Genomic DNA, 144179 nt, shown 5'->3' with positions numbered 1-144179 from the left:
GAAAGAGAAAGAAAGAGAAAGAGAAAGAGAAAGAGAGGAAAGAGAAAGAGAAAGAGAAAGAGAAAGAGAAAGAGAAAGAGAAAGAGAAAGAGAAAGAGAAAGAGAAAGAGGGGGGAAGAGGGGTAAAAATAGAAAGAAGGAAGGGTAAACTCTCTTCTGGTTTTGATTTACAAGTTCTAAGGCTCCTAAAGCATCTGGGTTTAAAAAATCACACATTTGAAGTAGGGTTGTTTTCCTATGTATAATGAAAATCATAAGGGAATAATATGACTAACAAATTGCAGTCAGGTAGTTAATTCTCAGCTCCTGTTAGCTGGCATTGATGCTTCAATTTTCCAGACTAGCTTGAATTACTTAATTTCCTAGCTTTCGCTGTTGTAAGTGATATTTCTTATAATGTTAATGCAGGAGCAGTTGGGTATTTTTTTTTCCCTTTCATATATTTTATGTATGTAAAATTTTTAATTAATGTTTATTTAGGGATAAAAAGAAGAGGGTTTGCATCATGGGAATGGCTAAATTTATCACACATGCTAATCTACTAGTGTCAGCAAAGTTACCCTGGGGATAAGTTTGGCTCTATCTCTCACACTATCATATATAATTCCAATAACGGGCATCTCCTGGGGAATAAAAGATAGCAACCAGAAAGAGATCTGGGAAGTTCAGGGTGGGATGCTGAAAGGTGCTTTGACAGCACCTGGTGCTGGACAGCTTCTCCCTGTGCTGCTGTGGAAGGGGCAGTAACCCTGGTGCACCTATAGCACCGTCCTGACCAAGACCCCCAGCTAGACCCCAAGGCTGCAGCACTGCTCACAGCCCAGGGCTCTGCATACAGTGCTGTAAAACTGGATTTTTGCTTTTTTTCAGGAGGCCATCCATGAAGATTCCCACCATGATTACCACACACCCAGAATGGATTCTGCAAAGCAGGTTCAGAACCACAGGAAATTTCGCTAAGTAGGACTGGGAAGGTCAGATAGAAAGGCCCCTTGCTAGGCACCGAGAGGATAGACCAGATCCACAGTTAGGACTCTACTAATTATTTTGAAAGGATGGATATGCTTAACAAGAAACATCTACTGAGTGTCCTTGTACTCTCCATATTTCCTGCTCCATCAGTGTTTTTCCACCCAGACTTAGAGGCTAAGAACAGAGAGATTTGGCTGGAACTCAGGAAAAAAACAGGAGACTTTATGACCTTTTGAAGAAGGAGCAGGCAACTCAGGAGGACTACAAGGGAGTCCTGAGGTTATGAAGGAAGAAAATTAGAATGGACAAAGCCCAACTGGAATTTGATTTCGTTACAGCCATAAAAGACAGTAAAAAAAATTTCTGTAAATACATTAGCAACAAAAGGAGGGCTAAGAAGAATCTCCATCCTTTATTGATTGTGGGACAAAATATAGTGAGAAAGGATGAAGAAAAAGCTGAGGAACTTAATACCTTCTCTGCCTCTAGTTTTTAACAGTAAGACCAGTTGTTCTCCAGGTGCCCAGCCCCCTGAGCTGGAATACAGGGATGGGGAGCAGAATTAAGCACCCACAACCCAAGGGGAAATGACCAAGGACCTGCTACACCACTTAGACACACACCCAGGGGTACAGAGGGAGCTGGTGGAAGTGCTCACCAAGCCACTTCACATCACTTATCAGCAGCCCTGGCTACCCAGGACAGTCCCAGCTGACTGAAAGTTAGCAAACGTGATGCCCATTTACAAGAAGAGCCAGAGGGGAGATCTGGGGAACTACAGGCCTCTCGGTTTGACCTCAGTGCTGGGGAAGGTTACAGAGCAGATCATCTCAAGTGCTGTCGCACAGCACATAAAGGAGAACCAGGTGATCAGGCCCAGCCAGCACGGCTTCGTGAAAGGCAGGTCCTGCTTGACTAACCTGATATCCTTTTATGACAAGGTGATCCACCTAGTGGATGAGGAAAAGGCTGTGGATGTCATCTACCTAGAACTCAGCAAAGCCTTTGACAGCATTTCCCATAGCATTCTCCTGGAGAAACTGGCTGCTCATGGCCTGGATGAGTGTACCCTTCACTGGGGAAAAACTGACTGGATGGCCAGGCATAAGAGTGGTGGTGCATGGAGTTACATCCAGTTGGCAGCCAGTCACAAGTGGTGTTCCCCTGGACTCAGTACCAGGGCCATTTCTGTTTATTATCTTTATCAATGATCTGGATAAGGGGACTGAGTGCACCCTCAGTAAGTTTGGAGATGACATGAAGATGGGGGGAGAATGTTGATCTGCTGGAGGGCTAGCAGGCTCTGCAGAGGGATCTGGACAGGCTGGACCCATGGGCTGAAGCCAGTTGTATGAGGTTCCACAAGGCTCTGTGATGGGTCCTGAACATGGGTCACAACAACCCCACCCAGCGCTGCAGGCTGGGGCAGAGCAGCTGGAGAGCTGCCTGGCAGAAAAGGGCTGGGGGTTCTGGTTGATGGACGGCTGGACATGAGCCAGCAGTGTGCCCAGGTGGCCAGGAAGGCCAACAGCATCCTGGCTTCTATCAGGAACAATGTGGCCAGCAGGACCAGGGAGTGATCATCCCCCTGTTCTCAGCACTGGTGAGGCCACACCTCGAGTCCTGTTGAGTTTTGGAGCCCTCACTACAAGAGGGACGTAGAGGTGCTGGAGCATGTCCAAGGAAGGGCAACGAAGCCGGTGAAGGGTCTGGAGCGCAGGTCTTATGAGGAGCAGCTGAGGGAACTGGGGTAGTTTAGCCTGGAGAGGAGGCTCAGGCGGGACCTTATCGCTCTCTACAACTGCCCAAAAGAAGCTTGTAGCGAGGTGGGGGTCAGTCTCTTCTCCCCAGTAACAAGTGGTAGGACAAGAGGAAATGGCCTCAAGCTGTGCCAGGGGAGCTTTAGATCGGCTATTAGGGAAAATTTCTTCACCAAAAAGGCTATCAAGCACTGGAACAGGCTGCCCCAAGAAGTGGTTTAGTCACCATCCCTGGAGGTATTCAAAAGACATGTAGATCTGGCACTTAGGGACAGGGTTTAGTGGTGGACTGGGCAGTACTAGGTTAACGGTTGGACTCAATGATCTTAAGGGTCTTTTCCAACTTAAATGATTCTATGATTTTCAAGGAAGACAGAATAGATTCATTTTACTGGAAGCTGCTGAATAACTCCACAATTTTGCTTTGAAAATTTCCACAACAGTGTCAAGGAACCCACCTAGCCAGTCTGCACACTCCCAAGAGAAAGGATTATAGCTTTACTTCTATTTTGGACAACCCAAGCAACTCTTAATACTTAGCAAATACAAACACATTCAAATAGGATTGACTGGTCTCGCATTCTCAAATGTGCATATGCACACAACAGGCAGACAGTTCTGCTCAGGAACAGAACTGAAATTATTATAACCAACTCACCACTTGATTTTTTTCAAGCCTTTTTCTGTGCCAGTTACACCTTTTCACCGAGTAGATTTACTTTGGTCTTTAAATTGTATTTTCCTCATTGAATTTCCTTGTTGCATGCTCCTTTGCATGTTTCATTGCTCAGCATTATCATTCATTAATGTTTCAGTTGCTTTCTTTTGTCTGCTGCCTTTCTCCTGCTAACATCAAGTTTCTTTGCTAGTCAAATAAGTTATCCCACTCTTTTTATAATGCTTTGGTTTCAACTTTAAAAAAAATAAAAGCAGGAGGATACAAAATCTTCAAATGCCTTATTAGAATTCAGTATGACTGGCAAGTGTCATTTAAAAAAGACATACTGCACCTTTAATAAATTTAATCCACGTCTGATTACTGAGGAAGAAAGCTCTTTTTTAATCTTACAGGGCTGGAATATTGCAATAACTGTTCCATCTGATTTTAAAAATAAGATTTGCTAAAGGTCAACGTATCTCCTGGCCACATATGCAGCAACATTGAAATTTCCTTGGCCAGGGAATAAAAAGATTCTATCATTAAAAATAAAAGCGCAAGGACATCTTGCAAGCCCATAGGGTTTTTAGAAAGAGAAGGAGACATTTCGTTATCAACTAGCAATCATAAGATTTTTAAGCAATATCTCTAATCTGCTTCTCTTCACCCCACCCCCGCTCCCCACAACCCCCCTTTCCTTTTCACATCAAGGTCTTTTTATCTTCCAATTTTGCATCTAAAGATGAGGTGAATGCCATTAGCTCAATTCAACCTCAAGTGTAGTCAGATGTGCCTGTGATTTCTGAAAAGCACTGTCTAAGGTCACATTAAAATGTATAAGAGCTTTTCTATTCCTGAGAAGGGGGCTTATTATCCATCCATGGTGTAAGGGAGTAATGTCAGTGGCCACAGACTAGGGTGAAAACAAAAGATACCAGGGTTTCAGGCTTTTGTCAGGGAACCTCTCTGCCTCCCTTTTATTGCTGTCTGAAGCCCTACAGATAGCGCCACAGACTGTAAACTTGGGCAGCTCTGAGAGAGAGAAAAACAAGTTCAACAGGCTCAGACTCTCCTTCCCTGAACCCTCATATTTAAATGCTTAACTCTTTCCACAAAACCCAAACCGGAGAGCACCACTCCACACCCACCAAGGGGTTTTGCTCCAGCTGGGAACGCCACGGTGGCAGTGGCTGCTGGAGCCCCAAGTCTGATGGAGAGAGTGGCACACACTTTGCTTTGAGCACACCAGTGTCCTCGGAAACAAAACCTGGTAAATGCTTCTTAGGCTTATAGTCAGGACAAGATCAGAGCTGCCAAATTTGGCAGCAGCTTGGAATGCCTTTTTTTTTTTTCCTTTAATTTAAAAAGGGCTGTCAAGAAAAGTTAATGAGTGTTTACCTGGGCACGATGTCCATATTTTCCTGCAATTGAATTAAGGAGCTGTCACTCAGGGATAATGCGAGTCATCAGTGAAAAATATTACAGTATCAACAGTTTCTGTTTTCCTTTTTTTAAAAAAATATAGCAGTCAAAAGGAAAATTCAGTCACAGGGGCTTTTCAAAACCAGATGTACATGGCCTCTTTTAAAACAAGCTTCAAATGCAATTGTATATTTTAGACTCGATTCCGGTCTCAGACCTTTGTGTGTGATGTTATAGCTTTAAGTACCTTGTAGATATCCCTTCAGGCCCATGTGCATGGCTGACTTACAGCAGTCTGATGTCTTTAAGAGACTGCAGGCATGCTCTTTCTACAGTACAGCTCTGCACTGAACTCCCATGACCTGGTACAGAAGATACACTCTCTTGGTGATCTACTGCTGAAGCTGCAGGTAGGCCTTTTCTGGAAAAACAAGGGATTATTTCCACAACTTCAACAGCCATTTGCCCTAAGGAACGGGCAAACTAAAAGCATGAAACAGGGCTTTTTCTTCTTCTTCTTTTTTTTTTTTTTTTTTTTTTTTTTTTTTTCCAAACAGCAGGTCTGATTCATCTCCTCGCCGAAGCACATTAAACACAATCTAATTTATAAAGGATGGGCCAAATGTATTCAGGGCATAATACTTCTGAATGTTACACTAGGAGTTAATCTGACCCATAATTTTCCAGCTTGGTAAATTTTCCCATCTTGCAACAGTAATGCCAGTTAAGTGACTCACTGAGATGAGATAATGTAGTGACTTAATTACCATTGTGAACAATGAAGTTACCATGCCATTTGTGTACCTTAAAATGGCACACAAGCCAGTAAAGGTAATTCCTGGCTTTAGTGTGTACCAATGAGCTTATTAGAAGGAATAATAGATTGCTATTTCTCTTTCTTCATAAGTAGCATTGATAGCCTCTGCAACATTCTTTCATGGTACTATATATTTTCAGACCTTGCCTCTGAACTCATTAGCTTTTTCCCATGCAAGCAACTGCCTGTGAAAAGGGAGCTAAGGCATGTTTGCAAACTCCAGGCAGCAACACAGATCTGTAATGCAGTCTGCACCATCATTGTGGCATGCAAAGACAATTGCTCATGCAAAGGAAGCTTTGACGTCTCCGAGATGTTTTTTGCCTGGTAGATAATGTGAGCTTGAGTAGAAATCATTCTGTTTCTATGTGCTGACAGTGCAGCTGACGTACAGGTGATCCTAGTATGGGTTTTACCTATCTATTCCAAGTACAAATAGCTATGAATATTCAGCACCACAGTCTTCCAGCCCAGGCAAGGCAAAAACCCTCCTCAAGTTGCCCTGCTCAAGATGAGCTCCAAAGGCAGGCCAGCTCTAAGCACAGCAGAGACAAAGCAAGCTCTTCTAATCCTAGTGCAAAGATAACAACGTCTCGCCTTTGTCCCTTCTTGAGAAAAAATCGCCATCAGTTGGACAACACCTGTTCCAGGCCTCATGCGGCAACAGATACAAAAAAACAAAGTTCTTGGTTACATCACTGTATTCACTCTATTTGTCATTTGGTTATGTCGGTGTTGTCGCATTCCATCAACCCCGTGGAGCACGGGCAGCAGATGGCCCAGTTCTTCAGCCTTTAACCTGGCCTCACTATGTCTAGAGTCCCTCACCTGAGCTCAGTACACCTGGTGCCTCTCACAGGGCTGAAAACACTTCCCCTGCAGACTCCAGCCAGCCTGGGATCAGAAGGATGAGTTAAATACATAACTTCAAATATAGTCAAAGTTGCAGTAGGCTACTTGGTTGGTTTCCACACCCCACATGCCAAATACATCCTCTAAATTACTTCCTTATTTGTCATTTATGTACTTTTGAATTTTAATGAATAGTTCTCTCGTTCTTTGCCAAACTCCTATATTCATAGAAAGCTGGCATTTCACAAATATCAAAGAGTGCTGCTAAGTGAACCAACCTCAGAGAAACTCAGGAATCATCATTCAAATTCCCTGTTAAAACAGAAAAACAGCTAACTGACATTTATCTGTTAAAATACAAAAAATATTTCTGCTTATCCTTTCAGTGATCCTGCACAATCCAGGAACATCTCCTGGAGTGCTGGGACTGCAATTTTGTTATGATGCCTTGAGCTCAGCCTTCAAATCTGCAGCAATATGAATCAGATTGGACTTTCAGTTTTCTGCTGTTCTTTTTAATAGGAAGGCTCATAAAGAAATTGACCCCTCTTTTTTTGGCAGCCATTTGACAGTAGATCATCTTTCTTTTAGTAACCCACATCACTGTTTCCACAGTAATACCGCAGTATTTCCACAGTAATACTGCAGAGCACGGACATTAGCATACTGATAACTGCAGCAATGTGAAACATTTGTTTCATATTCATCTAGTTTTGTTCTATTTATTTATTTCTTTAGAAGGAAGGGTTTTTTTCTGATAAGCAATCTCTGACTTAAGGAACAGCTATAATTTTGTTTAGGGAAGATGAAAGACCTCCTCAGAGATCAAGGAAAAGAAACAGGGAGAGAAACGAAGCTGAAATCAACCCAGGTGATTTTTTTCACAGAGCCTTCCAATACAATGCATTGGCGAAGAAAAGCAAAGACAGATATGAGACATCTATCACTATATTCTCCCACAGCACAGAGAAAAAGATTTTAGAATCAAAGAGCATTTGGCTATCTTCTGTGACGAGAGATGGCTGCTTTGCTTACATGGTCTGCACTAAAGCAAAGAGTGACAACTTCTCAGGTACAAAATCGGCTTGTTATGTGGGCTTTAAAATCAGCTGAAAGGAGAAGCTTTTACTTAATCCAAAGAATCAAGAGCGTGCTTTTAACACACAAAATGAGACAGAAGTTGAGGCTCTAAAACAGAAGATGAATAAGAAAAGTACTAAAGTCATAAAGTGGCTTTATGTGAATGGAAATTCTGTATGGGAAACAAGCAAGAAGAACTAGAAGTATCACTAAATAATAAAAAGTATGAGTGCAAGTGAAACCCTGTAAAATGATTCTCATAACCAGAATATCTGTACGGACAGGTTCAATTTATATAGAAGAGATACAACGGGAAGAGACAGAGGAGGAACGGTTTTCTATGTGAAAAACATCTCCAATGCCAGCAGACGACAATATGAAAATGGAGAATAGGGTAGTGAAATTCTTGGATAAAGACAAAAGGAATGAAATCAAAGGGAAATCTACAGGAGGTAAATGCTATAGATCACCAAGACTGGAGGAAAGCAAGAATAATAATTCTTGGACCGACTCTCAAGATACTTGTAACCACAGGATACCCTCCCCATTGGAGAGTTTAATTTCCCAGATATTTACTGTGCAGCTAGAGCAAGATACAGGCTACATCAAAGAGATTTTTAAATTGTGTGGGAGACAGCTTCATAATCCTGACAGGAGAGATTCCAACTGGTGGAAAAGTCAACCTGGAAGTAATTCTTCCTCAGAGGCTTGAATTAATCATGTAGAAGCCACCAGTAAAGAAACTTAGAATGAGTTAACTACCATCTTCTTGCCCTGAGAGGAAGGGATTCACGGCAAAGTATACATTTTAAGAAGCCATGTTCTGGATAGGAATGTTAATTTAAACCCAGTCCTTTTGCCTTCAAATCAGTGACAAAGCAACCATTGATTTTGTTCTTTGATGTTGGCTTTATCTTCATCTTGAAGTCAATTCACATTGAGGTGAGAATTTGCAGCACACCAGCAATTCTGCTTGAAGGGGAGGGATTCACCTATGAGATGCTACAGGGACACTGAGACACCAAACTTGAGTGCCAAATCACACTGCCTAGTCAGGAGGGAGACATCTCCCCAGGGTGCTGCAACCCACCAAAGATCTGATTGCCCTCTGGATATGACTAGGCTTCTGTGTGAAGCACCTTAGGCACCTCCAGTTAGAGAGAATGAATCCCCTGTTAGATCCTTACGCAGATGCTGTTATGCTCCCACTAAGAATATCTTTACGTGAAGCAGCTTACTCTGACGGTATCCATATGGAGAGCGGATAGGAAATAGTTTCAGTGTTGCATACTGTATGCTAGTTTTCCTACCTAAAGAAGACTGACGGGTATATTAAAATCCATCTGTGAGAAAGCAAGCTGTGAAAACTTAAAGGACATAAGAAGAGATTGTTTTTAGGGTCTACATGTAGCTCTCTCAAACATGCCTTTGTCTGACCACAGAATGGTGGTCTGGGTGCTTTTTATACTGTTCTTGCTTGTGAAGCTAGAAATAATGCTCAGGCAGGAGGGCTGAGGCAGGACACTAGCTTCTCATGTTCAGCTCTTTCTGTCTCTTTTCCTGAGACAGGTTGCTTCCATGTCTTCTTCCAAGTAGATTCATGCATACATTTTCCCCCCATTTGAATTAATCTTTACTCAATAAGAGTGAACAGAATTGCTTTGTACACCCTGCTCCAGAGGAGAGCCTTCTCATGCCATATGTAGTATTGTTAATATTTTGCTGTTTCTACTAGGTATGTCTTACGTAGGATTTCATTTGCCTTTTTCACAGCCACACCATTGCCAATGGCTTAGGCACATCTCTGTGTGTGCCTGCAATGTTTGAGATGCAGACATTTGTCTTCTGTCTAAGTGAGTCTCCTTTTTCTAGCAGAAATTCTTGTTATTGTTTCCTAAGTGAAGTACTTCGCACTTTGTACTACTAAATTTAAACCAATTTCTAGTTCTAATATTCTCCAGACCATTTGTATTTCTCCTCATAGCTTTTGGAAGCATAGAGCCAGTTATACAGTGATGATGGAAACTCTCATGGTTTCTTGTAGCATGAAATCTGGGGCTAGCAGCAAAGCCCAGAACACAGAGAAAAATCTTCAGACTGTGTAAATCAACAAAGCTCCTTTGATTCAGTTTTCACAAGGATGTGGCTCCTAATCTCTAGCATGTGTTCAAAAAATGTAGTCCAGTTAATGTGGAAGAAAATCCAAGTGCTATTGTTATTCTCAAGATTTAAGATTATTATTCATGAAATGCACTGGGACAAGAGAAATCTCATACAGAAAAAGCAAACCAAGTAAAAAAACCAAATATGTAGCATTTAAAATTAACTTGAAGATTTTTATCTTAATATGGAAAATCATTTTTCTACCATAGATTTGAGATGTTAATAAGGTTCCCCTTATGTAGACTAACTTGAAAAGAATACAAATGCCATAATCTGGATTAAAATCATTCCTACTCTATTTGAGATATACATCTCGTAATCAAGAACATCCAGGTCCCCCTTTCACAGGCACTGCTATTCCCTAGGGGTTTTCCATCCTGAAGTTAACTTATGCAGGTAGAAAATTCAGACAGAGTAAGACACGGAGCACCAACATGCAGGGCAGGAATTTATATATCTGAAAAAATGGATGAACTCATTTTAAAACTGATTTTGCCTGATGCACGCTGCCTCTTAAGAGCTGTCTGTTGCCCCTCCTGGGTTCTCAGAGCTCTCTGAGTTCAGAGTTGCATCTCCTTACTGGATAATCACCAAGGCAGCTTGTGATAAGTATCACGCACAGTGATGGAAGCAGTTCAGAGTTTCTGAAGGTAGGGTAAATAGGCTTCCATTAATTGGAAAGAGCACTCTTTAATTACTTTTCTAGCCTGGACTAGCCTATTCTAATATATATCATAATTGAGACTACAGTATACTAACTAACGTCTACAGAATTTTCATTACAAAGGGTGAAGAGCTAACTCTTTTGGAGCCAAAGGTAGTTATGCCATTGATTTTAACAAGGTCAAGAATTCACCACAAATAGATAGTTATTCCTGACTAGCACTCAGTGCTTGTGTAAGCAAAAGCAAGTCACTTCTCCAGGCTCCTGTGGTGTCTTGTTTTTACACACAAGTCCATTAGCACAGAGACTGTCTCCCAGATTTGTTTGACTGGACCTAAGAGGGTGGGAAGAGCAGCACGCAAAAGGTCTAAAGGTGGTAAAAATAAAAAGCTAATAAAAATAACAACATAAATCTAAGATTTCTAAGCACCAGGCACATAAGTACATAAAACTCATCCTGGATCAGACAGCTATCTGCCCAGCCTGTGCCCAGTGATGGATGCCCGGGGAAGAAGCAGAGATGGAGCTCCAGTGTGGGCCTCGTCTCCAGTTTACCTGCCGAGCTTCCCTCAATCAGTTTTAAAGACCCTGTGAAGCAGAGTTTACTTCTGAAACAACAAACACTGGACTTCAATGAATAAGTCTATTTTTTTTAATTCATTTTTACTTTGCATTTCCACTACATCCTATTCTTCATTTTGATCAAGCACTGCACAAGAAAGGAAGGTTTTGTTTGTTTTAAACCTAATAATTTCACTGGATTGTGAAAAACAGAACCTAATCCTTCCCTAGTCACTTTCTCTGCAATATTAGTGCTATTATAGACTTCTCTTATATCCCCTCAGAAGTTCTTTTCCAACCTAGAAAGATCAAACTCTTTCCAGTCCACACTATGGAAAGCACTCCTGCATCTGGGAAAACACATCACATTTCTCTGTATCGTTTTCAGGTTAGATTTATCTCTTTTGAGATAGGATAACCATAACTGCATTCAGTGTTTAAGATACAGATACGTCATGAACATACATAACCATAGAACCATAGAATAGTTTGTGTTGAAAGGGACCTTAAAGATCATCTAGTTCCAACCCCTCTGCCATGGACAAGGACACCAATAATAGCGTAATGATGTTTTCAATTTTTCCCTCTATTCTTTAACTAATCATTCCTAATGTTCCCTTTGCATTTTTTGACCTGATCCTTTTGAACAGCTCACCAAAATTATTTCAGCGTCTCTGGGTACCTATACCATGCTGTTCATAGACGTATAGAACATGAACACACAATGTTTTTAGGGAGGATTCCTCCCTCTATGTAACTATTTTGCAGTTACCACCATTGAATTTTGTTTGCCATCTTAAAACACAGTCTATCTGGATTATGGGATACTTCAATCAAAGCTACTAACTGAATGCTAGTCAAAAGTTAATTTTTGCAGATGAAACTTTTAATAATTTTCCTTCATAATAATTGATCTTATTATAACAAACTCAACTCCAACTTATTCAAGAGTCTGACAAGCTTGCAGAGTCCCACTGAGGTTCCCATTGAAAATAAGAAGTAATATTGATGGCACAATAAATCATACTGATGCAATCTTATAGGAGCAGACAGCATACAAGAAGACACAGTTGATGCTCCATGTGGCAATTACAGAATTTAGCTGTAGCACTTCAGTGGAATACTTGTACCATCTCCTAATTGAATGATTCCACTTCACAGGACAGCCATATAGTCCTCTGATTGAGTAAATAAAGGACTGTACAAACTTCCATGATCTTAGCAAAGTTGTTTTTTTTCCTTTTCTTCTTTTCCTTTTAGTCTTATATGATGCCTCTGCTTCCACAACTATCATAGGGCAAGAAATATAAGAATGGAAAACAATTCTGAAGAGTAGGTAACATAAGATGTTATGGAACAAAGCATCCCTGTGGCATGTATATTTTCAAAATAACACCCCAAGATGTCCTTACCTAATTATATGCTAAATTTCTCCTGCTTCTCATTAAAGAAAGATTCCATTCTTTTGAAAAGATTAAGAGATTTTTAGATTTTATATCTATATATCTAGATATAGATATAGATATAAAATATCTAGGATAACTGAAGGAGAATATTCTCCCAGCACTGAGCCAAGAAGGGAATCATTTGGTAAGTAATGGCAGGAGCCTCATGCCATCCCTCCACTGCACAGGCTGTGAGCCAAAGAGCACCACACAGCTGCAGTTTTCCAGAATTTTTTTGAATTCTGTGACAATACAAAAAAACCCCTTGTTTTCCACTTGTACTCTAAAGAAGCAAAAGCTTTTCTGACATCTGACATTTTATTAAATTTATAAAAAAACATTCTAAACTCACATATAAACACATTATTTTTTACAAATACAAGCATAATATACACATAAAATATATAGATATACTCTTATAGATAAGAATAAGTATAAGGCCTTATATATATATATATAATTTATATAAGGCCTATATAAAAACATAGGGAAATTATCTACTGTAATGTCAGGGACTAAAGGAGTTATGCCCATGATGTCCTGTTATTGAATAATTTTATACGGAACACATCAGGTATTCAGCTAGTAGAAAATCATGAAGACATCATAGTTCTTAACTTACTTGGAAACTATCAACGTATATGACATCCTGACATTCTTAGGCTGTTACTTTAGCATGAAAAAAGAGTAAGCAAAATCCACCTTTTCTGGAACACCACTGAATATGATGGTGGGTGAACTGCCATAGCTTTTCCTTTTCCTACACACCACACAGGGTTCATAGCTTACTGGTAATTTTATTTTAAAACAAGCCTCGTGTTCCATTTGGGATGCATCAGTAATTGCAACTTCTAGTGCGTAGCCTGGGACTGGCTTTGGAAAATTTACCTTGTAAAACTGGAGAACCCCAAAATTAGGTTCTCCTCCTCTGTTTACAAGAGAGAAATTACACATGTGGTTTACAAAATGTTTCCCCAGGAGAGCGCTAAACATCTGAGTAATACATGAGATTTACAAACTAAAGCCTAGGAAAGCGGGTTTCCAAGAGTAGCAATGATTAACACAACCTGTCAGAGCTTTATTTATTAGTTGGGATCTCTGTGCCAACTCCAACCACAGAGTTGGAGGGATGAGCATGCGTGCACTCATGCACACGCGTGCCCATGCACACAGAACACACTTGTTGTTGCAACATGCTATTAAGTTATTTCCTTCCTTTCGTGTAAAAAGCATTACAGAAGATTAACCAGCTCTCCCTTTTCTTCCCAGCACACTGTGATTCTCTAAACTCAGAATTAGTGTAATTCTGAAATTCAAACTGGAGGAGGTTTTCCTCATTCTGTGCAGATCAAAGGCAAAGAGGGAAAAAAACCAAAATTATGCCTCATATACAATGCAAGGGCCTCTTCATTTCTAAGTTATGCAGATGACCCCTCCGCAAAAAATAACAATCTCTAGGAACTTGGAAGAAGAAACTGTAGTCCCAGTTGCTTTGACCTAAATAAAGTGTCTGTGTAATTATCTTCAACAGGGCTTGCCAAAACATCATTTTATACTGTTCAAATGCATATTCTAAGAGGGGATGGAAATTTGAGGGACAGGATGGCAAGCAAAGTACATTTTATTTCTCTGAACAATTAGAAAGATTATAATAATACAGCAAATACTGTGCATCCTGCCACTATGTGCCATCTTCCATCCCAAAGGATCTCAAAGGGACTTGTCACTAATTCCATTTTTCTCGTTCCAAAAATAACATGTCAACCTTTAACTATTTTGTTCCATACAGTACAATACATACTTAAATTTCCTACTTCCCTTTTCATTCTAGTGAAATTTCCAATGTGTATTTGTTTGGGGGTTTTTCCCAGTGGCTTGAGATTCCGTGCAGTCTTGATAAACAAGCATCTTTGCTCAAATACAAGCCAAATTTTGCTCATAAATCATACCTTCCTTCCTCATTGCAGACATTTTGCAAATGTTTTACTGAAATATTGGAGATGATTGGGCAATTTTAGTTATGCAATAAGAAAACAGATGAAATCTTATTTTGAAAGGATTTACATGGAAACAAAATCTCAGTTCAGTTGGGGAAAACTGAGGAAATGAGCTGAGAATTCTCTTTTTTTGATGAATTTTTTTTTAAAAATTAACTTTTGATCAAAATGTCTATTAAACAAATCTTTTTTTTAAATGATAATTCATTACACTGGAAAACATGATTTACAGGGTGATATAAGAGTCCAATATCGTAACATCTTTTTTCATGATACAAGTACAGATTCATTTGTGAGATACACACCCCAACAGCTGCCTGAAACAGAAGACATGTAGAAAAACAGGAGAAATATATTCAACATTCCAAAACATTTGCAGATTTTTAATAAAAACTAAAGTTCTGTTTCCTCAAAATTTAGACAAATAGAAAAAAAGGAATAAACATCACGAGCTTTCTCCTCATTACATTAAGCTGACATTTCCTCAACCTGACATCTTAAATTCAAGAGTCTTTAGGACTTGACTGTTTGTAACTTCGAGTGGGATTTTTATAGACAGAAAATTATTCCCTGACTTGGAGTCTGGCCAGGGCACTGCAGAGAGCAGCATCTTGAGAAAAAGCGATCTGGTCAAAACAAGGGATACGCTCATGTTAAACTGTTTAATATAAAACCCTCCTCCTGGAAATGAGACAAACTGTCAGACACTACCACAGTGACCATCCCAAACAAAGCAGTAAAGCATTTCATCACGAATGTTAGCCCACACTGTGTAATTCCAGACAATAGACACTATTTTGCTAGCAATGAGTTTGAGCAATTTACCAGGAAATGTGAAAGCTGGTCAAGTAGAGAAAGGAAAAAATTTCCAGCCTATTACAGAAAACCTCAATGAGAAAAAAAGCAGAGGGAGAGGATCCCACACAAGACCTTACTAGGCTGATATCTAGATGTATGCCAATAGTCCCTGTGTTGTTCGAACTTCATTAAAGTCAACAACAAAAGGATAACTGAGACAAAAATTGGGGGTTCCAAAGCATAGAATAAGTGATGAACTAACAACATCTCAAAACTACCATCAGGAGACCCTGTTAGGATCAAATGTAATCTCAGGAGAAATAATATATTTTTGAGGAAGATACACGTCTTGATCAGATAAAGCTTCAATCATGTAACACAGCAGCGGCTGGGCATATTATTCACAAATATCACACACTTGTTACAAACTCAGAACGTTAACGATGGTGGCACTGAGACTCAGTCAGCAGGATGTGGAAAGGAACAGAGCAGACAGACAACCAGTAAATATCAGAACAGACTTTCAAAACACCCTGCTAACAGAAGAATCAAGTACAAGCCAGCCTCTTATCATCACAAGAATAAATTGCATTGGCACCAACATCAAGACGCCTGCAAGGTAAACACAAGACTTTGTACAATACTGGCATGAAAAAAGTAACTCTCTTAAACCCAGAAGATAACACCTTAATTCTCCAAGCAGGTTGGAAGCTCACAAAAACTATAAAGGAAAGAACTTGGTGTGAAATAGTGTTAAGTTATATAATTGATAAGAATTTTAAGTGTATAAGAAAGTTCTGCTAACCACATTTAATGTTGCTATTTTAAGCACAGTAAAAAGCCCATTAGGAAAGGTGGCTTCCCCAGGAAGGATATTCTGTTTTGATAGGCTGCTTATGTGATACATTTATGTCTGATATCTTCAAGAACTCTGCTTTCAAGAAGTGCCTCATGACAGAGGACACTATACGCGTGGGAAGGACTAAAACCTGAACTATGCACCACTTTGGCTCTCTCTCTTTTTTGTGCCTGAACATCAAACACCAAGGACATCACTTTTAGTTCACCTTTGCAGCCTACCCAATAACCCTAAACACTTCCCTTCAGGGAAGTATAACTTCTAGGTGCTGCCTCCACTCCTTTCTTCCCATGAGTGCAGTAAAGAAGCTACTAATGTCCTTCAAACGAAACGACAACAGCTGTAAAAGAGAAGGCATTGTCTGGGGTTCTGAAGAGACATGTTACTTGTCACCTTCTGCATTACCTGTTAGTGCTGTGCTGACTTCCTGCTTTTTTTCTTTTTAAAGTGGATTTCACATTTTATTCTAGCAGTTCCTTTGGTTTCTGCGGGCCTTTGTTTTGTTGTTTATTTTGTCTTTATCTGCAGGAACAATGCATGCTGGTTTCCCCATAGTGTTTTTGTGCACTGTGACCCCAAAATCTAACACTTCCATGTCTTACTATCTACACCAGAAAACTGCAATATTTTGAATTAACTTTTCTGTTGAGACCAACCTTTGCCCAGCATAGGAACAATCACATAGCATGTCTATATGCTGTATTGTGGGTAGACACGAACACTCTGCCAGTGTGTTAAGCCAACCACACTCCACTCAACCACAGCTAGCAAAGCATTAAACTTGACATAATAAGCCCAGCTGACAATGAATCCAAATATACTGACTGCAAGAAGGCAGACGACTATCCTACTGCTTACGATGTCCCACTTTTTGCAGCTCAGCAGGGTTACGTCCTCCTACATGTCAAATGAGTGTGCAGCTCACACACCATATCAAGGTACCCACCTCCGAGAGGAAGCCAAGCCAATGGATTCATTTCATGTATCTACAGCCACTAAGTATTTGCAGGGAGCTAAAACACACATTCATATTACAGCTTCCCCCTCCTAAGACTCATGTTTAAATAATTTTCTACTTCCTTTTTAATTATATGCCTTAGAGCCCACTTTACAGATTGAATCTTTATGCTAGGCAGACAGGATCTGTGCTAGAACAGCACATCTCATTTCAGCAGGTATCTGGTTGGAGATGTCACCAAGAAAGCTAACTGCAGGGGAGGGTGAAACACAAGAGAACAAAACTGAGGATCTGAGAACCCCAGTACAAGCAAACTGGGTGAGCAGATGTGGGTATGCAGGGCATGCCTACCCAGCAGTGCATCGCCATGGGTGAGCAGAGCCTCTGGTTCCCAGCCCCAGGCAGCAAGGAGAGCTTGCAACAGGAGGGCAACTAGAGCCTGGGTCAGCTTTCTGAAGCCAGAGTTTTCCCTGTGTCAACTTGAATTCAGAGAGAGAAGCAAGGAAGCTGCTGCAAATGTCCTAAATTGTTGGCCTGTCCTTTTAGAACAATGTAAATCGTGTGAGAGGGGTCAGCTGAAGAAGCGAAGGAGACAGGCAGCTCCTGTGCTTACCAATAACCCTGTTCAGGCCTTCCCACTACATATCTCCCCAAGCCCCACCAACTAAGGCAACACCCAGAGGGACAAAGAAAACCATTAATTGTTTTCCCCTGAATATGTCACAAACATCTCTTGCCCAGTGAGCCACTCTGTCCTGTACACCCTGAAAAATTACAAAGCCAGACTATCAGAACTTGTAAAAAGCATTATATTCAACAATCTCTCCAACACTACAATGGCTGAAGATTGGATCTGAGATGTCTGGTGGTTATGGGCAGCAAATTCCAAAAACCCTTTATCATTTCAGTACTCCCTCTGTTATTTACGTGAGACTGTATTAAATGGTGACTGCTGGTTGCCCAAAGTTTAATTTCCAGAAGGATTCTCTTCAAAGCTCTACTTCCAAAAAGCAACTAAAAAATTTGGTTTCCCCACTGAAAACAGCTCCTGATTTTGGGACGTGTTTGCATTGGTTATTATTAATTCTTCTGTGTGAATATTATCTCCCACAGGCAAGTAGTCACAGTAGGTACCAACAATACGCACCTACAGGCTTCCAATCACTCAATGAGGGAGCAGAACTGAAGAATTTCTTCCTTCGGTCACAATTATTTTTTTCTCTCTGCCTAACTATAGCTTTGTCTGTAAGGAAAGTGGTATTTGCTGTCACAGCTTCAGCCTCACTATGTAAGTTAGAAACATGCCCTGTCTCCATTACATGATTACAGGCAGACTTTCAACTCTGATAGTCTATGAGCTAAAGTCAAGGAACGTGCGCCAGCTGTTACAAAACAGTTTTCCTGGAAAATAGCCACTGGACCAGCAGTCAAACTAGGACATTCTACATACAAGGAAGAATAAAATAATAATAATAAAAAAAGCACAGCAGTACAACACATGATTTTAATAAAGTCAGGAATGCCATGAAATGTCCAGAAGAAAACATGTCTATACTAACCACTAAATTTGATGATCCATGAACATTCACTGCAAGAAGAGTACTGTACACTGAAAGACTCACCCCAGCATCTTCACTTTCCAGTGAAATCTGTTGCAGAGGTTCAGGTGCCTTTCTGTCCTGTCAAAACTTGGATACTTGCTCATCTGAGTATCTGAGGACATCACATTATGTGATGTGTCTCACATCCATCACATGTTCTTTGTTCTCTCATCATCTCCCCATGGAGGAGTATGTGGCGCCAGGCCTCTTGTTTTCCTAGGGTGTTTTTTTTTTCTTCTGGTTTTGTCTGCACATGTTGCTGCATACTGGATAAATCAAGGTCACAAAGCATGTCTCACACTTGGAGTGGAAGACTATGAGGCTTGTGATAGTCCTTAGCTTTTTAGGCTTTTGTTTTAATTGACGGAGAGCTTTCATAAAGCTGTGTTTCCTTCACAGACAAGATTTACCCAAATGGAAGGGTGCTCTCTTGAACTGGAGAAGTAAAACTATTAGTGTGCATCACCAGAATGCCACTTATATAGCTTTCTACAAACTGCAGTGGATAAATCCCAGGTGTCCCCTAGAGAATTCAAGTGAGAAGTTGTGGTTTGGGCCCTTTTCTGACCAGAAATGACTAAGCTTAATGATCCCTATACTATGAACCATGATAACAAGAGAAAATTTAGGCACTGTAGCTTTAACACCCAAACAACCTCTGCAACAAATGTTCACAACATTTAACTTCAGGAGAGAGCTTCGGTGACTAAGACCGAACTCCCATGTGTTCAGAGGCTGGAGGTTCAGAGGTAGGTGCCTGGGCTCTTGTGCCAGTTTCCTTGTGCCTGCATGAACACAGATCACACCAACGCTAACCACAGACCTACTCACAAATAAGAATGAACTTATGGGCTTAGGTCCCTCCAGACCACAACCTTATGTAAAACCCAGGAGGAGCAGTTGCAAGATGTGACAATACCGCGTGGGCATGATTGCTGGCATGCATCATGAGAGGAAGGAGGATGTTTAGTCAGCTTGTCCAGGATGTATTGAGAGCTGTTGGCAGCCAGGAAGGACAGTTTTGGGCAGTCATCAGGGAAATTGCAGGCAGATTAAAAATTTTGCAGGGTCTGGGTATCTCAGTTGCAGGAGGCTGAACAGCTGGGAGGAGAAGGGGACTGTGAGCACTCTCATGGTGGCTGTGAGGTGCTTCTCTGGGACTGTCTCCAGTTGAACCTGTGCATTTTGATGGCAAAGCAAAGCCATCCCACCATGCAGAACTGATGGTGCAGAAGCCAAGGCGCACAGGAGGGCATTGCTACTTGTTTGGGTTTAGCAATTTAGTTATTTTGCTGCAAATTACCTGAAGTTCACAGCGTGGGATTGAAAACCTAAGTCAAGGGGACAAGGGAGAATGTGTGTGTGTATGAATACATGTATTATCTATCCTGAAGATTCAGAACAGGATTAATTGTTCTAGAAGCAAGAAAGATTACATTTAAGACAATTAATAGAATGTCAGGCCACAAGAAAAAACAGAGAATCACATGTTTAGCTTATGCATATCAAGGTTTTTAATGTTATCAGAAGGGAAGTTCTTTCAAGAAATGCAAAGTATCCTGATTTGGCTTGAACACAAGTATTCCCTTAGAAATGCTAATCAGTTAGCTAAAAATCTACAGAAGAATATTTTGTACAGATCTTTTGTCCTAGATATGGGTGAAACAAGAATAATTTAATGATGAGATATCTACTGGGTTCCCCAAACAGGGCATCATTTCTAGCTCTGTCTTCATCCACGAAAGCACCCCTCTCATATTTCTTTTCATTAGTACAGGCATGAACATTTTACTATACATTGCAAGCATTGTTTCAAGGCATCATATCCATGTTGTGCTTCTAAACATGCACAGATGTGTTTGGACAGGGCAATACGGGTTAATTGTAACTTTACCAGTTATATATTGCAAACAAAACACTGACAATAAAACAAGAGACAGAAAATCAATATGGTGTCAGACAAATTAATTATCAATGGTATATGGAGTTAAAAATAATGGAATGAGATCATCCACTTAGTTATCTTCAATGGTCTGCCTCTCTGCAATCCTCTTTTGAGTTTAGAAAATTCTCCATAGGTCTGCAAAAGCAGAATAATCACCTGTTCAATCAAGCTCCTTTCTTCACCTGCTTCTGCAATGAAAACTCAGACACACTTCAGCAGCCCAGCTGATAGCCCTTTGCCTCAGATCATACCACCTCCTGCCTTGCTGGGACCTCTCGGTGCTCTTATGCCTTGTTATCCCAACTGGGAAACTAGTACTTCCGATTTCCAGATCTTTCCCCCTTCTCCCACTCCCCACTCAGGTGCCCAGCACTGAAACCCACCTAATGGCCCCACCTCCCACACCACCCTGCTCCTTCTCACTGCCTTCCCCATCTCCCTGGTCTGGATTCCCTTCCCATGCATTCCTCGTTCTCTCCTTCCTTCTTTCGGTGTACCCCCTATTTTACATCTTCCACATCACTCAGGCCTTCTGAACATTTTCTTCAAAGCTGTTTGAAGGGCTTCCATAGCTCCATCCCACCTGCAGCTCCTATACACTCCTGTGCTTCATACCTTTAGGCCAGGTTTCCAGCTAGAATGATACAGGCTATCCCTTGCCCAAGACAAAAGCAGATGTCTTGGGGCCAAATCCTGGAGCTGATCCTGATTTCAAGGGAAGGGAGCAGGCTCCGAGCAGCTGAGCAGTTCATATGCAGCTTCGCCCTTGGGGACGTCTGCAGCACATCACACTGAGAACAGAGAAGTTCTCAGTACCTCAACAATGGCTACAGCTAGTCCTGCCTAAAAGCCAAAGACAGGAGCTGGTATATTGTGTTTTTATAGTTGTGGATCATTCACAGTTCTGTCAGATACATAATAAACACAACAGACTTTGTTTGGCTGTTCTCAAAAAGTTGGAATTGCTTGGGGGGAAAGGGGTGAAAAGCAACAAAAGGACTTAATTAAAGCGTATTCACTGAGGTCACCAAGTTATGACACATACATTTGATTAAAAAATTACATTTTTGTTCATTGTCACAAAAACTGGCAGTTCAGATTTACAAGGCCGGTTTCTGTCTGCTGACTCCGCTGGCCTGTCTGGAGTCTCCCCTAGTGCCAGCATCTGAAAGCAGCAGCCTCCCGTAACCAGCGTTCACATTGGATAAGACGTGACTTTTTTGGGTCCTCCTCCCCGCTGGATTACCAACCTTTAATTACAACAGCACTCAGAGGTCAGTAACTCAGACTCTCTGCATTACGAGATCCTTTCATCAACAAATGATGGCTCAGATCATGCCTCCAGGTGCAACCCTGGGACAACAGTAGGTGATGAAGGCAGGTCAGCCCAAGGAGCAGCCCTGGGAAGCCAAGCAGCTCAGAGGCAGCCCCGGTGGCACACAGTCCCCCTCCTGCCCCTTCCTGGGGGCAGAAAGCGCTATCTACCACCAGCCTCGCCTCCCTCCCGGCAGCAGCTCAGCCGTCCCTCCGAGCCACTGCCCACGCACCTGCCCGCGGGAGAGGGAAGCGGCTGAGGATCAACACCCACAGCACCGCACACCTGGGCACAGGCGGGCTCACGATACCCTCACTCCTCTGCACGGACACATAAATCTGCCCCAACAGGTTTCTCTCCCCAGCTGCAAAATGACTGAAATATTCTGCAGATGATAGGTCTCTGCGCAAGAAAAATGAATTAACAGCCAGGGCCAAACCCTCAGCTGGGGAGGTTTAATGCTGCACTGATTTGATGCAATATGAAGATCTGTGCTTTTTTTTTTTTTTTTTGCTGTTTGTTTTCTCCCCCTATATTTCCCTGCAAACCAAAGCTGTTGTCCAGCAGAATCTTCCTGCAGTTAACTTGGACTAAAGGTTTTTTTATTGCTTTGACCATCCTTCTTTTTCACCCCCTTCTTTTTTTCTTTACACGTTTTAACCTGATAGCTTTTAAATAAAAAATGTCGGTGCTTACATAACTTCCAGTGTGCCACCCTGACTGATGAAAGCCAGCGAGTCTCAGAGTAAAACCTGCCTGAATAATGGTGCTACAAATGAAGAAACAGAAGACACTTAGCAGAAAGTTGCCAAGAGAGGCTGTGAGATGCCAGATAAAAGCCAGGGATGTATCTGAGGAAACAAGGCAACTGCAAGAGATAAGAAGGCAGATATACAGATTTAAGCTTAAGAAATAAAGCAGATTTTTGTAAATCAGGACAATGATATAAAGACAAAGATGAGAGAGGAAACCAGGAAGAACAATATTGAATTTATCAAGATAACACTGAACAAACAAAACAAAACTTGAAAGTACAGTGGTAGGAAGAAAACACCAGAGAGGGAAAATAGCATTTTATTGCAGTGCTGGGGAAAAGACAGAACTCTATAAGTGACAGGGCACAAATCATTAAAAGGACTGGAGTATTCTACAGAGACTTAGAGTCCTGCATTTAGAGCAACTAGCCGAGAAAAGAGGTTTTGCCTTCAAAAAGCACCTCTGAAATCACAAATGAATGAAATGCGTGGCCTGACCAAAGCATACAGTAGGTCAAGGCACTGGCAGGCAGTTGCCTTTGAGGATCCATGGAACAGCCTGTCAGACAGCAGTGTGCCCTTTCTGATGTCTGTTTGGTGTCCTGTATAAAAAGAGCTGTTGGTTCCCCTCTCAGGAGATGTTTGTCTTTCTCACAAAAAAACACCAGGGCAGTTGACACAACCGATTGTCTGAGCAGAGATGCTGAGAGCTGACTGGACATAGAGGAATATTATGTTTTTTATAACATGGGCCACAGAAGCTGAGATATTCTGAACAAACTAAAACAGCATCACAGCTGCAAACATACAACATGGCCCCAACTAGGAGGGCCTTTGAAAATAATTTCATAAAATTTTAGAAAAGTGCCATGAAGCGCACACACCAGCCTGTAACATCAGCCATACAGATCTGTCAGCCCCCGAGTATGACCATAGCAGCAATGCGTGGGACCAGAACAAAGATCTGCGTCTTTCTTCAATGGTGCCCAAATACAGGTGCAAATACAACATTTCTCTAAATAGTCTTCCAGTCTCCAGCCCTTTGTGGCTCAGCAACTTTCTAGGCCAGAGTTGGTTCTGTATACTCAAGAATCAATAGAAGGTTTCTCTTCTGCAAACTTGCAAAGCCTCCCCTTTAAGACATGTAAACCCTTAAAAACATACAGCAAGGAGATCATCAGATTACCTGTACACACAGTGAAAAACCACTCCTGACCTTCCCAAGCCAGCATTACTTCAGCCATCCTTATCCACCCAAATGATTTTACAGACCTCAGGTATCTCTTTCACAGTCTGAAGAGACCTTTTCTTAATTGTTCTCTTTCCCGATCTTGGATCTTTCTTGTGGACCTTCTCCAAATAAGAACCATGCTGAACCATTTGAGAAAGTAAACACCACCACCGATGGTGTTTGTGGCTGATCTGTAGACCAACATAAGGCAGGTTTTTATCAGGGTTAATGGGTGTGGGTGGGTGGGGGTATGTGTCACAACACATGTGTAGATATGCAATGCAGGTGTAACATAACATTTCTGTAATAGAAATGACCTGTACAACCAGAAAGTCATAAGAGCCCTCCCTGACCTTTTTGAAGCCACATGGCTCTGAAGCAGTGCAGCAGAACAGGCAGAAGGTGCCAGGTCTCAGACCAGCCCTTCCTCCCTGCTGTCTTACCACGCTGGTCCAGGTTGCCACTGCAGCAAAAGCCGAAGCCCCTTAAGGATGGCAGCAAAATATGCCTTCCTCCTAACGAGCAGGAGGGCATTTCTGAGCTACCTGGGTAGCTTCATCCCACCCCTTACTCTAACCCTAAATTATTCTCAGAGGAGGTGATTTTGCACTGCCATTATCTTAACCTCCATTAAACCATCCTTAACCTTACAGTGCCCCTTAATTTCAGTGAGATCAATCACAGATTAAAACACTATTCAGTGCAGGAGTGACCCTACCCTCCAGTTTTCCCTCTAAGAATCAAAGCCTGGGAAACTGTTTCACAGCTGATACCTGTTACCTCCCCTAGCAGATATTTATGAGGCCAGTCTATTTGTTTGCAGTATTCATTTGTCCTAGCCTAAGCAATCAAGTGCTATCCTGTCTGGGGAGCACAGCAACACTGGCAGACCACTAATGGACAAACACTTACTGAGAAAAACAAGAGAAAACAAAGGCAAAATGCTTGTAAATCCTTAAATCCTAAACATCACCTGCAGCCCCCTCCCACAAACACCACTGTAATTGCTGACACTGTGGGGATGGGCTCCAGTTAGGCAATCTGCAGAGAGCAAAACACTTGGGCCAGGTCTTGGAGCTTCTGCTGATTTTTAGCAGCTACAGATCTGGCCTGGGATCTGCTGTTTACCCGTGACAAAGGCGAGAAAGAGTATGTTTTATACGTACTGTTAGCATTCGAGCAAACATTGTGTTTAATATTAGAAGCCGGTATGCATGTGGTTGCTTAGGAATGAGAAACATCCCTTCAATATGCCCTCCGATACGCACTGGGTTGCTGTGGGATGTTTTTGTGCATTCTACTTGAGCAGTTACCAGGGTCTGGAGTCCACAGGAACATGACATTGTAATCTTGGTCATGTTTTATTTATGGGGAGTAGTGCAGCAGATAGGGTGTGTTAACAAACAAAGATGATTGCTTCAGGGGCACTCTCTCGTCCTGAGGTAATTAAGACAAAGTAGTTTCACTGGTTGGGGGATTCATACTGCAGACAACCTTTCCCTTGCTAAAATGATCTGCAGCAACCGGGCCAAAAAGGCTAAATCAGAAGCAACATAGGTAGTGTTTTATCTTTGGTTAAAGGTGCATCATTAAATGGCACTGGCATAAATTATACTTCTTAAAAATCCATGTAACATTAAAAACCACTGAGAAGAAAATGTCAGGCTCAGAGATGTGCAGATTTTCAGCTGGAGAAATATCCGAAGAATTGCTGCTGCGGCCCAGCATCTCTTTCACAGCCTGAACTGAAAACAGTGACTGTCACCAAGGCCACCCTAACCACAAACCCTGAGAGATGCTGGCCTGACAAAACATGTAAACTTGGAGTCAGGCTCAGCTGTCAGAGAATCTCAGCATCACGAGGGAAATCTATTCCACCATCAAAGGTCACAACTCAGAGACTTATGGCTGCTCACATTTGTTGGTTATTTGCAAACTGTACGGCTGTGATCACAGCCCGGCAGTACTCGCTCCAGAGGAACTCACAGCAATACACACAAGGCACAGCACAGGTTTCGCCAGGAAATATACTAAGACACTCTTCCTTGCCCACCGCCTCTTCTCCCTCCTTTTGTCTCTAGCCCCACCCTTTCCATTGCAGCAAATCCAGTAGGAAAATTACCCCCATCTCCTTCTCCCTCTCTGTGGCAGGTCAGGCTCTCCCAGTGATGGGCAGGTGTCCATCCTGAAAGTGGAGGATGGCCTTGCCCCTTGCAGTTTTTAGCTGACCCACTGAAGACAATGGGAGATTTTTCACTGACTTGGACAAGCTCTGGGTGAAGTTTGCATGGAAAAACATTTTTTCTTACACCTTCAGATGTTGTTTGCCATAACAACACATCTACCAAAGGATGGATGGTCCTCTGTGACTGAGGAACAAGATCAAAACCCACCAGAGCTGGACTCAGACCTGCACAAAACTTCTTGTTAATTCACAGAGGTTTTTTGTATGATCTTGAACAAATTACTTAACTTTTCTGTGCTTAACATCCCCATCCATAAAGCTACTATAATAACAATTTTTTGTCTTATTGTTTATATGTGCTGCCCAAAGATAATAAATTTCTCACAAAGCCAGAAGTACCAAGCTCCAGTGTTGCTTTTCTGAGACAGTTATAAGCATATGGGGTATTTCAGAGGTATTTAATTTTCAGGATTCCCCATCTTTCACTAGTAGGCTACATTTGCTGTGTAGGATGCTTACAGCAGTGCTGCTGTCTTCTGTCACCATTAGCCCAGAAGAGTGGTCTGCTCAAATGAGAGACAATTTGAAAGGAAAGAATAAATACACTTAATGAAACCTGACAGGTACCTTTCACACCTTTCCAGGGAAAGACATTAATTGCCCCTTTTGCTTTTAACTGTCCTACGTTGATATTTTAAAATAGATCAATATAGTATAAAACCAGTATCTTGATTGCTTGAACTGTATGTTTAATTAGGCTAATTTACATTTTTCTCTGAGTTAAATTAAGGGCTAAATTCAGGTCTGGTGGAAGATGGAGGAGCTCTTTCAATGGTTATGTTGCACTAGTTTACACCAGGTCTGAATCTGGTCTACAGGTCTCTCCTTATGTTTGATAAATCCTGGGTGAAGGCAAACATTGCCACTAAACTCCCTTGTTTAGTAAAGATTTTTTTAAATCTTTGCTCTTTTAAAATGCCATTCAAGGGAGCCATGGCCACTGATTTGTGAGGAAAAGGAAGGTTTGCCAAGGAAAGGATTTGAGAGCCGCGTAAGCTGAAATTCCTAGTGAAGGTGCAGTGGATATGTTTCTTCTTCCAGGTACCATGGAAGGGTATGAAACCATGAAGGGGGAGAACATCTTTAGAACATGTTTTTCCTTACTTGAGAAGAATTATCTCTCTCCTTCACTTTGGCTACTTCTGCTCTATTTTGGAAAAACAATTCAAATTGTTTCAATATTTCCTCATCAAACATACACTCTAGACTTCTGAACACTTCCTTTTCTCCCTTCAGGACAACACCCCAGCTGGCCTACATTTTTCTTGAATTGTAAGAACTGAACCCACAAATAGATGTCCAAAGTCCTCACCAATGCTGGTGAGAGTGAACAGGGAACATCATGTCATTTGCAGACTACTCTCTTGTTGATACATCCCGTGTTGGTACCTGCCACTTTTTTGCAACAGCATATTGTTGCCCCCTGTCACTTGTGATCCTTCATACCTTTTTTTTCTGACCAACGGCTGTTTAGTGAACTTAGTGAGATATTAGAATCTCTTTGAACACCACCACCAGCCTTCAACACACTTCTGATCTCTCTGAACTTGGTTTGGTGTGCTTCTCCAGCCTAGCATCTAAGGTTTTAATGAAACACTGCCAGAACTGCTCCCAGTACTGACCCCTCAAAACCTGTTCCATTTTCAGAGCAGCTCTTCCAAGATGGATTTGTTCCCCTCAGGCTGTATGTCTCTTTCTCTCCCTGAACAGAAAAGGTACCCTGAAGAGAAAATTAGGAGAATGTGGGAATTCAAGCAAAATGAAATACGATGTGAGGCTGGCAGACAGAGAGGCAAGCCAAACAGCACTTTACTTGTAGGTATGCAGGTTGTTCTAGCGTCCTCTGTGCTCACTGGATCTGAATTCATCTTTGCTTAAGATCCTATTTTGCTTAAGCAGCTATCATGTACTGCAGAAGCAGATCACCAGTTCTCTGGGCCAGGAGTGTTTCACAAGAACCAAGAAACTTCCCTTGAGGCACAATTACCTGTACACATTAGTTCACAGTTTAGGGAGAAGCCAATGTCCAGTTTTGCCTGGCCAGAGGAAGAATGACCGAAACCTCATCAGTGGGAAAACAGCATGGTGAAGAGAAACATACTTCTTTTACATTGAGGAATCACTCATCACCAGGGTTAAAGTGGTAACATGAAATCATGTCTGAGTAACAGCTAAAAAAGAAACAGTGTCTGAGTATGGAAAATCATGTGAATTCTGTGGCCAGACTTTCTGCATATCAAGACAAGTACATACTTCTGGGAAAAATTTCTTGAGAGATTACATCACACTAAAGTGAAAAAAAGCTACTTAATTCTTCTGGCTGATCATTCACATACATCACAGAAGTTCCTCCTGACATGCACCATCTACTTAATTTACCAAGAGCTACTGCTTCCTAATACTCTTTTTGAGGATTGCCTTACTGGGGAATCCACACTCACTGTCACAAAGCAATCAAAGTAACATGGTTTAAAACACTTCTTGCTTTAAAAAATCTGAAGAACATCTTATTCTTTTTGAAAAATATATAAGATATTAAAACCATTTACCAAGCTGAGGTGGATAGCACAAATTTGAAAATAACTCTCAGGTGATAAGTAAGCCTAGGTGCCTTGGCACAACAGAGGAACGCTGATTTACACCAAGCAATGTCCCATTTTGGTTTGCCCCTTCCAAAGTAGAATTAGCAAATGCATTTCCCTAACTGGCTACTAAAGAAAAAAAAATCTGCTTTCAGATCCATATCTGAGAAGAGAATCCACCTTCACAGACATATCCCCATCTCCATATCCTTCTTCTGCATAGATCTGCTGTGGAGTATCGTAGCATCATGGGTGGACAAGACATTCTACAGCCATGGTCAAACATCCACTGCAGAACAAGATGGCCCAATTGAAATTGTCCTGCTGAGGTCCTCTCCTCTTCTCAGACTAGCCTGATCTGTCAGTGCAGAGCTGATTAATCTGCCTGACTTTGCAGTAGAGTGAGTGAGGAGTACCCATGTAAGCTATCCTGCAACTCTTTTATGGAAAAGATAAACTATGGCAGAGGAGTAAACAGTAAAGACTTCACATCTCAAACTTCAAAATTAGCACATACATAGAAGCATTTTCATCAGTAAACATTTTTCATACATAGACATGACTTTTGACTCAAGATGTGTTTTCCTCAACAAGAAAGTTCATGTTGTTAGTCGCTGGGAGTTTGAACAGTTTAAATAGTCACCATTTCATACTATTACTTCAATTACTTCGATCACTACTTTGCAATAAGCCAAATTATGGATCTAAATTTGAACCTTGTTCAGGTAGAGAGGTTTCCATCAGGGTGTCATTCCGAGGGTTTCTCCATAAGACAACTACAACACTTCTGAGCCATATTGAACTGGAAATGGCTCTGCAGTGTTTCTTAACTAGTGAAATGGTTAGACCACTCACTTGGCCAGGTGCTATTTACCCTGAATTTGTGCTACCTGTTGGGCACCTGAAATGTGGGCAGTTAGGAGTTATGTCTCTCTTTAGTCAAGATGAGGCTAAGCCACAAACTGAGACAGGATGAGGCTGTCATTCCAATTTCTTTTTGTTGAAAAATATTCAGACATTAAAAGTAATAATGTAAGCCATTGGAAGATGAGCAGAATAATACCTGTGACAGGAGAATTTTTTTCTAAGGTAACTTTGGACTACTGCCTTATTTTGAAAAGTCATTTGGAAATACAAGGCTTGTTAAAAATCAGTGGGTCTTAGAAATCAAGTTACCTCTAAAATGGGACTTAAACTCCCATTTCACTTAAGTATTTCAAAATGTCTAACAGGATTGATTCATCAATGATCCTCCAACACACTCCTTTCATCTGAACATTATTACAATGTGGAACATGATTTTCTCCCTTGTTTATATCTCTTAGCATCTCCTTCCCTCTCCTCTTCTAATTCTGTAATTGTATCATTTTGTTCTGTCAGTCATTTGGGGGCATTTTGCAAGAACGGTGCTTTCTCAGTAAAGCTGCATTACGCTACATCATTACTAAGAATTCAAAGTATTCTGTGCTAAGTGCCTGGTTTCTGATTGCTGCAGCCACATCCTGAATGATACTACTATTGCTATCAATATAAATTTTCCCTGGCTTTGCTGAGGGTTCACATTGGGCATATATCATATGAAGACTTTATGCCTTTGGCCTCCTTCAACCTCCTACTTGACTCCAAAAATCTTCTCACCGTCACATCACAGAGAGTTAAATTGTGAGAGCTTCTTCTGGAGCGTTTCTATGTCTGCTTGGCTTTTGTAATTTATCTTAGTTTTGCCCACCTCTCCACTTCTGACAGCAGCTGGACGACCCGTGCACCATGGCAAGTGAAACCTCACATCCCCCAGACACACAGGTAGTTATATCCATCTTTTCATATAAATTAATAAATACGGTGAGGGAAAAAAAAAAATAATTACAAACATACTTCCTAGTGGTACTTTGGTACTGTGAAAACTTCTCATGCCCTATATTAGTCTGGTTAGTCACTGAACTTTGCTTTGTGATCCATCAGTTTCTAGTAAAAATCAGCATCTTAGGGGTTTTAATAGTGTCTACCAGAATGTTATATGGACATTGACCACATGCAATGGCTACTCCAGTCGTGATTTCTAGAGGGGAAGCAATGGGTCTTCATCTATCACTGTAATATCCATTTTAAATCAGATTTGCTGAAGTAACTGGCAATCTTAAAGATATAGTAGTGTGGACTAAAACAAGCTTGGTTACACTTGCCTGTTAATTAGGAGAAATTCAAATGCAATCAATATTATACTCTAGCTTTCTACAAGTACACTTGAAATTTGAATCTAAGTTATGTACATGGAGATGTATACATAGTTTTTGCACACTCACACACATATAACTTGTTAGTCATCAGACATCCATTCTTTATGCTTATATAATTTTTGAAGAGCCATGTGTATTTCCTGCATTATTGTAATTCCTAGCCAGTTTATAGGAATCATTAAAACATGACTGTTTTCCTTCACACTTTTCTTAGCTTTGATGTTCTCTGGTACCTATGACTTCTACCCTAATCAGCACCGGTACTTGCCAACTCTACATGAAAATATGTAAATGGTCTTCTCTTGGACAGGAGATACGTCACAGGTATCCTGACAGGATAAGAAGTAAATTAAAAGATACACATAAAAGGAAACCCATGTCTAACTTCTGTGCGGAAAAAGTAATCTGTAAATCAGTACATTGTTTGTATAATGCAGAGTAGTACAGGAAATAGAATTAGAACAACTTTTGGAACTAGCCTTACCCTCAAGCCATAGTCCAACCAAGCCCTGAAGGATGTGTCTGCTCTCAGTTAATGTATTACCATACTGTTATATCCTGTAATTCAACCCATGGGGAAGTGGACAGTGACAAAACTGGATGAAGAATCTTTTTCTTACCAGCCAAACTTTTTTTCAATAAGTAGGTATAAAATTATATTTGATTCTGTTCTGCATGATGTCCTGTTTAGGAAATGTACTAAAAGAAATAATCTTGCATTGGTAATGGACAGGCAAAAGGAATGAATAGGTCTTTTCCATCTCTAACGTATGTGACCCCAGAGAATAGTCTATCATCTGTCAGACAGTGAAATGCATGTTATTGCTGAGTAGCTAAAGGTAAGTGTTTAGCTGAGCTAGGAGAAAAATTCTGAGAAAATCAACTATTAGGCAAATGTTGCCTCTTTTTTGCTTATAAGTTGTCTGCAAATGGATCACAATTTTCTCAAATACATTCATTATTCAGAATTACTTCCCAAATTATTTTGGTGTATAATTATCGGTCTGTTCAAAAGCCTTTCATTCTGAGTGTTGTTTTCATGTTGCTTTAATCGGACCTGCAGATCACATGGTACCTTTCTGTCCTTTGATAGGATAAATATAACTCTTCGACTCCACTTGCTGGTGGAAAGGTCTCAGTTATGGAGTTCAGGTTCAATGGCCACTGCTATTCTGCTGTATGTTCTTATGATTTATGTAAATTTTTTGTATGTAAAACCCACTAAGCCAGATTCAACCCCATGAAATACTTCCGTAAATCAGGATTAAACCTATTGAATCCAAAGAGGCTATATAATGTGGAATCAGTGTGAGGAATAAAGCCCATGAGAAATTAAATCACCTTTATAATATGTTTCTTCATTATAATAGTTACAATGCTGACGTTACCTCACTTTTCATACCAAAGTTTGAACTTCATCAGTTTCTTTTGGATTTCACAAAGATTTTTCTAAATCTTTTTTCTCTACTGATTATATTAGAGTTCTTGGGTTACACAAGCATGTGTGAAACCGGAGTATCCAACCCAAGGATGCTACAAAGACACTCATTTGGATTTAGTTGTTTGCAGCCTTGTTTGTGTGATTTCTCCTAATCCTGCTTTTTCCCTCATGCCAATGTGTGTGAGTAATCACAGCTCCGACAGACAAGCTCTAGCAGATCCAGTAGTGATGAGTTAAGGCATTACTACTTCCAGGAGGTCCATGCTTCTCCTTGCCGGCAGATACCACCTCCCCTAGCAGATGCAGTGGACAGAAAGTGCCCTCAAGCAACCAAACCCTCCGGCCCCAGGCAAGGAGGCACAGCAGCCAGCTGCTGCTGCTAAATCTTCAAACACCACATCAACATCTGCAAGGCCTGCAATGACTTTAAAGCTGACAAAATGACACAGCGGTGTAAAGCTCCACTAGAGTGAAGTCATGTTTATGGGGTGTTAAAAACACCCCATTCAAATGCAAACTGTACAAAATTTAGAAGTAAAATGTAACAGCCTTTACGGCTCACTGCAGAAGGCATTCAAAATGAACGTGGCATTTGGGGAATTACAGCGTGAACTATTGCCCAATATAATTGTCAGCATTGGGTTCTGATTTCATTTTCACTGGTTTTTCATGAGTGCAACTTTTCAAAGCCTGTAACTTTTATATCGCTCTGAAGCCTTGATCCAGCAAAGCACTTACACACATACCTAAATTTAGATTGTAGAGTCAGGGAGCCTGAGATCAGGAAGGGACCATCTGTAGGAGCTCTTCTGTAGCACAAACCACTTAGCTTCCCCTCCCGACTTCTGAGTTGAGCCAAATACTTTAAAGTCCAGAAGCAGTTCCTTTGAAATGAATTTCAATTACCCACCTGCTTTGAATCACAAGCCTGTTACATGGTTTGTTGGACCAGGGCCTCCAGGAAATCAGAATCTGGTCTCTGACACTCCAAATCTTTCCTGAGCTTTCCAATAATGGTTTGAATAACAATTCTCTCATTTAAGATTTGCATGCGTTTGCTAACAGGTTGGCTTGATAAAGAGTATCAGGACAGTGAACTGCCTGTATCTGTCAGCTCTTATCCTTAGACTGCAAATTGTGCAAAATTCTACCTTTAACTGTGTATGACTTTGTCTCTAGCCAAGAAGGAGGAGCAGATGTTTAGGTGCAGTTACATTTTGGTGCTTCTCACAGAATAATACACAGTCTGTGGCCTAAATTCAGCTCCTGGTTAAATCAGTGTTCTCCCTGTTTGCATTGGCATCCAAGAAGCAAAGCACATCTTAGGTGTATACAGCACCCAGTGAAGTTCATGGGGATGGAAGGAAACACAAGAAGAGCAAAGCCTTCTCACCCTCTGCAGAAAACTATGCTAATTACCCCAAACATAACATAATTTCATATCAGAAATATGACTCTATGCAGCATTATTCTACCATTTTCTCTCAAGAGCCCTACTCATAAAATACTTTAAATTATATTTAAGTCCAAGGGATGTAAGCAGGGCTTGAGCATCTGCTTAGCATCGCGCAGGTGCTCACATGGCATCCACAAACAAGAATTCTCTCCTGATTGACCCCCATGAGAACAAACAGAAAATACGGCACAAACTCTATCATCTGCACTGAAGCTTCAACTCCTCACTCTTCTTTTTTCCCCTTCCCACCCCTCAATTTCAAAAAACCAGGAAAGACAAGATTTGGAGATCAAGTCAAATGTCCAATTTATTTTTATAACTTGAAACTGGAACAAACGTTGTTTTGAACGAGCGTACAAATGAAATGGTAGACACATGCTGAACTCAACATTGTGACAATAAGGGAAAAAAAAGAGGCCAAAAATCTTGTACAGAGAATAAAAGGAACAATAAATATTTCACTAAGCCATATTGAAATGACCTCCAGCCATCTCAACATTTTATCCATAATAAAAAAAAAAGTGCTCTCGTTTCTTAAACAGAGCACAAATACCAAGCAATAATAAATAGTTCCAAACTTGTAGTAAAAGACAAAACCTCCAAGTAAACAACAAAAGCTCATACAATAAGTAATAGAAAAAGGTAATAAAAATATTTTGCCTTGCCGGTACAAATGCAAACAACTTAAATCAACGTTACTTTGCTTTGCAGTTCTAAAATACAAAGAGCACCATAAAAATGAGTTTGCCTGTGATAAATAAAACCTTGGACTGTCTTTTACATAGGACTGGGATGAAATGCTGATTTTTTGACCCTTTCCTTAAAAATTGATACTTTTCTTTCTAAAACCAGGTTCTCAGACCTGTCCTGTTGCCAAAGGAGTTGACTGGAGTTTTGCTCTGGACTTCAAAGGCAGCAGGACTAGGCACAATGAAAGTAATAAATTCAACCTTAAAATAATAAGAAACTATCTAAATTGTGAAAAAGAACTATGGCAGCATTCTAGCTATTTTATGTCTATGTTATATTGTGCTTATGGCCTAGTAAACTACAGTTCTTCTAAGCAAGAAGGAGGGCCATTTCATAATCACTACAGTCTGCAGAAACACAACCCTTGTGCTTTTGGGTGACTTATTATTAGTTTCAGTGATTTAAGTCACAAAATGAGACAACTGCTGGTGTTAGCTATCCTGGATAATTAAAAACAACAGAGAGACTGGAGCTCCTAAGCAACTTACACTAAAATGAAAAGGGAAATTCTTTCTTAAATCAGCAAATTGTGGACTGAAAATACATGGTTAACTTCCGATCTTCGTTACACTGATACATGTCCAAGGGATTCTGCTGAGTTTTGTGACGTGACTCTGGATTTACACAACTGTCAGAGATCTGAATTTTCACCAAAAAGTGAGAATGTTCCTTTAAGGGACCACATTCCAGCCTCAGCAATGCTGGAGTAACCCAGGACTGAGAGTGATGAATAATTCCTGATTTTTATCAGTTTAATTGAGATCCAGAATTTGTCCAGAAGTCTTAAGGGTATGTTGTTCAAGCCAGGAAGACATATAACTATCTGTTAGATAGCTGGACCGAATTCCCCCTGCTGTCACACCCATGCCTCTCCAATCGCTCCAGCAGTTCTGCACCGACGAAAGCAGCAGCAGGAATTTGACATGGCGATATTTTTTGTTGTTGTTTTTGTTTTAAGTTTTACCGTCATTTCCTGCAAGAGCAGTGAGCATTTTCTCCTCGTCCCCTTCACTAGAGCATCAGTGCCTCTTCTGCCACCTGCCTTCCCCTCGACCCCAAAGGGAGAGAGAGCATGAGAGAGAGAGAGAAAGGACAGCAAAGAAGAGAGATATCGAAAGGCACAGGATTTCATCCCAGTCCCTCAAACATTCAGAAATTTATGGAATGTACAATTAGGAGCGAACAGCAGCAAAGCAGCTAATAACATGGACTGGCAAGACCTGTACACGGAGTAGGTCCTGTTCTGACAGGGAAGAGGAGGGCTGTGCCTGGACCAATTTTACTTTAACCTGGTTACAGCTGTACCAACAGCAGACCATTTTACCGGTTTGTGTCAACATGGATGCAACAGCTCTCACATTTTGCTGTAAAACGACTTTCTTCCAGAGGGCAGTGGCAGGGTGTGGGGAGCAGTGAGTCGGGGGTGGCCAGGAGAGAGAAGATGCGTTGGACATCTTCTTGTTTGGAAGGGGGGGGAAAAAAAATCTCCTCTCTCTCTCTCAAATCTGTGGGGAAGCTGTGGGATGTCACCCCAGATACCTTTAAGGGAACGGAATTTCATTTCACAGGAATAAGCAATAACCATCCAGCCTGGTTCAACCATACCTGGTAAAACCTTGATGCAAGGGGTCCAGGCAGCTTTGAAGTTATTTAGAGCCCTGTGGGAACAGCACTTTTTTGTAGGCCATTTCTGACAAAAAAAAAATATATATACAACTAAAATTATTTGTGAACAACAACAACAAAAAAAATTAAAAATAAAAAAGCACTTAATTATTTTGTTTTGTTTCTTTTACTCAAAGGTCGTCTAACAACCCCCTTTTTTTCCTGTACAATAAGGACTTCACATACAAATTTTTTTTTTATTATTTTTGCAATATTTTATCCTGCCAAATTAAAAAAATATATTATGGCAGCCTGTTTGTTTGTTTTTATTTTTATTTCCAAATTCACTAACAAAAAGGTACATTAAATCCCTTTAAAAGGACAAGCGTACAGTTAAAAAATTACAAGCTTCAGTAAAAATACAGCAAGTGCCTACATCATATGAATCAACCAATATCAATATCCATTCCAGACGGGGAAGGGAAGGGAGGAAGCGGAGAAAAAAAAGAGAAAAATAGGTACAGGTCAGAAACGTGATTTTTTTTCTGCAAAGCAATAACAATATTAAGCACTTTTTTCTACATACTTTTTCTACATGGTGTAGCAATCACCTTTTAATCCCCAAATACGAGATTCTATACATTTTTTGAAATAAAAATTCAACACCCAAGGCAGAAAAAAATTTACTAAAACTCAAGACTTTACAGTTACAGTGACAAGAACAAATTTATAGACCCACCATTTAAATTTTACTGCAACATTTTCAAGGAAAAAAGAAAATTTTTTTTTTCTTTCTGGTTTTGTAAAATGCCCAGGCATTCTCCATTATTACAAATACTGGTCCACTTTTACAGTAATCAAGAAATTTTAATATATATAATATATACTAAAACCCCGTCACCAAAAGAAAACAATATACACATGGCCATTATGGCATTTTTTTTAATAACCTATTAAGCAAACTTTGAAAAAAAAAAGATTGCTCAAACACACATACACACAATTTCTTTTTTACCCTTGTATGTATTCAATACTGTAAACGTATTTTAAGACAGAGTGCACTAAATTTAACTTTTAAAAAAAATTAGCCATTGTTCCTGAATTGTTTTTTCTCATTCAATGATAACAACTTGTAATTTGTGTCATTTGAGTTTTAATTCAGCAGTAAATCATTTCCATTCCATTTCCTAAGCAGCGTTGTCCTGAAAAAAAAAAAAAGGCTGAGAATAATTCAGCTAATGGATGTCCGAAGTTGTGCTGGGTATACATCTTCATTTGATTGGGTCTTATGGCATTTTCATGTCCACTATCTTCAACCAGTAATTTTTTTTAAGTAAATGTGGCTCTTTTTTTCTAAAGAATGTACTTTTCTTGTTTTACCTTTTTTTTTTTTAAAAGTCTTTCCATTTCACAAAAACATTTTGCATTTGTCTCAAGAGACTCAAATAGGAAGATCAGTTTTCAAGGCACTCACGTCAAATTGAATGGCAGTAGAAAAACTGTCCAATAAATTATTTTTATTTATTTTTCTTTATAGTGCCAGTATTGTGAATGCCATGCTTAGCAACACTGACACTTAATCTCAGCTGTTCCCTTACAGTTTAACCCACCTTTGGGCCAAGTAGAAGAATATGATGTAATTTCTTGTTGAGAAGCCATTTTTCTCTTAACCACAAACAAAAGCTTTAAAGTGCGGGTCAACATAATTAAAATCTCTAACCATAATTTTCCACTGTTTGCTAATATTAGTCATAACAGGCTCTATAAAATTTGGAATTTGAAAGTCAAGCAGGTGCATTTTTCTTCTCTTCACTTTTTTCTGTCATAATGCTTTTGTCTGAATTCAGTTCCATTCTGTTCCTAATTAAGTCAAGGGGAAAACTCTTACTGACTTCAGTAGGAGTGGAATCTTGCCAAGACAGGTAAATCAACTAGAATTTATTTTTCCCTTCCTTATAACAACATCATATAAGATATTTCTAATATTTCTGTCCATAAACCATATGCTTATAAGCTGAGGCTTTTCATTGAGAAATTCACACTTTCCCAACCCCACGTCATTATTTTAACTGCAGCAAATCTCGACTAAAGTAGATGTCCTGAAGCCAAATTTATGATTTTGCTGTTTAAAAAGAAAAAAGATGGCATTTGGCTCCTCCAAGGTTTGAAAATAATATTGCAATACTCAAGATGGTACTTTTTCTGTTTCTGGGAAAAGTCATGGGAGGGGAAGAGGGAGGGAAGGACACCCCAGAAAAATGACGAAGTGGCACCATTATGTTGGCAGAGTTCTTAACAACAAGAAGAAAGTATCCGATAGTAATGCACAATTAAGAATGTTTCTGTTTTTTGAATGTAGCTGCCTTCTGCACCTATGACATTTCGTTGCCCTAACTTTAGTGATGAAATTCATCCAGAAAAGGCCTCTCTATCATCAGCCACATTGTCAGTGCTCCATATTCGATCCAATTCCAAAACAAAGTGCTAATTTTAAAGATTGTTATCCGCTGTACAATTTTGTTTTCCCTAATATTCAAGGTTATTTAAGAAGAGGAAAGGGAAAAAAGAAAGGAAAGAAAAAAGAAATATTTCTGTTCAAATGCTGGCTTCTTCACAAGAAATTACACATGCTTAGCTTAAATTTCAACAAAGCAGCGGCCCAAAAATTATAATTTTAAAAGATATGTTTCTCCCCTACAATGCAAGTAATCTCAGGCTACGACTGGGTAAAATTAAAAAGGGATACCCAACAAAATTTTAAAAGAAATTTAAAGAGAAAGAATAAAAAAAAGTACCTGCACATGCCAAAAAATTACAAAAACCCAATAAATACAGAAATTATTGCACAGTTAAAAGGCTCCACAATTTTTACTGCCTTAATCAACCCTCAGGTTTAATAGAACTTTGTAGACACAGGTTACATTTAAGTGCCAAAGTCTGGCACCTACCATAGTTATGCTAAGTTATGTTTACGGAGGCAAGTTAGGTCATCTTTTCTCAGTTGGCAATAGTTAAACTGTACAAATAAAATGGTACCTAGACCCCTGAAATTTAACCTAGCGGGGGTGGGGAGGGGGTGGGGGGGTGGGGGGGCGGGGGGTGGGGGGCCTTAGCTTCTTTCTGCCTGCTCAATTTTGACGTCATTTGTCAGCAAATGTTCTCCATGCCACTTTTTCATGTGTTTCTCCAGGGTGCTGTAAACACTGAAGGGCATCTGGCAAATGTCGCAGCGGTAGACCTCCTTCCCTATCTGGCCATGCGTTTTCATATGGCGCGTCAGCTTACTGCTCTGGGCACATGCATAGTTGCAGAGCTCGCATTTGTAAGGCCGCTCTCCAGTGTGGCTCCGACGGTGCACCGTCAAATTGCTGCAGTTCTTAAAGACCTTGCCACAGTACTCACATGTATCGCTCCTGCGCCCTTCCTTCGAACTGGGTCGCCCGGGGCCGGGGCCGCTGATGTGGGGGGTGCTGCCTCCACTCGCTGTGCCGCTGCGCCCTGAGAGCCCCCCGTCCAGCATGTCCCCCGGCGGGGTGGAGAAACGCAGGCTCCCATTCTCCGACGAGTGCTCGGAAGAGGTCGCAAAGGGGGATTGTCGGGAGTCTGTGAATCCGAGGAACGGATCCTTCATGAAGTGCCGCGATGCTGCGTACCCTACCAGCCACTGGGAGTAAACGTTTTCGGAAGGTATTATTGTTGCTGGTGGCAAGTCCAAATCTTTCTCTACCTTTATTCGTTTAGAGGAATTGTTTAAACTGGGGCTCGTGATAGGCGTCGGCTTGCGGGGGAACAAGTTTGGGAAGGGTTCACCCGGGCCAAAGTTTCTTCCGTTGACTGTCCCTTCTTCAGTGCGGTCTAGCTCTCCTACCACTGAGTCTTCATCACCTGGATCTCTCTGGCAGAGATCTCGAGGACACAAGTCTCGCTGGTCAGAAGACCTTTTCATGAAGCTACTCCTCTTCTGTTTTTCAGCTAGCATGTCGTTGTATTGCTGGATGGCACCTAGACTTACATTCTCAATGACTTTTCCCAAGACAAGGGATTTCTCGTCCGGCAGCGACTTGGAGCCATTTTCTCGGTTACGACTCAGCTCCGAGTCCATACTGAAGCTCGACTCTGGCCGGCTCTCGTTTTCGAGCTCCTCTTCCTCCTCCTCCTCCTCTTCCTCTTCTTCATTGTCATGGCCCAGGGAAGGATCGCTCTCATTCCTGAAATCTGCCTCACTGGATTTCAGTCCCTCTCCAGTAAGCTCACTTGTGCCCGGCTCGGGGGAACTAGTGGTGGACAGTCCATCATCTGACCTGCCCGTCATGGAGCCAGCTTTATGCATATGCGTTTTCATGTGGCGTTTTAGTTTGCTGGCCTGGGAGCAAGCGTGGTCACAGAGCTGACACTTGTAGGGCTTTTCTCCTGTGTGACTGCGCCGGTGCACAATAAGGTTACTCTGGAACTTGAATGTTTTCCCACAAAATTCACAGGACTTGCTCTTGGCCTGAGGCTGGGGAGGCGTAGTGCTGCTGGGGGGCATGGGAGGCAGTGGTGGGGTGCTCAAAAAAGGTGATTTAGGACTCGGCTGGAAAGGATTCAATAGACGATGCATAGGGTTGGTGCGACTGGGTGAGACTGGCGGAGGGGTGGAACTGTTTCCTGCCAGCTCTCGAAGCCTTCTGGAGAAATCCATCGCTGGGGACTCAATTGCCATGGGGTTTAAACGCATAACTCTGTCAAAGGCACTGGGATGCTGGGCAACTAACCCCATTTCTTCGGCACTAAGGCGATGTGGATCCAGATGATGACGAGGTGGTGGGCTGAACAGCGGAGGCGTGTTTGGGAGCCGACCCTCACCAAAGCCAGGGTGTTCGCGCAAGATGGGTCCTGTCATCCGCAAAAGATTGAAAGGGTTGTTGTCACCAAGGAAATTCATCAGCGGGGACTGTGCAACAGTCTCCGGTCCCAGAGGAGGAGGGATGGTGATGCGTGGAGTAAGGGAACTGTTTGAAGGGCTTGTTTCCAGGTAGATGCGGAATCCATGTGTGTTCTGGGCATGCTGAAGCAAGAACCAAGCGCTATTAAAAGGCTGCTTGCATGTTGTGCAAATATAGCTTGAAGGCTCATCTTTACCTATAAAAGAAAAACAGAAAGAACACTCAAAAAATAATACACGGAGAACATTTAAATACAGTTGGCATGAGCTTTATTTTGCTAACACATTTCCTCCTTGGCATTTCTGAAAGAAGGACTTAATTGCAATGTATTGACTGATATAAATTGTTGAACAGCACATTTACTCACCACATTTATTCACTTAACATGTATGACAAATATCACACATACGCATCAGTGCTATATACGTTTATATCCTCTAACTCGCAAATAAAACCTTCCTTTATGATGCATAAGGATCCAAATCCTTTCACGTGTTTATTCCACAAAAAGGAATTTGTTTCAAAAGATTTATGACTACAGACAAAAACCAAGGAAAATGCAGTGTGGTAGGTTTTACAAGGCACCTGCAAGGAGCTTCAGAGTCATTTTCTCTCTTTCATTTTATATTTTTATATACTTCATGCAGCAGTCCCCGGAGATCTTGCTGAATTTAATTTATACATGCTTCAGTCATGCCAGCCCTTCCATTTTTAAAATATTATGTAGGTATTTAGCTGCACAAGTCCTATTCAAGTCAACAAGAGCTTGGAAAACATACCCTTGCATAAACCACTTTGACATTCCTTTTGCCAAAACACCAAGAAGCCACTCAAATGAAACATCCGGTAATCAAAGCCGACAGCACAGTTGCAATTAACAGTAACAAATGTCGGGCCATGCTTGAACTGGGTCCCAAGAATTTCTGAGCCTGAGCCTGCCCTCCAATGCAGAAACACTCACCAGAGCCAAAAACATTGTTCTGTTTGCCTTTCTAGCCTCTTTGAACAACTGCATAAAGGTGGAAAGCATTCCTTTAACCTTGATTCAGCTTTACATAAAGAGCAGGTGTGGACAAGTCTGCACTACAGTCATAATTTGCTAACTAGAAAATTCCAGTCCTGGGCACAATATAAACTATGTGCTATCTTCAAAAAGCACTCCCCCCCCTCCCGCCACCTCCTTTTTTCAATGCCTCTGCAAGACTCTGATAAATTCATAAATATGTGTCAACCTGAAAATCGTGATCCAGGATTTTTGTTGTTGTTGTTGTCGTTGTTTTGTTAGGATTTTTTTTTTTTTAATGAGGAGGAGGTTTCCTGAAATAACAACTACCTATTTTGGAAAATCTAAAATTAATTTCTTGTTTGTTTGTTTGTTTGTTTTATGAAAGCACGTTTTTTGGCTAGTGATGGCTCCACTACACCTAAAGGCACTAAACTTCCTGAAAGTTCAAAGCCTGAACCAAGCTTCCCGCCTGACCCATACCTGCATAATGACCTGAATGAAGCCTGATCCCAGCCCCTCCGCAGGAGCCGAGACCCGAAGCTGAACTACAGAGCCCTTTACCATACGGAGGGATTGCAATTCACGAAAGCCTCGTGTTTGAGCATGAAAATGAAAGAGTTTATATGGTGAACAGAACCATATTATCGAAACTACCTTTGTAAAGAGGAATGACTCACAGCAGTCAAAAAAAAAAACCAAAAAACCTAAACTCGGGCACACCAGGCGAAGCAGGATTGCTGCTGACTGAATTCCCCTCTTCTGGCTGTTGCACAAACGGCTGCTGCTAACAAAACCTACAAAACCTTAGACAAGGAGGCTAGAAGATTATCAGCCTACCTATCAGCCTGTCAGTCTATCTAATCTTATCACACAATGAACATCCACAAAAGCGTAAAGGAAAAAGCATCTATCAGATTGAGACTTATTTACAAAAGTAGGTGATAAATGTGGTGCAGCTCCTCATGCTTCTATTGATTTAATAGGGCTATTGCTGTGGATAGCAGCTTCAGACCCTGATTTTGGAGAAGCCAGCTCTCCACAGCCAAGAAAAAACGCACACAGCACATCAGGCATCTCCGCCTGGCTGACACGGCCCCTGTGCCCCAGCCCTGCATGCTGCGTCGTACAGGACAGACCCAGCTGCTTTGATTAATCTCTAACAACCGCCATTGGAAAAAAAGCAAGTTTGGGAGCTGTATTCAGCTTGGAAAAAGTGCCCGTAACTGCTATTGACATTAATGAAAGCCACATACAAACACGGAAAGGAACTTATACATTACCTCTTAAAAATCTACTCAGCACTGAGGCAGTTAGGGAATTTTATGTCAGCTCTGCAGCCAAAGCAACAGTAAATGTTCCCATTATTACTTCAAATATTTAAATTTCTGTTTCTTACAGAAATATGATGAAAATGTCTAGACCTTTAACTTTTCTTGCACTGCAACATGTGTAGTATAAAAAGTGACAGAAATCACTGAAGCAGACTAAAGTATATAACATACTCTGTCAAAAGCTTTTTTTAACAATATGTTTTACCTCAGCTCACCCTAGAATAGATTTTAATAAAGCCCCTTCTGAAGTGTGATCTAATAGCAAATGAAGTGCAGTATCTTACAAGGTCATATATCTTCAAATTAAAGAGTGCTCTGCACCCTTCACCTTCATTTTATCCACTCTAATTAATCGATTTATTACCCACAGCTGTTCGATTCCTTTCATTTTTAAAGTCACAGCATGCATTCTTTTCTGTTGTGGGTTTTTTTTCTTTAAAAAAATAAAGTGTGTGAGCATGTGTGTGTGTGCATGCATTCTCCTTGCTTAGCTCAAGAGCTGACAGGAGGAAGAAAGCAGCTGTGTATTAGACGATGACGATGACAACAGCAACACGCTTACTTCAGCAAAGGCATATACGTAAGGAGAAAAATTCCTGAGTAGGCTGAGGATCAAGGCCAATCTAAAACTGAAATGGCTGATTAAAAAAATTACCCTCAAAATGGCAGCTGGCTGGATGCTTGCTACGACATGTTACATGGAACTGAGATGTTTTGTTTTGTTCTCCAAAACTTCACCTCCATGAAATTCAAGTGAGAAAAGCAAGTCTCCTTCCTTTTTCGTTTTCTCTCAAATGGAGCAAATTAGTGCTATTAGTGATCTAAGATTTACAAGCTAGTAGTCATAAAACAGTCTTCTTTTTTGTTTTGTTTAGCTTTTATGCTCCTTAACACTCCTTTTCAGGAGAACCCAACACGACAGCAAAATTGACTGCAGGCTACCTGGCTACCAATCTCTGCCTGCTTCACCAGTGTTCGTGTGTGCATGCCCATGCACATAGATATATATATTTTAACTTTCACAACCCTCAAAGACTCTCCCCAGACTCCCTGTTTTAAAAAAAAAAAAAAAAAAAAAAAAAATGTTCATTTCCATATTATCACTTCATGGTTATCTTGCCTAGAAGTTGCCCTGAGCACTGTAGATGCTCACTTTTAAGAACAGAACAATGTCAAAAAGTCTTTGAAGATCCACTCCGAACATTTTTATATTCAAAAACTTGCTAAATATTTTAAACATGCCCAGAAACAGCCACATATCGCTCAAGAATGATCCTTATATTTAATAATGCAGTGCACCTACACTATAAAACTCTTTGTTATAAGGCTACTTTTGATATATGGCTATCTTAATCCCTTGCCACCTGCACTGAAGTCTGCCTAAATACCCACTTTATGACAACTAGCTATATAGGCTTTGCCATATGCAGTCTTTATCACTTTAGCATGTGCTTGACTTTGAGCATGTGAGTAATCAACATCAGTGAAACTTAAGCATAGGCTTAAGTGCTCTGTTGGATAGTGATGAAATTATTCATGTGCTTAGAGTTAAGCACAAGCCAAGACTTCATTAATACCGTTCAATGAATTGCACATGGATCCAACCTTACAGTCTGTAACTAGACATGATCTGGGGGGGCTGATGGCTCAAGTGTAATTTTTATCTGTACATTAGCTGGTAGATGTGGTGTAAGTACTGAGATGAGACACCCATGCCACAAGCCCTGAGCAGTCAATAGTAGCTTCAAGGTTGCTCTAAAGCCAAACAAACACTGCCACTAGCCTTCAGACACGAGCCAGGTTTGTAGGGCTGGATGCTACAGAGACACAGGTGTACGGGTTCAGAAATACTGATTTGAAGGCTAGGAAGGACCATGAAATTAAGAATGAGAGGACTTGGATAAACCTTAAGGGTTGTCCTTGTCCTATTGCTGACCCAAGGGATGTCCATATCTATGTATCTATTCATATCTATCACAGATGCTCTATTACACTGCTTCAAATTCCACTTGGATAGTCTACTTCATTCCTTTTCTCATTTACTATCATGAAGGTTCGCCAAATGCGTAATCTAAATCTTTCTTCCTGCAATTGAAGATCATAATATTTTGTCCTACCTATATGTACTTGAAAAATATAGGAAAAAACTTAGTCTGCACCTCACATGCAGATGTCTTTCAGCCCAGTGATTTGCAGTTGAACCACTTCATGCCTTTCAGCACCCCATTCTCCCAACTTGATTTAGAAATGTCAAGTGAGAGAGAATTCACTATGTATTGGAGTAGTCCGTGGCAATGGACTGTTTTCAGTATTTTAACAAAAATGTTTTTTTCTTTCCTATTCAAATTATTGAGTTCCACTGCTGACTATTAGATCTTGTTATGTTTTTATCTGGTAGAGTAAAAATCTCTCTAGTATCTTCTCCCTAAGCAGGTAATTATAAACTATGAACTTATTGAACACTCTTGCCTTTTCTGCATATTCAGACAAAAGATGGTCTTTTCCAGAAATATTAAAATGTGTTCCCTCCATTACTGCATGACAGATTATGTTCCGTTCAAAATGTCAAAGCAATAATGAGCTTTCTCCTCTTTCATGAGCAGCAAAAAACAAAGCTAAATTTAGTTCCTGCCTCTCAAATTCTACCTTTACAGGGGGCAGTGAGAAGACAGGTCATTTTGCCCAGCCCAGCACAAAAGTAGCCTGGGTCTGTGGCCATTCATCCCACTGCACCAGGCAGCCTGAATCCCCTGACTTATCTGTCTTCTGCAGTCTGAGTTGCATCATTTAGTGATACGCAGATCTTCCTTGCCTAGCTGGTACATGACTTTCTATATACTCTGAATGCTGAGCGCCTTTGCCCTGGAGATAAAATTCGCTTAAAATATACTCAGTTATTCTGGATACCATCAAACAATAATCAGTGTGAGATAAGAACTGTTGAGAATTCATTATTTTCTGCTGGACTACAGTGACATCCAGTGCCTTATGAATCCTTCCCTCAGCATGCCTGAATAATTCCATTAACTGTAACAGAGAACAAACTCCCCCCTGCCCCTTTTTAATCACCCACCCATAACCCCTGCCAAGACTGTGGTGAGGAGCTGCAGTCGGGTCCACATAACCACTGCCATTCTTTACCTCTAGCAATGCTTTCCAGATAAATTTTCTGGTTCCCTTTACAAAGTTACAACAGCGGCAATAAAAATGTTAAGGAATTTTGATGCTGCTTTACTGCACCATTAGAAGTTCAGGAAAAGTAGAAACTTGCAAGCTTTAAAGAAAGGACACCTTTTAATGTAGCACTCAGGAACAGACATGCATCGGGTTCCTACAGTCTTTCCACCAATGTTACTTTCTTCTCCACCACTCAGTTTTTAATGAACATTTTAAAAAATTACTCCTTGTTATTACGATGGTTACTCTAATAATGCCAATAAAGGTAGCGTGGATGCTCCATAAAAAACACACCTTTAATTGAATTATTATTAAATTAAAATGCCATAATTGAGAACACTAGTTTAACAAGTCTCCTTATAAGACCAGCTGACATTAAAGAGAAGGGCATTAAATACTGGAAAGATTTAGTGTTTCATAGTGAAGAAAATATATGGTTATATGTGGTTTGACAGGTCACCTAAACAAGGGCCAAATACTTTCCAGGTGCCTGCAGTGTGGATCTGCAGTACGAACTATATCGGTTCATACCCAATGCTTGACTGGGTATGCAAAATTATCTCTAATATAGGTATTTCTGCTGAAGAGGTTTTATAAGCCACATAACCACTTTAAATTATCCAGGTTAGCAAGAACATTTACCTACATACATTTCTGATTGAATAAACATCCGTTGAGCACACACCCAGTATCATGAGTTTTACCCTCCCTGCACTCCCTGGGCTGTTTGGAAGTACTGCTACCTCCATTTCAGAGGGACTGGCAGCCTCAATAAAATGACAGAAGCGTGAAGCAGGATCCAAGCCTGGGTGAGGATCAGAACTGCCAGTTCAATGCGAGTCACTAGTTTCAAACACCAAACGCAAAGGAACCATTTCTCTTTATACCTCTCTTCATTTTCATTTTGGTTTGATGGCAACATGAGTTGAAGATGTAAAACAAGTGCAACTCCTCTATCTCCAGAGCTAACAAACTGCATCCATCCCCACACTGCCTTGTCTAAAGAAAGGGCTCAAGAGAGTCTTGCAGCACATCTTGGTGAGGGTGATGGGGGCTACCACCAACGGTTTGTAAAATGAGCATCAACTGGCAACTAAAATTGGTGGTTTATGACTCAGCAAGACGCCTGCAGTCTCACAACCTAAGCGTCTTCCACTCAGACTGTTCTCGTAAAGCTCAGCTGACAAGTGCATCTCAGTCAAGAAGAAGAGATAAAGGTTTAGGTATAAGAGCACAAGCATGAGGAGCCAAAGAGCCTGCCATCATCTGGAAATGGGGAATCTCAGGATGAGGTTGGTGAAAGGAAAGCACGTGACAGGAAAACAAAAATGAAATGTTTTTAAGAGGTGGATGGAAAAATAAGGGTGTCTGAAGAAAGGAAGGGAAGTAACTGAGAAGTGCAATGTGAATATTCCCGAGAGCATCTCCTACCTGTTGAAAGATCTACAGTAGCACTGGTTGACACCAGTATTAAAATATATCAATATTATACTACTATTAGTAATGCACTACTAATTCTTTCTACGCTAAACTGCCAAACTGTCTTTCATGGATTAAACACTGCACCGCTTTTGGGAGCCTAATTTATTTTCTGAAGCCATTTGTGCCTTTTAGCAGTGTTCCTTTTCTATTAGGCAGGACTGCAAATTGTCCACTTATGATTCTTCTAATAATAAATGTATTTTTTGCCAAATGAACTATTTTATCATATGAGTGGAAAACCAAACAGATTAATTACCAATCACTTCGTTGAGAAGTCAAACTGCCATGCTACAGCCAATCCTTTTGTAATCCCAAGAACAAAGAGCATGGATCCTTGAAAGACTTAGAGATATCAGCCTGATACCTCTAAAATCATACTCTTAGCTAAACTCTGATTTGAATTACCCTGCTATGAATTCAAAGTGGCTCCAATAACTATCACTGCAGTCTTTGAATTTTTCCAGATAAGCTATGCCAGGTTATCACAAACAAGGATCTTAACTAGGCTTATATGAATATTCCAAGTTGTGATATTTTTTTTTCATTAAACTTTCCCCAGAAGCATTTTATATGTCCTCTCTGGCATTTATACTTAACAAAAAAGGAGACCGCAGGCAGACTACAGCCATGCATAACACAAACAGATGCTTCCTTCTTCTTAATGGACACAGGCAACCTTTGGCTGAAGATGCAGCTTGTGTTCAATAGTCCCATTTTCTGTAAGACTTAATCATACCTCAGATCTGTACTGCCAGATTCAGATAAATGAGCCAAAAGCACAGCTCAGTTTAATTTCTAGTGCATTACAAAATGGCAATATTATATTTTTAGGTATAAAATGTCAATAGTCATTTTGGGCGACTTCCTCCTGGATGTCCAGTTTCTCATTCCTTAAAAGAGCTTGTGGCTTACTGCAAGTTAATGTTCAGCCTACAGAAGTATAAGAAGTGCTTTTACTTAGCGCAGAAAAAGAAAGAAAAATATATAGCAAAAGCTGGAACTCATGACACAGGGATTTTGACCCAGAAGTCCTATTAAAATGGAAGATAAAAAACGTGTTTGTCATCTCTGAACACCTTCTTCTAATTGGTGTTAAATTCTAAAATACAAAGGCAATTTATAAAACAGAGAAAGAGAGAAGTGTGAAAAGTAAGGGCCCAACAGGAAAATCAATATTAAAAGATCAATAGTGAATGAGTTAACTTTTAAATTAGCCCTTTGTGATATAACAGTTCCAATTGACTCCACCTTTAGCATCTAAACAGCTTTCTGTCTTTTAGTTAGTTTCTCTGAACACAAGACATCAGCTAGCAGATGGACAGGTTGCTTTACAAACCTCCTGTATAAAATAACAAAAACTATCAGTGAAAATGGGGAATGTAGTACTTGGGGGGGGAGTGGGGGGTGGAGTGGAGTAGGGATCAGGGGGAATGTACCCGCTCCTAAGATGAAAAGACCTTTGGACTACCCATGGCTGGTGTTTTAATATATAGGATCCCATTTACAGCATTCATTAAAAACCCTTGTACTGCTCAAGGACACTTTTAGGCCTTTTCTTTGCATAAGGTATTCAAATGCATTTGAAATAATGTCAGTCTCTTCTACAACATATGAGATATGCCAGCAGCTTCCCTTTAAATCGGTTTCCTGTAAGTAGTTTTGTTTGAAAACTGGCAAGTGCTAGGATTTTTTTTTTTCCCACAGACTTTTCTAAGGTGCCATTTTCTCATCTTACAAGCAAGAATTCTCAGTAATCTGAATAGGAACTTAAAGGAGGATACATAAAGGAAATTGTCCATGTCATATAATGGAAAAATAAAGAGTAAATTAGGAAACAATAAAAAAACCCAAAGGTTGAAAACAAATTTTCCTGTTTTTTTCCTCCGGAGTACTTCAGTCTGTTTTACTACAATTATTTCTTAAGGGTATTAGGTGTCTATTCATAGATAGTAAATGAAATAGCATTTTTGTTTTAATTCATTGTTTCTTTAACAAATGCTAACTCCCATCTCTGCTTCTTTAAATCCACAAAATCTCCACATTCAATCCTAAGAACTATTATAAAGGCTGTAAATCTTGTTTTAATGGAATGTACATTTAGCTATGAGGAGATAATTGACGTTATGGAGGGCCTAGATGCTGAATTATATAGGTTATCTAATACAAAGGGGACTCATTACTGAAGCACTACAAACAAGTAGTAATATATGTATATTGTTCTGAGTGGCGTTATAGCAAAAGTGTTCGGGTCTGCAGGGATTTATAAAACACAAGAAAACAGCAGACATGCACTTGTAAATTTGTCTCATTTGTCTCTGAAGTTAAAGGTTATTCCCTTGATCTGAATTTGTAATAAAAACATGCTAGACTAAGGTTTGTAGGGAATGTTTGAATATGTAAATTGTGTATAATGATAGGCAATTATAGGGTAAAAACTGGACCTTATGAATGTTACAGAATTGCATGGAGCATCAAAGTATTTTCCTTCAGATGAAATATTTATCTTTTATGCATGTTATAAGCACTTTTTCAAAGGTATTCAGCAACCTATTTGAGTGGAGAGTTGACAAAAATCAAACCATTACAACCGACTAAGACTGTGGGCTTATGCACAGGAGAAGCCACAGCTTTTTACAGAATATACATAATAAATCTCTTGAACTAATGGTTCCGGAGATGGATCCTCAAGGACAAGTTCCACTGATTTTCACTCCCTTAGATGAAAGCTGGTCAGATGTTTCTGGATTTTTTTTTTTAAGAAGATGTGGGGATGGAAGTGTGGGGAGGGAGACTGGGGAGAATAACTAGGTAAGAATGTGAATTTTCTTGGACTGATTCAATGAAGCCCCATTTCCCCCTTCAGTTCGTTGGCTGCTGTTTCCAGGGAATAATATTTAAAAAAAAAAAAAAAAAAAGAAAGAAAGAAAGAAAGGATGCTGCATCGAGATAGAAAGGAGTAAAGCTGAGAGATGATACTGTAGTTTATGCTACTGAAGATAAGGTTTTCTCCTTCTCTGAGCACGACAGTCTGTTCAGGTTAACCAACTGCAGTGTTAGAATAACTCCAGCCGACTTGTCACAGAGTACAAAAGTCATCAGCAACTGAATGTTCTTTTCTGCACCGCAATTAAGACGAATCAATACGACGTGCCACAAATGGTATTTTACTCTCAATAAGAACTCGGGCTGAGTTTATTCAGAATATTTTAGCGCTTCCCCAGGGGATTTTGGTCCGACGCAGATGGCAAATAAAGTACTCAGCCTAGGGCTAGAGCACATTATGCTAATTCTAATGTCAGATGTACTTTAATATACAGCTCTATTTAATCACCCCATTATTTCACATTTCCATATGAAAAACCTGCGGCACTTCTGCAGAGCTTTCACTCTGCGACAATGCCAGCTTCCTTCAACTAGCTCACTGCGAAAGAGAAAAGAAGACTGGTCATTCTCGCCAGTCAAAATGTTACAGTTTCAAAGTTTCAGTATTCCTGAATTTAAAGTGGGTCTTCCAGTGCAATTAGCAAATCGCTCAGCTAGAATGCTGATATGTACAAAATGTTAAGGAGGTGTGACTGAAAAAAAATAAAAATAATAGCCCTCCCTCTCCACTTCATCCGCTCGCACACACAGGCATAGGCAGGCACGTATCCCAAATCTGCTTGCAGAACAGTAATAATAAAAATAATGAAAATATTTTCACAGTGCAAGTCAACCAATATTCTCAACACTTGTCACCAAAACACTGCTATTCCCGGCTGCACGGCTTCCGTTACTTAGAAGAACAGACATGGCTGGCACAGCTGCCAACCTACAGATGTCTCCAAATAAAACCTTCCTTGTGTATCAATAATTTTTGCCTGCAACAAACAACACCTCTAATTAGGTTTAGGAGCCACACACCTTCAGCATGGGCCACTATCCAAATTATCTCCAAATTTACCTTGATGCCTCATCTCTGGCGACCACAGAATTTGAACCTATGGACTTGAAGGTAAAATGATTCAAAACTGGATTTACATTGAAAGGAACGAAGGAAAAACTTTGCTGTGGAGCTGTTTTTCAAGCCGTGCAGGCTCTTGACATGCAGACAGGGAAAGCAGCAGCAATCCTCAGAGCACCTCTTCAGCATCCAAGCTTTGCCATCAGAGTAATTCTGTGACGGACCCTTAATTCAGCAGTCATGTACAGTCACTAGTGAAATGAGTTTCACAGTCTCGACAAAATCTTTCTTCAGTTTGGCATAATGGGGGGGTCTGTGCCAACAAGTACTGCACATCAGGGGGAGCCACGTCAGGATTGAATGATACTGAGCTGCTATTAGAGGAACGTACAAAGCTTAAGTCGACGAATTTTTTAATCATTGCAGTAAACCTACAATATGAAATATTCACAAAAACAAAAGATCTCTTTAGAAAAAGACCTACTTTTTACTCATCCAATCACCCAATCTGCATCCTTTATAAATTGTTCAGCAATGCGTGCAGCAGCCAGCACCTGGGGCCAGATCTCACCTGGTTTCACTGCTACACATCAACATTTAAAGATACAGAACTGCACTGCTGTGCCTTGACATAGCATATGCCACAACTTCCATGTCCTAATTTGAACACAGCAGATGATATCACTCACATTCAAGGCAGAAATGCTTACATTTTAAGCTTCCTTTTATTTTTATATATATACATATGTGTGTGTATATATATGTGTGTGTGTGTGTGTGTGTGTGTGTATACATATATGATTTGCTCCCTGTAAGACTGGCTATGAATACAGCACTATGCACAAAGGAGAAGGGGGGCTGAGTACACGTCAGAGATCCGTCCTTCCCCAGCTATTCCAACTAGACCTTCAAAAACACAATTCTGTCTTCAGAGAAGAGTATACAACAGTTTCACCCTGCTGGAAGTTTTGCCTGAATGGTAGATACAGCACAAATTAATTTAGTAAATTAGAGCAACTTTAAGATTTGTTTAAAGCAGGGAGTATCTCACTCTGAAAATGAGCAGTTATATTCAAAAAAAGAAGAGGAAATGAATGTTTAATATCCCAATACAAATGTCACTTAAGTCAACAGAAATCTTTCCACTAGCTTCAATGGGCTCTGGGTGAGGGTCTTCTTCCACATTGGGATTTGTTAGTCTCAAGACACTGTCTTCAAGGTAGGGATAAATCTGGTTTGTGGTGGTGTAGTTAAAAGAGAGCTGAGTTCACAACAGCTATAAGCCTAAAGAACTGAGCTGTAAATATTTAAAAGAAATAAATAGAGACATATCTGGTAAAGTATCTTTTGTACATTTAGTTAAAACAGTTAAAATTTGAGAAATACATAAACTGAAATTAATCCTTGGCAATTCTGTTGCTTTTTCTTAAGCTGATATTATGTTGATGTGGGGAAGTAAAAAAGGATAATAATATTCTCCATAGATCTATCCTACTTCTTTAGCTCACTTTAGATAAACCAACTGCATTCTTAAACTCCGTTATTAAGAATTCTTTGAAAAAAAATTGTAGCTGAGACTAGCAAAACATTTTTTTTAAAAAAATCATATTTATTCTTGGCAATAAACAAATTTGTGGAATCCCATTCAACTTCCATCATTCAAATTTTTTTTGAATGCCAGTATGTCTGCAGAAACATCTTACACTAAAGGGTTCCTACAGGACTCAAAAGTCCTGTAAAGGAAAATCCCAGACTGGGTGAACAAAGAAGCAAAACAAACACAAGCTTTAAAAGCCTAAATATTGGGGGGTGGGGTGGGGTGGGGTGGGGTGGGGTGGGGTGGGGGGTGTGTGCACACACAAGGGAAGGAGAAATGTATAAGATACTTTAGATGAAAAATAAAAACCATCAATTACAGAAACAGGGATCTTGGGGGTTGCTTTAGATTAAGCAGTTAAATTGCAATCTATGACTATGAAGTTGCAAAAGATGAATCTCCAATCATACTTCCTGAAGTGCAAAGATAAAAATACAATTTTTGCTCCTTAAATAGGTGGTCTTTTATGCCACTGTAATACTGCAGAAAATAATGCCAGTGTTGGCTTAAAAGAAGATCCTAAAAACTTCCTATTTTATTTCTATACAATCCAGACTGATCACCTAATAGAACCATAATTAAACAATGCTAAGCATCCGAACCCCTTTGAGAATGTGCTGCTGAAATATATTTTTAGAACAATCACTGTAGTAATTCTTCTTAGTTGTAGAAACACTCCAAATCAGAAAGTCAATTTTTCCTCTATTTGCAGAAGTGTGCTGGTTTTCACTGGAAAGGCGCCTGTGTTTTGTTTGGCTGCTGTTCATATACTGCCTTGGCAGGATTTCCTTGGATTGCTTACAGTGAATATTGCTCTTGCATACAGTAGCACTCCCATTTTAACCGTCCCAGCCACACGTTTTCTAATAACACACGAAGAGCTGCAAAATCCCTATAAGCACAGCTCTTTAAAGCAGCAACAGAAGGGGGTGGGGGTGGAGGACCAGAGTGAGGGGAGGCTCTGCCTGTTCAAAATCCAGCGCTGCAAACGGAGGGTACTCCTTTTAAAAACAACCAATGCGAATTATGTTTAAGGAGCAGCTTTCCAGGAAAAGAAAAAAACATCTCCAACAACAGGACCTGATTCAGCTGATTCACTGAATCTGATCCGCACTGGCTGAGCTATGAGCATCACCAAACTGGGTCCAAGTACTGTTTATTTTCTTTTTTGAAAATTTTTTCCCGATTTTCTGAAGGGGGGTGCAGACAACTTAATAATTCCTGGTATCACCTTGCACGTTTGAGACCCTGCACCTAAGCCTGTGTTCCTCATGCATCCCAATTTTCCACCCCATCAGGGGAACGTTGGGGTACATGGGGAACACAGGGCTCCACTGTGGGAATCAAACGGGCAGGCAAGATGAAAGAGGAGGACATCTATCTCACTGAAATAGTCGCAGGAAACAAATGCAGCATTTCCACCTACGGCTGAGAGAGAGAGAAAGCCAATAACAAAACCGTTATTCAGCTCCGTGCCCTTTACAAATAGGACTGACTTGTTAGTGGACAGCTGCGGCTCAGCCCCCCTCCATGCCATTCCAACTTGCTGCCTTTGCCACCCTGCTTTTGGAGATCGACAGCAATTTGCATCTCCATGCATCTCATTTCTCGTTAAGTAAGTTGATTAATCTGGGCGAGGGAAGTTGTCATTCAAAAAAACAGAAATTTCCACTGGCATTATTTCTGCCTTTCAAAATTCACCGACCTCCCCCCCACCGGTCCAGCCCCCACTTCACACCTCTCTTTCTCCCTGTCCCTTTCTCCCCCCTTACCACTCCCTCCCTCCCTCTCCCTCTTTCTCTCTGTTGTTTACAAAGGTTTCATTATGTTTTCAACTAATCAGAAAGGCCTACTAATACACAATTAACATGTGACTATAAAAAAAATAGCTTCCAGAAGAAGGAAAAGTAATTAAGTAGAGAATGCTTTTCAGTAAGTGCTCGCTTTAACCCATAGTCAGAGAACAGAGTCTAGGTTAGTCCACAATGGATGGAACAGATGCCAAGGGCAAAATGTTAAAAGCAAATAAAAAAGGACATTATTTTCTCTGGGAATAATAACTATCAATGCCACAAAAACGAACATCACACTGCAGTTGTTTTTATCTGACCTCCTCCTCTTTCCTCCACTTTTCTAAAGTGCCTTTTCTGTGTTTCATTAAAATAAATACAAAAATAAAGGTATCATTTATTGCATCCTTGCTTCCAAGGTGACAGGAAAACAAGTGTCCTGGTTTCAGCTAGGATAGAGTTAATCTTCTTTCTGGTAGCTGGTACAGTGCTGTATTTCGGATTTCGGACGTGTAACACACCGATGTTTTAGTTGCTGCTGAGCAGTGCTTACACTAAGTCAAGGACTTTTCAGCTTCTCATGCTGCTCTGCCAGCAAGCAGGCTGGGGGTGCACAAGAAGCTGGGAGGGGACACAGCCACGACAGCTGACCCCAACTGACCAAAGGGGTATTCCATACCATATGAGGTCATGGTCAGCAAACTAGGGGGAGGTTGGCCAGGGAGCTGTTGGTAGGGAACAAGCTGGGCATCAGTTGGTTGGTGGTAAGCACTGATTTTCATTTCCATCCCTTCTTTTTCTTGGGTTTTATTTCTCTCTCTCTTTGTTATTTTCTTTATTATTATTATTATTATTATTATTATTATTATTATTATTATTATTATTATTATTATTAAACTGTCTTTATCTCAACCCATGTGTTTTCTTCCTTTCACCCTTCCAATCCTCTCTCCCATCCCACCAAGGGGGACTGGGCAAGTGGTTGCATGTAAAAAGATTGTACTCTAAAATATTTTAAGGCTGAATGTACACATAAAATAAGCTCCCAGAAAAGTTGGTAGGAACTCTGCCCAGGCAGTGACAATGGATGTTGAACCCTCTGCAAATTGTGCTGTCTTATCACACAACAAATAAGAACTACAGGAGACAGTTTGAAAGGTTGTAGCTTTTGCAGCACTTCAGTTGTTAACTTTGCATCTATCTGCTGACACTGTCCTCGGCCTGAGAGTTGCCACACAGGTTGGCAGCCTTACAATTCTAGCATATATATAACATACACCATATATGTGTGTGTACATATTGCAGGGGGCTTGAACTGCCTTTTTTTTTTATCGAGGGATTATCAAAATATATGTCCAAATGCTGCCTTTGTTCTTGACGCATTCAGCCAACCTCGACAGCAAAAATGGTTCCCTTTGGAAAAATATATATTCCTTTCAATGTCTGTCCTTGGAATGGAGCATTTGGGCTATTTTTTATTTCTGTTCCCCTCCCTCAAATGAATTCTGAAACAAACAGACACTTAGTTGTGTATTTTGAAAAACAAATTTTGCAAGGAGCTCAGTGTCTTCAGCAAGACGCTAAATACCACTTTGGTCCCACTGAAATCAACGGGGAGATGAGGGGTGTTGGGAGGAACAGGTCCTCCAAAGTCACAAAGGACCACATGCAGTAACAGCTCCTTTTCCTTACATCCCTACCCCCCACCCCATGAATTTATATTCCAAACTGTGTATCACATACAAAGTATTTTTTACTATCCAAAATCCCATTAGTTTCATTGGCACTTTAGGTAATAAGATTTGCATGGTAAAAATTCCATTTCTATTAGATTGGGTCCATAGGACTCACCAGCCTGATATGATTGTCAGAGGAAAGGGAGGATGTGTGGGTTTGTTACAATATGAGGATTTGTCCACACAGAATTTGGCACCAGTTTAATCAAAAGGACTCACTTTAACCAGTGCAAACCCCAGTGTAGCCTCTATTTCTGTCAGCTTAAAACTGGCTACATCAGGAAATTTCTCACTGTGATTTTATATAGGTATGCTAAAACAGGTCAGCTAAACTGGGGTGGCAATCAGTAGAAACAGTCTATACCCTGAAGTATGCTGGATTATCTGTCTGAAAGACCCCTTTAGTTAAAGTAGTGGAAAAGGGTGTTTAGGCCAGACCCAAATGCTGCATTGGCTTCACACAGGAAGCCTGTAAGAGAAATGATGGCATCCTGGGCTGGACTCTTGACGTCTCTTTCAGGCCAGAGTGAAATCAGTGAGATCCCATCAGCCAGACGCTACTGCTCTTGCTCATATAGGAACATAAAATAACTGGGTCACGCCAACAGGCAGGACCCCGTTTTCAACCATGGCTGCCAGCAGAAGCTTAGAGAAAGAGCACATGAATCAAGCTAAGAAAAGGTTCAACCCCATCCAGACCTGTCAGCCCCAAGAAATCAATGGGTTAGAGTCTTTCAGTGCCAGGGGTTGATTCAGACTGGATTAGCATTTTCGGTAACCACCCACCAAGCATTCCTGATTTTACCTAGCCCTTTTCTGAAGCCGTTTGTTACTTTCAGCCCCTGTGACATCCTGTGGCTATGAGTTCTACACCTCCATTTGGTGTGAGCAAAAAACGACATCAACTTTAAGTCTGCTGCCTGACTCACAGGGCATTTAATGGAGACACGTGCACTGCCAAATGCAACCCGAGTGTGTCACAGCAGCATACCACGGCAAAATGCTCCCTAGCAATACAGACAGCAAAATCATCCTCAGCTTTTACAGAATTCTTACTTCAGCCAAATCCTTACCAGTTCCACAGGAGACTGACTGCTAACCAACAGCAGATGGAAAACTTCAGGACTGGGCACAAGTCAGATATGGCAGCTCTTTCCCAAACCATCCCTTCGTTAGTTTGTTTGCTCTTGATTTCTGATCAACTGTGTAGTTTCTTGTTCTGTTCCTAGTCTAGGTTTAACATCCAATCTAGGTTTAAATGCCTCAAACAAAGGAAATGTAGTCACCAAATGCTAGGAGATGGGTTTATAAGTACTTTACTGAAGCTTGGCATTTTTCCACCTCTTAAGAACACTCTACAACCTGAAAATCAGTCACGGTCTGGAAGTTTTTCCTAATGCTTGTTTCACACATAGGTCAGTTTACCTCTTATTCATAGCTGTAGCTCTCATTCTGAAAATGCACCTGGTGCGTAGCATCAAGCCATTACTGAAGCCCCATTGGCTTCACGGGCTTCATAACGTCACCTCAAGCCTTCTGGAAATGGGGTCTGGAGGGGCTGTCTCACTACTGAATCACCCCAATGTTCCTAGTTACTTGAATCATATTTCCTGTACTTGCTCCTTATTTAACTTGCTCGTATATTTTTAGTTCTTTTCAACTTTCCCTATGAAACGATCCTGCCAACATTTTCATCATTTTTGTTGTTCTGTGAATTACCTCCAATTTGACAACACCCTCCAATTAGCAAGGTGCACAGAATAATACACAGTCTTGGGTCAGTGTTCTGTGGAAAAATAGTTTCCCATTTACTCTTGCTGTGTATCAGATTCTTACTTCAAGAGCATCCTGGGATGGTCAAACTGAGGACTGAATTTGGCCCAGGTGCATAACAAAGGCTGACTGAAGTGTACAAATTGAGAAGTAAAGGTATTTTCCACAGCTCGCTGTCATTGTCCCTGGATCAAGCAGTGATCAAGAGCATTCCCTCCTCTACAACCCCTGAGACCAGCAGACGAAGCTGAGTGACAAAGGGATTAATTGACAACCTTCACTTTGGACTGTTTTGCCTTTATCAATCTCAGGCAGATGCTTAACTCTACAGAGAAGTTATTTTCTAACCAAAACATCATGGCACACCAGATTTGAAAAAAAAATGCAATTGAGGGATATGGGATGCAAAGCAGCAAGAAGGGCCCCAGACATGTACAGAGCAGACAGCAATCAGGCTGACTTATAGCTGGAGTTTGGCGGGAGGCTCCAGATAAGCATCCAGGAGTGTCTGACAGGGGACAGATAGTGAGGATGCCAAGGAATTGTTTGGGGGATCCCACTCGGGTATAACAAGAAGTAATGGGATTTAATTGGGCCATTGACAGTGTAGGCTGATTATCAGCAAAATGTTTCCTAACTCTGAGAACAGCAAATCCTTAAGAGAAGCAAGCCCCAAGCCAGCAGCATCTCAGACAAGGAGGAGCATTTGAGAGTAGACAACAAAAATACAATGTCACATTGCCAGAGTCAGGGCAGCATTATGAAACAGGCATTTTCTGCTTTCTAAATTTATGACCGTGATTCACAAAAATGAATCGGGTTGCTCCAAGTACCCCATTTAGAAACACTGGACTCTGCACAAGCTGCACACACACCCTGCAACCTCAATGGAGTCTGTGCCGTGTGGGAGCCCTGGTGCGCTCCAGAAATGAGTGTTATCAATATCAGTCACCAAGAGATCAGGTCAAAACTGTTAATATTTCATCAGTCACGCGAACTGCATCTCTTTCTCAACACACACCTACGGATTTATTATCAGGGTACTTCAGCTGTTTTGTATTTTTACATAAAGCTGATTCACATACTTTAACACTCATTTTATAATTAAAAACATATGATGGTAAAAGGTTTTTTCCCTAACTCGTTATGAAATATATATGATATATATTTATAAATCACATGTTATCATCTTTTTAGATCTAATGATGTGTGCGGTCTCAGATGAGATGACCTGTTATTCAGGCTAATTGATTCCGTTTCATATGTACAAGCACAAGGTATTTTTATCTAACCTTGGTCATTTGGCTGTATCCATAAAATATGTTCTTTGGGTTTTGCTTGGAGGGGGGATGGGAAGGAAACAAGATTGAACACTTGAGTCAATATTTATCCCTTTGTCAAGATGGATGAGGAATGGATAAATCTGGTGTATATGCTTTGTCTACTGAACTTGGCAACGTGGACTCTGCTCAGCAAACCCGTCAGAGTCAACAAATACTCTCCCAATTAACTAACAGGGAATGCTAGGTACCAGACAAACAGAGAAGTCCTGATTGCTTCAGTGAATAACATGAACTTTCACGATGACAACATGAGCAGCCCTATGCACTCCCCCAAGAGGTGAGATAAACACTCATGAAGTGTTGGGAGAAATAATAAAATAATTTTTGAGGTATCAATTCAACAAAGCCTGTTTCTAAAGCCGCTTTCTCCACCTAGGAAGATCCCCTACATTTATCTTCCAAGCCCCAACACATGCACAATTGTCCTCAACTGCACTCTTGTGCTTGAGGAAAGTGGAGTAACGCATAAACCTTGCATTCCTGAAGACTAAAGTGGGACAGAGGCATGAAAGCTCCCCTAATTCTCTAGCCCTCAAAGCACAAAAAGCGCCTTGCATCTTTTTATTCTTCAAATCAAAGAGGACTCATATCAAAGTGGTCACTCCTGCATCAGCCTACGGGCCTGACCTTCCTCAGAGGTTTGGAGCATTTTGTCACATCTCCTACACAGTGCGGGGTGCTCTGAAAACACAAAGCACCGACCGGCAAAGGCTGGAGCCACATCTCACACGGCTCCACACTGCCAGTTTTTGCTCCCCTGGGTACAACAAAGCATTTGTGTCAGGATTTTGGGGCTGGAGGCTGACCAAACACAGGCCAAGCTCCTCAGCCAGGCGCTGCCCCCCTCACAGCCATAGCCAGCTCTGAAAGGAGGAAAGGCTGTGACCATGGCACACACAATTTCAGCAGGACAGAGCAGGGCTGGGGAGAAGCACGGGGACCATGAAAAGTAATCAGAGGTACCACCCGCAACAAAGCCACTGGGCTCCGATGAGGGAATCCACATGGCAGTGAGGGTGACATCTGAAAGCTGTCTGCAGAAAATGACCCCAAATCTTCACTGAAGGTACAGGGAACTAGAGATCTGAATTTCTCCATCCAGATCTCACTCTGTGATACACACACTCCATTCCTATCTTTTTGTCACTAATTATCCTTCCCTCCTTTGCTAACTTCCTCTTTGTTTTACCTCCTATCATCAAGCTCTCTTCTGGTGGCTTCTGTTTAATTTTTCCACTGCTGAAGTACCAGTCAGAAATGAAGCAGGCCAAATTTTGCCCTATTGTAAATCTACCAGAAACTTTTGCCAGAGATAAATGTAGCCCTGCAGATACAATAGGGTGTAACAGAGTAGCAGATGGAGAGATCTCATTTTCATTACTATAAGGGTACAGACAATGCAGTTATGTGGTGATTATTATATAACCCACACCTCTATAATGGACAAACAGGCGTCAAACTTGTGCACTTCAGTAATAAAAGGTTTACAAATGGACCTCTTCTATTAATGTAAATAGTCTTCTCTATTTTATTAAGAACCATCTACCGTACTGAGCTAGCAAGCAATCTTCAGTTGCCACCTCGTGTGTCTGCATTGCATAGTACAATTCCTCCTAGATAAGTATCTCAAGAGAAGCAGGAAAACAATTAAAACTAGAATGTAATAAATGATGAAGAAGCCTATGAACAGCCTGCTGGCCGTCTTCCCAGTCTTCATTCATGCATCAAAAAATCCCATCACTCTGACTCTTTGAGAGGGCAGCTGGACAGTAGGGATGTCCACGGTAATATAAATGGGAATTAGATATGATCGAATGTGCTCATTGCATTTTCAACAGCACATGTAATCTTCTCCCCCCTTCCCTCCAGTTCCCCCACCTCTCACCCTGTTACCAGAATAGATGACAAATGGTCCTGTAACCAAGCAACTGGGCAATTGAAGAGTTTCAAAGTTCCAGTACATGATAGTTTAGCTATGATCATTTCAGTGATCAGGCTCTGACCGGAGATGCCATCCCAGAGTTAAATACCTTTGCTCTCTCCAAACACCTTTACTCTGGCAAGGGGCTGTAAGGGTTGGCAGAGGTAGCATTTTGTCCTCAGAGCTTAACAGCTCTGTCCATTACTTCTGCTGCTCCCTGACACACACAAGAGGATGATGACCACAGAGGAAATGAAGATGCACCTGCTTGAAAGTCACCTGCGTGGCAGGAATGGAGGCAGCCCAGTTAATACAGCCTTGGTGATACTTCATCAGAGATACTCCAGGGAGATTCTGGCCCCAGCTCTGAATGCTCATAGACAGTCCATCGATAGGCACACTTAGCACGGTTTAATCCACCACCGTTATTCTATTTCTTTGCATACTGCAGTAACATTATTTATAAGAATTAAGTCACTGAAAACATTTTAAAATATCTAAATCTTTTTCATGGGTCTATTCTAACTGCAGCAGCTCTTTCCACTGGGGGATGGATTGTGAGATAATTGATTTTGATGCCACCACGTGTGCCCTTGCTTTAGACTCAGGACACATAATTCACGTGGAGGTCAATTATCTCATAGTAGAATCCCCAGTGGCAGAGTCTATGGCTTAAAAAGATCCTATGCTAGAAAAAGTATACCATTATTACAGTCTGGCATTTTTTTCCAAACAAAAATTTGAGAGAGAGTGTGTGAGAGAGTGTGTGTGTGTGCGCGCGCGCGCGTGTGTATAAAGGACATATTGAAGACAAAAGGAATATGTTGAATGCACATCTGTTTGTACAGGTATATCTGTAACTCTCACCACTACAGTATCTTTGATATAGATGTAGAAAAATGTACAGCAAGGATTTCTAACTCTTGCATTGCAAAGAGAGTGTCTATAGTAAGGACATTCAGTTCTACCCATTTGAATAAACAAGGCAAATAAATGTCTTTAAAAGAAATGCAGCCCAGAATCTCCTAATTGTTTTTAAACTTTGAGCTGTATTAAGCCTTCTCAAATCCTTGAGTATCCTGGCAATACTGAGTCAGCATTCACATACCATCCGTAATTCTTAAGTAGTCACTGCAGATGAAGACTTAATAAGACTTAATAATAAATAATTAATAAGATGAAGTAATAAAACTCAACCCTATTAGGTTGACCCAAGATGAAGTTTTCTGGCTGATCACTGTATCAGGGTGGTCAGACATGCATTTGTACATCTCTATTTAGTAACAGGGCCCCAGAAGAATGGGTAGTATTCTAAAGAAAACTAGTCATAGGTAACTAAACCCCCCACAAAAGACTTGGCAAGCCACCCTGCGATCACACTGCCAAATTCCAAAGGGCTTTCCAATGGCCAGCAAGCATTCAGGTTAGACTCTGCAGTGAGGCAGACGTTAAATCCGTATGAAGTAGAGAAAATTGGTGCAAACAGTGACATCTTTACCAGGCCGGGATTCTAGGCTGCGCAGTAAGAGGTAGCTTGCAGGTAAGGGGATACAGCAGGAAAATCAATCAACTGGAAAATATCACATTCCCTTTCTTCACCCCAGCTCCTTGGTGCCTCTCCATAAGCACACTTCCAATCTCAGTTTTTAAGTTACATTCAATTTCTGACCCCAGGTGAATGTTGAAAGTATTAACACCTTACAACTCCATTTGTTTTTTACCACTTTAAACCCACAGAATATAGCCTCAGCCATTTGAATACCTAGTCTCAAGTTAATGTCAGTCCCAGTGAAACATTTGCCAGAGGGACTGAGATGTGCCTCAAAGTGAAGACAGTGAAAGAAATTAGGAAAACTATCTTGGGAATGTGTAACACTGGGACACTTTAAAGCTAAATGAGACCTATGTTCCTTTCCAAAGTCAGACTGAAAATCAAAGAGCTTCAAGTAAGAAAACACACACTTTGGGAAATTAAGAAGTTAGTGCAGCTGGAGTTTTTCATCACTGCTGCTTAGTGTAGGTTTATTGGCCACTTTTAAGTAGAGAAAAGAATGCCTAGCAAAGATCATCTCCAGCACACAGAGCTTCGAAGCTGGAACTATTAACATCCTCTTCAGGGTGAATAATTGCAATCAATAAATTCACCCTCTTCATCCACGTTAGAATTACTGTGGCCCTGGGTAGTGCAGATATGCTGGAGGGATTCGGGAAGTAACCCTCCTCGTTGCACTGCACTCACTGAATTTACACCTCATTGTATTGGGCAGTAATTAAGAAAAACAAAAAGACTTTAAAAAAATTTTAAAAAAAAAAGACCACAAAGCCAAAAGAAAAACCCCTCCAGATCTTGTGAACTATGGGAGTGCAGGAGGCCAGGTCCCTGTAGAGTCTAGCTGGTTTAATAACACTAGTAAGAAAACAAGAGTGGTAAAAAGAACGATCAGAGTGTTCAAGAGCAGCGAACAGAATATCAATCACAGCACAACTGCCAAAACGCTGCCCGTTCTCCTTGCTGAGACACTAACTCCAAGCAATTTGCTGCAGCAAAGGAGCAGATTTAATGAAACAACATGGCTGGAAGGGCTGCAGTGGCAGGATGCCCGGCAGACCGTGCTACACGGCGCACAGACACCGGCACAGGGCAGCGCCTGGGCTCCCACCTCCCTGCAGGGTGCTGGTCCCCTCCACTGCTCCCCAGCGAGATGGCAGCCCCAGCACAGCCATGCAAGAGCCAGAGCCCCAAATCCGCCCTCTCCTGCTCTCTCCCCACCCTTTCTCCTCTGGAGCAAATCCTGAGGAGGCAGCTCGTGCGCTCCTGGGCTAGGCTGGCATTGGAAATGCTGGTGTGGGCTGAAACAGGAGAGGAATAGAGAGCACTCCACTGCCCGCACAGTGAGCGGTGTTGGGAGAGGCCTCATTCTTGCCTTACAAAAACCGTTTGGAAGCCTACACAAATGCTGACTTTGCTCCCCAGAATGGTGTGCTGGTGGTCAGGAAAACCTGTCCCCAGACAAACTGCCCCTTGGCAGGAGCCAGGGTGAAAAGACTCCAGCCCAGAGAGCCCAGCAGAAGTCACTAGAAAATTTTAATACCTCAGCTTTTGTCCCAAAATGTGCCCTCCTAAGTTTTAACAGAAGTGACCAGCATGTCCTACATCTACTATTACGATTCCTGCTTGATTTACAAAATGCTCGGGCTGCCTGAGCGCGCTCCACAGCACCGCATGCTGCATGCAGAACACCATGGGCCCATCAATTCTGCGTGACACGAATTCTCACGGTGGAGTGATGTTTTGCACTGTGCTATTGTCCACAAACCATTATTTGTCAAAAAACAAACAAAAGGGGAACATTGCAGATAGTTTTACATTATACTTTTCTGGTTCCTGAAAATGTAAGATAATGAATAAAAATGTTCATTACAGAATTATTCACTTTTCTCCATGATTCACGTCCCAGTAATTACCGTGACCAGCCTAATAAAAACTGCTACAAAACGAAGGTCAACTAGCAGTTAGAAGTGTTCATTTTCATTTCAATGTATTCATCTCTGGCTCCTAATGGCCTCATTTTCTCCTATGCTCTTTAATAAATACCACTGAATTACAGGTTAAATAGCTAAATTAAATTATTGCAATTACAGTGTGCAGAGCACTGAAACTGGTTTACCTTTCCCAGTTCAATTAGAGGGGAAGTTTCAACAGCCTGAGACTCCTGATTGCTGTCAATATTCTGAATCACTAGGAATCCTCACTAAAGGCCAGGTTATTTGGTTACAGACTGGGTAATTTCTACACCCTTCTTCCCTCCTGTATAAAGAGGAATGACTTGAGTGCTCTCAGCTAAAACAAAATGAAGCAATCAAAGTATTTCGGGGGAAAGCAACCACAACGCATAATTGATTCTTTTTGACTGAAGAGAAGGAAGCCTTGAAGTGGCTCAGGCTGAGGGAGAGTATAGGAAATGACAACCTTCTTCCTCTAAAGGAAAGGCAAGTACATTTTAATAAATATGAATGCTTAACCTGCCATCGGCCCACAATTATTTTACATGTACAAATTAAAGATGTTCTTCATTATTTAAATATATTCCAGCATTTGTTGATGTTGCCCCTTCCACAGGCTTAATTATTTAACATCCCTTTATAAGAATGAATATCTTAATAATAAGGACTGTTGAAAGATAATTTTTTTTAAAAAAAAAGGTTTGTTTCCAAAAGATCCCAGAGCATGCAGCGATATTTGTTGTGGAAGAGCTCCCCCTTACTTCTTCACTCTCGTGTTTGCAAAAAGCACCAAAAAAAGCTATCAAGTATGGGGGATTCTTTCCTGCAATGATAACAGGACATGAAACACAGGCACGCTCAAATACGGTTAGAACGAGAGACTGAAATATTTTGACTGCTCAGTGCTATTGCTGTTTCTAGCGTCAAGGGGAGAGGGAATCTGTTTGTCTTCCACCAAAATCCACATGTTCAAAGCCACATGTTCTGTACTGAGCTTAAATGAAGAAAAGATACTGTCACTGTGAGACGAGTGAGGTAGGCCATGTAGGCCATGCAGCTAAATCACTCACAGGCTAAATCGCTCACAGGCTTGGATTATTCCTTCTGAGGACACACCTATGGGAAGTAGCAAGAAAGGGAACTGCTTTGAACGAAGTTGTGGAGCCACATTAAAATGTCTCTACAGCCAAAGTAAAAATATATGCTCATTGAGGTAATTTGGAGCATACACAAAATCCTGTTCTTTTATTATCTCATCTTTAATAAATTTTGCCGCTACAGGTATTAATTCCTGATAATCAAATGGGCCTAAGCAAGAGCAGAATACGGCAAACACACCAAAATGCAGTTGGGATTAATATGAAAGTTCAAGAAAGAGACACTGATAGGGAGACAACTGTGAATTAAAAATGCCACCGAGCCCTTGCACGTGCTATATCAAGGCTGTGGAACATAAGTATGATTGTGCCTACTGGATTTTGGGCTGAGGTTCTTTTGGATGTGGACCTTGCTGCAAATAGCCTTAATGAGCCACAGTATGGCACTGGTGTTTGTTCTTAGTAGATTGAGCAGAACTGTATCAGTATCATATTTTCTACAAATTATAAATCAGGCTTCTCATGAACTTGGATAGAGAGACAGACTCCACATGTGAATTGCCAAGAGAAGATCAAATCTACAGCAAGGTAACTTACAGTGTGGGGCAGATCCTGCATGCAGTTTATAACAATGCAAGAGCTAATTAGTGGCAGCACCTAGAGCCCAAAGGAGAGGAAAGCACTGTATAGCACTTTGAGTGACTCAGCAGAGAAAACCAGAAACACGAATAGATAGAAAGTATTACCAGGATCACTATGAAGTCACGAGTGAAGTGTACTAAAGAGCTCAGTGCATGTGTGCGTGGAGGAAGATGATGAAGAGTTCTGAAGGTGTGAATTTCTCAGACTCATCCCTCTAAGCATACTTGATTCTCCACCCACCTTTCCTCAACCTGAGAGCAGGGTTCAGTTCACATAAAACCTTGTGAATTGAACCCTGCAGGGCCTGAACACATCTAGCCAAAACTGTAGCAATGGAAATTAAATGAGTGTTTTGTGATAGCTGGCAAATTAGGTTACATCTCTCCAACTGTGAAGTGCATCCACTCTACAAGGTATGTTTCCAGTGCTTTCCTCTCAGGTCTAAGAGGGCATCTGTAACACCCCAGAGCTAAGTGACCCATGTCTGGACTTGTGGATTCTATTTGGAGTCTAGCTGGGATACACATGGCACAGAAAAGACAATTGGAAGGCTCTTCTTAGGTCTATCACATTAAAAAAAAGCTCTTGGAGGAAAACTGTACCAGCCAAGCAATGTAGTCAGTGTGTAAAGCCCATTCCTTTTCACAGGACACCACAGATCCTATCTTAAGATTTGACTTACATGGTTAAAGTTAAAACAAGTTTGAAGACCGTGGACTAGAGCTGCTCAGAACACTTTTACCAAAGATTCTTGACAGCTAATATGGCCTGTGTTAAGAGCCGAGTTTCAGTGAAATGTCATCAGAAAGACTGCAAGTGGTTAGGGACCGCTTCTGTCAGGCTGCAAATGATCTGTGAGAAAGATGCTGAAACAACACCAATACTGACCCAGAACCCATTGGGTTTGAACCTAAAAAACTGAAAACAAAATTCCATTTCTCAGAAATCTTTGAGTTTCATTTCAACAGGAAGAAAAACACAATTTGAAACTTTAGTAATCAATGCAAAGCGAACGTTCGCTATTCTTCTCAATTCTTAGGACACAAACCCTTATGAGAAACCTGACAGAAGTCACCATGAAGTGTCTAGTGGGTTGAACAGACCACAGTTTCACACCTAGATCATGTGGGGGTATTTTCAGAATATCAGGGTTAGCATCTGAAAAAGTGAAGGAAGGAGAATTTTTCTGGGAAATGTCAAGCTTTTATGTCACTATGAAGTTCAAGTTTCCTCAGCTAGAAGCCAAATAGGAAGGGATACTAGTGCATTAGTAACAGTCAATAAAAGGAAACATAAAATGCACTTCTACAGTTCCTTGAATGACAGAAACCAATCAAAGCTCAGACAAGTTGGAAACTCAAGCCTACACCAGCTTATTTTTTACTCCTTCTGTTTTACTCTGTGAAGCATAATTTGTACCCTCTAGGGTGAAACCTTTACTGTACTCCCTAGGGAAGAAGCACCAGCTTTCTAACACCACTTGTTCTCTTATGGCTGAATTGCCACTCCCTTCTTCAAGGTGAAGAGAAAGGGCAATATCACCATAATGCACTGTCGAGATCTCAACAATTTCAAGAGACTCCAAACCAGCCTCTCAAGCCTGGTGGCAAACTGCAATGCCTGAGGGAGGGTAGCAATAAAGTCTAGAGACTTCTCCAGGGCTGACAACTGTATCACTGTAGTCAGATGCAATTATGGGCTAGAGCAACTAGCAGGAAAGGGAATTGACAGTGACCAAGAGTAGAAAGGCCTGGGAGAAAGCAGACCAAACATTAGTAATGCAAAGTCAATGCCTAGATTGCTAAATCTATGTGTTACACAAAGCACCTCCTTTGGCAACCGCTACTCAAGATGACTAACGTTTGCTCATGCTGACTTCAACAAAAATTAAGTGCCTGAGAAGCTGCTACCTAGGGTGAGGAAGGGTATGTCTACATGGTATCTGGCAGCCTGACAAAGGCTCACCCTGCCTGCACTCCAACCTGGCCAGATGCAAGCCAGCACCAAGGCAGAAGACATGTAGCTGTGGTTATTGCAACCCCAAACCCGAGCTAACAAGCCCTGCAGAAAGACAGGGCTGGGGCTCAACATCCTCACTCACACAGCTGTACGGCTTCCTGTGCAGGGCTGGCTTGTGTCCAGTTGGCTTGAAGCATGGGCAGAACAAGCTCATGTCTCCTTGCAAAATACCATGCGCACCTACCTTCACACAGCTCTGACTTTCACCAAAGAGGTTGAAGAAATTAAGAAATCCCACATGAAGCAGCCATTCTGGATTCCTGGCTTCTTCAAAACCCAGAGATCCACACCGCAGAGCCAACCCTGGTTTGTTTGCTTTCCTAGCAGGCTCCAGGTATCAAGTACTTAATCTCAACAAAGTAAAATTAGTTGTATTTAAATCTTTCAGGTCCCCTCTTTTTAAAATGTGTTTTGCACGTTCTCAGTTACGGTAAAGGTTAAAAGCCAAGAAGATCCCATGATTTCATCAGAAATGCTCCAGTGTCTCCATGCATAAGTTTTAGCATTCCTAAGTAGGAAATTTAGACATACTTCTGTCCTGCATTTCAATTCTGACTACCTTGGGCCAAAATACACTTATCTTCTGCAAGATAATTTGATAACTGCTGACCTCGTTTATGGGCCTAATCCAAACTCAAAGCAAATCACTTTCAACCATACATTCATTTTATGCCTGTTGTTCATGTAGCAACATGACCAGACCAGACCTCCAGAGGCTGTGAACTTAGTAACCAAGTCTGTGCCTAAGTCCTTTTTCTTTTTCTGTTTGTAAAATGGTCATACTCACCTGTGAGGGCTGATTAGGAGAAACCACAAAGATGAACTATGCTACACAATCTCAGGCAAGTTGCAGCATTTTGAAGGATTATCACTTCGTTTCTAAACCACCAAAAGACATTTCAGAGAACAGAAGAGTCAAGAAACACTACACTCTCTGACCCCTACACAGCTTAAATTCTTATGAATCTACATGTCAACACGATGGCCACTATTCATAAGTAACAAACCTGGACGCTGTACCCTGGTGCTTTCCAACCAAACCAGATCGCTACACCCATTGCCAAAAATAATGACTAATGAAATGACTAAGAGGGATGGGTAACTGAAAAGCAGAGGCTGCAGGGGTGATACAATACTGTGAAGTATTAATTCTGTCAGGGAGCCTGGCACTGTTTGAGTATTTTATATCCTTTTCTATTTGGGAACACAATGCCAACCTCGTCTGGTCATTTTATTACACAGGAGAGGGGAATTCCTGCTTGCAGCAGGAACCTCATCGCTGCAAAGGAAAAAGTAAAGTCATCCAGAGGAACACCAAAATGTTGAAGCAATCCTGTGTGTTTAAAGCAGGACTCAGAAAGGCAGCAAATGACAACTGAACCAGAATCTTCTCTTGCTACTTACAGTACACAGATATAAGAAGGGAGAGAAGTGAGACAGGAGCATGGCAATGGCAAAAATGAGTGGACTGTGCCAAACTTTCTTTTACTACCCTTGCCAAAACACCCTGTTGTCTCCTGAAATACAATTTAATGGCAGTCAGGGAGCAAGAAGCCTGATCTAATGCTCACTGAATCAATAGCAATTGATTTTTCTGATAACTCCCATGGACTTTGTCTATGCCCTGCCCTGAAAGAGTTCATTTGTTCCCTTGCTATTTGATCATATTTCTTCCTAAAGTGGATCTCCACGGGTTGAATTTCTCTGAACATACAAGTCTATTCACAATAACCCTGTTCAGGTTCTTGCACTGCTCCCATTATCCACATACCTGTTTGCCTCAGACGGAGCCTCAGACACCCCCACTACAGAGACACACTGGGGGGAAAGGGAGTTGGCCAGATTCACAGAGGGACTGTGTGGTGGGGGCGGCAGCAAGAAGCCCCAATTTCCACTGGCTTCCCACTTTGGCATCTGTGCTGCAAAACTACCCTTGCTGTAACAACTCAAATTTTATTGTTTATTGTTTGCTCACTCTGCAAATTAGAAGTGCTCTGGGCTCCTTGGGATGAAAGGTTCTAGCCAAGTACTTATTGTTGTTGTTGTTGTTGTTATCATTGACATTATTCACAAATAGAAGTGTCAAGGTAGATTCAGAACAAGTTCTGCTGAGGCTCATATATCTTCCAGGCATCTATCCATGCTGTTATATAGTATTAAGGTGTGAACAGGGAAAACCATGTACACGGTCGGTGCTGTGTTTAAGTGGCCTGCCAATTCCGGCTAATCACCAAGTTATTTACTTCCAGTTTATTAGGCCGAAACTGCCACTAGCTGTTGGCAGCCTCTAATATTTACACCTTACTTTCCTGGGGTCTCTTCAAGCACTGCTGTAATAAAAAAGCCATTTCTTCCAGGTTTAGATGCAAGAATTAACACACAGAGCACCACAAAAGGCCAAGCCAAATTCTGATCTCAGTTACAAATGTGCAACCCCATTGATTTCCAACGGCTTAATTTGCAATGGTCTTGAGCTGCTGTACCTGAGAGCACAATTTGATCCATCGTTTTCACAGAGAGAAGTAACAGCAGTACCTCTTATACACTTGCGAGTATTTTAAGCACAGTAACAGTTGGACAAACATCAATCACCATCAATGGCCCTCGGTCTCACTTCCGTCACATCCAATAAAACCAGGACAAGTAATTCCTCAAAAATTAGCCTAAATTATTCTCATTCATTTTATATACTTTATATACTTTAGCATTTGAGTACCTCAGAAACTTCCACATCTTTATCCTCATAATGTCCTCCACTCATCAGAGAGTGAAGAGTTGGAACTCCGTACTGAATCGGTGGGAGACACTGCATGGAGAAATTCAGGGACTTTTCCAAGATCACAGGTAAAAATTCAACTTAGACTTGGATTTAGATTTCCCAGACTGTGGGGAATAGGACATACAATACAAGAATCTTCTTTTATCAATACTTTTCACCGGACAGCAATAAAAACTTACAGCAAATTCTCAAATCCACTCACAATACTTTTTCAGCCTGGATTTTCCTTTTTTAGCCAGATACAGAGTCCTTTCATTGATATCATTGGGGACCCCTGGACAGGAATGCTTTATTTTCTCCCACCTGTAAAGAGAGCCTGTTGTTGGTCTCCCAGAACTGTTTTTCCCAAGGAACGCTCCCTGTGCGGTGTTCTTCTTTGATTTTAGACATGATTAAAACTTGCAGCCATGCCCTCAGTTGTGTAAGGCCAACAGAGTATCTGCCTGTGCAGAGCAAACATGAGATTCCTGATCCCGAGCCTCTGATGTGCATTGAGCTATGTGCTCCATGTGAAGCTCCCAACCCGTTTACACCTTCCTGCTGCCAACACGAGGGAGTTCCACAATTTGCTCAGGGCCAGGCACACCTTTATTCATAGGAATACCTGCTAAGAAGCAGCCAGAGCAAACCAATACTGACTCACAGCACACGTGTACTTGCTCAAGTGACCACTTCCAGAAACAATAAAATACTGCAGACAAGCCCTGTCCTGCAAAAATTACACATCCACAGCTCATTCGACAGTCTGGGTTCATTGCAATGAGAAAAGCCACCATGTTACAAAGGACAGCTTTCTCTACACATTTTCTCAAGGACGCTTTGTCTTACCCCACATAAGGATGTAGGAACAACCAGTCAAGAGACTACACCAAGAGAAACTGCAACATATTTTGCTGACTGCACCGTAAACTGTGCCCCATCTCTTGACTTCAGTCCTGGCTTTCCTCCACAGAAATGGACTTCACCATGCGCTACAGACTAACTAGTAATATCAGCCACATGAGTATCTCACCAGCTTAATTTAGGATAGTCATATTTACATCAATTGCATTCCTTCCCTGTAAGAAAAGAAAGCTAAGAAGAGAGTGGAGAAGAAAAAGAGGAGTAAAGGAAGACAAAAAGCAAGTTTGGGTTATTTTAATAGCTTGAAAGTATGACCTGATAGGGGTAGAGCTACCATTTATTTTATTTTGGTCCACATTCAGACTTCCAGTCACTTTGTGAGGTATATCAGTTGGGAACTGTTGACATTTTAGCACAGTCAGGTAGATACAGGTCAGGAAAAATCATCAGAAACAGTCTTAAAAGGCCAGGTCTTAATCCAGTAAAGTATATCTACTTTAACTGAAAAAGTCTTGCTGCTCAGTTCAGCTCTGTCTATGAAACAAAGCCCAAGGATTTTAGGAAGTAATTATATTTGAAGTTAATGTTGTTATAGTTACATCCCAAATGGAAAAGCCAGCTAAATGTAAAACAAGTATCTCCTCTGCTCTCGCCTGCCCGCTGTATGTAGAGCCCTATTCAGGTCCCAGGGGAACTAAAGGTCCCACTGGAAGTTCTCTGCTGTAATTTTGACATGACTACAGTACGGAAGCTGACATAGCTGGAGCTCTGACATGCCAGTACCTATCCTTCTCCATGACTCCAAGTCCTTTCTCTGTCCTTTTTATCCTCCCTCTCCCCTCCTCTCTCTCTCTTTCCTTCTCTCTCCTGCCATATAAACATCCCAAGTCAGCCTGATTTATAGACAGCAGGGAAGATTTGTGTTGGTCTTTACAACTCCGTCTGTCCATCTGTGAAATAGTTTTCTAGTCATAGATATTACCTGCATAGCTATTCAACAAAAAAATAAAAATGCAAAGGCTATTTCACAAAAAAATCAATATGAGTAAATTTGTTCGGCTATTTTTTCTCTTTTGTTCACAGTAATACTGGCAAACATTTTAAAAGTACAGGAAAGATTTTTAAAAGAGACTTTAAAAAGCAAGCGTGCTGTTTTTTGGAAACACTGACAATTCTACTGCTATTATCAGAAATGCCTGCCCTTGGCCAAAATTTCTCCTCCTCCACTCTGACACGTGCTGGCTGCTAACCTGCTGTTACACACTGGCCGGGAAGGAGTACTCCAACGGCCAAGAGAGAACCCGCTTGTGAAAGGACTGTAAAGCATCATGCATTACTGAACTGGAATGCCACGCGAAAAGATCCTGATTGTACCTGCTTTTATCTAAAAAGCTGTTGTGCTTATTGTGCACAGGTGAATGTCAAAGTTGGCTGGGCACTACAAAATCTGATCTTGTGCCCAGGCAATTCAGTCTTTCACTCCCTTTACTGTCTGCTCTCCACAGATCTGCATGAACTCAAGCTAGCAAACTCTGAAAACCATTTGGCCTGGCTTGCCAGAAATGCTGGAGCACCTAGCCAATAAGCAAATAGAAAAAAGAACAGCATCAACAACCTCTTTTTTTTTTTTTTTTTTTTAAATGGGTTGAATTAACTTCAGAATCAACACTGCACATGCAATAGCACTGAAAATGGAACTTACCTGCCCTCAGACAACACTACTCCCTGAGTAAAAACTGAGACACAAAGTCCTGGTTGTAAGCAATTCACAGAGCATTCTCCTGAACTGGAGTTTGTCAAGTACTTCTGACAATTTGAGGATAACACTGTCTTATGTATAGCTATTTCTCAAGCAGAGAAAAAAAATACCTGGGATACGTTATTTGTTAACTGTTCAGTCAGCTCATGATAGGTGTGTGACTCTGAAGTGTATATGGCATCTAACATCTCTCTTTTGATAGATAGCGATATCTCAGCAGCCTGCTCTCTGAGCCAGTGTAGACAAGCAATGGGCAGCACACGTTCATCAAACTAACATCTGCTTTCAATTCTCATTTATAGATGTGGAATCCTTTCAACTGGACATTAATCGCTCTCTACAGCAGCAATTAGATACTTGAGACAGATCAGAACAAATCAAATTAGCTTTATTTATTAAACAACAAAATCCTAAAGACTAAATAAAATAAAATAAAAAAAACCACCAGACCATCCTGTGTGCAACAACATAAAAAGAAAATTAAGATACTAACACGCAGGAGTCTAAAAGCTTTCAGGTGCTATTTTCAAAGCTTCAACTGTAACCAAATAGCAGAGGGCTCTACTGCAGAATGCCTGATGGATTATTTTAGCAATAAGGTATAATTGAAAGGATTATCATGAATGTAATGTTTCCCTTCCAAAAATTCCAGGAATGCAGAAATTACTCTCATCTGCACTGCGTGACTCATGTTTTTAATGCTGGAACTTCATTTTCACTCATGAGGAATTCAAGCTCAGGGAAACGTTACCACAGAAATCCTCATTCAATCAACAAAGGAAAATCTCCCTCTCTTTTGCTGCAGTTGAACAAAGCCTAAGAATCACATCTTTGGAGAGTCTGGCTCGGTTCAGCTTCGGGCAATGGACATCCTGCACACCAAGGAGAGACACTGCTCTCCCCAAGGGATCAAACAGATCACCCTGAGGAGCTCAGATTCTCCAGACTAGCTCAAACCAAGCAGAGAAGTTTCCTCTTGCTGGGTTTCCCTGGCTTAACATGGCAAGCAGCTTCCAGCATGCAAGGTGGGGGACACTGCCACATTTGCGTGGAAATTAGTAGCAAAACATCTGTAGACCATAAGACAAATCTGGACTGGTCTAGGGGAAGGTGCACAGCTATCCACCAAACACCTGATACCCTCTTTCTCTACCTTTCTTTCCACTGCTTTTTCCCCAAAATTGCTTTTATTTTTTAATGAGGAAATAATGTAATATGTTTGTTACAGAAAACTGGCAATGCCTAAATGAAGAAGAGCTCTCACCATCCAGATTACATGTATCAGCATTTCAGGGTTTTTTTTATAAGGGGAGCTAAATGTTAAACAGATGAGAAGTTTCATGAAAGAATACATCTAAGAACAGCAAGCAGCGTTTGGCTGTCCACACACAAAATGATCCTCATCTGCCTGTGCCATAGATCATGAAGCTGATCATCTGCTCCCATCCAGAAAGCCCCATCCCATGCTGGGCTGCTGTGGCTGCTGGAAAGCACCAGGGTGGGATGAGCATGTCCAGAGGAAACGCAGTTCTGCTGCATGCCCTGAAAAATTGTGCTGCTCTATCACCTCTCCTCTCAGCACTTATTCAGGGTGTCCATGGGTGGGATAGAGGCTTGCGTGGGAAGGAGGAAGACACTTTTTCCAGTGAACCTGTCAGACCTCTCTTTCTCCTCCTTCGATATCCACAGCCTCCCATGCTGAGCCTTCCCTCTCCCTTCCCCAGCTCCGCATACACCTGACTGTAATAACAACAGAGATACCATCTGGGGTTAGCTCATTACATTTTTATTACACTTTTGTTTATTTCTTCATAAATATAAACTGTTGTTACCTGTGCAAGCCTGTGCATCTAGCCCAGTTCTGGTGAGCCTTAAAAGCCCCAAACTGAAAATAGCCTAAAGATGTGAAATCACAGCCCAAAAGGCAGCCAGTTAGCCAAGGTATGGAGAGAGAACTATTGCAACATGCAGAATGTAGGGATGGGTTTATATTTAAGATTTCCTGGCTCGGAGGTACTGTGTTAGCTAGTTAGATGTGGTTATAAATAGAAGCGCTTGCTGACATTAATCACAATAGTTTGGCGATGTGGCTACCAATGTGAAATTACAGAAGAGACAGGTACCTTGCAAACCTAAGCCTAGTTTATCGTCGGCCAGATCATTTATCAGCCAGGGAAAATGACCTTTCCTCCATGTTCTGTGATCTCATGCAAACGGGAGTCTGAGCAAGAAAGGGAGGAAGGGGTCTTGGTTTTTTATTTGATTTGGTTTTTCATTTGGTTTAATGTAACTTTAAGAAATATTAATCTGCTCCTTCATTTAATTTCATCTGTACCACTGGCCAAGAGAAATGCACTAATTTATAAGTTGAAGCAAGCCTTGAGATAATGTCACCCACCATTCATCCAAATTTGTCACTAGCATCCCATTAAAGCCGTAATTATTTTTTAATTAAAACTAAGGAAGCTGGCATGCGTGTGCCTACTTTATACATCTGTTATGGGTTAAAATAGCTTTTAAAAAATGTTTTTTTAGACCGCAGTCTTTTGTGGCCATGGCCTATGCCAAAGAAAACGCAAACTTGCTTATTTTCTCCATGGGGCGCAACACTGCCTATGTGTGCCTGAACAGATTCGACTGGCCGTGAAAAGAATTCTAAATAAAACACAAACATGGAATTTGGCAACGCCACAGAAGCGAGCTTAAGACTAATTCCAGCATGCGGACGGCTCTCACACAGCAAGTCTGGCTCCACTATAAATGAAACCAGGCTCTGTAAAATCGCCAGTAAAGTTTGAGTTAGGATTTAAAGAGACAGCACTCTTATTCCAAGGTTTAAGGGGGAAAAGAAACACACGCGCACACACACGCATACCCCCGCTTATTAAGGAAATTCATGCTGGCCCAATAAGCCTGTACATTGCAAGCTGTGTTTACTTTCAGCAGTCATTTCCATTTAAAAAAATGTGAAGTTAAAAAAAACCACAAAAAAACCAGCAAATCCACTTTGGACTCAATTTTTAGAAAAAAATGCTGTAATTATTACTGCAGGGACCACTGGCAGTGACAGCAATGAATGAAGGACCTACCTGATGGCAAAGTTAAAATGATATATTAAAAAAAGAAAGAAGTATGAATGCTTGGGGCAGAGCAGGGGAACAGAAAGGTGTGGATGGAGAGAAGCTCCATGGCCGGGGTGGCCACGGACAGAGCAGCTTGTTCCCATCAGATGGCCCAGCAAGCAAGATGGTGACTCACTGGGACTTGCTGGGAGGGAGCTATATGCAATACAGCCCCATTCTGTCATGCAGAGGGGCAAATCTAACCCTGGGGCAATGAAATCCCCTGGCTAATACCTCCCTGGCAGTCCCAGCCAGCCCCAGAGAGCAAAGATACCTGTGAAGAAAGAGCAAGGAGAACGTGGGATATAGCATTCACTCATCTTTACCTATCAAGGAGAAAAAAAAATTTATGAAATCTCAGTTTATAATCACAAGACACGGCCTGGCGAGCCTAGCAGGAAAGGGCAAGGAGCAAAATATTTAAGACAGTGATGGTACTGCCTCCCACACACTCTCCCTTACAACTCTGGATGATACCACGCCACAGAATTGAAATTATACCTCAAGTGCCCACATCAACCCCGGACCATCAGGTCTTTCCTCGAAAAGGGGAGAGCAGAAGGAAAGATTTGCTGGCCAGTGGGCTCTAAATACGGGAAGAGCTCAGACATTTATGAGTGTGCTCAACGGCACTAATGAACGTTGACAGTGGTGTGGAGGCAGGGGCTAGCACCGCTGCAAGCTTTCACACCGTTCCTCCTGGAAAATGTGCAGAGAAAGTATGAAGGAAATTGGGAAGGAATTTACAGCAGTTCCACAGAATTATTTTACAACTGCTCTATGTATCTATTGATCATGATAGCGAAGTGTTCGGCTTCAACAGACTACAGAGCTTTTAAGATTCCACCTCAAATTTACAATGGAAGTATTAGTTCAGTTTAAGGGGAAAAAAAAAACAGAAAAAAACAGATAAATAATATTTTTTATCACTGTTATTATATTTTATAAGGTTTTCCAGAAAGGTAAAGTTACTCACTAATCTTGTCCTCACTGTAGGCAAAACCACAGTGATCTTATTCCCAGTTTAATCGATGGTTCACACATTTTTATAAAGGATTTGGATTAATCAATCTGTAAACACGCAGACCTAATTTTTGGACAGACTTTGCATTCTAAGCCTGTCTGTACCATAATAAATGAACTTATCTTTGTTCAGCTAGAGAGGAGAAAACAACCCAAATCTCTGTTAGAAGATGCAATCTGAAAAAACAGTTCCCCCGCAGGCAAAGGGCTGAGGTATTATGCTGAGGTTTTACAAGGTTCTATGAATTTTTGTTTTTCACCCTGATCACCTGAACAGTTTTACATAGCACATATTTCCCAGCAATATTCTGATCCTTACTTAAATCTCTGTACATCCCCGAATTCCATAGCTCATGTTCACAGCTGGCATAACAATGCCACCGAAGTCAAAAAACACATCCTAGAAAGGGATGCTCAGCTAAGGGTCCCTAGGCAGTCCCTAGCCCCTCAGCAGGCTGCTGGCATAGCGCAGCACACCCTGGAAGCGCCATGCTTGTCACGCAGCCATGGAAAAGACGTAAGGATCAGGTTTAGATCTGGGTCTCACATGAAGTAATCTAGGTCAAAACAGCACATGTAAGGAGACAGTCTGAGACACAAAAAGGATAAGATGCTCCCCCTTGTATTGCCAGGGGATGTGCTGAAATTAATACATTTACAGTTGGCTCCAAATAGCCAAGTGACATTTCAACAAGCATAAAAGCTGCAGGTATGTTGTGCAAACTGGCTTCTCTCTAACCAGAGATTTTTTATGTTAAATAACAATGAAAATAACTTAGAAAGCACCATTTCATGGCATGATTCCAGTGCCTGTGTCTCCCCACCACCCCGCTTAGCGCCTGCATTAACCTCATTCCAGAAGTGCCAGGACCTCTGACTCTTGCAGCTGAATACCTAAAAAATGTAAGCTTTCTCTATGTGGGATTTTTTGCCTGCTTCCTTCCAAGTGCATGTTTTACTGTCTCATTGAATCTGGCTTCTCCAGTTTGTGCTACTGTGGGTTGCATTAGCTGGAACAGGGACCCATAGAAATGGTTTGATTAAGACAAAAACAAGAGGGAAATAAAGATAGCAAAGGCATGTACCATACTCTAGCCTACCAGATTTCTGTACATACTGCAAAAATGCTTGGAAAAAGCCTGTCCAAAACAAAGCAAACAGCATAAAAGCGTATGTTGCTAACAGTTGCTCAGCTGTTTACTGCTCAGCAGAAAGAAGGACCAACATGCAGCACACAGGAGCCCAGCAGGGCACATGCGAGGTGCATCAGCATGGCTTCTTTGACTTAAATCCCTTTCTGAACATAAAGCGTCCCATCTGAGCGCAGAACTCTTCCTTTCATCTATTTTTATGAAGTACTCAGAAAAGAAAAAAGAACCCAGGTCCTCTGAATTAGGCAGCTCTGGAGGGACATGGGGTAATTTTTTTGCAGTTCTCTGGCCTAAACCTGAGCAAACCCAGGAAGAATACGTGATCCAACTCCTCCAAAAAAAATAAGATAAAATAAAATAAAATTATTTCACTGCAAAATGTACAATGCCTCACTATTGCCTCCACCTTCCCACTCTGGCCTGTGAACTAAAGAGTGGTTCTCATCACAACTACCTACACCTTACACCATGGCTCGCCCTACTTCCTTTGGCGCTGAGCATCATATTTGTGCACAAGAGATTTATCTCTGTTCTCACAAACAGCCCAATTCGCTTCCTGGCTCAGACACACAAACACATCCGCATGTATCTGACAGAAAGCGAGAAGAAAAGTGATGGCAAAAAGCTGCTGCTGAAGGGGCAAGAGAAAACTCCATCCTGAATACGCCAGGTGAGGCTGTACAAGTGAACTGTTTAGCATATGCTATGCACAAATGAATGGCAATTTACTGAGAGAAAGAAAGAATAATTGCAAACGTTTATGCCTCATGCATGTGTATTAAAAAAAAAAAAAAAATCAGCTCTTAGAAAGCTGGTGTGTTGCCCAACCAAAAGGCAAGGCACCTGACGAACACTACCCCTAATTTTGTTGCTTTGTAGGTGATTGCTTCCTTCCTTCTCTTCGTGCAGTTGATTTCTTCTCTCTTTAGGAAGCGTTCACCAAGAAGCATTCAACTCCCTGAAAAGGGTGGGAAGGAGGTGGCAGCAGGGAGAGGCTGGTCCTATCCTGCAAACCATCCCAGTGGTTACTCTGCTGCGGAAACATGAAAGTTCTGCTTGTGAATACAAACAACGCACCATGCTACAACTTCAAAAATAGGTCTGCTCCTCCTTTGGACAGCCGAGGTGCTTCTGGACATATCGGCTACCGAAAGCTGCACAGTGGTGCCCAAACCTTGCCTACTGCGCACCAGTAAAGCAGTCTTTATCTGTGCTGGTGTCTTCTGGAAACCACTGCACGCCAAGAAAAAAAGACGACTGATTTGTTTGGGTCTTCTGTCAAAGCAGCAGGCACCTTGCCATCAGTTGTGCCACTTTGTAACCAAGCTACTCTCTCCTTTCCAAACCACTGATACTCCCAAATATTTAATGAATCAAGGGGGGGGGGGACGGGGGTTATTATTAACAGGAACAACACGGCACAAGAAAGGAGCCCTGTAAAAAAAAAAACTGCTCAGTGAGATAGAACAGAGATGTCCTTCCCTTGCTTTCTCCTAACCTCCCCTTTTGCCTTATCTCCCACCTGATACCAAAGCCTGTTCATGCTTTAACAAAGATGGATCAGTCACTGTGCAGTCCCAGGTACTTACCTATACTCTGAAGTCACCTACTCATAACCCGCCAAACTCCAAAAGGAAATAAATTCATTCATTCCAATAAGCAAATTATAAAATCACCTTCATCCATCTTGTTCCTATATTTTAAAATTTTATTGTGGCCAGAGAATTGCTGGTTAGGCATTACCCTTCCCCCACTCACACATACACACTTTAAAAATGCAAAATCTAGACCTCTATTTCAATATTTCTGATGTCAGTGACCGGTGTCGGCTCTCCCCATACAGTAACTGCTTTAAAGCGCTGCATACAGCACTGCATTAAAAATTAATTACACATGCTATTTTATTGATAGTGCATAATGTAATGAGCACCAGCTGTGCTAAACATCCAAACTCCTTTTTAAGACAGCTATAAAAAAAGAAAGAAACTGCACTTCCAAATGCTTCTCCTGTCAGAGGAGAAAAACAGCAACATCTTGGATGGATTTGAAACAGGATTCTTTGATTTAGCTCTCCATTTGGAGCGTTTGAAGAGTTCAGACTCTCGGGCTCAGCATAGTGGTATGCGATTGAGTTAACTCTCTCAATGTTGGAGCCATTGTCTTTGCAGCAGGCAACGTTGCCTTGAACCTTTTGTCCCAAGATTACCAGATTCAGTTCCACCCGTTAATATTGCAATTAAGGGCTTTTCTTTTTTCCTGGGATGTCTGGAAATGGCAGGCATCCAGTTTAAAGCACCTTTAAATATCGCTGTTGCTCCTGCTGGTTCTTATCTTGACATAATTAGGACTTGCAAAGTTATAGCAATCGGGCGTCTGTCTAGAACAAAGCCTCAGCCATGCTCAAATTGCCAGCACTGCTGCCCCATGCAGCACCCTAATTTTAGCTATCTCTTTGCCATCTTAAGGTCTCTTCACTGCCTCTTGACAAACACACTCTTCAGTCAAAAAATCAGTTTGTGATTAGATCCATCTATTTTGAGTTTGGATCTGATTTTAATATCTGGTGAGACAGAGAGCTGCATAGACAGACAGGTCACATATGATTTTAATACTTGGATAGATGGATGAACACATAGATTGATAGATAGATGAAAAGAGGGATGCATACAGTCAGACTGATGCATTACACTTTTTAGTATATACATCTCTCACACCTCCCTGAACTCTGTGAGTTCTGTCCACAAAGTCAATTCTACTATAGCATGCATTAAATATTTCACTAAAATAAATAAATACAAGCAACCATGACTAATAGGAACATCTCTCCTGAATGTTAGACAGTACTTTATGCAAACCTTTACGCAGCAAAACTAAAAGATACATTTACAAAAGGTCTCAGGGAAACCTTAGATCTTTGCCCTCAGACACATATACCAAATTCCTCTTTCTCATCTCAAAAAAGGACCCAGTGCTGATCAGGAATCAAATTTTAATGGACTTTTCATTAATTTTTTTTGAGATTCCACTCAACAAAAAATGAAGAGTAGAGTATCAGCCATCGTCCTGGGACCTGATGAGTTAGTAGGTTTTTGCTGGATGAGTTTTCATTCTCCACTCTGATTACTGTTTTGTTTTCCATTGATCCTCCTGTGTTAATAAAACCCAGTCTGGAGTGAACAAAAGCTTGCTTCTTGTTCTAGTAAGAAGTGTGCCGAGTGCATACCATATCATTAACATAAAAGTTTTTGAAATAATACTGCTTTCTAGGCAGACTGTATTAATTGCATCAAGGTTTTTGCAGCCGGGTGGTCTAATCTAGCTCTTCTTATTGGCTGAAACCAGTTATAAAACTGACACAAAATGAATATAGTGATACAATTGAAGGAGGGAAAAGTATTCTTTTTAAACCCATTATTTACTTACAGGTACTCCTTTTATCTTTACTGTCACCTTAATCTTTGCCAAGAAAAGACCAGCCGAGTTAAACAATGCATTAAGTAGAAATTCAGTAGCCAAGTAAATTGGTATTAACTTTACAAGATGACACTGATTTTCAGAACATTCTAATGACCAATACAGCTGATTCCTTGAAAAAACAGGAGCTTATTCCTCTCTTCTGAGCTATTGCTCCATGCCTTCCTCTATTTTAGATCCTAAACTTCACAGCCCTCTTCATTAATCACTGCTGTCCATGCACACTTGCTGGTTTTATATATGCAACTAAGTACCATAATTGTTTTCCACCTCTTCCATCGGCCTACATGCAGGAAGGAAGCAGTTTCACTGGTGAGCTGAATATATGTGTATTGGACAGATTTAATTATCTTTACGGAGGTATATAAACCCTCACTTGTGGGCCCAGGTCCAAAGATTTTTGGATCAGGTACATATCTGAATGCACACGTATGGGATAAATTATTGTCTGTGCCATTACAAACCCCTTTGTCTTATGCTGATTGTAATTCCATCTCTGGGGTTTTTGCATGTAGTATCTTCAGGGCAGGGACTTTTTTCTTTGGAGATCACACTGTAAAGTGCCATGCACTTCTGCGCTGAGATTTTCAAAGCTCATTTCTCGTTAACTTTAATGGGAAATGGGCATCCAAATCTCTTAGGCAGCTTTGACAATTTAAGCCTTAATGTACAATATTAATAAATCAGCATCATAAAAAGAGCCTTATGAAGATGTATTGTGAAAAAATAGCCCCACAAAAAGCATTGCAGTGTATGTGTGCACGCATACAGGCATATACTTTTCTTTACATAATTACGTCTCTCAACAATCATTTGCATGCCTCTGTTATGCGAAAAAAAACCTGTGTGTGTTTTACAGTTACTCTGAGCAGTTGCAATTCATTGAAATGAAATAAAAAGCAGGCTCAAAAAAGCACCCTGATCTGGCAAGGGGTAAAGCAAAATGAATGCTTTGCCCATTTGTATTTTAGATCCAAGCTACACAACCCTGTGAATTTCATGACTCTATTCCAACTTCTAATTAAATAGGCACTAAAAACATTTAAATGGGAGAACCCAATTGAACAGACAGAAGCCTCTGAGGCAAAAAATAAATAAATAAAGAGACTGAGAGAGAGATTGTTCCAGGGGTAGATTTTTTTTTTTTTAAATCACATGGAAAAACATAGACCTTTACTCCCAAATTCCTCATCCTGTGGTACCCTGAACACAAAGAACTGAACAGAGACAGAAGGGACCATGATCAGCACCAGCCGAGCAACACAGTGGACACCCAAGCAGACTTCCCAGCGTCATTTACTGTGATTGAAACTACTGTCAGCAGTACGTTCTCTAAAGATCGCAAACAGCTCTGGATGAGGCAGCACAGCTTCCCCTGTGCATGACTGAACGCTACTCAGCATGCTGGGCAATTGCTCTTATCTAGGTCGGAGATTTATTTCCAAATGCAGTTTTCACACGCGCATACCCCAAATCCCACCGGCAGCCAGAAGTTTAGATTCTCCAGCACAAAACTGCTGGGACTCTTGAGGGCCCGATATGTGAGTGCTCAGCAGAGATTTGGGAGTACCTGCAACTTCAAGCCTTCAGAGTCACAGCCTGCTTGAGAACTGCATGGAAAAACTCCAGGTCCTGAATTAAATGAATGCTGAAAAACAGGAAAGGTAAGAAATGATGAAGGAGGAGGAGAGGCGGGAACTGTTGATGGCTTTTGTTCAAAGAAGGAAACAATTCCTCAGAAGCAAGAACAGGGCTGACAGAATAAAAGGCTAATCAAGTCAGAAAGACAAGCAGATCTCTAAAGCTGGAGCAAGTGACTGTTGTAAATGTCTATATTAACAAAGAGGGCACAATGCAGGGATCGTCACTAGATTATTAGTCAACACAAAGAACTCTTTTTTCTTTTATTTCCACAAAACATTTGGGGGGCTAGAATGATCCCGTAACCCTTACCACAGGGTTTAAACCATGCCCAGGCTCATATACAGTGAACGCTATAGGAGCTAAGAAAGAGTTAAGTAGACATAATCTCCTTTTTCTAGGGAAGAAAATGTTTCTTTCAAGCAGACCTTGACCAGCTACTGTCATAAACATGTAGCATGAACTTTGATATAACCTATTCTCTAAGTGCTGCAGACTGCAGCAGTAATTACAGGAAGCCATGATAACAAGCCTCTCTCTCCACAGAGCTGGCACCGCTCTCCCAGCAAACAGGCAATACTGAAAACTCACAGTGCACAACTCCAAAGTGAGAACTCAAAGTACGCAAAGTACAAAAGCCTCACCTTCCCACATTTTTTAATATTGCTTCCTTTTCTATTTTTAGTTGTACTTGCTTCCCTCCCTACTATCTGCTGGCATCAGAAGCAACAGGGAAGCAGGGCATCCAGTTCAGTTACAGCTACCTGCCTACCAGAGGCACCTCTGTGCATGCTGCACCAGCAAAGACAGAACAGCAAAACATGAGATCAGTTCCAGCTTGGTTTGCTGGTTACAGGGAGGAGGGAAGGGGGGAGGCAGGGGAGCTATCTCACTTTCTGCTCCAGCGCTTACCATTCAGAAGAGCCCATCTCTACACCCACCTCAGGCCAGTTGGTCAATCTGATGAGGCTGATTAATCCAGCATCGCCCCCATGCTGCGTACAGCAGCTCACATAAGAAATCTGACCAAATGCCCCACACGGTGCATTGCTGCAAGCCCAGTGCCTGCGCCTCAACACAAGTGGCTGGGTGCAGGCTGAGCCTCTCCCAGGCAGCACGGGAGCCTTCCTCACATGCCCTGAGCTTCACCCAGGGTCAAAACAGGACCCTGCAGAATGCTCTCAGCTTCATCTCAAGAATATTTTATCTTTCAAGACCAAGGGTTTCCAAGATGCAAATTTAAATTCCTTTCAAAACAGTGGCTGGGTGCAGGCTGAGCCTCTCCCAGGCAGCACGGGAGCCTTCCTCACATGCCCTGAGCTTCACCCAGGGTCAAAACAGGACCCTGCAGAATGCTCTCAGCTTCATCTCAAGAATATTTTATCTTTCAAGACCAAGGGTTTCCAAGATGCAAATTTAAATTCCTTTCAAAACTTTTTGTTTCACTTTATTACAGCAGTGGGAGATGTACAGGGACATTCTCAGGAGATATAGCGTACTGCAGCCAGGTGGTACCACTTCTTGTGGAAGGAAAAAGCTGAGCACAGCAAAGTTTTGCCAGCTGCAGGGGGACATGAGGAGTCATTTCCCAAAGGCTTTTACTCCTGACAGTCATTGCTGTCTTTCTAAATCCTCTGGTCCTCATGCATTACTTATCCAGCATCATTCTGGCAACTCCCTATTAAAACTTCACACACGTTAGCATGAATGAGGGCTGCAGGATTTGGCCCACCACAGTGAGATTCCATAAACACTTGTGGATTTTGCCACAGCTGTATTTTCTTTTAAGACCTACCCATTTTCACCTCTTCAGCCCGCAGTTCACCATAGACCCAATCTTGCAACTGAGCCATGCTCAGAAACACCCACTGATTTCAAAGAGATCACTGGGTTTTAAATGATGGGGTCTGGCAACAATATGTCCGTGTCCTCTTTGGCTAGCTCGCTGCACCCTCATTTCCACATCACTTTCCCCTCCTCGCGGTGGCAAAAGTCAGGCATCCAAAAGGAATAAAGGAAAGAAAAGCTGATGGGGGAGAGGCAAGGGATGCGTGGCAAGTTACCAAGGAGCGTTTTCTCAAAACAAGGGAGAAAATGGCATGGAGCACATACATCCTGTGTGCACATGGACGCAGAGGAGAGCCTTTAATATGAATGACTGGGGGGGGTGGGGGTGGGGAGGGGGGGGGGATGGGGGGAGGGGGAAAAAAAGGAGGGAAAGAAAAAAAAAAACCCTCAGATGTTAAATGTTATCCAATTAAGCTTAAAATAAACAGCCCAGAGAGATGAAATCTTGATACTGGGGTATCATGTTCTGTGAGGAGTCTCAGGCATTTGTTCACAATGTGGCACAAATGGCCCAGTCATGGCTGCCAGTGACAGCTGAAGGTGGGAAGGCAGGAGGGGAGGGATGGGGAAATGGAAGGATTTGCACACCCTTTCCCCCTCCCCATCCTCCACTGGGGTGGAGGGGGAAGGAGGAAGGGGAGAGGGATAGTTTAGGGCATTTTCTCTGCCTTCCCCACGCAACCCAGCAAAGGCAGCTCTCCCACAGCAAAGACGACATCACTTGGCAGCACTACTGACCTTCAGATAGCAACAAAAAAAAAAAAATGTTTCTATTACCTGACAACTGACAATGACATCCAAATGTGCCTGACGTCTCAGTCTGAATCTCAGTCTGAGTCCCGCCAACTGAGACTGCACGTGCACCACAGCAGGGCAGGCTAAGGCAGGGCGGGAGGGAGGCCAGTGCGCGGAGAGGTGACGTGATCACGGATGTGTGAGGGTGGGAGGAGGCAGCTATGGGAGCCCCCGGCAGGTTTGCAGGCCTGGACGGCCCTGGAGAAAAAACAATAGAAAAAACTGTCAGTCGGATCTAAGTTTGAAGGGACAGAGGAGGCATCATCAGGGGAAACAGGTGAGGCGGGGGCTGGCTGCCTAACGCACAACACGCTTGGTCTGAACCCCTCTCTGGTCTGGCTGAGGCTGGCGGGCTCGCATCGGGCAGGGAAAGAGCAAGAAGAGACCTGGGGGACCCACGAACCAAGGCTGGGGGCCCACGGAGGGCATGGAGAGGCATGAAGTGGAGGGGACAGGCGGCCCTGGCATGGAGCAGAGCTGGAGGGGGGCAGACATCGCCACCGGCACTTGCTCAGGGACCGAATCAAAAGGGGGATTATTGTTTTACGGCTGTGTTAATGCATTGAGCCGACACAAAACTGGGCAGGCTTTCTGCCGAGCCGCCACTGAAGTGGGCTCCACACACCAGCCTGGACAAAGTGCAGTGACTTAGAGCTCAAATGGCTTCAGCGAGGTGCCAGGAGCCGAGCTCCCAGAAGGAAGCATTGGCGGCTGCTGTGCTGCCTTCCCGCTTGAGCTGCGGCCAGTTGTGCATTTTGCATGCCCCGATTATGCAAGCTGCTTCCCTATTGAGCCTGCGAAGAATGGAGCAACCTTTTTCCTGGTAGCTAAAAGAGGATATTGTAACCTCCAACCGTATTATTTATTTTTAACCCCTCTAGGAATCACCTACCATTTAAAAGCTGTATTTAAGAGTTTTCTCCTGCTCCACTAGAAATGCTCGCTCCTCCTGGCACTAGTCCAAACTGAGTTCTGCGGCTTTGAAAAACTAAGATACAAGTCTTAAATATCAATCTAAACCTGCACAAATACAGGCACACACGCGTGCATACACACAGAATCAGGTATGAGTCACATTTTTGGCTGGTGCAAATTAGCAGAGTTTAAAGGGAAGTTGAGCAAATGCCACCACTTTACATCCACAGAGAATCCACCCCCTTCATTTAAAACTATGCCTACCACTTAATTATTAAATAAAGGGTAGCTACTAATCAAGGGCAGTTTCTAAATGAAGATATGTGGTGGAGTGGTCGCCATTAAAAAACTGGCATTTGCCAACAGTTACCGCACAGTGGTAGATCAGAAACCACAGTTTCCCCCTGTATTTAGATCAGGAAATATGTGTGTTAATTGTGGGGTATCTTCTGGCAAATGGTCTTTTTTTTTTTAATGGCGGCAATTCTGGCTGCACATGCATGTGCGCCTTGCAGATACACACAGGCACCGTGGCAGCAAGGAGAAATATTTATCTGTGTTCCTTCCAATATTTTCCAAGGGACCCTTTCCACCTTGAGAGTCCTGATTCGGAAACTAGGCCTGCATGTTGGTCTGACAGCTACACATGAGGCAAACAGGGATACTTCATCCTTGGCACAGCATCCAGCACTCCAGTCTGCAAGGACTGCATTTGATTTTGTCGTTTATCTTAAATGGCTAAGAGACCACCAGTGCAAAACATTTGTGTGAAGCTTTTGCCAAAACCACAAGTGAAGAGTCTAAATTCCCTGTGTAAATACTTGAGCTTCAAGCATCACGACAAAATTTGTGCTCTTTTGTGAGGACTGGTTTCAAATAGAAGCCATCTCTGTGGCTTGTGGGACAAGGAAGGATTTTTTATTTTAGGGGACCAGTTCCTTGGCTTTTGTAACTGTTTGATCTCCCTGGAAGTAGTACACAAGCAGTAATGATAACTACTATCCAGACCATACCTATGTTGCATTTTGGGCAGGGTTGTACACTAGGTATGTAGAAACTGATGTCAGACAGAGATTTCTGTGTGTTTATGGACCACTCTACTGTCACTGTAACATGAATGACAAGTTCGGGTTTTTTATAAAACAAGCTAAGACTAACAGATTCCCTCCAATGACTTAATTATATATTATATTCCTAATATTATAAAAATAACTAGGCTAGCATAGGCTATGTCGAGCTGCCTGGGCACTCATCCTTGCTGGGAAAGTTGTGAGCTTGAAATCGGGATTTAGAGTAGGACCACAGGGCAGCAGCTACATCTCACATTACACCTAGACGTGTCTGTGGCCCCACCATGACTAAGGTCCTGCAGTCACTCATCCCTCTGCACGTTGTGGTGCCATACTAGAGGTCTGGAAGGAGCTCATCACACAGAGGAACTATATGAAGCCAGGCAAGCGTACCATCAACCGCAACTGCACGGGGTTTTAATGTGGAAGTGCATGGGTCCTTGCACTCACCACCACCCTGAGAGCAACAGCCTCTCCTCTAGTCCCAGTGGGCTGCACCTGCCCATTGGCAATGAATTTGATACAGTTTGCATAGCCCTGAGGTGTCCAAGAAGATGCTAAGAGCTCACCAAGTGGGTACAGGGAGGCCCTCCCTGCTCTTGTGTAATACATCTCCTCTAGTGTAGAAGGGGAATTAAGGCTTCAAAGAGGAGGTTTCTAATCATCTGGGCAAAGGGATCCTGTAAGAGCCTTCTGACAGAGGTACTGGGGGCAAGCCAGCAATCCACTTTAACAAGGTACCTAACAAATTTATGGGAAGGACTATATGAATGAGCTGCCAATGAATGGTTGGAACTTAACATGTCACTCAGAAGGTGTTTTTATGTCCTTTGATGTATATACAAGGAAATATAAAAAGCACTAACCTATTATTAGAAAGGAAAGGGTTAGTAAGGGAGAGGAAGAATGGACAAAGAGAGACTCCGGCAGATGCTCAGGGAATCCCACCACCACTCCTGAGTCCAGCACTAAGAGGCAAAGACTGCGGGGCTACCAGACCAGGTGGCTGAGTCTGCCCCTACAAGCAAAGTCAAATCAGGTGATTCCTCCTCCTCTTTGCCACCACTTTAGGGTTTGCTCCTTTGTCACAAATCAGGACAGTCCTATCTAGAATGAGATCGGTGGCAAATCATGAAGGGGAATCATACCTACTGGCCTCAAGGAAATGCACAGAGAAAAGGGGAGCTCCACCATTAGGTACGTGATACATTTTCATAGCTATAAAAAGAGGAACAGTGGTGCCCAGAAACACTCAGCTTGTGTTTGCTAGCAACATGTTCATGTTTTACCTCTCCAGCTCCTCTTCTGTGGGATTTTTCCCCATAAAGGCTCTATCTAAAGCTGAAAATGAAGACAGGGGCTCTATCATTCTTCAGCTTAATTGCTACAGGTGATGGACAAACACAAAATGAACAAACAGACAAAAAGATAAACAAATACGGATAGGTAGACAGACGGTATCCTAAGGTGGTGCTGAGAGTTTTCTGCCTCAACCCGTGCAGCACCAGGCAAGGGAGGGGAGCCAGTCTCTGGCATTCTATGGCAAATTGACCACATCGTGTTGCACAAAGGTTTCAAAAAGCAAACACCCCTGCAAGCCACCCCTGACTGCCGCAAAGTGCACAGCAACAACGAGCACTAAGGGAAAGCAGACCACATTAACTGCATTGCAATCCTGGAGGCAAATACCCAATCCGGATAGGGCGAACAGGCGCACACATGCAGCTCTGTGTTGCTCAGACATCGCTGACACGATGTGCGAGGCTCGATTTTCCTCTTGGTCAGCCCTGGGAAATCACTCACCTGCACTGCAGATCTCAATTATATATTCTGCATTCAGTCTGCACAGATGTGAAGGGGAGTTTTGCACGTAGCACAAGTGTGAAACATGCACAGGGACTGTCACCATGTAAATAAAAGATCTGCATTGCTGATGGTAAAGGAGAATTTTGTCCTCATGCTTAAACAAACTCAGCGTATACTCAGTGCCTTTACATGGCAGTAGCTCACAGGTTATATTGACTCCTATGCACACAGCTAAGAGTAATATTTTTTTCTCTCTGCTATTTTTAAACTTGCAAAGAAGAAAACAAGGTAAACTGGACATGACCTCAGAAGATGGAAATGAGCATAAGAGCCTAGATGAATGTGACAAAAGCCACAATCAAGGCATAAACTGCATCTTTTTGTTGTCCCTCTCCCTGAGCCTAAGCATAACTGGCTATATGATACGGTATATGTAAACCACCATGCTCCTCTGGCACACCTGCAAGAAAAGTCCCTGAGCAAAGCACAAAGATGAAGCCACAAGCAACTCTCACAATGTCCCACCTCAGCACGGTTTAGACCAGGGGACCCGATCTGAATTTAAGAGAACTTGCTTTACGTCTCACATCACATGTAAATGCAGGCACACGTAGCTGGTGCCTCCCTGGGGGTGCTGTGTGCTTGCAGGGGTGGGTGCCTGGGTGTGTATATGTGCACAGGCAGATGGGCAGGTGGTGCACAGGCAGACGCGTAAGCCACTTAACAGGGCTTGAACCAAGTTTTTCTGTGTGTCTCTCTGTGCCTGTCTGGTGATGGAAAATCAATCAATAGCTGGTTAGAGACTAAAGCTCAGCTCTATTATTAAAAAACTCTCTTTCAATAAAAAGAAAAACATCTGTTCAAACAGTGTATGGCTACAAATTCAGAGTGCAGGCTGCAGCCTCATCCCTACCCTGTGCAATTCATGTTCAGGGAGAGTACTGCAGATGTTTTGAGATGGGTTTTACATGTACCATTGCAGCAGCTTTGAACAGACACATCCAAAAGTGAAAGACAGATCTGTTCACTAATCTTTCCAAAAGATTTTTTCCCAAGCTTTTCCTAAAACTAGTTGTCTCATCTGTATTACACCCTCTCATATGGACCGTTCCCACCTGCTATTATTATCTTTCTACCATGTCTTTTCATACAGATACCAACAAGGCTGACAAAACAAATGTACACAAGCACACGTGTACACACACAGAGCATAGAGACACATGCACAAACGTTTCCAACAGCATCTAGCAGAGCAACGCATGCACACCCTGCAAGCGGCAGACAAACAGCACCCCCCAGGAAAGGCAGAACAACCCAGTGGTATAGGCAGACGTGCTATTATACACACTCGTGCACGGAGCGCGGCGCTCAGCCAGACACACCTGCACACCAGCCTTTTCCTCTTCCCCCAGCACACACACAGCAGTTTTGGTGCAGTTCCCCTGCACCAACTTATGATGCTAAGACTAAAACTTTACTTGAGCTGGAAATGGAAAGGCTGCACTGGGGAGGGAAGGAGGAGGGCAGGGAAGAGATTTGTTGTATTTTGCTCAGGGATTTTTAGGGGGGGTGGGGGGGAAACAAGGATTCCCTTTGAATTGATACATTTCTTTTTCCCAAGAATTTCAAATAATGCATAAATGAGCCACAGATCAAGAACAGCGATGTGGTGAGCAAGAATGAGAGAGTGTGAGTGAGGGGCACTGGCACAGAAATTTGACAGTACCCCAACTCCCCCCCTTCCTCCCCCCATGCCAAGACATTAATTCTCACAAGTCGGAGAAAATTACTATGCATGAATGCAAAAAGCATGATCAGGAGTAATTAACATGGCTTCATATGCAAATTTTATTAATGCAGAAGTACAAAGTCATTATGCAAATGAAACTTACGTCAACTCTCTTGACAAATATTCATCTCTAAAGCTCAAGTTTCTCCCTTCTAATTTTTTTTTTTTAAATTTTTTGGTGTAAAACCAAAAAAAAAAAGTGACGAGGACTGTTTGACAAGTTTGCAAAGTTGTTTTTCAACGGGATAAATTTATTCTTGCATTGTTGATATTTTTTTTTGTTGTTGTTGTTGGCAGGTACACGACAGCTCATGGAGGAGAGCGGGAGGATGGGGGACGCGGGCTACCAGCAGCAGGCAGCCAATCAAAACGCCAGCGGCTGTAATGAGCGCGATTGATGACTGTTTGGCTTTACTGCAGGGTAATGAACTAGAATCCAGTCTGAGGAGGAAAAAAATATGAATATTCATGAAGCTGTGCTCCTGCCTTTGATGATTAAAGAAATTTTTAATATTCAAATAAGCGCTTGCCAAGTGATTAACAAAGAACAAGCACGCAGGAATATGGAAATGGAGCTGTGGAAGATTTGGGAGTCACAGTCTGTGCAGAAAAGACAGCAGAAATTTCATAAACAAGATAGGCAGATAACCCAATTCAAATCTGAGCAAATAAAGGGGGGAAAAATCTCCTTCTTTTTCATCAGTTTGGGTATTGTATCAGTCACTTTGTTTTAGGGTGCGAAGGAGAACAAAAGCAACCGATGCAATAAGACAGGGGAAAAATCCAAACCCTGAGAAACCCAACCCAGCAATTACAAAGTAAGAATCCTGGGTGAGAAACCGATAGGAAAATGATGGCTAAGTCCACTGTCTGCTGTGGGCTATTGCTTTTCAAAAGCAGGTGCCTGCCTGATGCTGAGAGCATACCAGCTACTGAGAACCACCAACTTGTTGTATACGACAGGCAGGAGTCGAAAGTGTCCCAAAATAACAGACTGGTCCCTGCAGTTAAACCCCCTTCCTTGGCTAGAGGGTGCACTGTGGGGTTTGACAGTGTCTGGGAGAGGAGGGAGGGAGTATAACAGAAAGAAGAAATATTATTGCTGGGGGGGGACAGGAGACAACAAAAAAAAGTGCAAAAGGAGGATGCAAGAAGGTCTCAGCTGCCCACCCTGGTAATCAGTTGGTAAGAAATGTGTTTTCCACGTCTGAGCCAGAAAAGGTCCTTCACTCCCCACAGGTTTCTGAACAAGGATACAAAAACCCAGCCACATTACAAAATGTCTGATAAGTTCAGGCTCTCACAGTTTAATAGCTTCACTAAGGATTCACACGGAAGCACATAATAACAATATTAGCTGCTAAAATGACTTTGCAGTTAAAATACATCTAATTAGCAGCCAGCGACATCCTTTTTTTTTTTTTGGGGGGGGGGGCAGGGCAGGGGGAGCGGGGTGTGTGTCTTTCTTTGGAAAAACAGTTAACTTCAGGGCTACTTCATACCAGAATGAAATGCTATTGAGCTCTTTCTGTTACTCAAAAGCCAGAGTAAGGCCGTCTTCAAGCTCTTAGGGCACTGGAAAACCAACTCACCTTCTTTGTTATTAGATCCTGCAGTTTCACAGGCCTGTTTGGCTTTTCTGCAGATCTTTAAAATCTCTGGTTAATTATTTCCTATTTTAAAAACCTAAAGAAAGCATAGGCTAGGTACCACTTAATTATTAGCTGGTGTCTTCAGAATGTAACATTTCAACTCTACTTTAAAAAAAAAAATTAGTAAAAGTAACAGCATGAGAACAATGCTACAAAATCTAGAAAATGGCCATGACTGGAACCTTCAGAGCTGCCATGAAAACACATCATGGAGCTAATGGGATTTTCCCCCCTATATCTGCTCCATTTTTGGAGATATAAAAATACCCACTATTGATGTACCACAGGAATAGAAAAGGGAAAAACAAAAGGAAAGGGGAAGGAGGGGGAGAAAAAAAAAAAGAAACGCCTAAACACAAGATAAGGTTAAACACCATGCAGGGGTATTGCTGGGAGTCTTTCCTCTGAATAATGCCAAGACCTTTCGAAGATGCCTGTTGTCTCTAGGTGTACGTGGGCGGGTGAAGTGTGATATTACATAACACGCACGCAGCAGCGGCTGTGCACAACCGTACTGATTAAAACGCTTGACTGTGAAACTCAGCTCTCCATTTCCTGGGCTGTTCGTAGCTCGTGTCAGACCCTTGAAACACCATAAATGTTATCCTTTGTCTATGAGAATCCTTGGCTTTATTTTAATCAATGCATTTTCTTTTTTAATGACAGAGAAGCAACTACCAGCTCATACAGTTGGTTTCTTTGAAGCCCTTCTGAAATGGCAGTTGAGTTCTGCCATATAAATGTGAATACTTAATCTTTATGCCACATTTTCTTCCTTTCTTTAAAAGCACCGCATTTACATATTTCTGGAGAATAATGGTACTTCAGCAGGGCAGGTGAACACACATTTCTGCATATGGATTCAATGGGAAAAAGTATTAAGAGTCAATATCATAAAAATCAGCCCCCAAATTTAAGCGGCTTGAATTGAGCGCACAGCTGTGGTTGCCTGTCAGTACTTAGATGCTGTAATAATAATAACAACAACAATAATAACAATAATAATAATAATAAGCCTTTCATGTCTCTAGTGCCTTCCACACAAAGATCTGGAAGCACTTTACAAAGATAAATAAACTGAGCTTGGAACACCCCATGTGGTTAATAAATATCCTAATATATCTAAATATCCTGTTTTGAGCATGCAACTCTTCTCACTGCGTAAAAATCCACATTTTAGGTTGTCCATATATTTGTACATGGTATTTGGAAGGCTGAGACATCCAAGGGCAGGCCGTGAAGATTTTTACTTACCTAAAAGACCATGTGGATTCCCAGAAGTAGCCCATACTATGCCTGCAAGATTGCTCATATAGTGTCAAAACCCATTTTTTAGGAAATGGGAGGGGGGTGTCATCACTGGACCTGCTCAGGGGCCGGGATGGGAGTCTCACAGGGGCATCCAGGTGCCACATGGCAGCACTGGCAGCATCCCTGTAAGCCAGGTCCCTGCGGGGGCTCCTGCAGGAGTAGCCATCTCCCATCCCACCTGATGCTCATCTAAACCAGCTCCTGGCCCCTTGTCTGTGCTTTGAACATGAAGCTAAGGAAAAAAGCAGAACAACTTGGCTCACCCCCATTAAACACACATGAAAAAAGGCTCTCGCCTACCCCAAGGCTGCATTCATTGCTTCCTCCTGCTGTGCCCTCTGCCCACCCTACCGACACAAGAGTTTGCCCCAGGATGACCATATCCCTCTGCTATGAGAGCAACCAAGAAGGAGAACAGGGGCAGGACTGGGCCTAAAAACATCATAAGGGATAAGGAAATACAGCATGTTGACAGACGTGACATAAAAGTAACACAGGAAAGCAGGGTGTTTTCTCATCTCAGCAGGGTGGTCTTGCAGACAAGGCTCTGGGCTGGGGAGTGGACTGGGGCACACACCTCAGGGCACAAGCCACCCAGTTACCACACATCCCCTCCTGCAGCGTGGCTCTCCCCATCCCTCTGCCTGTCTGGTCTGTTCAGCCCCAAAATGCTTCCAAGCTCTTGCTCCAGGGGTGCAGAGTGCCTAACACAATGGTGCCCTGATCTGAGTTGCAATGTCCAGAAGCTACCACAATAAACTAACAAATAGCAATAATCACCCTGATTTGTGGAGTATGCTTTCCAAAAGGCATAAAGGGTTGACAATAAACAGTTCATCAATTTTCCCAAGTTTGTTCCCCAACTCTTGTAATTAAGTCCTGGGGAGTTTCAATGGTTGTAAAAATCCTTGTGGGGATTAAAATTTTTAGGCCTGATTATACCATGAATATTTCTATATACCAGCAAATATTCCTGATGTAATTGAAACACATAGCCCCCCCAACAGACAATCGCAGCAATTTAACAAGCCCTGGAATTAATAAAGGAACTCAGCGGATAGAAAGAGCTGTTTCCAAAGGGCAAAATAATATATACAGGCAGCTAGAGAGAGAAATACCACTACAAATAATCAGAGGGCTTGACCACAAACACATGGTCAAGAGGCTAAAAGGAAGGAAGTGAACTGGACACAGAAGAGCCCAGATGGACAGGAGTCAGTAACACTGGTGGACTTCTCTGCCTTCGCCATTTGGGACTGAGCCCAGCTCACACCGGCAGATGCTGCACTGCACACACGTATCCTCAGACAGAGTATGGCCTCTGGAAAAAGAGAACCGCAGGATTTGCTGCTCAGGTAAGTACCTCTTCCTTGCTCAAAAGTTTGCCTTCAGCTAGTATTTTTGAAATCTGTCCCACAGTGAAAAAAAAAACCAAACCCACACCACACACCACTGATAGAATTAGGCAGGATGAGCCTTTAGCAGCTTTTCAGCTGTTTGGTAGCAAAAACAATTCCTGGAAGGGGAGGGAACTTGGGGAGAGGCAGATGAAGTCACCCTGCTCCTCTGTGCCTCAGTCTCCCCACCTGTGAATATCAGCTAATGACATCCACCTGATTTAGTTAAATGTCCTGGAAACTAAAAAGACTCCATAACAGCAATATGTTAAGCAGTAGCACTGTTAACTGCTTCACTGCTGGAAATGTGAAGGAGGACCATCAGGTGATGCTGATGTCCCTGTAAAGCACAGATGGACAAACTTAATATACAGGCACAATTAGCTTTTGGAGAGAATCACAGCTCCTGTTTTCTTGGCTTACCCTTTGCCAAAGTAGGCATTTTATAAGTGCTATATTCCAATGTGAAAAAAACAGACTACCTGGCTAGTGTGAACACGTACATTACATTTCAAGCAATATAAGTGTGTTTGAGGAGTCCCACTAACATGCATGTTTATGTTTCACAAATTTTCCTTTGTGTATGGAGCATGTTCACACTCAGAGCACTTCACCAACACCAAGCAAACTTAAACAAGCAAAGCAGGGCAAGTGATTAGGGCAGGGCGGGGACACAAGACACAGAGGTTTTTAAGATTATGATTCTTTTTGAATTTTGGATCTCTCAGGGGAAAAGCAATCCAGCTGCATGTGTACAAGCAGGCCCAAGTCTGATAACTGAATCTGTCAAATTAAATGACTGGAGCAATCAAAAAACAATCCACCAAACAAGGGGAACCCTGAGGATCTATCTAAAGCTTCAGTCCTCAATTTACTGGACACCAGCACAACAGAGTAAATAATACTCTCTGAATGGAAAAGAGGCTAGAAAATTAACTAGCTTTTAAATAACAAAAGAAAGCGGACAAATAAATCAGCAACCGGCAATCTAGTTCACACTATAATGTAAGTTAAAACAGGGAACTAATAAACCAATGTTTCATTTGCACAAGGAAGCATGTTGCAAACCTGCGCCCAATCCTGCTGCTAAATAGCACAATGAAAAGTTTCACCCAAAGACTAGGATCCCAGCAGAATTTGGCCCGTCACAAGTGCTAATTAGACAGGATAACTGAACCCTGCACCAGGAGAGGTAATACACAAGTAGGGTATAAAACAAACACCTTACCCCTTTCAGTATGACAAAACTGAGCAAAGCCAGCTACAGGAAACCAAGAACCATTCTACATACAGGACATTTTTTCTAAGGTATATTTTTTCTGGACCAGATTTCCCCATAACTACCGATTCACCCATTCATTTGTACAGAACAGCATCTTTCTCCATAAGATAAAGGGCTTTTTATTATCAGGCCTGCTTGAAATGAAAGCCGAAGTTGATTACCCAGGAAAGTGTATTCAAATAAACAAAAAAAAAGATTGTAACAAAACAGAGATACTGTACAAACCAAGATGAAGCAAATAATTCCTTCCAACCTCCATGGTCAGGATGAAGAAACAATATTAAATTCATACCTATCACCCCAGTAAAATAAAGGCTAGCAGGGTTTTGTTTTGTTTCTGATGAAAATGTCAATATACTCAAACAGCAGCTTATTGCTGTGTATCAATCTAACCAAATCTTTCTATAACCTCTTGCATTACAAGCAAAATTCTAAAATGTCACCAACTAAGAAACTGAACTAGCCTGTAATTAGTTTCAACAAAGAAGTCCTTTTAACCTTAATTTTCTAGATGTAGATGGCATTTCTGAAGTAAGTGTTATGAACCTTCCTTAAGGACAAGCAGAATCAAACTGTAAAATCATAAAGAGCCATCTAGTAGTTCTTCCTCTAAGCAAGCCTTTTATTTCCCTGTAATAAATTCAAATCCAGTCTTCAGTCTCTTAATAGGTGATCAGAGAAAATATGCATGCACACCTAAACCGCTACAACAAACCTTATTTTTTAAATAACACTTCAATCACTAATATAATAAAGACTTGTAACACGTTAGCACTGGTATCATTATTCCTTATGATTCAATATTCTAATGACTGACTGTAACAGAGGTTTATGTTCTGCCGAGGTTTATACCACTATTTAATGTAATTAAGCAAACTGGCAGCCAATGCCTCTATGGAAATATCATTTCTATAGTAGAGTATTCCCACCAGAAATTCAGAGGAATCATAACATACAAACTTTGATTCTGTTTATTTTTTCCCCTGTTCTGAAACTGATCTGGCATTTCTTGGACTTAGTAAAGTGGAAGAAGGAATTAATTTGGCTTCTGTAGGCATGTTATTATTGACAATACTAATAATGTATGACAAATAGGCCATCCCCGCTCCTCTATTTCAGCAGGCATTGCAGCCTGTAACATCGCTCTGCAAAACCCTGGAGCTGGACTCTCCTCATGCTGGGAGCCCTGCGAGTGTACCAGCAATGGGGTTTTAAGTAAGCCATTAAAATGCTAATATTCAGCATGGGCCAGATCCCTGTTACCACTGAAAGCAGAACTAAAGCTCCTCTGGAGACAGGATAAGGCCCTTCCAATGTGATCAAAGAGTAAATACATGCAAAGCTCTGATGGGAAAAAGGATCTTTTTTCTAATTTTAAAACCAAACAGGGACAGTCCACCAGGCTCGTAATCCATGTTACAGTCACATCTGGGATCACTGACAACTGGGATAACAGCAGTGAGGAGGATCGGTCCAGGCTGAAAAGTTGCCACCTGAGGTCAAAGAGGAGTGCTTAATATCCAGGACTGCATCAAAACATAGTTTTGGTACATTAGCCTTTTGGGCTACACCCCCCTCCACTCAACACAGCTCTGCCGATGACAGTAGATATGCTGCATATATATACACATAAACCTACAGACATGAACATATAGCTGTGCACAGCTTTGTCACATCTGCATTCACCCTACCTTGCAAAGAGGAGCTCAGCCCCTTCAGCAGCCTTCACTCAAGTAAGAAGTTTATGAAGCCACCCAGGAGAGCAGGGGCAGGGGCAGAATTCAGCCCCAAAACCAGACTTTGCCAGCTGCCCACAACAGCAGAGCTCAAGAGCCAACTTGGTTAAAATAAAGGCTTAGTTACCTCTTTCTCCCAGCTGCAAAGCTCTCTGTAAAGGGGAAAAAAAAACCCAACACTGAAACAAAACCCACACCCATCTGGGGGGGCGGGGGGGGGGTGGGGTGGGGGTGGGGTGGGGAATGGGACAAGGAATGATAATGAGAAAGTGAAAAAGCCTGGTTCCTATTATTGCTATCTCCAGCTCTTTTACCTCCACAAACAGCTTCAAGGAAAGGAGGGCTTCTGGAACAGAAGTTCAACTTTCCTTAATCTGGGGTTTTAAACTGCTAGGATCTGGTTACATCTTCTCTTTCTCCAGATTTTAATACTTTTCTTTTATATTATAATACTGGGAGGGGGGAAGAAGGGGGAGAATCTCAGTGTCACTGTAAGAAAGAAGTCACCGGGTTTTGCAATCCAGCAGCTTCCTTGGCAGAGGGAACTGCTGGTTGGCATAATCCACTCGTTTGACAAAACTACTATTTCTGGGCACAAGCTCAAAAACAGGTAGGAAGCAAATGCTGAGAAATAAGGAAGTAAAAACAGCCAACAGATTTTTCACTACCAAGAACGCCAAGAGTAAACATGATTTATTTAGCTGTGTTTAACATGTCTCTTCTGCACTAGACTGCAGAAATCTGCTTGCATTTAGAGCAGGAGGAGGAGGAGGAGGCGGGGGGGAGGGGATGAAAAGGGAATCCATTACGGCGCTCCACTGGTACTTTCTGAATTGTTCAGTCACACAGTTTTATTGAGTACAAGTATTTTCTAGCCCAAAATATATTCATGTGTCAGAAGAAAGCAGCACTAATCTGCTGTTAATTAACAAGCTGCTGCTAACAAAAGATGAAGGACCCAATTCATACAAACAATATTTACGTGGGTGTCGCATGATTTTGTCACAGATCTTTTATTTTCCTCTCCCCCACCCCTCTTTTCCCCCCTGCCTCCTCCTCTTCCTCGGCACCCCAGTTGCGGAGATGCAGCATGGAGGAGTCCCTGCTCCTCTTGGGACCAACAGCCACAGTGGAGGTGAGTGTACCCAGACTTACCCGACCCAGCCAAACTCAGACAGGTTCTCGCCTGAGGCACCCAGCTCCGGGGACCCCATCTCCCCATGCAAGGAAGGACCCTATCGTATGCTCTCAAGTGAAATTTCCTTAGATCCTTATTCAATTATGAGGCAGAAGCCATCTTCTGGCACCATGCCCACGGCGGCAATGCTGCCCAGGCTCTGGGAAGTGGCACGAAGCCTGCCTTCCTCACCAGCAGTGTGCAGGCTGCGAGAGGGAATGGGTGAGATTGGTGCCCTCCCCGGCGCTCTGCCTGTGATTTCATATTTTTTCAGTCCAACCGTTTTGCCAAAGAGTTGGAGAGGGGGGAACATGCTAACAGCATGGGAGACCCGGGGGGATTTGGGCTTCTTCAAAAATACCAATGCATACACAGAAGGATAGGGGCTATGAGCAGTGAACCCAGAGGGCAGGGTCTCCCGGCAATACCCCTGCTGCCATCTCCTGCTCCCTGCTGTCACTCTGGATGGCAGCACTTGTGGTACCATCCAGAGGGGTGCTGAGCACAGCAGGCTACCCTGAGCCCCCACCAGATGCAGGCAGACACTTTGGAAAATCACGCCATTCACACCTTTTCTGCCTTATCCAAGAAATGAGAGTGGCTATCTGCACATCTCCTGTGGGTGGTGATTTAAAGCTGGTGCTGGCAAAGAGATGGGAGGGTTAAAACCAACAGAAAGGAGCACTAAAAATTCCTGGATCTGCTCCACTCCCAGGAACAAAGGTGGGACTGCAGGACTGGAGAAAAGGCTGATGGTCTCCTGCGTTTTACCCAGCAAACCACGAAGACCTGCCCCAGAGAAGGGTTACAGGGGATGGGGTTTAGGCTCTGCTCAGCACTGCCATCACACAGCCATGGCTGGGAGAACTGTAGGGACGCAAGGGTGGGAAACAGAACTATTCAAGCGTGATTTTAGGAGTGCCAGGGTTCTCCCGTGATGGCATGCTGGGGTGGTATTTCTGCTAGCACAGTGCTCTGCACACCCCAGTTAGTGTCTCACCTCGAAGGCCACAGTTTCCTCGGTAAGAAACAAACTCCGCTGGAGCGTACACACATCAGGCCTTCCAGGTTTTCTCTCTGTGCCCTTACCCTGTTCCCCAAAACATGGGTTTTTCACTGCAAAAGTCACAGCCACCAGTTCAGCACATTCCCTGAGCACCCTTGCCAGCACCCAGTCCCGCTTGCTGGCCACAGCTCTCCCCCCTGCAGGACCTGCTCTGGGCTCTGCCCTGGCAGGAGCCTCCAAGAGGGACCAGCCTGGAATGTAAACTAGCACCGACTCTTCCCCACATCTTCCATCCTTCCTGCATGTCCAGTCACCTTTGCCATTTCTAGATCAGCATTTTAACAAAGTCCTGGCCTGGGCTTGTTCAAAGATGTATTTTTAAATTTTTTTATTTTTTTTTAACAGTGATACCTGAAACACTGACATTTACCATTTGAAAAGCAAAGCAAACACATTTAAATAAGCATCTTAAAAGAGCTAATGAAAGAGAAACATCTATTGGTATCGCATTCTCCACTCACTATTTCTCAAAAAAATAAACCTTTCCAGACTGCAAGGAAGCCTCCCAACAGCCAAGACAACAGGAGTTCCCAAGCTCCCCACAGAGTGATTGAGGGCAACCGGTGCAGCACCCCACCTAGGTAATGCCTGCTGCAAGCTGCCGGTCGCCCAGCACAAACCCTAGCCTGAGCAGCCCCAAGGCTCCTGCACTAACCGAGACCTCATCACTTCAGCTCATCAGCCCTTCCAAAACATGCAGGTGCATTTGCTAGGGGTCGCTGACAGACGCCGCTGCACCCATAACCTCCCCCTGCTTAAATATGTCTAATGAAAGTTAATTGATGGATAGGGAGCATTGAGGGCTGAGGGTGTTTTTCGTCACCCACAGAGCAGACGTGGTTAGGGTGAGGCCAGTCCAAGTCGATGCATTGCCAAAAGCACCCTGACCTGAAGGATGGGTGTTGCTGGTGTCCAGCAAAGATGTCCTTTGCCCCTGTGCACCTAGCACTGCTAACAGAGAGCTAGCTTGTGCATCCCCTTCAAGAAACAGCTCCGATGGGGTATCCTCAATCAGCTTCAACATGAAAAATAAAGTGCACCATCTTAAATGATGAACTTTGCACAATGAGGATAGCATCCTTCAGTGGAGCCCGAGGAGGCTGGAGTGGGGGCTCAGGGGCTTTTTAGGGGGTTTTGAGGGTTACTGATTTTAACGTCTTTCTGCAAAAAGGCCCTCTACCATAAACATTAATCAACCATTGTATTCTGCCTTTTAGTCTTGAACAATTATAAGTACAGTTTTGTAATCTTTAGCCATATTTACTGATACTCAAAGGCAGATTCTATCTTGTTAGATTGTTATAAATGGGACCCCAGGGAATCAGCACACAGGCGAAGGCAGATGTGAGAGAGCTTTCTCTGAGCTCGGGTGTGCTTCAGTTTTCTACTGCTGAAATTACGAATGTTTTGGAGGAAAAAAAACAACTTTAGTTTCCTCTGCCAGATCATTACATAGACTAAAAAAAAAAAGATCCATTTTTCTGAACTTAAGATTCTTTTAAGGTTTACTGTTAAATTTCAAAGTGTGTTTTACATGTGCTGGCCACTTGTATGCATGAAAGTTTTAGAGACAGGCGCAGGAAAGGTTTCTGATTATAAACAAAGAAAGAAACCCACAAATTCTATCTCATTCTCTCTTAGTTAAATAGATTGTTTCTGCTCCAGACCTGTTTCATAATACCATAAAACACAGGCATGTTTCCTACACTAGATTTGAGAAGCTGTCACATTAAAGGTAAACTTTTAATCTGCTATAGACAAACAGCACACATTTTTATTTCCTGAGTAACAGCTCTGGAGAAATGTTTAAACAAGAATTTAAGAGCTTTGTGGTAAAGCCACATATAGGGGTCTCAGACAGCTACTGGGTTTGAGCTTCTTTTCTTTGTTGTTGCCTTTTTTTAATTCTTTAAACAACCTACTCAAAAGTAGACTTCTAGTAGCAGAGTAACCAAGATGCACAGTAAAGTGAACCTCTAGGCTTGCTTTTATTTCTAGTTAATAAAAAGAAATGTTTTAACTGAAACACAGGACCAAATTTCTAGTTATACATCCCCATCTTTTATTTTCTTGAGACTTGGAATCAAATACATTTAAGAAGTTAATTGTGTCACAATTAGTAACACATTAGTTCTCCGATATTTTTAATAGCAATCCAGGTTTTTCCCCAAGGCACTTAAAAATGGCAGCCTTGGCTATACTCTCCGTTTTTTAAAACCCCATGCACTTTCTTCTTTAAAAACCTCCCACATGCATTTCACTTGGGTCTGAAAATACCAGCACAGATCTTAATCCTGCCGACACTTACAGACATACTCAACTTTCTGCACATCAGTAATCCTGCTGACTGCAAAAGGACCGTTGGCATACCTACAGCTTGGTGCAGGCTAAGGATGCAATCCTGCCTTCGCTAAAGCCAGTGGCAAAACCCCCATTGACGTCAATAAGATGATGCTTTAACATCCAGTTTGTTGCAGGACTGGGACCATCCTCATTTCAAGGTACTTTCCCAAACTCTCTTTTGGGGTTGGGGGTTTTTTTTCTCCTTTTTTTCTTCCTGCTCTTTCTCCCCCTCACCTCCCACACTCACTCTTGTGGGGCCCCATATTGAGACCACTTGAAAACTTCTGCCTTTCAAATCCCTCCGCAAGGGAAACCCCCCTCACTGAGACAGGAAACATCCTTTGCAGGTAAAGCTGAAAGAAACTATTTTGCCCCGCTGCGTGCGTTTGAGTAAACTAATTAAAACCTGGGAACTTGGGTTCCAAATGATGCCAAGAAGCAATCATTAATATGAGCTGAACTGAAATGGGAAGCTCCAGACATTTAAAATTAGCTGTAAGAAAAGGGTGTGTGTGTGTGTGTTAAGTGGAGGGCAAAGATTTTTGTTTTTAACTTTGCAGTAAAGCCAACTAAGTGCAGCTTGGGCTGCATGGGGTTAAAATGAATTTGCGGGGGGATGCTGTACAGTGAGGGGTGAAGGTGCTGCTGAAAAACAGGGGAGGGGGAAAGCAGTGGCAGCCGGCTCAGAAGCACAGCAGTGCTGTGAAGAGCAGGTAGAAGTGAGCAAACCAGCTGAACCGCTTGCAGAATTAATCAGTAACAAAGAGGCTGGAGCTGTTGGCGGGCTTCAGCCCTTGAACCTGGACTCTGCTCTATAAATTTCAACTTGGAATGGCTCTCTACTTGTTGAAAGACAGGTTGGCTCCAGGCCAAGCCATAGGGGGAAGGGGAAAAAAAAAAAAGGCCAAAAAAAAATTCCTTCTTGCTCAGGAAACTTCCCTTCAGTTTCTAACTCTTTTTATGAGCTAGTAATAAGGCACTCTAGAAAACGGGAAACGAAAAGCAAGTATTGAAAGGAAAAAATGAGCCAGGAGTTGTTTAATAAAGAAAATAAAACAAGTAGGTGCTAAATTCAAATCTGGATTTTGCCTGCACACAAGTACATCAGCTGTAATAGAAGACTTCAGGGTGCCTTGCCAATAATTCAAAGGAAACTTTTACAGTTACATTAGCTGGCTACAGGTTAGACTCTCAAAATAGTAAATGTCTTATAAGAAGACTGTTTAATCCCTGTCTGCCATCTCGTCTTGTTCTCTCCTCCCCCAGCACTCCACCTTGTTTAAATGACCATTATGAAAGCAGCATAGTATAAAAAAACATGTAGAACCATCATTTATTCAGCAGCATCTCTTTCTTTTCCTATTTTTCCCCTCTTCAAACAGGGGGGTGCGGGAGAACCAACGCTCTCCTCAGCCTCTGCTCATTGCTAAGGCAGTTTCAGCCACAAATACCTTGCCGCCGCAGTGCTTTCCCAGAGTAAGCAGACAAGGAGTGGGCTGGGGCAGAGTGAGGGGCTGGAGTGCGGAGGGGGGAGCTGTCAAAGTGGGAAGAAAGAAGGCAAACATCTATTCAGAAGCCAGACATGCTGAGCTAGGTCAGCTGCAGGGACACAGCCCCTTGCAGCAGCTATGCAATTATGTCCAAAGTCTGCACAGCACCAAGAGTCCCAAACCTGCATGCCAGGGCTGGACCAGAGGATCTAGGGCAGCTGGAAGAAGGTATATAATGACTTTAATTGCTCTTCAGAGATGCTAAAGGGTAGGTGAGATACTCTTTAGCTAGAGCAGAGGGCTGATGCTCTATACCGCTTGCAAGAATACATGCAGATAAAATAGCCTAATGAGAGAGTGGAGAGAGAAATATGGTAAGTGCCAGCCATGATCAAAAGGTGAAATAAAATATCAAAATAAAATGCAGCCTGATCAGAGCATGGAGGACAGGGATACACAATCTCTTCACTGAAAGTGGCTGTTAAGGTAAATTAGATTAATCACTCCTACCTCCCTTCCTCCCTAGACTCTTTTGTTTTTGATGAAGGGGCTTACTCCTGTAATGCTGAATGCTGTCCAAGGCTGCTGGACATTTAAAGCTATATGCTTAACATGACTGCGACACACACATATCCTGTACTTCCACTTTCCAGGAAAACAGGGATCTGCTACTTGGTAGGTCTTTTCCATCTGCAGCTTTTATGACCCTACCGAGAGACCGGAGAGCAGTGTCCCCGTTTTCTCGCTCAAGAAATACGCTACCAAACACCAGAAGAAAGAGCAAGTTTAAGAGCTGTTGGACTTAACCGTGGTTTATGCTGATCATGCTCAAATCTTTCTGCAAAGGCATACATGCAAAGAGGAAAAAACAACAACCGCTAAGTAACCACTTCACATCTGCTATTAAGATTATTAAACTCCTTACAAGCAGTATCTACCCCACCTTCCCCACTACACACAAACATACACACACCCCCAAGCTCTGCAACATGGCAACTAGGAGCCAAGACGGCTCTCCCGGCTGCAGCAACCACATTCATTCCTGTTAAGGGGTTAACGATTCGTTTCCACTACTTCTCTCGAGAAAACCTACAATGAAAACATTGGCTCACGAAAGCGTTCTCACTGCCAGAATGCCACAGCGCGAGTGAAAAGTCCGTTTTGTTTTCATTACATCTCTGGGATTTCCGGCTTAACTCCTGAGCTTAGACACCAAATCCCTAGATACCCCACCCACCCACTTTTTCTTCTTTTTTTTTTTTTTTATAACATTTCTACTGCACAGCCCACCAATTACCATTTGGAGGGTGGGAGGGAACAGGGAGAAGGAACCATGCTGAAAAAGATGCTCTTGTCCGAGCGAGTGTGCGTGTCTCCCAAGTCAGGAGCTAACCAGTTTCTCCAGGCTTCCACGGTTGTCTGCTGAGAAACACAGTTTTATTTCTGTACCTGGCCTCTCTCCTCTATTTCTCACCCTCCGGGCTCCCATCTTCCCACTTGGCCACGAAAGCCAGCACTGAAACTCAGCCCCAAATCTATGCCCTTTGAAGTTATGCGACATGACATAGAAATCCAAGCCTTTCTTGTACAAAAAGTATGATTACTTCACAGGGGTTTTTTTCTCCAGTTATGATAGAAAAATGTTCCAATCTCCAAAAAAACCTAGAAAGGTTCAACCTTTAGGTCACAGCCGATTTGGTCACTGTGTGTATAGGCAGCACAGTTCAAACACGGGCTGAAAAAGAAAAACAATCTATGGAAAAGACATGAAGGGAGGAGGCAGCCTCATGCTATAGCAGCACTTCTGTCCTGCTGAAGCAAAGCAACAATTTCTGTGCCTTTATGTATTTATTCACCATCAGAGAGGAACAGCAACTTTTTCTGTCTATATGGGTGCTTTTCTCTTTTGTAATACTTGCACGCAACTGGCTCTCCTTCAGCTACATCCCAGCGCAAAATTCCCCTGCAAATGCACACAGACTCCTTTCTTGCAGTCAATACTCCACTGAGCACAAGCCCATTGCTATTAGTCACATCCAGACAAATGCCAAAGCAGTCTGTAGGATGGTTGGGCACTATTTTTACTTTGCTCCTAACAGCTGCTTGCAAAGTTGTTAAGAAAAAGAAGTAATGACTGGCTGACCAGTGCCTTTTCATCATGTATCATTAGTGTTGCCTAAAAACTCTACCAATCTTTCCATGCTAACAGTAATCGGAGATACACAGATGGTTTCTGGTCTTCCACACATGGTCCAAGTAATTTCACAAGAGGGACTAAATAAAGACAAAAAACCACTTTGTTGGGTGACATTTTTACCAAGCTGTACCTCTGAGTAAGTCCAGAGTCCTTCCACTGAATTAAAAGAGGGTAAGAGAAGTGCCTAGCCAGTGCAAGCAAGCAAGTTTTGCTCTTAAAGAGTGACTCCCGATGCACATCCACCCCAGAGCAACATGGCCACATGCACTGAACAACCACCTTAAATCCCCTCTCATCAGCCTGCAAAACGGCACTTCTGCCAAAAAGGTTTTACCTAGCATTGTCACACATAAAACCAAAGATGACTATAACTAAGAGAGATTAGAGAGAGACAAAATAACAGCAGAGAGCTCCCATTTTGCAGTTCAGTGCCCTGTGCATTCAGGGGCAGGTCCCCGCTTGTGCCGCCCAATCAATCCGGCATGGCACGGCCAGTTTCAGGCGAGTTACCCCAGGTGGAAATGGGGCAGAGTGGGGTGATGCTGCCCCTCCAGCACCGACACCTGCCTTCCCCGCCTGGCGGGGTTCCTAACCGCACACAGGGTGCTGAACATAACTTTGAAAAACAGGATGGTAAAAGGAACAAAACAAAAAGCTAAAACCGGCAGGGAGGATCAAGGGCATAATATTCTTCAGCGGTGTTTTTAGCTTGGGTTTTTTTCATTTCATAGTTGACACTGGTAGAGCCTCGGTGCCTGGCAATGTCAGATCCTGGGCAGGACACGGCTGGGGGTGAGCTGAGATGGTGGCAGGGAGAGGGCAGCCGGTGGCCCCTGGGCTGGGGCTGAGCAGAGGGCACTGGAGCTGGGCCACATGGGTGTGGTGGAGTTCAAGCAAGGGAAAGAAAATGTTTTGTAATCGGCAGGTTTCTCACCTTTAACTCCCACCAGGATTAGCAGGGTGCTTACCGCTGCCTTGGCGGGAGACACAGCCGCAGCCCTGCCATCCCTCCCTGCCAAGCTGCAGGGGCACGCTGACAACAGGCGGCTGCCAAGCCACCCCTGGGCACCCTCCACACCACTCCTTCTTAGGATCCCCCGAAGTGGGAGATCATGTCCCCTGGAGACCCCCACACTGGTCTCCACCTGGCCTCACCGGCAGCCTTAAAACTTTAAGCCCTCAGTATTTCATCAGCCCCTTGTCATGCTTGAAGCCACAGTGAACCAGGGGAGGGCAGCTGCCACCACAGGCCTCAGCCATGGGCAGGGGATGTCCTGTCCCCAGAGGAGAGCCAGGCTCCCTCGACATCCCCCCTGCCCTGCTCCAGGTGCCAGCAGGGCTCTGGGTGAGATCACCCGGTTTGGTTTTCTCCTCACGACCCAAGTCAGGCCCTCGGTGAGGTCCCCAGGGGCAGGAGGCTTGCTCCTTAACCCAGCTCCCAGGGGAGCGGCAGCTGGCACTCGCGGGGGTAGGGGGTGGGGGGGGGTGTGTGTCCCCTCCACAACACCGATTAGCAAAACACATTGCTAAATACTTGATGAAGCAGCAGAGGAGGAGGAGGAGGAGGCCTGGTAACTCCTCCGTGCTCAGGGAAAGCCTGGCAGACGTGAGGGAAGAAGCAAGCCTGGAAAAGCCTCACGAAAAGGATTGCAGCTGCAACTCAAGTTTCTCGGGCACTGTTACTACACACTTCTGGAAGCCTTTTCACACCATGTTTTTCCTGGCCTGCCTTAAACAAGTCACTCCTGTGAGACCCACTGCCCTGGGGATGTGCCACGGCGGCCTGGGAAGGGGGATGGCCCCAAGCTCCGTACCAGCTCCTTGCTGCTCAGGACACCGCTCCCCAACCTGCCCAACATCGCTGCCACAGGCCTCGGGTTGTTTCAGTTCATGTTTTCCTCCCCTCACATGTGAAGGCATCACGATGGCTGTCTGAGTCCTACAGTTAATATGGGTGCGCGGGTCCATAATGGTACATTGTAAGTGAATGTCTCAGGGTAGACAGCAATAATAATTAGCTGTCATGATTTGAAAAAAGGATAATCCATGTCATTGAGTTAACAATCACTCACACAACACACATGGATTTAACTAATCTTAATTTGGAGAAAAATAACAATTCTAAATATATCAAATAGCCTATTTCATGGCAACCTGCAGCGGTGTTTATCTCTGGCTTCCAGCACATACGAGTTATTTAGTTTCTCTCACTGGCAGTTTTACCATTCAAAAGCCTGAAATGAACATTCATGGAGCAGGGGTTGCAGTTAAATCCTACCTCTGACAGGGAGCCTTTTTTCACGATGCACATCTAGTTCAAGTACATAATATATAGAGCCCAGCACTGGCGGCTGGGATGGGATGAATAAGGAATTCAGATCAACCCCCTCCTCTTTCCTGGCACCATCTTTGCAGAAATTAACTACACTGTCTTAATGAACTTCTGCTGCTGGTGTGGTTACCTGTCTGCAAGGGTATGCTACCCCAAATGTGCAGACCAGCCAGTGAAGCTGGAGAAGGTCTGGTCCAAGAGGTGCCTGCCCCACAGAGTCTCCCTCCTCTCTGCTGGGGTTTTCTGAAACCATCCAGAATTAAAAACAAGCTGTTCAGTAGTTTTTCTTTAATCTGGATTGTTTCAGAGAGTCCTGCTAAACAGCTTGGTGGCCCGCAAGCCCAGCAGCACCATGAGGAGGACAGGAGATACCATTAAAGGACAGCAGGAGCCACCGCCCTGGGGCCTTCTTCAGCCAGGACAGGTCACCTAGTTATGCCCAAGATCTGATAAATATGAAAGACAGAGGTATAAAATAAAACAGTGGTCTAATTTTTTCCAAAATATCTGCCAGCGGTAAAGTGAAAGAAGCAGTGACTGATAACTCCTAGCCAACTCATTGGCCTGGCTGTGTTTTGCTGTGCGACAATCTGGTACATCTGTTTGATACTATCACACCCTCTGTACAAGAGGCAGAACTGATTTTCAAACAGGTCAGCCAATTTGGAAAAAAAAAAAACAAAACAAAACAACTTCACAGGACAGACTGCTCCTAAGCAGGTCACGTCCTCCAAGTGCCAGCTAACATGTTACCACGCACCTTACGGACAGTGATAACTAAATGAAAGCACCTTGAAAAGCTTGGATTTGCAAGTTACCAGTCAGGAAAAATGACAGATTTCATTATCAGAAGGTCCTTAAAGGCTGACTGTGGAGATAAAGTTGCCTTTGTCTCTACTGATACCTAGAAATGTCAGTTGGAGATTTGCACTGTGTGTATGCAAATTCTTGCAGACTCCTGAACATTACCTGTCTCCCTCCAAGCGGCATAAGGTCTGTTGTGTGGTCAGGAGGCATTCAGTGACCAGAGCAAGCAGAGTTACCAAGAAAGAAGGAAAGAAAGAAAGAGAAAAAAGAAAGAAAGAAGGAAAGAAGGAAAGAAGGAAAGAAGGAAAGAAAGAAAGAAGGAAAGAAAGAAAGAAGGAAAGAAAGAAAGAAGGAAAGAAAGAAAGAAGGAAAGAAAGAAAGAAGGAAAGAAAGAAAGAAGGAAAGAAAGAAAGAAAGAAAGAAAAAAGAAAGAAAGAAAGAAAGAAAGAAAGAAAGAAAGAAAGAAAGAAAGAAAGAAAGAAAGAAAGAAAGAAAGAAAGAAAGAAAGGTAAAAAGGAAGAGAGGAGGAAAGACCTCAGTACTGCAGTGCAGCCTGCACCAGAGTGAATGCTCCCCACCTCCTCACAGCCAGAGGGAAGAGGGGTGCAATGGCAGAGCCAACCTCAGCACCTGATGTACCCTCACTGCACTCAGCCATGGGAAGCTGTAAGGTTTGGCAGCTTAGTCACACCACAGAAGGCCACACAAATAATTTCGACCAAATAAGAAGGTCTACAAAAATAACACAAGATCAAGGAGAGGAGCTGAAACCTATTTGAGGGCAGCAGCGGTGGCAGCATATTTCAGGGAGCCCGAGTGGCGAGTGGGTGATTTCTGGCTTCCCTCTTCAAATATAAAGACTCAATTATCTTTGAACAGCTTGCTTTACACATGAATTGACACATTTATTTTACAATAAATAACTGAAAGTTATCTATGTTTCCTTTACTGTTAATCTACACAAAGAAATAATAAACAGAGCTTGTCTACAAAAATGCAACTACTGCAGTCCTCAGAATTCAATTAAGCTAAAATAATTAATGCTTCCACCATATTAAATTACTTTATACATTTGAGCCACTGAATTTTTTTTATTCTTTAATCTTTTTCGTCTTTTTATTTAATAAAAAAAAAGTTAGTTTCAGAGTGGGGCGGGTGCTGGCTAGGAGGGGGAAAAAAAAGAGCATGATTTGCTGTTAAAATGTAATGGTCTCCTTTAGCTGACACAGCATGTAGAGTGTTTTGTGCCTTTGATTAAAATAACATTTTAAATGCTTTGAACAAACATATCTCCCCATACTTCTAAGGGATTATTTTACATATTTCTTGGTGGAATAAAGAAATTCATTCTTCCTGTCGCAGTACAGAAAGGCTAAGAATATCTTTCGTCACATATAAAGTAAAAATACTGTAGGCTGTTGCATTATTACCAAAAAAAAAAAAAAATAAAGAGAGGGGGTGGCGGGGTGGGAGAAAGCTGCCTTAGAGATTAAGTTTCCCTTTTATGAAATCGTATTTAGTCTCTTTTTTTAACAAATCTAACAACAATGCTCTACAGCCGCTCACTGGGAAATACCTTTAATGTTAAATGCAGATTCTGATTTTCTTGGCTAATGCAGAAAGCCTTTCTATTGAAATATAAATAAGGGGTTTGGTATATCCCACTAAAGCCTTTCCAGTGAATGACTTCTGTGGGTTTTTCATGGCTACCCTCCATGGCTGTAATGTGAGGCTTTTATCCTACTATTGAAAACTATCCGCTGCTATTAAAAAAAATATGGAAGGACACTGCACCTTTTTATCTCGGAGCTGGGCTCCTAATTGAGAAAGCATTATTACTGCACTATTTAGTGGATGTCCCTATCTCTGTGCACTGCTGAGAAAATGCCAATCAAATGATAAACCCTTTTATTTCTCTTGATTCAAAATCTTTCCGACATAGTTTCATTTGATATTCAGTTGAGTCTGAAAGAGATTAGGTGCTCCAGATTGGCTTTTAATTTTTTTTTCTATGCTTTTTCCACATGTGAACATCCCCTTCACCCCTTCCCTCAGCAGATTTTCTGCATTTGTTATATCGATGCTGACCCCCAGATGCCGGGATGGGACAGCACCCTGTGGGCTTGGTACGGCAGTTGAGGTATTTACAGACTGACCTTGGGTACAGATTAGTAAAAGATAAGATCTGGACTACAACTACAGCATAGGTCTCCTGGACCAACCTTACTAAGCACTGGGAACTTTCTGCAAGGGGCTGAGCACCATCAGCTCGCACAGAGATCAACAGCTATTGACAGTGCTCAGCACCATCCAGGAGACCTTCAGCAGACTGGCCGAGAAGGTCTTTAATATTTCTCTGCTCCCACCAAATGGGAAGGAAATCTAGCCCTCAGAGCTGCTACCCCATGAGGTAGTCATCTCTGCCAAGAAATGCATTCACAACTGCAAAGGGATGGGGAAAGCTGAAAAAGGATGAGGAAATGACAGGGTCAGGCCTTACAGCAGGGTTGCATACAACACTAGAGCACAGGCTGCCCCCAAAGCTACCGGCTGCCCCATGCCAAGATGGTGACTGCACCCAAAAAAGGATTCCTAGAAGACAACACAGTAGTCAATGAGTGGCATATGCCCTCTCCTAAGAGGCAGATCACCTGGAGATTTGAAGACTGCAGCAGTTCAAAGTTCGCATCCTCACTTATATGATGGCCAAGCCCATCAGAGGTGCTGGGGACTGACTCAGAGACCTCCAATGCTAAAAGCAGGACTCTCTAAAGCTTCAACTGTAAGGATAGCAGCTTCTTACAGGTCTTCTGGGCATCCTGTCATGGGGACATCCCTACTACAGGCAGGTTCCTAGACTGTCAGATCTAATCCCATAGGACAGTTCCTAGAGAAATCAGGACAGTGGCAGCAAAGACAAATTGCTACTGGTCTCCTGTATGGGATACAGTCGATTTGAACAAAAAAGGCCTGTTTGAGGGGAGACCCTGCTGTGTAACATAAAACCCCCACTCACTAGCACGGAGCAGAGCCTTCCTTTCACTGCTGCAGAGGAACATGCCGCTGCAGAGGGGAGAAACGCCCTGCACAGCGGAAGCGGCCCCATGCCAGGCGCTCTGCAGGAACCGCTGCACAGCAGCTCGCCCAGGCAGATACCATTGCCCACCTGCCCACCTCTGAGCCGGGAGGTCCGCTGAGTAAATGTGAACTGCACCACGTAGGAGAATTTTAGAAATGCCTGCAATTTGCTTTACCCAGGCCAGCCCGTGCTCTTGTCTCCTCATTCAAAAGACCCATTTGAGGCACGCACGTGAATGCAGGTGTCGCCCACCCGACTCCAGCCACCTGCAGAGACCCAGGAGAGGTGGCCCAGGAAGTAATGCAGACCAGGAAGCTGACATCTGTCCCAGCAGAAGGAACAAGCAAGGACTTAACCCCAGCTTTAGCCCACACAACCAAACCTTCTTTCCACTGCAGTCAGTTGGAAGAAGATTTTTCCACTGACGTCAGTGGGATCAGGATTTGGTCCTTCCCAGTAGGTCTGCATGTGACAAAGGGTATCTGAACTGGACTGAACTGAGCATTTTACTAAAGTCCCCTATCCCTCCACCACTGCAACCTGCTTAAGGATGCTCCTGAAATGGTTTCTGACCCAAACCTTCTGCTTTTTCCTACATGTACAGGCTGCCCCTTGGCCCTCCTGGGGGACTGAAAGGCCGCTTTCTCCAGGAGCTGGCCCTGCACAGATAGCTACATGGATTTACATGTGGGATGGACAGCCCTGCTAAGCCCTGAAGAGCCATGAGGATCCTCCAGACTGATGGCTCCTATAAAGACCTGTGACTGAAGCCTCTGTTTCATGGCACTTTCTAGAGGGCTCTCCTTAAAAGATTACCTAGGCAGTTGATTGAGTGTAAAACATGCTGTACCTGCAATGTTCTCCTGCTTGGGGCAAATTCCTTTTGTAGGCGTGAGAAGACGGTCTTCTTCATCGGGTGTGACTTGGATCCCGATTTCCACTGGCTCTGACACTTTCCTGAGCTCGGCGCGTGAGGAGGGGGGAGGGCTGCTCTTATCCATGCTCTTTTCATAGCAGGCACCACCAGTGCCATTGCACTGTTTTCTCTTGTGCTCTATAAAAACCAAGATGTCTCCCAGCGGGAAGTTCATCTGACACTGTCCACAGGTTAACAAGTCGGGGTCTGTCCCGCCTGCGGCGATGCTGATGCCACCCGGCTCTGCTATTGCCAGGCTCTCATCCTCGTCGGCGAGTGCCGGTTCCACATGGTCAGCCTCTGCTTTACATGGACAAGGAGAAAGAGGGAGGAAAGGGACGAGGGGAGAAGAGAAAGAGATTGCTTTGAATGTTCACAGACTCTGAAGGATGCATCACGAGAGGCCCAGCCTCCCCCCAACCCCCAAAGAAGGCAAGCCTGATTAGATCTTTCTTTTATTTTTCAGCTTTTCCGCTCTCCCAGAATGATTTCAATATATTTCGCAAACAAGCCTGCCTGAAACAAAATGGAAAGGCTGACCTGGCATAGCTTTCCTGACAGCTCCTTCCCACTGCTGCCAGCGCTGCAAGGATATCAGCAAAGAGCCATTTTGCAAATGTTCAAGCCCCAAGTCACTTTCTGAAATAGTTCCTCTCTTTTTATCCCACCTTCTCATTCCCACCACGTCTCTCAGCCATCTGGCCAAGGCCCCATCCAGCAAAGCTCATGCACCCAAATCCCTCCTCCTATTTCAGAGAGAGGGGAAAAGCTTGTGTCCTCCAAACAAGCAGGATCAGGCTCCCTGTGGCATACAAAACTAGTACCACCTTGTCCCATCACAAAGATACTGCCAAGGTTAAATGACCACCCTTAGCATGAATCACAGCAAACTATTTGCAAGAGTAAGGTAAGGAAGATACAGCCTCATGCGAAGTTAAGGGGTTTCAAAAGTGCGTACAGTGGGAAAGAGAATGAGGCACTTATTTAACATACTGGGAATATTGGCTGAGCCTGAAATCTTCCACTCTACTTTCCTGATGTCAAATAACCCTGCAGTTGTTTATATAGGTTCATGAAAGTTTTTTGTTTAAATCTTGCCCACAGACCTGATGGATTTCATACCATTACCCCCAAAGACTGGGAAAGTATTTCTGAGTGACCTGCGTCAGTTTCTAAGAAATACATAACTTCTAATTTCACAATTAATAAAACACAGTGTGTTTTTAATGGGTATTTAGAAGATAATTCTTACATTATAAAATAATTATGGATCACAATCCATTTCTGGGGCAAAACGTGTTTTTTGGTTTGTTTTCTCTTGTTCTGCTGTGTAACTGCCAAATCATACAAACCTTGGTCTTTACTCAGGCAAAATTACCACTGACTTTTGCCTAAGGCTGTTTTGCCTCTGCAAGGACTATAGGATTTGGGCTGAACAAAACAGAGGAACTAACAGTATGTAAATCAGTGAGTGAGACCTCTAATCGAATCAGGATTAAAGGAATAGGAGGAAAAATGTTCACTACTAGCCCGCGCAGTTTGCTTATGTGTTTCCTGGGGAAAGCAAGTCACACAAATATCTCAAAGAAGTAAGACAGAGATAAACAGATGTTATAATCCAGATCTGAATTCTCATCCTGGCTGAAAAACAAAAGGAATTTTGTCCCACTCTTCAGCAAATTGAAAAAGAAAAAAATACAAAAAACAAACACGCATAGGAAAGAGATAAGAGGTAGAAGGTGAAATGTATTACCTGGCAACAAAAATGGTTGAACCTTGAAAAAGGCAGTTTAGAAAAAGAATTGCCCCCATTTTTGCCTTCCAGAATGAATAATTGATGGGTGTATCTACCAGCTGTATTGCAAGTTTCATCAGACTTCACTAACAGCAAAGCGGAGAGCAGCAGCAGCACCAGTGACAGCAGAAAAGGACAGGGACCTCAGAAAAGTGCTCAGGCATGAACCATCCTGCTGGAGCAGATGATGGGCACGGGAAGGCTTCCTTTTCCTAACTCACACCAAGCTTACCAAATACACAGCAAAATACTCATTCTGAAAACCATGAATTACCTTTTACCCCTTAATCTAAGCTTAAAAGGAGTTTGAAGACAATACTACATGATTAATTCACCAATTTATATCATGAAAAGATGCCTCCTTGCTTTAGTGAAAATGCAGCCATAACCCCACGCTGAACAGGGACTGCTGGGAGGGGAGCGGATGCCTGCGAACAGTGTGTCACGATGCAAAAGGTAATTATTTAGTTCTGCGCTTCCCTTTAATGATCTAACATTGAGCAATATTGTTTATATTGAAGAAAGCTTGCACCTTTAATTACCAATTACATATACATCATTTTAGAGCCAAAAGAAAAAGACTGTGAAAAGGGTCCTTTAGAAATGTGCACGCTATTTGTAGGAAGAATTCCTATTAAGGGGGAGCAGTGTGTCAAAATATTAAAAAAACCCATACAGAGAGGCACACACAGGCATGCAGATACACACGCAGGAGATGGGACAAAGAGCTGGAAAAGACAACACAAAAACAGGAACTGAACCAAGGGTCGTAAGGAAAATGCTTGTTACTAGTTTCACCTAACATTCCTGTAAAGCCTTCAGATTAAAGTCTGTCTCTTAAACGACAAAGGCTGAATTCTGGCATTTATATATATGTAACAAATAAAAAGAAAAGCACAGAACTCAACTTTATTATCTTTTTTATGTGAGGATTTTTTTTTTTTTTTGCCAGTGATTTAAATTGTGTTCTTCAGAAAATGTAGCAAAAGTGCTGTATTTGATAAGGGTCCTGACCAGGCGTCTGTGGAAACATGAAGAAGGTTTGAATAGCTAAACTGTTGTGAATTCTTTCTTTTCAGTTCTACACTTCATCTGAATATTAGTTAAATCCACATATGCCTATTCACTTACACTCGCTCACTCTCTCTTTCCAAGGACTCTGCAATGGCACTTTTTTAAAACAACATCTGGTATTCCTTCATATTTTGGCAGTCGTCACATTACCGAAATTCAGCTTTCGTTTTCTTGGTATGCCGAGCCCTCGTGATCAGTAGTAATTGGGTTTCAAACTATCAAAAGATTTTTTTCCTCGACTCTATTTCTGATTTGAGCTTAATAAATCATCAAGCATGAGACCAGCCATACACCCAACAATGCAGAAGCTATATTACATCCTCTTACTCAGGACGTGGAAAACAGACATAAAAGAATGAAAAACAAAATACTGAAAAGGTCTTCAAATGCATTTTATCCATGTCGATTTGCATTTTTTTTTTACTTGGCATTAAAAAAAAATAAAAGGCTTCCTATTGACAACTCAATTAAGCCATTAAAAACCTACAGTCAAGTAACATTACAGGAGAGATTTAAAACCCACAAAGGGAAAGAGAAAAAAGCCTGCAAGTCCAGCCCATAACGCATCAGTCATGCCTGGTTAATACAACAGCCAAGATCTTAGGCTGTTTAAGGAGTCCTTTAATACCAATGGGGCAATTTAGGCCAGTCTCAATCTAAAGTTCTGACTCCACTTGTGTCTGTGGTTTCAAATGAGTCGCTTCACATTATTTGATTAACTCTGTGGTTTTATTGCTGTTTGTTGGTAGCTGGACTTGAGGAGAGGAAGGTGTTTCCTCCCAAGTATTTATTTACAATTAATTTCTTTTTTTTTAAGAAGGAGAGATCAAGCTACACAAAATAGGAGAAGGGAAAACATCTCATCTCCCTTACGTGGGAAAAGGAAAAAAAAAAAAAATGCAAACGAGCTATTTCCAGCCAGGACTCGTGCCCTGGTTCTTCCAGGTGTGTTAAGGTGTGCCTGGCATTTTCTCTGCACCCAGAGATTTCTCTGAAGAGGACTGCCTAGGCATTGCCCACCTAGGGAGCACAGCGAGCTGGGGACAGGTGATCTATGGGGACATGAGTGACACTGTTGTTATCCAATGGCTTCATGAAATTAATGCAACCGGACAATCTAAATCATTTGCTTTCTCTGAAAAGCGTTACACTTGCTGGCTAGACTGTAAGCAGCGTCTCCAAGCTCTCTGGCTGCCAACCACGTCAAAATACAGTGGACAAACTTCTTAATTCCATAAAAGCACTGTCACAAAACCACCAGCACTCCTACTTCAGCGTGGTGACATCATTAGAGCATATGTGCCCCATGCAAACAATACTCTCATGCCCAGTATTAAAGCAAATGCACATGCAACTACTTTCTGCCTGTCAGATGTCTCAGAATCATACCCATTAATAGTGAACAAGACTGTGTTACTAAAAACCATTTCCAAGCCCTCAAAGGACAGAACAGTAGATGCTTGTTCACAGGGTACGGGTGAGGCTGGGTCCGGGCAGCAGTAATTTCTTTTCTTGCCTTTTCATTGCACTGCAGAACCAAGGTAAGAAGGGATCTAAAAGTTGCGAACCTATTATCTTCATTTTCCCTGTTCCACAGTACCAAAAGGAGGCAGAGAAAGGGGAAAAGGGAACGGTTTGGTGCTGGGCCAAAGTATTGCGTGTGAAACCTCCCCTCCACGGTTGGTTTCTGCACAAATCGATAACTGAACGGTTAAGACAAGCGCTGCCAGTGTCTTTGCCACAGAGGTGCTGCTGGGTGCCCTGCCTGCCCTAGCACCCCACCACCGCCTGCCTTTGTGCCCATCTGGGGGGCGAAGCGCAGGCTACCCCAGGGGCCACCCGTCTCTGGGATGAGCTGGGGCTTCCCAGGGTCCCGGTGTCCAGGCACAGAAAGCCACCCGCAAGTGTGCCGCAGTGTGCCGAGCATGCTGTTCTCTGCACCACAGTCACTGCTGTCTTGAAGGCACATCCAGAAAGAGCTCAGCCTAGCTGGGGAGCGAGCACAAAGAAGTGACTTCAGGGTGTTGCCCCAAAGCAGGCCTGAAAATTATGTCCCTTCAATCAACACCCACATGTTACATTTACTGTAACATCAACATGCTTAACGGAAATGGCTCGGATCACACGCTCTCTGGCTGGGTTATCGCCGAGATCGGTGTCAGGATCCTCGCTGCACAAAGACTAACGCTGCTCAAAGCGGGCGACGCAGCTCCTCACCGTCAAAGTTTATCAATAACCTGTTTCCAGAGCCTCCCCGCAGCTCCCTGCAGCTGCAAGGTGCAGAGTTGATCTTATGCCTACATATTGCATCAGCATCACACTCAGTGGTACTAGGCACCGCTTATCTGCCATCAATTTTTAATTTTTCTGAGGACTGAAAAACAATTCTTTGTAGGTTTTTTTTCTAAATAGAAGTCTGAGTCGGCCAAAAGAGGCAACTTGGTGGGGAAGCCCCAGAAACGCAGGGGCCCACAGCTCTGCTTCACTTTCCCAGCAACTCTCAGGCATGTGCAAAGCGCACAAAGGCAGCCAGAGCAGCAGCCACGCTCCGCCGCACCATGCGTGGCCCCGGTGCCGCTGCCAAGCCGCCGCCATCCGGTCACCCGCCGCCGCACGCCAGCCCCCGTCCCTGCATGCCAGCCGGCAGCATGGCACAGTGGGTGGCGATGGCCCACAGCGGCCAGGATAGAGCCCACCACCCCGGCACAGCCTGCCAAGCCGCCCCTGCTGCGTACCGACAGCCAGGGGACCAGGACGAGAGGATCGGGACCCAGCCGTGCAGGGAGGCTGAGGGGGGAGAACCCGTTTCACTCCAATGCTTGAGCAAGCCCGCACACAGCTGTGAGTTAGTAGTCAGGCACCTTTTGCAGAAGTAGCCTGAATCCCTCAGAAAGCAGTTTAACCCTCTGTACACACCTGAGATGCAGCAAGCCCAAGCACCGCCACAAAGAGCTGGGCAACACATCAGGGTTTAGGGAAAAGAAGGAAAACTGCACAATAACCACGCCGGACCCCAAATGGAACAAAAGCCGAGAATATCCAAGGATCTGTGTGAATCTCCAACACTTGTCAGATGTTATTTCATCAGAAACTATATATAGTGTTAAAGAAGGAGTGCGTGTCTCCTCTTAAGTAAACTATATGTTCATAAAAAATTATTTACTGCTTTTGAGAGTGGAAAATACACAGGCTCTTCTATAGACTGCAGAAGCTGTAAATCTCCGCAGATAAAATGGGATGTGATGATGTGATATAAAAGCATTCTTTGTTCCCCAGTGAATACATTTGTTTTATTTAAAACTAAACGACAACCAAGGAGAGAAAGGAGCGCTTGGTGCCACAAAAGGAGAAGGAACAGTATTTGGGTACAGGCTTTTAACTGGCATGGAAAAGGATATTGGAAGCACAGATTCATACCCAAGAATTTAAAAGGCATGATCAAAATTAAGTAATTAGTTTTGAACATGTATTAAACAACAACAGCTCTGTTCTTTTCTTAAGTATGAGGCTCAAAAGAGACTGTGTTTCTCAATTGTGTATGGCACACTGTTGCTCATATACGAATTTTCTTAAGCCTTTTTTTTTACTTTCATTGAAGCATATTCATTATAACATTCAGCGAATTATGGCTTCTTCCAGTGGCTTAGTAAAAGAGGTCATAAAAAAGTTAAGTAAACCAGTGTGTTTTTTTCCTCTCCCTTAACTTTGGATTCCTTTTTTATACTGTGCTGTCTAGTGCTTAGCCTTTGGAAAGTACCTTGGCATATCCAGCACATACACAAATTATCAGGCTGCTCCAGGAAAAAAAAAAAGAAACACCAGAATTTCTTGCACTGAGGCAACTACACAAAAGACTTGCATATGTCAAAAACACAGAACTAAGTCCCTGTGAATGCTGCACCATTAATCAAATCCCCGATCTGGTGTCACTTTTGCCAGTAAAATGATGATATTCTTCTAACCCCCTTCTACTGGCGCGTGCCTGCAACGCATGAAGTGTGTCCCTCTGCTTTAATTTGTTTTCGAATAGCCTGCTTTAGGCATTTTTTATATATCCTTTGGAAAAAAAAAAAAAAGAAAAAAAAAAGAAAAACAAGAAAGAAAGAAAAAGAAGCTGCTACTTAAAGCTCCAGCAAGGATCTACAGTACCGAGCAAGCAACAGCTTTTCAGGAAGGAGGGCAGGCAACAAGCATATTTGACTGATATTTAGGAGCTGAACACACAACTGCCTCCGAGGCTGTAACCGTGGGTGCAGAGGAACGGTGTGCAGCCTGCCCAGATACATTTTCAGAAAGTAAATAAACACGAAAAGAGGAAGATGCTGTAGTAAGAGCAGCTGAATGAATCATGCATTTATCAATGCATGCAGTTATTGATGCTTTTTCCCTCCCTCATTAAAAATATACATATATATAAAGCCGTCTACAGCCAATGCTGATGCTTCACCAAGCGCTTTTACAGTATCGCTAACTTTAAAGCAGGCGATAACCCCCAGCCCCCTGTTTATTTTTCTGCGTGTTTTCTCTGGAGGCTACTGAGGGAGATCAAATTCAATCAACAACTGCAACGCAGCCCTGGCGAAACCAAACTGCAACCGAAAAGAAGGAAATGCTCCAGCAAGGAGGCAGAGAGCCATTTTGGGGTAGTAGGTCTCCGCAGGGAGACTTTTCCACCAGCTTCGACCTGGATGAGACGAGTGGGAGGCAGAGGAGGGAGCAAGAGGAAGGGGAGCATGGGTGTGCGTGCACTGGGTGGGCAGAGGAGAGGGGAAGAAGAGAGAGGAATCGTTTTCTCTTGGTAAAAGTTAACACTCATGGAATTTTTTCTCTTGGTAAAAGTTAACGCTCACGGAATGGAAGGAAAGCCACAGTCAGCAAAGTCTGAGGTTTCGGAAGGGGAGAAGGGAAGGTTTTCCCCATGGCTGGGGAACACTAGCATCAGCAGCGGCCCGGGCACTGTGCTCTTCAGTTTACCGGTCTGTCAAACGAGCTGGCTCCTGTCTATATGCTTCCAGCTACCTCAATTCAAACATTAAATGAGGTAGAGAAATCATCAGATAAATTGCTGGCCCTCTCTACCCAAGAGTGAAGGGTTTTTGTACAGCTGATGACAGCCCTGATCTTTTGTCTGACCTAATTTACTTCTCTTTCAGGTTAGAATAAAGCATGCTTTCCTGTCGCAGGATAACCTCCGTGCACATATTGCACCCTAAAAATAAGAAGACGCTTGTGCTATGTTAACAATACCATAACTTGATGAATTGCTCAGACTGGGTGAAATCAACATCCCCTGATCGAAGCTTCCCATGTGCACGCCGTGAAATTATATGTTTGGGCGAGAAAGCGTCCCGCTAAAGTCCATCCACGATGCACAAGCCGACTGCAAGCAGAGAGCAGCACAAGCCTGCAGAGCAGCCTGTGAGCTGCTCAGCACCAACTTCTATGTGACAGATGTGATTTTGCCTTTATTTCTCTAGGAAAAAAATGCCTATTTCCATAAACTGCAGATTTTTTGCTATAAGGACCTGAAGATCAAAGTACAGTACACTATCTCACATCAGATCCTCTCAGCAGGGGTACATGTGGCTTTCTGACATGTAATCAATGCCAAATTATGTACGTGCATGTCTGCTTTATTGCTGTGCACACTTTTTCCTAGAACTCCAGCTTCCTCGCTCCGTGTTTTTACATCCACTGGAACAAACTAACGGATCTCCGTGGGTTGTTCCGCCCCACACACACACAGACTTGCTCATGTACAGGTATCATTACCCCCCGACTGCCATCATCTGACGAGGACAAATCGAGAATTTAAACTTTGCATGTTGACAATAAAAGGCACTGTTAAAAACTCATTTTAATTAAAAACTCCTGTCCGCCCAAACCAATTAATCAGCCGGGATTTAGCTAAAGAGAGATTTGTCTGGCTCGCAGCCCCTCTCAGCTAGCGCTATATAGATCTCCTCGTGAAAATCGATACTACAACTTTACACTGGGAGCACCGCTCAGCGCCGTGGAGCGCCGGAGCCGCGGCGGCTGTTTCCCGGGGCAGCGCACCGCGCCGCAGCCGCAGCCGGGCAGGGCCGGCCCCGCAGCCCATCACACGGGCTGCGAGCTCCCCCTAGTCGCCAACACCCGCCACTTCTCGCCAGGGGCACAAGGCAGGCTCGCGAGGCGGCTGAGCAAGCCAGCAAAGTTTATTTTGGAAAGTATTTTCCATCAACAAACAAGACGGAGCTCGAAGTAATCCAGGTGGGAAACGGAAGGGGAGCGACCACCTTGTGCGAGGCATTTTTTGAGCGAAGGGTTCGCTAGCAGCAAGCGCAGCCCTGGGAAGAGCCGCTGAAGAGGTGTCAACTGAAGTCGGTAACTGATATCAATAATTTGTACTACTTCTACGAGCGCATACTCCTCTAAGTCATAATTATTGTCAAATATGCCACAAGACAACCCTTTGTTCTACAGAGAAACGTACATTTTGCGCAAGACAAGGGCTCCAACCGTTCCTGTTAAAGGCAGCCAGGTTGTAAAATCTTCAAGACCTTTATTTCTCAATATTTAAATTAGCCTGACAAAATATGCTCTGCATCTGCCGACCAGCAAAAAAATGCAAAATTATTTCTCACCCACTGTACATCCATTTAAGCCCCTGAGCACATCAACCAAAAAGGACAGAACAACCCACATCCACAATCTAGTTACTCTGCACTAGATTTTGTAAAATATTTTAAAAGATCAGAAACTATGAAAATTTGCTTTATTTTTCTTTTTTATCTTGAAAGTCCAATACAAATATATTCAAATGAAAGGCAACCTGGAAGTCAACAGCACACAACCATTTTTGGGCTTTTTTCCTGCCCTATTTAAAGCCAACACATGTAATGTCTTTTAAGAGCATGTTAAGCTTTTCTGTGCACAGCTAGGCAGATATGAAAAATGCAGCCATCTCCAAAATAATAATAATTTCCTCTAATTCTTCAGTCACAGCTTACATTCTCTTCGTATTAGAGTTGATTACATGGGGGGGGGGGGGGGGGGGGGGGAAGGGGTGTCGTCTGTAGGAAAAGTACCTTAATTGCACTAAATCTAAATTCATTTTAAGAAAACCTCCTTGAAGGAATTTGCAAAACTTTGACATGCAAAAATTCATAGGGGTTTTTTTATAATTATTTTTAATGACTACACACAAATACAAAGTGATAAAGGAAATTACTACTCTTCCTATGGAACCTGTTGACCAGGTAGTGAGGAGCCTCCTTGGGAAACCTGGTTCTCTACCTGGAATTTTATGATTTTACTGTGCCTTTCCCTCCCAATCTTTGCTGTTGCTCTACAGAAATGTTCTTGGTTTGCCACCTTCTGCAAAACTGCTACCAGTGAGCTTTTCACATGCTCTTGCCTTTCACATGTCCTTCAAATGCAAAATGCAAGGCTAGTTTGAAACCAGATTTCTCAAGTTAAAAACAGAAGATCTGAAGCTGGAAACTCAGCAACTTGAATCAAACCAAAGTAACGTTTCTTTGCACAGAACAGCTTAACAGCTCAGCCTCCTCTTCCCTACGTGATCGCCTCTTCTGCTTTGTCCACCCATTAAAATGAGCTCGGCTACCAAGTTTGTTCTGTCCACCACCACTGAAGAAAAGTCCAGAGCTGCTCTTTTCTCTGCATGTGTTTCCTCTCTTTTTGTCCTGCACATGCATCCCTTACAAGGCTGCCTGGGAAAGACTGGCAAGGAGAAACAGGCCACTCCGTTTTGCAGTCTTAAAGACCACTGTGCTAATGAGACGCTGCAACTCTGGAGCATAACTACGTTGCAGCCTCTCTGCTTTTTGTGTTTGTTTGTTTGTCTTACACTCAGGATCTAAACGTTTCTCTGAACACCAAGAGCATGAAACCCAATAAACTCCAGCTGAGCAGTGTCAGAAAACCCTTCTCTCTCCCTCTCCCTCACCCACCCCCACCACCCTCCATCTCTCTCCCAATCTCTCTGTCCTTGCCTGGCACAGACCTCCAATCCATCCTGAAATGCAACTCTCCTGACAGACGCCAAAAAGGGAGAAAGAGGCGGGGGGGGGGAAGCCCATGCTAAACATGACATAAATACAAGATTTCTGAAAACTGCATCAATTCATCCCAGCTTTGGGAGCTTGGCTTGGGGTTGGCTTTACTTTGTTGAAAGTGTTTCGGTTTCCCATTCCATTGCCCGCTACTTTCCAAACTCCCCCTTACAGAGAACAGTCTCCCTGGCTCCTTTTCCCCCCACGAATGACACCTTCCTGAGGAGTGCGGAGATTGCGAAACCCCCCTCCTGCAAGCCCGCAGCTGAGGCTCAGTGCCTGTGCGCTGCAATGCCTGTGCTTCCTGCTCCCCAGCCCCAGCCGCAGCCCCCCGGCCCCCACCACCTCCTCCCCTGGATACCTTAATTTTTTTCTGCCACTGTTCAGTATGCAGCGTGATTTCTCCGCCAGCTTCCTCAGGATGGAGAGATAAATAAATACAGGAGGAGAGGGAGGGAAGCGGCGTACCGCTCTGCTCTCCATTCCTCCCCAGCCTCCCCGCTAAACCCATTGTACACGCAGCTCCTCGGCACCTTTTAATGCTCTCCTGTCTCATTATTTACTTTCAAGTAAAGCGATCAGAAAAGGAGATCAAATTGGAAGAACAAACCTACCTGGCTCTCTTCTCCACCCCACCTCCCCCCCCCCCCCCCCCCCAGCAGCAACAGCAGCAAGAAATGTTTCACCCCTTTAAACAAAATCAGACGTGCACAACAAACCAGATTTTCCGCACACCCCCTTTCAACACCCCACATCTCCTTGCAAGTGAGACAAGAGAAGTGGGAGAAATTGCACTGGGCGATTTAGAGGGTTGTTGATGCTTTTTCTTAAAAAATAAAAAAATATATAAATTTAAAAAAAAGGGGGGGGTGGGGGGGGTGGGAAGAAGCCATCAACAAAAAGGGAAATGCATTTTCCAAACCGGATGGTTAAAAACAAAAATGCAGTTAACGAAGGGGAGGGAATTGAGGAGGGGGGGAAATCCACCTTTTATGGTGATGCAAATCTGGTTCCAAAATAACAATGAATTAAAAAGAAACCCCCCAGAAAGAGCTAAATACCAGATGCATCTTCATTTGTGTTCCACCAGCTGATGGGCTGGGGCGGGAGGGGGGATGGGGGGGGAAAGGAGGAACGGGTTAAAAAATAAAGGCGCACACCAAGAAAAAAAAAAAAAAAAAGGGAGGGGGGGGGGAAAGGAAAGACAGAGCGAAAGAAATTGAAATTTCGGGACCCAAACCGTCCCCCCACAACCCTCCTCTACGAAAAGAAAAACAACCTCACAGGAGGTGGAAAAATTATATACATATCTCGATTCCCAAGGAAATCTTACAAACAGAAATTTATCACCGGTAACAAAGAAAGAGAGGAGCTCGCAAGCACCAAATGCTCCTGGCAGATGGCTCCTATTCTTGGCTTTCAGGGGAGGGGAGAGAAGCCGGGGGAATATTTTATTTATTTATTTAAATTCTTTAAAATCTCAACATAAATATTCGGATCCGCCGCGGCTCAGGCTCAGCCCCGGGCTGGCTCCATGCGCACCGCCGCCCCCCGCAGCACAGCAACTTGCGGACTTGGGGGGGGGGGGGGGGGAGCCGGCCTTCCCGGCGGGGTGCGGGGCCCCATCCTGGTCCCCGCCCCCCCAAACCTCGAAACCTCGCCGGGCATTTTCTACCAGCCCCCCAAACGGGTCAGATGCTATAGGAGGTAAACTGGGACCTCCCTGACCTGACCTCCCCCCCCGCCCCGCCCCGGTGGCGGCGGCGCAGTGGGGAGCTCTGAGGGTCCCGCGCCCCGGGAGGCGCCCCCCCTCCCCCCCCAGCGGTAAAAGCCCCGCGGGGACGGGAGCGGCGGAGCAGCGGAGCGGGGCGCCCGGCGCGGAGGTCTGCCCCCTACTCTGCCTGCAGGCGGTCGCCCCTCTCCCGGGGCTGGAGGGGTGGGAACGGGGAGGAGGGGGGATGCTGGAGCTGGAGGGAGGGGGGGCGTCTCCTTCCCTCCCCCCGCTTTATTTTTTCCTTCCCTATTGGGGGGGGAGAGTAATGTGTGTGTTTTCATTTCACGATGGGGGCTTCAGCAAAGTGCAGCCTCTGCTCCCTGCCCGGGCACCCGAGCCGGTGCCGCTGCCCGGCATTTCGTGCCCTCCAGCCCCGTCCCCCGCCTTAGCTCTCTCCGCGTCCCCCGCCACCGATAGACACCCCCGTCCGTCCCCAGCCCTCTGCAGCCTTGCCTCTAGCCCCAACCGAGTTCATCCTGCCTTCCCTTCCCCTCTTGGAGGAGAGTTATCTCCCCCCGCCGGCGATGCACCTGGGGCGGGCAGGGTGCAGCCTGCCCATCTACCTGCCCCGCGCCCCCGCGCCGGGGGGCTCGGCGCCCGCCGCTGCCGGCCCGCCTGCCCCGGCCGGCCCACTGCCTCCGTGTGCTTCCCGTTAAGTCCCCCCCTGGCCGCTCCGCTTTCCCCCCCTTGCTACCCACCTCGGTCCGCACCCCCCCCCCCCCCCCCCCCCCCGTACACACACCTCCCGGCCGGGCTGTCACGCCGAGGCAAGGCGCTTAGCCAACTTTTCCCACCGCTCCGCGCTGCCCCCGGAGCAGGGAACGAAGAGCAGGGCCGGGGGCGAGCGGCGGAGCCCCGCGGGGTGGCCCGGCCCGGCGCGCCCCTCTCCGCCGCCCCCCGCGCCCGCTCCCGGGGGAGCCCCGCGCCCCCCGCGCCGCGCCGCGCTCTCCCCGCCGGCAGCGCCTTCCCCGCTCCACGCCGCCCGCCTGCCCGCCCGCCTCACCTCCGCACCGCTGCAAAAACGCACAGCAAACTTCGGGCTTCTCCCCCCCTCCACCCCCAGCCCATCCCCCAGCCACACACCCCCCTCCCCTCTTTAATTCCCTTCTCCTCTCCCTCTCTCTGAAGTCATTTACCAGCTTTGGTTGCTCCTGGAGTCTCCCCCCCCCCCCACCCCCCCCCAACCGCTTCCTCCCCTTCCCTAATTTTGCTCCTCGATTTCGGCTCGGTTTGGTTCCAAGTTCAAACTTACGTGTGATAATCTCTCTTTGTGACAAGTGCTGCGGGTTTCCCTGCTTGCGACGGGACATTGCCCTGGCATTTACACTGGCATCGCCTGGAGAGCTGCACTGGTTTGGGGGGATGTGCTGGGGGGGCGATCCTCCTCCTCTTTTTTTTTTTTTTTTTTCCTCTTTCTTCTTCTTCTTCTTTATCGAGTTCTTCTTCTTTCAAAAAAAAAAAAAGAAAGAAAAGGAAAAAAAGCCTCCTTTTTGTTGCTGCTGTGGTGCACTGGATGGGATCCCCTCTCAATTAAAAATCATCATCATCAGGAAAAGCTCTTTCTCGCTCTTTTTTCTCTCTCTTTCACACACTCTGTCTTTTCTCCACTGCTTCTGCCACTTGGACTTCCAGATCTCTTCTTGAACTTAGGAGGATATGCACCGCCAGTGACACTTTTCTCTTTCCCTCTTTCCAGAGTGCTTGGCAAATTGGCAAGTGCGCTTTTCCACCAGGAGGGTAAAAAAAAAAAAAAAAAAAAAAAAAAAAAAAAAAAGAGAGAGAGAGAAAATAAAACAAAATAAAGAAAAAAAAGCAGAAATATAAAAAAAAGTACTAGAATTGGGATTGGCCCCACACAAAAAAAAAATGCCAAAAAAAATGTTTTTCAGAGATTGACCCTTGCTGGGTAGATATATAGAGAGAATTTTTTTGAAAAGGGGTAGCCAAAACTGTGTCTCCTCTTTCCCAGTTCAAGTGGCACTGCTTTGCCCTGGTGCTTTTGGATTGCCAGTGCTCCTGCACCACTTTGCACTCTTCCCCCCTCGCCTGGCACTGGGACTGGAAGGAAGGAAGCCCCCAGTGCAGCTGGGCTGGTGCTGGCTATTACTATTATATATTGCAATGTGAAGATGGCGGAGTCCTGGTTCTCTGGGAGCGCTCTGTCTCTCTATGGCTGGGGCTGCCTCTGTACAATGGGATAAAATTCAAGTTCAAGTGCGGACGTGACGTTTAATCTGCACTAGAGACAAAAAGACCCAGAGAGTAGGAGCACTGGGGGCGACTAGCGGTGGCTTTTTAACATTGTACCCTGCAAGAGAACAAGAAACGCCACTCGCACACACCGCACACACCCGCACTCACACACACTCGCGCACACCCGCTCGCACGCAGCCTACAGCGCAGCGGGGCTGGGGACCGCGCCGGGCTTTGTGCAGCGCCGCGTTCCCGGGGACGCGGGGTGCCGGCGGCGGGGGGAGCGGGGGCAGGCATGGATCCGCATCCTCACGCACGGCCAAACTTCCCCGAGCCCGGCGCCGGCCGCGGCGGGGGCGGCTGGGGCGGGGGCGGCGGGGCGGCCCGGCCGCGCTCGGGGCCGGAGCGGCTGCCGGGGCCCGCGCTGCGCCGCGCCGGGCTCCGCGGCCGAAGGCGGCGCGGGCGGGAGGCTGCGGCGCGCTGCCCGCCGGTGCCGCCGCCTCGCCGTTACTCATCGCGGCTCCGCCGGCCAGGCTCGGCGCTGGGTCGTGCTCCCCGCCGTCCGCGCCCGGCGGCGGCGGCTCCCGAGGGGTCTCGGGCTGCTCTTCCCTCCAGGCGCCGCCGCAGCAGCTCCTCGGCGGCGAGCACGTCCCCCCTGCATTTCTTTCAAACAGTTTTACAACAACACAAATATCTGTGTGGGCTGGGGAGAGGTTTTTTTTTTTCTCCCTCCTCTCTCCCTACCCGAAGTGTGATGGTAGCGGGACACGCGCGCACACCCGATCCGCACACGCACACACGCTCCGACCTTCTTCTCCCACCCCCCTACCCCCCTTCCCTTAAAATCCTGGCAGAGAAGATTTTTCCTTGGAGGAATTAAGTCTCAGCCACGAATCGAGAGACGCCGGGCTCCCAGGGACTGCAGCTCGGTGCACTTGTCCTCCTATTTCACACGCAGGTAAATGCTCACAACTGCGTGCGCTTCTAACTTAGGAGATTCTTGGAAACCAACTTTTCCCCTCTGCCTCCGCTCTCCCAGCTCATCTCCTGCGATTATTTTTTCCTCTCTCCGTCTCTCCCCCCAGACAAGGAAGCTGTTCGGTGCAAACAGCTTTTCAGCACCAGGTGTGGACAGGGCGAGGGGAATGGAGAGGAGGGGGAGGGCTGGGGGCTCGGAGGCAGATGGAGCAGAAACCCAAGAAACCCAGCCTCCATTCGGAGTACGCCAGGAGAGCTGCTCTGCAGTCGTGTCATTCACTTTCCACGTTAAATGAATATTTTTTGTATTAAATCGCCTGAAAGCTTTGAGGGGGACCAGAATTCATCTCGGTGCCCTTAATCAGCTTTGTGAGAAATTTGGCTAAACAGCATCGCTCTCGCCTCCTCCACTAAAACTGCCTTTCCCTCCCTACACCCGCCCGACCGCTCCCAGCTCGCGTTTCGGCGCTGCCAGACCCCGGCCCCCCGCAGCCCGGCCCGACGGCGCGCCCAGGGCAGCGGCCCCCCCTGGTCCGCGGCCGGGCGGTGGGCGCCGGGCCAGCCTGGCAGTGCCCTCCTCTGCCCCGGCTCTGCCTTCCTCCGCCTCTGTTAACGCACGGCAAATACGCAAAAGACATTTAACGGCGCTTAAGCCGTTTAGATTCTTTGCCGTGCGTGTTCTGGTTTGTTTAGCCGGGTCCTGCAAAGGAAAATGAGCGCGGCGATGGCAGGGGCTCCGCGCCGCCGGGCAGGCGAAGGGCAGGCGCCGCGGGTCGGCATGAGGCACCCTCGGGGGGGCGGAGGGAAGGGGCTCCCCTTCGCTGGCCCCCGCACCCGCGGGGAAGGGGGTCCGGGCAGGCCGGCGGGGACGGGGCTGCCCTTGCCCCCCTGCCCGCTTTGATCCCTCCTCCACTCCCGGCTGGCGAGGCCACAAAAAGTGGCCGTGCCCGCCGGGCGAAGCGCGGCCCGACCCCGGGGCCGCTCCGCGGGGCTGCGGCCCTGGTGGCGGGGAATGTGGGGGGGTCACTTTCCACCCACGGGGGTGCAAAGTCCGGCTCGCAGCGGCTGCGGCCCTTTCTCGGCGAGCTGCAGGAAGCTGCACCCCTTCGGAGCGCAGCTTATCGGGAAGTTACTGGGCATCATCTATTGATTAACCAGTGTCTTCCAGTGGGCACTGAGCGCGGCAGATAAGGGCCGGCAATGATTGACCAGGCGGCCGCCCCGCCGGCCTGGGGCGGCAGGGCCGCCGGAGCCCCACGGCCGCCCTCACCGCCTGGCCGGCTGCGGGCAGGGCTGCGGGGGCTGAGCCCCCAGCCTGCCTCCCCCCCTCCGAAAATACATCCCGGTGGGGAGGGGGGGGAGAAATTCCAAAGTGATTTCTCAGTCTCCTCTTTCCTCCCTTGTCTGGCACTTGTGATCATTAGCACTGAAAGCTGTTAATGTCTTGTCTCACAGCTCCCCCTTTAGTCTCTCTGCTCTCCCTGTCTCGCGTTCAAAGCCAGATCAATAGCAAGCTCCTTCTAACCTTGACCTATCCCTCGACCCGCCTCCATCTGCAGCTGGCCCCGCGCTTGTCTCTCCTCTCCCCGCCCCCCCGCCCCCGGCGCAGCCGGTGGTAGCAGCCCCGCAAGAGGGGCCGGGGTCCCCGGGGGCTGCCCGGGCGGCAGCGGCGGCCCCCGACATCGCCCCGCTTTGTCCCGGGCTGCCGCCGAGCGCCCCCCCGGCCCAGCGCCGGCCCCGCCGCCTGCAAACCTGGGGCCGCGTAACAACCGCAGCAAAAACCGCGACCAACCACGCAAAAAATATCCCCCGAAAGAAAGGAAAAAACAGGCGAAACGGGAGCATAACCTGCAACAAGAGCACAAGCTTTTTTTGCTAGCTGTGAAGACGCTATAATCCCCTGGTTTAAATTAGGGGGGAGAGTCTTGCACAAAATAACTTGTATCAAGGTAATAATCTTTCCTGTCTTCATAATATCCAGGGATTTGAGGAGTTCTCATCTAGAAACACTGTCCTTACCACAGGGGAAAACAAGCTAATATAATGTTAAGTATTCAGTTTTATCCTACATACAACAAGGCATGATGAGTCAAGAACTCTCCGCACACACATGTTCAGCTTCTGGGTTTCTTTTTTATCATTTTTTTTCAATCGTGCAAAGTCTTTAGCTAAAATTTGGCATGGATATAGATACATAAATAACAGTGGCTTCAGTGTAAAGAGGGAGTCCCAATATCCTCACAGAGGATAAGCCTGATGTGTCACTTGGACACATTTCGAATGAATTTCCACTTTCTCCCCATTTGCTCAAATAACTTTTCAGTGCAAGAAAAATTGGAGCTGCAAATTCTGTGTGATGTGATTTTAGTTTTTTCCCAGTCTTTACTGAGAAAGCTCATGCTAAGTTAGAAGTAAATTGGTTTTGATACAGATCTGGGAGTTGGGGGGGGGTGGGGGGAAGAGAAGGAAGGAAGGGAGGGAAGGAAGAGAGGAGGAAGGAAGGAAGGGAGGGAGGAAGGAAGGGAGGAAGGAAGGAAGGAAGGGAGGAAGGAAGGAACGACGTTTGAGACAATCTTGACATAAATGAGGCTGCTGTCCTCATTCTCTTTGAATCTTTAAATGTTGCTGCTTGGGCAGAAAAAAAAAATAAACACAGGGCGTTGATCTGATCAGCTTAGCCGCTCCACCTTGTGAAAAGACACAGAAACACAGGATCTAACCAGATCATATTTACATACATATTAATAAAGCTCCCGAGGTGGCAGTTCAGCCTTCACATACAGTGCAAGGATCTCTGCGAGTTCTCATTTTAGACCCATAAAAAAAGATAAAAAGAGGTCTTTTGGGCTTCCCTGAATATTTTTCTGCAGCGGTTTTATATCATTTCTGAAAATTACATAGTTAAGTGGCATCAAATTTCTGGGTGATATAATAACTCAAAATGTGTGATTTTTTTGTATCAAATCACTTTGCAGCCATAAACAGAGCTTCAGAACCTCAATCAGAGGAATGATTTGGTGGGGTTTTTCATTTATGGCAAACAGTAAAATTGTTCTTGTTATCTATTCAAATATATATAAATTGCAACGTTCATCCACTTGATTTTCTTTTCCATGACACCAGCCTATTTGAGGGTTCAGTGAAATGAAGGCTTAAGAGGATAATGTGTTATCCCCTGTCCCATTCCCAAGACTTCTTGGAGAGAGCAAAAGCAATGCAGATTTTGCTGTGTTTTCAAGACGTTTGGTGTCCCCTTATTTTTGGCATCTGTCTCTTGCAGTTGTTTCCAGGAGTGAATTTAGAAAATGAGATTTTCTCAACATTTACATCCTAAACCTTCCCTGGAGTCCCCTGCTCAGTCTATGGTCTGTGGGGTTCTTTGAGCTTTTTTTTTTTTTTTTTTCTGGTTTTTTTTTTTTCCCTGCAGCGCCTCTCGTTTTCCCAACTCTTTCCAAACGTGCTAGGTAACAGTACAAATGATGGGGCCCAGTTTTCTCCCACACCTTTTTCAATTAAAACAAAATCAAAACAATACCTCTGCCCCCACCCAAAAAAATAAAATAATGGAACCAGTAAGCCAGAGCAGAAGAAAAACTATTTTTTTTTCTTAATCAAATAAAATGCAGTATTTGGCCCTGTATTTTCCTTCTTCAGTTTAAAGGGTGCATTCCTAAAGGCAGAATTTGGTCTGTTTAAGCTTCAGACTTTCCAACAGTAGAGATTCAGTTGTGTCCCCACTGAAATCATTTGCAGGACCCTCAGGGACTGCAGTGAGAGCAAGACCTGCCCCTACATTTGTAACTTGAGGGTCTTTCTAAAAGCCAGATCATTCTCTCCAGCACCTTCTCTTATCCTGCAAAGGTCTGCCTGCATCTGCGTGCACATGCAGGCAAAAGCAGAGGGGAACACACTTTCCAAGCATCCAAAGTAAGTAAGAGTCAAGCATCCCATCTGCTATATATGTTCTGTCCCACTATGAATGTCATTTGGACATACATGTTACGCCCAGGTTAGGACTGTTATTTGGAGGGAAAAAAGAAAAAGAAAAAGAGAAAAAAAGATGGAAAAAATCCACTGTTGCTGGGGAGGCTTTTTTTAAAAAAGCTGGCACATCTTCCCCAACAACTTCAATCCAAGGATTGTTTGTGTCTTTGGAAAACAAATGCCATCATTGCTTGGTGCAATAAACTGAGTTTTGTGAACCAGCACTAGTTTTGCTGTTAAAAAAAAATCCCTGAAAAACTCCTAGAATTTGAGGGATATTTTTGTCTGAAGAGGTACTTATAAAGCTTGCTCCATTATGGAAATGCATAACTTTGTCAAAAGAAAGAGAGAGAGATTCATGTGCAACTTGGTTTGCATGTGGAGGGAACAAAGAACCCCTCCTCTCTCCACAGATGCTCCTCAGAACTTAACCTGAAATTTGGGATCCATACAGCTCTCCTCTGCTTTCAAGTGCAAGTTTCAACCAATTTCTTCTCTTTCCCTTCTCAGATGATTTTAAGAGGATTTGAAATCTTTGGATTGTTTAAATAACAAAGGCCTCTAAGCTCTGAATGTGGCAATGAAATCTTCAGCTTGAACTCGTGACAGAAACGTTCCAGCCTGTCTCTTGTGAATCATGAAAATCTGAGTCTGAACAGCAGAAGAGAATGTCACCTCACTCATTCTTGTTCTTTATCCCTCTGTGTTCTTCCTATTTTATTTTATCTAAATAAGGTATATCCATAGTAACGTATTAGCATTGTAATTATTATTTTTTATTATTTTAACTTGGCCAATGGAACTCAAACAGGGAAATTCATCAGTTTCTAGGTTCAGTACCAGCCTCTGCAGTTTCATTATTCCTGTTGACAATTACGGATCGCAGAAGTGCAGATGCCTGGCCGGGGAGTGCTTGTGTATTGCACCCAAATTACACATTCCTGTTCATAAAGAGTGGAGCAAAGTATGAATGTGAACGTCATTGCTTGTGTCTCAGGCAACTACTCACATCTTAATTGAAAATGATCAAATAACAGCATTCCCTTCAACAAACAAACGACATTGTATTGCCACACTCATTGAAGTTGGTTGAGCTGAAAAGCCAGGGGCAACAGCTGGTATTGGCCATTACATGCACGCCCCAGACCTGGATTGTGTTTCCTTCCAGCTCGGTTCCTTCAAGGATGCTGCTCCTGACTCCAGGATCGCACACACCACTTGTTCACATGCCCAGTTTTGATTTTGCCTTCTCAGGCACCACACTTCTGCTTCTGCTTCCCCATGTGAGCTGCAGGTCGGTGCCACGATGATAGATCTGTTGTAGCTCTCGCCTCCCTTTGAAATGTAATTTAGGATGATCAGGCCACTTCAGTGCTGGGTGGACCAGAGATTTGATAGCACCCTAGTCAAAGGCCACAGAGATGCTAAGCATCTACAGAGCAGCGAACAAGTCTTTTCTGAGCCAACTGTTCCACCTGGACCCCACAACAAATTATTGTTTTCAATTACCACCTGTATACTCCTTCCCATGCAACTTATTGATGTAAAATTACAACAACACTGGTATAAATAAGTTATGCTGCGGTTGTAAAATGGAAGAAATTTTGTTGTAGCAATTATGTTCAGCAAGATGACAAAATAAATTTCCAGTGCTGTGCTTGCAGTAACCTGGGGAATTTAAACCTCATAATTTCCATTCATTTCAGATAATTTGGAGTAATTTCTATATGTAATAACTTTGTAATGAAAAACACAGCGGTACTGAAGTGATTTCAACTCTTTTTTTTTTCCTATGGTATACATGGCACAAAATAAATAATAAAAATAATATTTCCTTTTTGTATGTGTTCGGTAATTCTTTCAGCAAAATCATAAACTAATACCAGGACTAAATCTCTGTCCATGAAATGAAAAATAAATTGAGTTAAAGAAAGTGAAAAAGTATGAGAGGCCTTGGATGTTTTATTGTGACTTTATTAAATTGTATCATCTCTATGCTCTATGGTATCCCCAGGGGTTACTGTTCTGGGGAAGGGCAGAGAGAGCTAGATAGGTACATGTCCCCAGATCAAAAGCAGAGATGGCTGGAGTAAATTCATAAGAAAGTGTTTAATTCAACCCTTTAATTTTTAAAATGGAGACTGGAAGTAATAATAAAAAAATTATAAATGAGAGAGGTGTGGGACAGTACAGGACAAAAGGCACAAGTCGCTTTGGGGCACCGATTTTCATTAGTGTATTTGGTGGTAAGTTACTTAGAGACTGTAAACATGTGTAATCACAGAATATGTTCCAATACAAGGGAATAGCATTTAATTAAAGATAAGAAAGAGTACTGTACATCACTGAAAAGCTGTATCTGTGTCCTACTTACCATCACAACACAAGGCTATTACTACACAATAAACAAGAAATCATGTGCCCTGCTTTGTGGAAAACAGCGATTTCCTTGGGAAAAATAATAATACAATACCAATAATACTATTTTTGCATTTATGTCTCACTTGCATCTCCAGGTGATTCATAAAGGTGGATAACGATTGAGATACTTCTAGTAATGAGCAAAAAAAGGCATAAAAGGTGTTACTATAACCTTGAAGGGTTACCCAGCCAAGCTGTGGGACAGAAGCAAGAGTGCAAGATTAAAAAGTCCAAAAGCCAGTTCCCTTTAACCGCTAAAAATCCGTCTCCCAATAGTACCTCTATCTCTTTTCTTCAACAAGAGCAATATTAAAATATCATGTTATTACTCAGTATTAGGCTACCGAGCTGTACAAGGAGAGGGTCAGTCTGAGTAAGTTCCCCCAATGTCACGTGTGGATGGTACTCGAGGTTTGTGCCTAACCCTGCACACCATGAACCTGCAGGGTCTCACTCCCTTGCTGGCTGCCCCACGGCCTCAGCTGTAACCCAGGCTGCCTGAAGACAACATGAAATGCAAGAGGACTGAAGATTTATGACAGCCCACTGGAAATATTGTCCAGAGATCATACAGCAGCAGTGTGGGAATAACCAGAACCACTGTCTGCTCAGTGGGGAGGAAAGAAAAAGGCAGTATAGAAAAAACTGATTTTGAAGGGGATGCATCAAGCCACAGGAAAAAAAAAAATGCACAGATTCTCAGTTTGGGGCTTACCAGCTACCGAAATCAGTGGTCCTTACGTGCCTAAACAATTCTTGAGGCTCTGTTGCCAATTTGATCAGGTCAGGATTTGCCACACAAGTTTGTGTCTCAGATCACCAGGATATGTGGGTCCAGAGGCCATACTCCAGCAGATACTTTGGACAATTCAGATCTAGAAACACAAGAGGAAATGTAAGGGAGGTAAAAGTCAGCCACAGTACAACAGCACACAGCAGCTGGCACCAAGGTTTTAAAAATACAGATTCCCATCCCCAACCTTCACACTAAAGAAATGGAAACAAAGTTCTAAAAGCTAGAAGCAGGTAGAGGTCAACAGCAACATGTAGTGGCAGGGAGCTGAAAAACTCTGATCCCTTCATCAAAAGCAGCCTCAAAAGTAAGGACCAAAATAGAACCCACTTGTGGTTGTGAAGTTGAGGGGCTACATTTGAATAGTGACTCCTGTGTCTCTGTGTAATGGTGTTGCAGCTACTGAGAAGAGGGAGCAGGCTGCCGCTGCTCAGAGCCTCGGTACCAAAGCACAGGAATGTTTTTGGAAATCTGTTTTTTAAACACACATATATATATATATGTATGTGTGTGTGTGTGTCTATATATATGTGTGTCTATTCTGCTTTTTATGAATTTTCTAATCCCCCTTCAGAATTACAGGTAATTGCACCGCTTTCCACTAACTTGCTCAAAAATTCAATAGATGCCTTCCCAAATATAATTTTTTAAGAGAGCAAGTTAATGCCTATAAGGAAAGCAAACAATCATCTACTGAAGTACATACCTAAATCCTTCTGAGTCAAGTTAAGACAAATCTTTCCAAATGGCAATGTCCTTGTGTATCAACCACCATTCAAAGCCTGACCCTTTCTGAGCCTTTCCTGCTAGAAAGGGTGTCTTATATTGAAACTTAGCTGGAACAGGGCACAAGTGGATTTTATTTGCTTTACTGAATCTATGTAGATGAGGTCAGCCTCTAATCTGATATCTAAAAAAAAACCCAAAAACACCACGCTATCTCTTCTGTATTCAGATTTTGAGATACTGAGCTTAAACTAGCTATTTAGAAGGAAAAGTATACCAGGAGGGGGAAGGAAAGAGAGATGAAGACAAAAGTAGGTGTCACTTTAAGTATATTATTAAGTCCTCTTGCTTTTTATATTATAGATGTGTTTGCAGAATCAAGGCCTTAGACTAAAGGACACCCAAGGCCACGTTTGCCTATATGCACAGCGATGAGCACACTCCCAGCTTTTGCCATGCAAAGGAGCACATCGAATAAGAATAAAACAATGCCAACAAAATCCCCCTCACCCCATGCGCAAATTAAATTCATGATGAGCAGGCCTGAGGGAGGGAAGCAGCAGTGGAGGCCTGGCATGCCATGTTAAACTGAATCTCCCTTCTGCCTACTCCTCCACCTCTTTCTTTTCCTCCTCCTCGCCATGTGGCATCCTACTCTCCTGCTGCTTGCCTGCTACGCCTCTGCATCCCCTCCGTGAAGCACCGTACGGTAGCAGTAGCAGCAGCAGGAGCACGCTGCCAGTCCCTGCCTAATCATCCCCACCGTGCTGTCCAGGGAGACCTGCTCACCCCCTCAGCCTCCTGTCCCACCGACCATCACGCAACTAATTGAGGGAAGTCAGGCGCTAGCACTGCAGCAGGGACACTTGGGTGCCTTCTGGCCTTGCTGCGGTTGAGGGCACAAGCATTAGGCAGCTGACAGATATTCTCCCCTTGCAAAGACCCCACACCAAGCCTGTTGCTGCTGCCACACCTGCAGTTTATCAGGCAATCTGGAAAGGGAATCTCAAGCAGCCTCCATGAGGCACTTGGACCTACTATCCCCTGTCCTCTGCAGCAGCAGATATTGGGATATTGAGCTGTTCTGCACCCTTTTTCAGGATGAAACCTCACAGACACGCTCCTCAGGTGGGTTTTACTGTGGTTGACCCCATGCCAGTCACCCATGGCGATGGCTGCTGCTTTATCACTCTCTATCGCAGCCACGCCTCTTGGACAGTTCCTGGTGGTGGTGGGTGAACTTCGCTGAACTTCCCCTTTGGCTGCGGGGAAAGATGAAGGAGGAACCATGGGACTAGCAGGAGGAGCCATGGGGTGCTCCAGACCACAGCTACAGGCCAGCAATACCAGTGATAATATTTTTACCACTGACAAACTAAGAGACACCTTATCTCTGAACCGAAGTACAGCATATCTGTTTGCTGCAGGCTGGACATTGTTCTGAGATGACCAACCCATGCAAATCAATTTACGGTTTCAGTGTGATACATTCTGCTGATATTATAAAGGGTATAAAATATGAACACAGTAAAACCATCGTGCCTAAAAGCCTCTCTGTACGTTAACTTTCCCCAGACAAAACCTGCAAACATTCTCACCCCTGTACATGCACCTTCTTCGTGTTCGCAGGAGGTGTTCAAACATGCTGAGGGGTGGGCATGCCTGTGGGCTCTCTGCACAGACAGCTTCTGCCTGTAATACAGCCCTGCTGGGCAAACACTGCTCTTCCCAGTGCAGGGATGGACAATCCTGCTGGAGACACTGGGCTTACAAGCCACAAAGCCTTCTAGACTCACAGTGCTGCGCTGTGAGACCTTACAGACTTAGCTTAGCAGTGGGTTGGGGATGGCTTCTTTGTATGACACAAACCTGCCCTAGAAGCTGTAGCCGTAGCCCTGCTACTGTTTTGTTACTGCCACCTTCAGATTTTATTAAGATTTGGGCATTTTTTTTTTTTGTGGAAAAAAAAGTTCACAGCTAAAAAAAGGGCTTTTCCTAACTGCAGAGGGGGGAAAAAAAAAAAAACCACAAACCAAAAAACCACAAACCCTAAATGTGCCAAAAGCCCAAACTGTGCCAACCAAAAGGCTCAGCATTCCACAGAAAAAAAGGACACTTCACTAAGCACAATAAAAGGAACTAAAACAGCAAATGCTTCTTCAGTCACATGCACAGCACTCAGGCTTACCTCATGAATCCTAAGTGCCTGTGGTTATCATCTTGCTCTTCTGTATCAGCTCAGGCTTCGTGTGCTTTCAAAAGCATGAACCCTGAAACCATTCCCCCACTGGCCAACATCCACCAGGACAGAAACCTGCTGGGAGGCTTTAGCTGACCAGAAACCATCTTCTGGGGCACTGCAATTAGGAGTGCAGTAATGAAGCTGCAGTAAAAGCCTGATGGGTTGCATGAGAGGTCAAACTTTAGCCATGCTCCTCTCACCTGGCAGTGTTCAGAGGGTGAGCTTCAGTGCAGGAAGGCAGATGGGAGGCCCAAGGCTGGCCTGGCACAGCCTGGCGTTGACCTGGTTTTGGCTTCTCCAGCTGCTTGCATTGCCCAGTGCTGGGCAGAAACATCTGCTGCTCCCTGATGCAGAATACCTGTGCTTGGGTGCTGCTGGTGTCACTTGGATTTAGCCTTGTGTCACCACAGGCATATTCGCATATGCCTGAGGTCTTAATTTTTCTGATGAATACGGTGAAACATTTGGATTCCCCAAGGAGGCTCATTTGGGACATTTGGTATTCAAACTGCATGTCTCTGGGGCATGTGCCATTCAAACCTTTCAACTTTCAGAGATCTGCCCATTGCTCTTGAGTACATGGATTAGTTGGTTTGAAGGCCAGAGGCCACCTGCATAACGCAGGCAGCAGAACCTCACCCAGGCTTTGGAGCAACCAAACCCACATCTCCCATTTCAATTGTAGAAAGCCACCCAGTCTTGAATTAAGGACAAGCCCACAACAGTCCTAAGTGAATTGTTTCAATAATGTATTGTTTCTCCTAGTAAAAAGCCAATGCACTTTATTGCCAACCTGAATTTTTCCAGCTTCAGCTTCCAACTGACATGATGTTGCTAACTGATCCATTCTAGGACAGAGAACTGAATCCTTTTCCCAATACTGCTCATTCCTGATTTCTGTCACAAAATTTCTGCTTTCTCACCTATACACAGTTGTAGTCCCTCAATAAAAGGTGCAGAATCAGGAATCCAAATCACCTCCTTAGCTCTTTTCTAAACTTTTTCCAGCACTCACAAAATTACACAAGACTTCCTTTACAGTGTTAAAAAGAAACAAAGCTGGTGTTCTCACCTCGTTTGCAGAGCCAAAAAAAATCAGTCATCAGGAACCAAAATAGATTATTGTGCATAACAGACCTAGAGAGCTGCTTGTGTTTATTTAAGTGGACCAGTGAAGAAAGGACATTCAAAGCCCATTTTAGAACCAGAGCTGTGCTATAACCAGTCTGCATCAAAGGCAGATTTACTGAGGAGGATGAAAAGGCTCAACCCTCGTCCTCCCTAATTAGCTCTAATCAGTGAGAGATATTCCTGCCACAGGCTAAGGGAATTGCCACATCATTGCAGAGCCCTCATATCCTTATCACTGCTCTCTCACACCCTGGTAGTTTCACTGTTTTTACCCTTGTCCTCCTTCTCCTTTGGTTATTATCTTCACTTTGCTTCAAACCAGAGGATGCCCAGAATTTTTCTGTTTCTACTGAAACAGATATCAGCCAGGAACTTCTGCCTTTTGAAGACTCCACTGAGGTATTAATCACATTTTAAGGGACACATACACCTTTCAAAAACTTGCTGGCCAAAACAGGAGGCTGAGACTCATGAGAGGCAGGTGCACTTACTTACAACCACTATCAGCATCAGCATCCAGCTTAACCAGCTTCTCCTTTCTCCCCCTCCCTTAGATCCCAGCTTAAATATTACTTGGAGGAGAATGAAGTGACTGTCCTCAGTACGCAAGAAAATGGTTTGTGCTGTGTAAGCACTTTCTGCAAGGGATTGTCTTCTTGGATTTTGCTTGTACTTTGCCAGCACAAAAAAAATCTGCAATTCCCCATTGAAAAATATGGTGAAGCAAAACCTTTCAAAGAGAATTAAACACTGTAA

The 144179-nt window shown here is 43.3% G+C and overlaps 1 protein-coding gene across 5 annotated transcripts; it reads right to left on the bottom strand.

The window, feature by feature from the left end:
• Window positions 1-34103: 34103 nt before the first annotated feature.
• On the bottom strand, window positions 34104-131190 carry BCL11B (BCL11 transcription factor B). Of its 5 annotated transcripts, none has more exons than XM_055716496.1 (4): window positions 130208-131190; window positions 116190-116558; window positions 87873-88088; window positions 34104-41290 (listed from the first exon to the last, which is right to left on the bottom strand). In XM_055716496.1, exons 1-4 carry the CDS (start codon window positions 130263-130265, stop codon window positions 39279-39281), a joined length of 2655 nt encoding a protein of 884 aa, XP_055572471.1. In that variant the 5' UTR covers window positions 130266-131190; the 3' UTR covers window positions 34104-39278. The 5 variants fall into 5 exon arrangements, with proteins under 5 accessions (XP_055572471.1, XP_027660724.2, XP_055572472.1 ...); XM_027804923.2 differs by having other exon boundaries at window positions 116190-116555; window positions 130208-131187; XM_055716497.1 differs by lacking the exon at window positions 130208-131190 and adding an exon at window positions 127543-127734 and having other exon boundaries at window positions 116190-116555.
• Between the last annotated feature and the right edge of the window lie 12989 nt (window positions 131191-144179).

The sequence above is a fragment of the Falco cherrug genome, chromosome 7 (assembly GCF_023634085.1).
Source record: "Falco cherrug isolate bFalChe1 chromosome 7, bFalChe1.pri, whole genome shotgun sequence".
Taxonomy (NCBI): domain Eukaryota; kingdom Metazoa; phylum Chordata; class Aves; order Falconiformes; family Falconidae; genus Falco; species Falco cherrug.
This window is presented reverse-complemented; position numbering and strand designations above follow the sequence as displayed.

What these genes read in the sequence shown, in the direction of transcription:
- BCL11B (XM_055716496.1), bottom strand. Translation starts at nt 130,265, where the DNA reads ATGTCCCGTCGCAAGCAGGGAAACCCGCAGCACTTGTCACAAAGAGAG. An exon ending in ACAAAGAGAGATTATCACAC is followed by an intron (nt 116,559 to 130,207) that starts GTAAGTTTGAAC and finishes GTCCATGTAAAG; the next exon opens with CAGAGGCTGACCATGTGGAA. An exon ending in CAAGCAGGAGAACATTGCAG is followed by an intron (nt 88,089 to 116,189) that starts GTACAGCATGTT and finishes TTTTTTCTCCAG; the next exon opens with GGCCGTCCAGGCCTGCAAAC.